Below are 144,179 nucleotides of genomic sequence, written 5' to 3' on the forward strand. Positions count from 1 at the left end.
TACCCCTAAATAGAAAATACACAGAGGCCCTAACAAAATGAGAAGTTAACTGTAGACATCTCTAAGCTCTAAATTGGCTTTCTCAGTCTGCTTACACACAAAGCTCACTGTGACCTACTTTTCTATTCTCTCTCTTCCCCCCTGATAGCAGAAATACTTTTCAGGATCATTTCTGATTACAGAGCGGTAGGTTTATGTATTTCATCACAGTATGACTTGACAACTTTGCTCATCAGCTGAAGAGTTTTTCTAGCAAACATGGAAGCTCAAGTCTGTGGTTTCTGAAACACTTAGGTGTTCAGTCTGAAAAGCTTCTAGCTCCTTTTACCTGTGAAAACAAAGTCCAACATACACTGGATATCTTTTTTTAAAAAAGAAAACATTGTGCAGGGTATGTCTCCTGGTGAGATACAAGTTGGGAGGGACCAAACAGGGTGTTCTTGGAGCATATCCTGATCCACGTGATGAGATGAGGGGCAGGTGTGCTGCTGTGGGCTGTGTGACACGACACAATACAGCAGAGCGTACGCAGCGCATTTCGGTAGAGAAGCAGGGGCCTCAGTCCGCTTGCCTGCTTTCCAGCAGTAGGAAAAGATAAGCGTGCCCCGTTGCCGCATGGGAAATGGAGAGAGGAAAATTCTGGGTCTGGACAAAAACGCAGACCTCAGTGACTGCCCTGACAAACCAGGATGTTTGGTCTGTCCCGAGCGCGAAGCAGTTTGCAGACGGCTCCTATTGCTTCACGCAGGCGCCAGGTGCCTGCCACCTGCTCCCCCCTCCGGCCTTTTCCCTGCCCGGGGCTTGAACTCTTCCGCCAGCGGGGCTCAGCGCCTGCTGCAGCTGCTAGCCCAGGCCTGGTCCTCCCGAGGCGCCCCTCCCTGGGCCCGCTAGGATGCCCGCCAGCTCGCTCAGACCCAGGAAGGCCCCACAGGCCGACTTCAGCCTCACGAAGCCAGTCCCAATTTCTGCTGGGGAAACTGTGAGGCATTTCTCACTAGCAACTAACATGCACACGCGGCTGCACGTACCCTCAGTGTGGAATTATATCCTTATACAAAATCATATAGAGAGAGATTAAAAAATGTATCTGTAGCTTGGGTATATTTTAAATATGTGTATGTATTTTCAATCCTGTATAGATATATAAATGTGTATAAATACATATACCACACGTACAGGAAACGTGTGTCATATGCACACACACACGCCCGCAGTCAGCTACGGGCGCTCGCCGCAGCGCAGCCGCCAACGGCCGCCGCCAAAGGCCGCCGCCTCAGGCGCCCCCCGCCCCTGCGCCGGTGGGCGGGGCCGAGCGCAGGCCCCGCCCGCGGCGGCGGGCCCGGGGCGGGCAGGAGGGGGCGGGGCTCTGAGGGCGCCGGGCTCGCGAGGCCGCCGTCGCGGTCAGGTGAGCGGCGTCACGTGGCGGGCGGCGTCACGTGGCGAGCGGCGGGTGCGGGGGCAGGGAGGGGGGCGCCGCCGCCGCCGCCGCCGTGGTTTGGCGAGGGGCGGCCGCGGCCTGTGTCGCCCGGCAGCTGCCGCCGCCGCCGCGGGGAGTGAGGGCGGGTGAGCGGGGGCCTGGTTGTTCTTACTTTCTTCCTTAACGGCTCCCGAAGAAGCGCAGGAGCAGGCCGGTTTGATGGAGCTCAGGCTGTGAGGATTCCTGCTGCAGCTGGATCTCAGGCCTCTGCAAACACGGTTCGTGTTTTGGCATCAGAGTCAGGAGGAGCTGAGCCATAAAGGAAGGAGAAAGCAGAAGTGGTGAAGGTCACTGGCTACGGTCTTGCGGTATGTCCTGATAAAAAGCATGCAATGTTCGTATTTATTTTCCAGTCTGCTTCTGCATAGTGATGATTTTATTTTTTTAATCTAAAAACTTGACTGTTAATTTATATAAGTTTGGGGTTTTTTTTGAGATCATAATTCATGTATTTTTAGAGGAGAAGTATCCTTAGAGAAATAATATCACAAGCTATATCACTCCAAAAATATGGAGGTATGTGTGTGTTTGGCACATTGAATTGTAGTTCAGTCATTAGTCCTGATCAGAAAGGAAGACAGCTTCTGTGGGGCTACTTGGGAACTGTAAAAGAGTAAGCACTTCTTATTCAAGTGACTTTACACCATTGCTTAATTGAGAATGTGTAAGATGGGAAATTGTTTAGTACTAGTTTATTTTTCTTGTTTTAGGAAATGTGGTTGGTTAAGGTTTAGTGTGTAGATGTTGCTGGGTTTTGTTTGTTTCAGGGAAACTGCATTTTAAAAAAGTATAAAACTTTGATTTTTTTCAGTAAGTACTCATTACAATTTTGGGGAAACTTGGGTCTGTTTAAAGGTTTTCTGAACAGGATATTTACAGTCATTGCTACTTTTTTCTTTTTGTCTTTTTTTGGGGGGGAAGGGGAGGGCATGGAAAAAATATTGAGCATGTATGCTGCTCTTTATTAATGGGTCTCAGATGTGACTTGTTGCCTTTCTAGGTGCATTTGAAATCACAATTAAAATGGATATCCGAGGTGCTGTAGATGCTGCTGTCCCAACAAACATCATTGCTGCCAAAGCTGCTGAAGTTCGGGCAAATAAAGTGAATTGGCAGTCATATCTTCAGTAAGTAAAAGCTTACTACAAATCATTGACATTAACTGAGTTGTGGGGAGTGTTGAGGGGGAGGGAGGGATTTTTTTTTCCTTTCCTTTCCTTTTAAAGCATTAACTTTGGGTTACACTGGAAAACTAGATTGTGATGAATACCATTCTGTTGGGGTGCCATTAAAGTAATTGGAAAGAAATCCACTGTAGATGGAAGTGTTTGGGGAAAACTTCCTTGTGACTTATTGCAAGAAAGGGAACTTTACTGTTGTAAACTAAACACTATATAATAACAAATAATATAAACTATATATATTTAACTGTCCTTTTTTTTTTCTCCTTGTCATTTGAACACCACTCAAAAAATACAGCTTTATTGGACAAGTCCTGAAGGAATTCAGCTCTACAGTAAAAGATGTGCTATATGTTGGTATAACCTTTCTGCCAGAGATAGGCCTTTTGGGTGGATACAAATAGTACTAGTAAAACTGGACTTCAACTGATCCAACAAAATAAAGTGTTAGGGAGCTGGTTTGCTGTGGAAAGTTGATTTTTTTTTCTAGGTTATTTTTGAGATGGATGAGTTCTTGGTTCAGTTTGCAGTGCAACATTGTAGTGTCTCTACAGGCAAAAGAGTAAGGGTGGTGTGCTAGCATTGTGGTGACAGCTATCACACAATTGTCAGACTGTCTAAATGGCTTTGCAGTTTTTGTGCCATATTATCTCTCTGGGAGGAAGAGTGTTCTGAGGGAGTCTGAGCTACTGTTCCTGGAACATGGGCAATTAAAACGACTTGTTTGTGGTTGCTTAGGATGACAGTGGGAATACAGCTGTTCATTGTGAATCTGTTGAACACGGCATAATCCTTTTCACGGAGTCTCTGGTAATTCAGACTATGAGGCTAAGATTGAGCTTTTGTTAGTGCATGGATAGTTCTGTGTGGCAGTGAGTTGTATTTTGAATATACATGTGAGATTCATTGCTTGACTCTTCTTTATTTAGGCCATTATTTTTAATTTGGCTTCGCTGATGGATAAGGACTGGAAGATCTTGTCTTATTCATCTGTCAGGAACTTTCAATTTAATGTTTCTTGACTGATAGGCACGGTTGGTGGTTCTCTTTCAGATCCTAGGTGCAGAGTATAACACCCCTCCCTTTCCCCCCCCCCCCCCCAAGCCTATGAAAAAAGAAAGCATTAGTTATTTTCTCTCTTTGAGAGGTGACTCAGGTTAGCCAGGTTTGAGGGGCTACTGTAGTGCATCTTGCTAGTGTTTGTAACCTTGTGGGACTGGTCAATGCTTTGTGCCCTTAGGATGTCAGTGACCATTGGTCCTGTTTGTTTTTGCTCTAAAATAACTATAATCTATTAGTTGCTTGTATTTACTGATAACAGCTTGGCTTTTTAGCTAAGGTAGCTTCAAAGATGGAACAGAAGTGGTGCCAGAGGGACTGTCAACCACTGTAAAGATAACTGAGGTTCCTTGGCAGTGGAGTTTGCCTGTGATTTATTGCTGGCAAATATCAGCAGAAATTGTGTGCTTCTAAGGAGGAACTGTAAAATTATACCTTTTCTTTTGAATGTGTCTGTCTTACAACTACTAAGTTTAGGTGCAATAGCATCTTTGAGGCAGATGCTTGTAGGGAATTGTTGAAAGAGTTAGCTAGTGCAGATGTAGCCAGCTGTATTGACTGATTTTGTTTTGGAATGAAGCACACTTAATGACTGGGGGCTGCTTGCTTTTGATGCACCTGTTAGAGGCAGGTAAAAGTGAATTAGGCAGTTCTATAGGGTAGAACAGTAGGAAGTTTGGTTGCTGGAAAAAGAAAAAGAGAACTTTTATCAGAAAAGACTTTTATGCCCAGTTTTCTGAAATTAACGCATCAACTGAGGCATGATGTAACTTGTGTTTCTTAAACTGTAGATACTATTTGTGTAGTTGGAGCCAAAGAACTTAGAAAAAAACTTGATGAGTTTTTTTTAAATCTGTTTGACAGTTGCATGTAATCTTTGAAGCATCTTAATATACATCAATTACAGTAGTGTTGGAGGGCGAGTCAGATAGCAGAAGGGAACTTTGGAAGCCCCTTCTACAGTTGTTCCTCCGTGCAGAAGTAAAATGGCTTACTTGCAGCTGGTCAGACTCCAGTAATATGCCTTCTTTCTTAGAGTCAGTTCAAGCTAAAGATTAACTGGCATATTGTTTATTCCACCTCTGAAGGTTATAACTGTAAGCTAAATGTCAAACTGTACTAACTCCCAACTGTTGACTTGCCATGTTTTGTGTATACTATTGGCATAAAAAAAGTGAAATATTTAGGCATAACAAACATACATGTTACCCATGTTTCCTGCTGTATTCATTGCTTATTTCAAACTTAGGCTGTGGCAGGTAAAGAATTTTTGATGCTAAAAATTATACTTGCTCTAGATTGAATTGTAGCTATGGTTTGTGTTTGAGGGAGAAGAAACTAATAAACCTTGAAACAGTGCAAGATGGTGGAGGTATTTGAGCTATCTTTTGGAAGCTCAGTATAGTCGTGGTCATTAACTCTTCTGTACAGGCTTTCCTGCCTTTGTATCCTGAAACTCTTAGAGGTTTAGAGGTGTTGATTCCCTCTGCCAATTGAAAATATACTATGTCACTGTTGTGTACTGTGAAGTTGCTTTCAGCATTTACCTCAGGTGTCAGAATGCACTTGCAGAATACACATTTCACTTGAAGGATGTTGAGTTTTGCTTTATAAAGATCCTAAAGTTGGTACATGAATTCTTTGGAAAAATGAACTCTTCAGGATTTAACTTGCATCTTACTTCACTGTAGACTACTGTACTATGTCTACAGCACTGGACAATACTTACTGTTTAATCAGGTGATACGCATGGTGCCGTATTTGTGCTTGAATTCCCTAGCTTCAAGTGCTTTCTGTATGTGTTTGTGAATTCTGATTTTAAAGTATTGTTCTCTGTTTTAGTTTAATAGGAGGGTGGAAATAAGGAAAAAAAAAAAAAAGAAAAAAGCCAACTCCTGAAGCAGTTTAAATATTATATCTGACTTTAAAAGCAAGTCTTCCCCTAGAAGAAAAGTAGAGGTTTCCTAACTTGCAATGTGTGACTATTTTGTTAGTCAAATCTTGTAGAATACATTCATCCTATTTTAATTTTAAGGTGTTGAAACTGTTGGGCAGTTGGATCAACTGAATATCCTTTAGGTATATGTGAAGTATTGTAGTTGAAAGAACTTGTGCCTCGACATGATGATAGGCAGCTCTAATAGTGAGCTTTGTGTTGTACTGTGAGGTTGCTACTAAAGAGGTTGCTCAGAGATTGTGGAGTCTCCTTCTCTGATAATATTCAAAACCTGTCTGGACACAATCCTGTGCAATGTGCTCTTAGGTAACCTTGCCTGAGTAGGGAGGTTAGACTAGGTGATCTCCAGAGGTCCCTTTCAGCCTCAACCATTCTGTGATTCTGTATTGGCTGTGGATGTATTCAAATGTAAGAAAAGGCAGTGGTGACTTCTGCTAAATCATTCAAACAAAACAGGAACAGCAGTTGCTGGAGGAAATGCATAAGTAAAAGGAATCACAAGTTTCTGAATCATGTTGACTAACCTAGAGGTTTTAAAAGTGATCTTTTTACGAATTTGTCCTCTTTAAATCTTACACAGCTAAGCTTTACTACCCTGTTGCTAGTGCTGTCAGAGCCAGAGCTTAGTAGCACAAATACCGAGCTTTAATGTGGTTATAGGTTTAAACTTGACTTGCATCCAGACAGTTGAAGATCAGACAAAAGTCATTTTGACTGTAGCAATATATCTTGGAAAATAAGAACCATGACATCAATTGCCTGTTATGATAAAGGAGAGAGAAAACTTTGGCTCCTTACATTGTTCCCTCAAAGATACTGGGAAATGCCTGCCTCTCTGAAGGGGGTAAGAAAAGTGTGGTAATACCGTTGTGATAGTTGATACCACTGGTGCTTTCTGAGTTCTTGGTTTTTTTGCATTGGTTGCTAAAGATTGCTACCTAATCAGTTATTTCTATCTTAAAATTAGATGAATGAAAAATTGATGCATTTGAAATTACTAAAACCATTAATCAGATATTTGAGAGCCCCAATAAAATGTGAACAACCTGTTTACAAAGCTGTCAAATCCCATATACAGTTTTGTGTGGGTTAAAAAGTGTCTTTTTGAATGGTGCCTATAAACCAACAAATGGTAAACCCTAGCTTCTCATCTGTTAGAGGCAATGCCAGCCCCCAGGCTTCTCCCCCTGCTCCCCCCCCCAGCTCTAGTACTGGATGAAGGTGAAGAGCTTGCAAGCTTTCTTCCTTGACAGTTGGCAAACCTCTTATAATAGCCCGAATATAAACAAGTGTGTCTTTGTGCTGTGGCTTTCTTAAGTGTTAAAGTTTAAAAAGTAAGGTGCTTTACCTTAAAGAAGTGCTTCCTAAATGGTAATATTCTTGTAAACAAACAGCTCATCTGGTTAGTTTTTTTTAATCAATGTTATCTGGCTGTTCCTAGCTTGGCCAGTACTGATTGAAACGTGAGATACCGTCTAGTAATTAGTCATTAAATCCAATTCCCCTTATTTCTAGCAAATAAATTATGCTTCTCTCCCAACAACAAATCAAAATCTTTTTTTTAAAAAAAAATTTCTTTTCTCTTAAAAGTGATGTGGTAACAGTGTGGTTGTTCTTTGGTCAAGACTACCAATGACTTTATAAATCTTCCATCTAATAAGTCTTAATTTCCTTTTCTGAATCTATATGAGGAAACCTCTTAAACAGCAAGAATATAGCAATAGTGCACACAGAACAGTGTGCAAAAAACCTCAACCCCCCCCGCCCCCCCAAAAAAAAAAAAAAGCCTGTAGCTTTGCAAGGATTTTAGTGGAATCTTTTAAGTCATGGAATATCTGAAAACTGCCTCAGAACTTGGGAAAAAATGGATTACAGGAATCCATGTTACATAGCTTTGAAAAGTTAAGGAGGCATCTGATTCAGTGGAAATGTAAGAGGAGATAAGTCTTGGAAACATTGAAACAAATTATTGTACAAAACTTTTGCCTTCTGTGATTTTCATATTGATGATTTTATGCACAATTTTCTTTTCTGAAGCACTGCTGGTGTTAATTAGTAATGCTAGTAACCTTTTAAAATATTGGATTTTGATGACTATTTGTTTGTAAATCAGTTTTCTTATTTGATTAGCATATTTGTGCTATTTTGACTTGTTTGTTACTTGATGTGCTGGTAAGTTTGGGTTTTTTTACAATGCAGAAAAGTCTGCTATCTCTTCAGTTTAGCCAACAGCTTTCTGCAATGGCATTGATGTCTACAACTGCCTCAGTGTTGTGTTGGGTGTTTTCTTATATCAACTAGAGATCTGCTATCTTACAGCAAACTGCTGTGGGACATCTATCTCAAGCCCTTTTGCTATATGTTTGGATAAGCTTGCATGCTGATCAGTTTTTAAACTACCAGGAAAAGCTTTAAAACGTGAACTTGTGAAAGCTGAAAGTTTATTAGGAACCAGGTCCTTCATACTCCTTAAAACTCTTTCTAGTACTTATGACAGACTTAAAGTAACATTTCATTTTATTTTTAAGCAGTTATTTCAGGTTGAGTTAAACTATTATTCATATTATGGATTATAAACTTGGCATACATATGCTAGTTGTCTCTTTCAGTTCTTTCAACAGTTTCTTTCAGTCTCCTGAAATCTGAAAATGATTTAGAGAATGCTGTTGTGTAATAGAGATGTATAGGAAAGGATTAGAGGGATCATTCTGTCATTGGAGTTTTGTATCCTTTGTACGTGTGATTCTTGGCAGACAGTAACTCTTTATGTTCTATTGTGGGGTATAGAGTTGGTAAAGTGGTACTACTGGATATCAAAGCAAAGAAAATAAGGTCAAACAACTTACTGTGTGTGCATGTTGTTTATGGTTTCATAATTTGATTTTTCAGAGGACAGATGATTTCTGGTGAAGACTGTGAATTTATTCAAAGATTTGAACAGAAAAGAAATCCAGAAGAAAAACAGGAGCTGTTGCAAACAGAAGGCAATCAAGTAACTTTTTCTTTTAATAATCTCTAGGGAAGGAGAATTGAGGGGAAACTCATGCCAACTCTATTTCAGTGTTGACAAGATACGGTTAAGATATTACAGAAGAAATTACAGAAGAACTATAAAACTTTGTATTGATTCAATTTTTGTTAGATGTCTATTGGCCATTATTTAAAAAAACCTCTTAAATAATTATTAGATGTCATCTGACTCTGAAGGGATCTGTTGTGCAACATGCTAGTCTAAGTCTTTCCCCAACCTGATTAACTTAATCACATCCATACTTCAGTCACTTATTTTGAGCTATCCCTTTCTTATAGTTCATTGATGAGAGCTACTGCCAGTGATATTTCTGTTTTACTAGATCAACAATTGTAGTTTAATTTCATCAGTACATCCCACTGATTGCTAAAGTGGTTTTAGTTATCTTATAGAAACTAAGATATGAGACGTCTGCACTGGTCAGAGATGGCAGGTTTAGCTCAATTGGTTAGAACGTGGCGCTACTAATGCCAAGGTCGCAGGTTCAATCCCCATATGGGCTACACTAAGGGTTGGACTAGATGATCTCCAGAGGTCCCTTCCAACCTTACCATTCTATGATGATTTCTATGATATAAGATTGGTGAAAGAGATCCATGCTGTTTGGTATGTGGAGTCCAAGCAAGACACCCAAAGTCACTTTAATGATGCTTCAAGCAGTAGAACCTCAACTTTGAAGCCTGAGGTTCTAGCAGACAAAATCAGACATCATCTGAGATTGAGAGAGGTAGGGAGGTGAAGGGTAGGTGATGTGCTCAAAACCCACATAACTTTCCATTTTTTCCTTTTCTGTTTTAATTAGTAGGCTGTCTTTTTTTAGCTTGTATTATGTGACTGGTATGTAATGGACCATAATTTGCATAGTGATAAAAAAGTTGTATAATGAACTTTTCATGCTACTATATAATTACAGTTTAGCAGTTCAGAGTTAGATTTTTCTTTCAGCTATATTTGAATGTGGGGAAGGGGAAGGAGAAACAGGAAGTGTAAAAAGCAGTGTTGTGACTATTTCAACTTATTGTATCTGTGGCTGAAATTGTAGGATAGAGTTGTTCAGGAGGCAGAAAATGGTTTGAATATGAACCAAAGTGTCTGCTAGATATAGGAGCTGAACAGGTAAATGTTCTTTCCTCCCTCCCATCTGAGTTGCTTGAACTTTCTCATAACATATCTAAGTCTGTTCCTGTATTTTCAATTTAATTATTCTTGTCCTCACTGACATATAAAAGAGCATTGATAGAGATTTTCCTAATCAGCCTTTCAACAAAGCACCTTGCAGAACCTTACTAACTTCCCCTAGGGAGTAGTTGTTATCTCAGTTGAAAGCTAGAAAATAATAATTTGAAAAGGTAATAATGAATGACAGAAAATTTTCTCTGTAATATAATGCCAAATGTATTCATCCTTTACTGAAGTTGAGTAAGATGTTGGGATGCTTAATGCTTATGGAAGACTTAACTGTGAATTAATGAGATCCTGTTTTATATTATCAAAAAGGAATGAAAACAATTGTTAATTTTAATTTTAATGTCTCTTTTATTTTCTAGTGTGCTAAAACATTTATAAACTTGATGACTCATATCTCCAAGGAACAGACAGTTCAGTACATTCTGACTATGGTTGATGATATGCTGCAAGTAGGTCAACAACCTGTCTTATTTTAAGTCTTTAAATGAATGAATGTCTATTAGTCTAATTCAGGTCTCTTCAGGTCTTTGTCATACTGTAATAAAAGTATTTTTTTTAGGTTTTTCAGATCTTCTATTCAGAACCGAAATTACACAAGTAGCTTTGGTTGTGTTTATATGTGTTCATACCCTGAGAGTCTTGTACCTGTATGTTAATTCATCTATCCTCAACCTTGGTTGATGCAACATTTTAGATATTTAAAGACACTTTGTGATATTAGCCCTTATGTGTTGTGTAGGTAGCATATGATTTGTAACTTGAAGTTCTTTTTGCTGCTTCTACTAAAGTGTTAATTTGACTTCCTTCAGCAAGAAGATACTGTTTCTGTAGCTTCAGCTTTCCAAAATAAGTTGAAGTCTTGGGACAGTATTTTCTGGAATACTGTGTATTTTAATTATAGAATGAGAACTCTTTGTTCAGTTAAATGTATACAAATACACTGTAAAGGAATAATACTATTTAAAATACAGACTTTATAGCTATGGGACACAATGACATAAGATTTAGAGTAGTCTGTTTGGTGTCAAGACTGCTGTGCTGACCTGGACAAGTCAAGAGCAAACTTTATTCAGTCAGATAATCCTGCTTCTGTTGTTTTTTTTTTTTCACTTCTTAGTAGAGTAATAGAGTGATTGGAGTGATGGCATAACAAGATGGGCTGAGTTAAATGAAGAACTCTCCTTACTGTTTGCCTAGAACATTTGATTCCTTGTTATGAGAGTCAGTTTCTCTTCTGCTGTTTCTTGATGTTGCTATTAATACAAGGTAACAGAGAAATTTGTCCACTAATAACTTATTGGTTTAGGATATTCCCCTAAGAAACAGACTATGTGAGTTCTAGTTTCAACTCTGAATATTTAGTATTGTCAAAAGGCAAGCTGAAGAGTGCGAATCTCTCCACAGTACATATTACATGGGGATTATCATGTTTTTTTAGGGGCATGCATTCAGTTCCTGGTCCCCACATTCAGGTCATGTGTAGTAAGTGAGTGCCCTTACTGCTAGTAATGGCAGTACACTGCCCATCTTAATTTTTGTCAGTCTGACCCTTTTTTAATTGGATTTCTTTTTTTCCTCTTTGTTCCAGCAACTTTACTTATGGACTTGGTTGTGATTCTAAGAAAGATTTCTTTGAGTGACTGGTGGAAATGAAATTAGTATGGTAATTGCTTTACGAGAATATCACCATTCTGCTTGTTTGTGAAGATGGGAAATTTTTGTATGTTTAAATTCCTAAGGATGCATTTCATATTCTGTTCATGTGATAAATACTTGTAACAATTTCTCTGGATTAGTGATGTAGTTGCTGATATTTATGAAATCTTTGAGCCTGCACAGTATATGGTGCAACTAGCAGTAGCACCTAAGCAAGCTTCATTGTGCTTCTTCGGAAATGACAGATGCTTAATTATTCAACTGTTGATATGACTACTTCAGGATTTCCTTTTTACCGGTTCAGTCAGTAGTTACCTAGAACTACTGGAACAGCACCATGTATTTCAGCGCCATAGGCTTTTCTCTATCTGCCTCCTGTCTTCACCTCACACATTCATAGCAAACCGGACTAATCTGATTTGACAGTGTGATGAAGTTATTTCAACTTTCCTGCTTCCAGACTTATGTCTCCCACTTAGCTGCACTGTAAACTGAATTTGTTGATGTAGTAATTTCTGATCTTATCCAGGCTGTGTGTAGCAAAAGTGTAGATGTTAGCAGCAATTTGATCAAACTGTCATTTTTCATCAGGCTAGCCCTTACAAAGCTGGGGCTTTCTCCAAGGCACTGTGTTTCTGAGACCTTACGTTTTGATTTCTTATTTAGGAAAAAAAGGTTTTTGCTTTCTGGTGTGCTTTGTGTTAGGTGTAGAGTATTAAACATGCAAACTGTGAATCAAATCACTGTGAAGGTTATGACTCTCATATAGCTAGTGACACTTGACTTTCCCAGTCAGTGATCAGAACAGCAATTTGCAGTGAATGTGGTACAGGTACCTTTGATACTTCCAATGAAGAGTTACAATCCTGCCATTCAGTCGGATGCCAGTGTTTAGATCACAGATGCATTCAGGTCATTTTGTGCTTATCAGATTGTGTTCCAACAAACAGGCTTGCCCAGTTGATTCTTGGTCCATAGTGTTAATAAGCTGTCATATCGGGGGAGGAAAGCTCTTCAATTAGAGGAGTTTGAGAAATTAATAAAATGTTAGCAGAGATTAAACTACAACTGTCAAGTTTTCTGAGTGCCTAATGGCCGGGCTTCTCAACTACAAATGATTTTGTCTTCTTTGATATGAGCTACATACTTGATAGTAGTAGCTTGACTTCCAAGGGGAGACATCTTTTTAGGCTAGACAAAGCATGTGCCCTAGGCTAGGAGCGTACACATCAGGCTAGGAAGTATGTGGAATTGCTTTAGCCTGAGGAAAGTTAAGAATCCAAGCTATTTATTTATTTCTGTGGGAGAAGAATGTCTATCTGCCAGGCTATTAGGAAATAGCAGAGCTCCTCTTTCATGTTTGTGTGGCTTCTCCTTTCTTCTCCTTTAAGAAGAGCCGTCATAGCTACTTTGCACAGCATGTGTTAGGTGAAATACTTGAAGCAACTCCATGTGGTGTTCTTGTTCAGATACTTGTGGTGTCTAGTGGTTCAACCTAGAAGCTCTGGAGAACAGGCTTTTTGAGCCACTCCTGGTGGCTACGTCCTCTCCTAAGTGTTCAGGTAGACCGAGGTGACAACTGAACAGCTACAGATTCATTCTGTAGCTCTTCTGAGAGGAGAGCTTGCCTCCCATTGGGAAGAGTGGAGAGACATGACTGCCTTCCATTTCTGAAGTTTCACTGGTAGCTCATGCAACCAAGCTGAACCAAAGGCTTTTGTGTGGAAGTAACAGCATGTCAAAAACTTTACTTCTGTTCAGGTGTTTCTCTCTAAAGATAACAGCCAGTCTGTCATTCTGACTGGCTTATCAGAAGTGTATACACCTTTTTACTCAAGCAGGTATTGGAGTATTGAGATATAACTAGGTTCTGGGGGTTTGACTCCCACCCCACCCTTGTACTCCCTCATCTCCAAGCTTGCTGAAACAGATTATATTCACAAGTAAAAGTCAAACTGAGAAAAATTTCCATGGACTATTACAATCTAGGATGCACTCTGACAATATATGCTAGTATAATAGGAGACAAATAACTGTCTTATGTTGAATAGTTTTACATGTCTCTTGTTTTCCCTCTCCTTGTATTTACAGGAAAATCATCAACGTGTTTGTATTTTCTTTGATTATGCAAAGCGTGGTAAAAACACTGCATGGTCTTACTTTCTGCCGATGCTGAATCGCCAAGATCTTTTCACTGTGCATATGGTAAGCTTTAACCTATCTCTGAAGATGGTAGAGAAAAATGGTGTTTTTACTTATTTTTTAAGGAGCTTTTCAGAGCCTGAAATTAAACTACTGCCTTGGCTGAAAAGTTCTTCTTACAGTAAAGCTGAGTCATTCTTAGCATAAGCTTCATTTAACTACTTTTTTAAAAATGAGATACATTCTTTATTAATATTGCTCTTTCTGGGAAATTGCAGCAGATTTTAAGAGCTCAAAAAAATCAAGGATTTTAGAGTTGATTGATTAGGAACAATTATTAGAAAAATATTTTTTGTAACAATTGACAGGCAGCATTCCTCAGGTTTTACAGATATTGGAATTTAAATCCCTTCCCCAGGTGAAAGGGGGATATTTTTATCTTGCTAATATTATTCTCTCATATACTCAAATTATTACTGCTTGTAGCCTGCTATAAATGGACTGTAAATATATTGGGGAAGAAGTAATGTCTACTGTGCATTATGTGGTATCTACTCTGCTTTGGGCCACTGGCTGCTACTGATTGTATAACTTTAAAGCAGGCCTACTGCCAAATTGTTTTCTGGAATTCTTGATATTCTGTCATCTGTGCTGAGAACTGTCCATTTCATCTCAGCTATTTATTCTTTTCCTTGTGGGAGTAAATATGACTGTATTACTTTGAATTCCTGCTGGAGACCCTAGCTTGCACCATTATTATAGTCTCAAGAGGATGAAAACTGTGCGACTAAAAATTGCTCTTCAGTACAGTGAACACATGTTTATGCTGGCATGGTATGGTAAAACCAAATCAGTGGCTTAAACTGCAAAACCACGTCCCAGGTTTGCGCTGTGCTCTGGTGGCAGTACTGGTGCGTGGAATTCCAGCCAAGGCAAGCTGTTGCCACCTAAGTGTGGCCAGCGCTATTGCGATTGTGACTCTGCTGTGACTTGAACAGTGAGCTAGCTTATTTTTGGGGAAAGTGTCCAATAGGCTTTATTTATTTATTTTTTTTTAACCTGACTGGTTCACTGCCTGGCTGTGCAAGCAGGTAACTTGGTGCAGCTGAAGGAAGAGGATGCTTTTCCTCCTCCCCCCCCCCCCCCCCCAATGCTGCTGCAAAACAGCAGTCTCCGAGTGCTCGGACAGTATTGATTTCCCAAGTGTGCAAGTGAAGTGTACTTCTCAGATCCTTGCAATGCAAATCAATCCATCTCCCTAGAATGATGACTTGTAAATGTACAGATAGAAGTTACTATGCCCAGTATTTTACTGCTCATAGATGTGTTATTTATGCATTGTTATGTTTTGCTGCCTCGAAAATATCCAAATATCCAAATCAGAAAATCTTACGTAATGTGAAACCACTTTAAAACATCAATTTGCTCCTTTTACTTAACTAACTATGCATTTTAACACCAATATCTCTGTGTGTGTGTGTGTGTGTGTGTTTAGCACAGGAACATTTTCAAAAGACAAAGAGTTTTAGGCTTATGTTGTTGTTGGTTTGTTTTTTGGTGATGGTATGTTTTCCCCCTTCTCCTCCTCCCAGTGTGCACACTGAAAGAGTACTGATGCCACATCAATGTGCCTGCATAGGGAGATCAGAATATTTGTCCTCTGTGTCCAGACTCAAATTCTGCTAAGTATGAATGATCTCTGGTTCAGGGGCCGGATAGCAGTTTTAACTCAGGAGCATGCTAACCTGGAGTTCTACTATCTAATCTTTAAGAGCTAAAGGGACTTCATAGCATGGCTTGACCACATTGGGTTGTGTCAAGTCCATTTCTGAATGCAGAGGTTGCTGTACCAGACTGTCTCCCATGCTCCCTTCAGAAATCTGTGGTAGTGCTGCGCTTCTGAATGCTGTAAAGTGGAAAGGTACCTAAAATAGCCTCACCAATGTATCATGGAGCTACATGCAGGCAAATTAACCCTGTCTCAGAAGAATATTTCTGCAAATATGCTGCAGGCTACAGGATAGTCATTTAAATTAATTTGAAAAAGCTGGCATAGAAATATACTATTCCAGTTAGTACATAAGCTTTCATCATGCCTATGACAAGAATATCTGATGTGTTTTTATTCTTCTCTTTAACTTCATTCTTAAATTCTACTTTCTTTGATGGCTTTCTGCTCTTTTTCTGGGCTTTAACCCTCTTCCTTCCTTACGATTACTTGCTTCAGTTTTATGTTCTTAAACTTTAATGTTTTATGATCATTCATTGGCATATGCCTTAATTGCTTAAAGTAAGCATACTAATGTATGCATTAGATGAAGTGACTTATTGTTGCTGAATTTTTGACTCTGAATGTCCTACAGCAATAGCTCGTTGATAGAAACTCCCCTCTCCTCTCTTCTTTGGTGCCTTGTGAGCTTCATTAGACACGGCTATCTGACAACCTTCTGAAAATACACCAGATACTGGAGAGCAGATGCAACAGAGAAAGCTGAAGGAAAAAAATTACTAGGTGTGAAGGCCCTTTGACATGGGAAAGAGATGTTTTTTGCAAGGGGCCACATTTAATTAAAACTTAGTTTCCAAAATTGCTCTGATGTTAAATACAGAAATTGCTGTTGTATTTGAAAATCTGTTTGCTACGTTCTCTTTTAGGCAGCAAGAATTATTGCCAAATTGGCTGCTTGGGGGAGAGAACTTATGGAAGGAAGTGACTTGAATTACTACTTCAACTGGATTAAAACACAGCTCAGTTCCCAGGTAAGAAGCTACACTTCTTTAAATATGATAGTGACTATGAATGTACATATAAATGTGCATACAGCAATTCTTTTTTTGTTTTTATTCTTTAAATAATTTCATACTGATATTTTTAAAGCTAAATCTTTTTTCTTCAAACACATGTTTCCTAATTTAAAATTTAATTTAAATTTCAAGGAGTGAAGGTGAAATTAAGTGATTTAAATAAAGACGTTGATTTTTCTGTTGATTAATATTCATTCTCTTGGAAAATGAGAAAACATATGATAAGGGGTTTTTGTCTCCTTGTACTATTTTGCTTTTCAGAGCTTGTTACAATGGAGAAAAATCAAATGGCAGCAGGAAGTGAATAAAAGACCTTCTTTTTTTATTCTAGTTTGCTGTAGTATAAAGCTGTTTTTAGCAGTCATGTCACTTGAAACTGAATAAATCCTGCTTTGTTTGAACAGTATTTGTATGGCACTAGCTCAGTATGAACTGCTTACTTCTGACTTGTCCTTCAAAGATAAATCTCTCCTTTGTGTTTGTTTCCCCCCACTCACCACCTCTGTAAAACTTGTCAATAGCCAATGATTTATCATTCTCTAAAATAGTGTTGGAACAGAAGTGGATTCTGGAAAGCAGAGAAACAGTTTGGTAGGTTTAGTACTAGCATATTTTTCATCAATTTCCGCACCATGGATGTATTAGAAGAAAGTTTTACTTTGCCTCTGTAAGCAAAAATCTTAAAGTTTGAATTTCTTTTGGAAAGATTGAGGATATTGGCTTTCAAATTTTAAAATGGTTAAGTCTTGAGTAAATCTATGAGGGCAGAGAGGGGGAACTTGATATACTAGCTCAGGATTATCTCCAAGCATCTTGTTCTAGACATGATAGTGTGGGGTTGGAAAATAAATAGCAAATCATAATATATTGAGGAAAATACAGTAATAGTTTGGGGGGTTTTATCTTTTGCTTTTTGTGTCTGGGAAGATGGAGGGGATTTGAAGAAATTTGGTAACCAATTTTCTGTAAAGCTGAAGGGCAGCTCTGATTTTAAACTTTTTTTGTACTAGAAACTACGTGGTACAGGGGGTTCTGTGGAAGCAGGAACAGTCTCCACGAGTGATGTGAGTATTTCTTTGAAATATGTCTTTTTTTTTTTTTTTTTTTTAAGCTGGGTGGTATCCACTATTTTGCTAGAAAATACTTGGAATCAGAAATGTACTACAGAAGATTGCCAGACGATGGCATCAAGAAACAGAAATACTTAAAATGCTGGTTTCACAGAATATATTGGCAAGGGAAGTGCACGTTTTACAAGTTATATTGAGTTGTTAAAGCTGTAAATGTATTAAACATCCTCTTTTTCTCCCAATCATAACAATGCGGGTCAATTTAAAATTTTTGGACAGTGCTGTCTATTTTGTACTGGACTTTCTGACTTGTCAGTAGAAGAAGCTTGAGAGTAAGAAGCTTTTGGCTCTTGAAACTTAGAAATGGCACATCGAGTAACACTTTTAACAAGCTAATATTGCCCCTCAAATCTCTGTAGCATGGAATTACAAGAGTACTTCTTTAAAGTTATAAGCTGTTTATATTCAGTGTTTATTTATGCTAAATTTCACATAGCTATAATGACTGCTCATTTTAGAGATGAACTGTGTTGGCAGTGTAGCAAATGCAAGTGATCATCATAATGGGCTTTTCTGCTTTGTGGTGGCACGATAAAGCAGTTCATCATAGCTTTTGAATGTGGAGTAGAATTCAGCAATTTGATCTTTTGGTGCTTTCGCAATCTGAATATTAGAGTGAAAGTGTCCATAGTTTTTCAACAGACTTAAATATGAATTTGGAATTTTTCTCTTCTAAATGAAGTAATTGCTTTAAAGAATTAGTTTCCCATAGGGAAAAGCCTCTTAAAGTACCACTGACCAAGATTTAAATTAGTGAAGCGGAAATACTTCTAGTGTTACCCATGACGATCTAGTAGGTCTTTAAATTATGGCCTGAGCGTGGAAGTTGAAGTGCTGTATGTGCAGTTTTGCGTCTTATTACTGTAAGGTTTTGTTAAGCTGACAGCTGTATGTCATGTGGCCCTAAAACAGTAAATCCTTCCACAGCGTGCCGTACCACTCGATATGGAGTGATCTGTGTTCAGTGTACTGTAGCGCTGTGTGAATGTGCTACCGTGGCGTCCCAAAGCAACAGAACTCATAGTGTAAATATGTTCTAGGATAATTAGGTTGTGTACAGTATTGAATTGACTAGGTTATAATGTTTCTGATTTCAGATCTAGCTTGTCCAGAATTGCCAAGCAGGTGCTAACTAAAGTATTTCAGAATAAATTAAGGATGCAGTTGTAACATTCCACATAGGAAGTGGTGACTGAGATTTATAAATTTTAAGTTTAAGAGAGTATTGATAGAGAAAGCTTTTAGGATGAGCTATTTAAAGATAAAATAACTGCATTCTTGCACTAGAAGTTTGGTGATGCGTTGGAAACGGGGGTGTTTGTGTGTGGATAGTTGTTTCGAGAATTACATTTTCTGTGTAGGTTGTTTTTATTTACATGGTGTATGAAAGTGAATTCCTACCCAGTGCAATAAATGTCCTTTGTAATGAATAGCTGTAGATATTTATATTTATTCAGTTTTTACATAAAAGTCTTAAAGATGAATTCATTTTGTGATTCTTGTAAAAGAGTTTTAAGTTCTATTTATTGTCTGTTATCTTTTCATTTTATATAGGATTGCCTAATTTCTTTCTTCCATTGAATGGTTAAAAGGTCTGACCTTGTATTGTATGACTGATCTACCATGAGACTTCAAAGGCGCTTAAAGAAAAAAAAAACTTGTAGGAAAAAATACTTCACTGTCTGTTGCATGTCTGAGTATTGGTCAAAATATACCAGAATGCCACTTCTGCCATACCTTGGGATCTTTTTGGAGATGTAGTGGCACAATGTGCCAATTAAAAAAAAAATAAAATTCTGAGCTGCAACCAATCTTATGTACTATTACACAAGAAATGGAGACTTTGAGATGAAAAGCTGTTTAATTACTCTGTCTCAGTGACTGTTCATATAGCAATTTGAATGAAAATAGGATTCAGTGATGCACATCTTGGCATTCCAGCATTTTCTTGAAGGAAAAGTTTTAGTTTTGTTTTTCTTGTGACACAATATAATGTGCTAAGCTTTTCATTAAAAGGAAAAAAAAATGCAAAGCTAAACTTTGAAGGTGATTGTGCATACTCATCTCTAATGGCATTTTTATAAATAAATATCTTTCTCATATTATGATAAGCATGGTTCTTACTGTGTACTTACATGCACAAGGAAATATGTAATTGTAATGGGACTACTGCTGTGCTGAGTAGGAGAAAGGGGTTGGGAAGAACTCTTAACTGAAGTTTTTTTTTTTTTTTTTTTTTTTGCTACAAAGGTCTGCAGCAGATTTAATCAAGTCTAGTAAACAGTTGTGTTATAGCTGCTTTATATTCCAGAATTTGCTGAACAGAGTAATGACTGATTCTCTTGGTGAAATGGCTCTGGCAGTGTAATCAAACAGAAGACCTTAACACAAGCTGGCAGAAGGAATGTTCAAATAGGCTATAAAAATCTGTTGTGGTTATGGTAAAATGGTGTCATTTCCATAACACTTCTTTCCCATTCAAAACTCTTCTTCAGCAACACTTCAAATTTAAGCAGAGTCACCCTTATAATGCTGTACATCCTTTTTTTTTTTTTTTTTTTTTTAAGTAAAGACAAGAAAAGGAAAATACTAGCAGAGAAATGTATAACGAAGTATGCTAGTAGAATCTGTTGTGGAAAACTGAGCTTCAGTGTTAAGTACCTAACTCTTCTAATAAGTGATGTATTTTTGTTTTCACCTAGAGTTCCCAGTATGTACAATGTGTTGCTGGATGTCTGCAGTTGATGCTCAGGGTCAATGAATATCGCTTTGCTTGGGTAGAAGCAGATGGGGTGAACTGGTGAGCATTTATTTCAATTTATATGGATATACTTGCACTTAAAATAGCATGTTCCCAATGACCCCCTTTTGTCATAGAATTCTCTTGCAAAGACAGCTGCTTTGTTTGAGTACAAAACCTGTTTGTTTTCAAGCGTTAATACACTCATATGAACAGATGCAGATATAGGTACTGATTTTGAGGTCTTAAAGCTACTTTGTCTCTTTGTAAAGAACTGCTTATATATATATCTGAAGAGGACTATACCCATTCACATTTGAGGATGCTCTAAGATTGTTATTTACTAGAACAGGAACTAAAGAAATGAGTTTCTGCTGTGTTTTCAGTATTGGTGTTTCACTTTGGAGTATTTCAGTCTTGAAGTATTAGTGAAAGGAGAAAACGAGAAACGTAGTATCTAAAGCGATGCTTCTTCTCGCTATCTCCCACATATTTTAAAATTTGGCTTCCTAAACAAGCTGCGTGGACAATGGTAAATGCTGGTGCAGGGTATTGCAAAATACGTGGTGTGCACTCATCCCTGTAGCTCTTACCAATAAGTTCCTGTTAAACTTTTTTATCATGTTAACATTTCAGTATCATGGGGGTCTTGAGCAACAAATGCGGCTTCCAGCTCCAATACCAGATGATTTTCTGCGTGTGGCTGCTGGCATTTAGCCCTCAAATGTGCGAATATCTCCGTCGATACAATATTGTTCCAGTATTGTCAGATATTCTTCAGGAATCGGTCAAGGAGAAAGTGACTAGAATCATCCTTGCAGCATTTCGGGTAAGTGTCTGTTAACTGTGGGTGCAATGTGCTCAGCTGGTTTCAGGTGTTGCTGAAGCTCTGCTATTATAGCTTATCAGGTATCCTGGATAGAAGGCTTATTTCTCCCTCTTATGAGATGATTTTTTTAATAGGTAATACGTATACTATTACAAGTAACATATGCAGCTTTCAGTGCCTTAGAATAAGTCTGACTAATGCTGTATTGAACACCGGCATTAGTGGTTTCTCATCTTTAGTTCAAGATTCTAAGATTCTTTTTTTTTTTTTTTTTTTTTTTTCTAGTAGTAGTAGTGTTAAAACACTGGAGTTACTGATATTTGCTTAAACCTTTCTAAGGCAGAATTTATTAAAAAGAATACCATTTTGAAGAGAGATCTGTTTGCCTAACTTCTTGATTGACTTGGAAATTATCTTTCTATCTACTAGTCCAAAAATCTTTCCTTGGTGGCTCTGTCAAGATGAACGAGGATATTCACGTAAGAGTGACTAGCTGACTTACTGTGTTCATGTTACCATGCTGATCCTACTTAGGAATAACTAAGCACTGAGGCTTGATGTTTTCATTGTGCACGTACAAGTTTGAATTCGTATGTGCTGATTAGGCCCATGCACAAAGTTTATGCTCATGCGTGTCAAGTGTCCTGGATGTGATACAGGAATGCTATAACAACTTCTAGTCCTGTTTTTAAGTTAGACCTGTTAGTGGACGAGGTAAACCTACAAGAGAGACAAACCTCGCTGTAAGTTTAAAGATGGAACTTGAATATCCTAAGCTCTGTCTGCTGCTAGTGAAGAGAAGCATGTTCAGAGAATGATTCAATGAGCATGTCTTCCCTAGCCCGTAAAAGTCCTAAAACAGTAAACCTAACTTCAGCTGGGTACCTAAAATGGTCTACTTTCTATTATTGACTTTCTGCAGACAAAGAATCAAAATACAGTATGTGTGTTTGGAATACTTGTTTGAAGAGTAAAATGAATTTTAAAATATGTGATTTTACACTTCATTATTGAAGAGTGTATTTGTGCATTCGTGTATATTTCTGATGCTCTGACTTGTGTTTTTAAAAGATGAGTTTTTAAAATCTCAAAGAGCAAAGAATGAGGAAAGGGCTAGTGTTGTTGAGTGTCTTAGAGTTAAATGGGAAAATACAGCAAGAAACCTTTAAAAAAATGGTGACAGGTTTCAATATCTTCTAATTCTGAAGTCATTAAAAAAAAAGGAGAAATAATTACTAGTACTTCGAGTTACTGTCTTTTGCAGGAGGAGACAAAACCAAGCTGGATTCTTTTACGAAATAAAGACTGAGGAAGAAAAAGGTAGTTTTGTTAATGAGTTTTGGAGAAATTAATGTCGAGAAAGAAAACAGTTAAGTTAAAGGCTAGAGTTGGCAGGAGAATGAGGTTATAAACTGTCAGGCAAGAAATACAGATTGGAAATTAGCCACTGAAGCTGTTTAGTTCTGGAGCAAAATTAAAATAGGTAGGGGAAGCAAAATAGCCTATTTCCTTTGTAAGAAGCTGTGGTGGCAATTTACAGAAAAAAAATAGGTGATTTGCATAAATGGCTAGGCTTGACGATCCCCAGATCCTCGTTATGGCCCATACATTACAGAGGGAATATCAGGAGTTTTGACAATTGATATGCATCTACTCTACTATCTGATTTCTTCCCCTCTCCCCCCCAAATTTGACCAGTTTCACTACTTCAGTAAGTTAATCGTTCCAAGAATATAATTGTACCTTTTTTAAATGAAGTAACAAGCATGGGGTACCTCTATTTTGAATCAATTACTTGATCTGTTAACCCATTAGAATGCATTTTTTCCTCATTTTTTTGTGTATCTATAATATTTTTCATTTTTGTCTTTTATTCTTTTTCTCTCTGCTCACATTGTACTTTTTAATACTTTTTATCAATAAATAGTTTACTGATCCATTCTATTCCTGTTTGAATTCTTCTAATATACCCTTTTCATTTCAGAATTGAGAAGTTTGAAACCTTGCTTTGGGATTAGTTATTAAATAATATTTGGAGTAGCTTCCACTTCTGCCTCTAACTCTCTTAAATAGGAGTTCTTTAGAAACTTTGGCTACCTGCTCTTTGAAATCGCTGAGTCTTGTCTTCTAGGATCTACTATTTGTTCTTTTGCTCTCATTAGCACTTACAGTTCTTAGTAGGTATCTTAGCTTTACTTTCCCTAAATTTCCTTTTACTGTTCAGATCTCTTACTTAATAGATAGAAATATATATTTTTTTTCAACATCGTAAAATGAAGTGAGTATGTGATCATTAAAAGTAGTAATAGAACGTCTTTTCCCTATGCAAGTTTTAACTTCGTAAGATACTGCTAAAAATGTTTAAGTAACATGATGTCTGATATCTTAGAAACCTTAAGTATAAAGCTTGTTGTGAACAAGAGTAATATAGTCAAATTCCTTCTGTATAATTGCATCACTTTTTTTCTAGTAGATGTTAAAACTTATTCATATGAACACAACTTCTGTTTGTTAAGAACTTTCAGTATAAATTACATGTTTTCAGCTTTATCAAAAAGAGCAGGTGGCTAGCTCTGATTGAAGAACACGATTTGAAGTTGATTACAGTGAGTAAAAATGAAATGAATAAATGATCTCAGAACTTGATTATTATATTCTGGGCTTGTCTCACCAGCAAGCTTCTGTTTTGAATAAGAATGTCTCGTTGGAATGTTCCCAAATTCAGAAGAAGCTGGTATAATTCAGATGTAAATTCTTAACCTGGAAAGATCAGGGTTTTTAGACTTTCCTACTTTATGCTAGGACTACATGGAAAATTAAACTGATAACCTAGATAAAAGTAGTTGTTCATAGCAGAGCTCTACAGTTTGGGATATCAGCCCCTCTTTTCTGCTTTGTTTGATGCGGAAAAATGATCAAAGCAGGTGTATTAAGGCATTCTAATGTTTAAGGTAGCATGGCATACCACTTCCTTCTATTTAAGAGGAAAAGGGTCCGAATCAGTTACTTTAATGCAATGCAGTTTGTGCTTTTTAGCACATGTGGTTGTCTGACTTCCACCTGACAAGTCAGACTCATAATCTTTTATTTAAGTTCCTCTTGATTCATGGTACCTCTCTGCTTTAGTCCCACGTGTGAATACGCCTCATGTGCAATAAGATGAGTGCCAGGCAGTTTACACCACTGAAGTAGGTGCAAAGCAATCACTGTGAGGTAGACTCATATTTTCCTTCTCTTTGGAAAGATTATTTCATAGAATCATAGAATCAGTAAGGTTAGAAGAGACCTCTGGAGATCATCTAGTCCAACCTACCTGCTCAGCAGGGTCACCTCGAGCATGTTAGACAGGGTTGGATCCAGGCGGGCCTTGAAGATCTCCAGAGAAGGAGACTCCACCACCTCTCTGGGCAACCTGGTCCAGTGCTCCGTCACTCTCACAGGGAAGAAATTCCCCCCCCCCCATGGTCAGGCGGAACTTCCTGTGCTTCTATTATTTCATGAACTGCTCAATTTTACCTAATAGTCTGCCTTAAATTAGAAATTACTAACAAGGATTTCTCAAATACTAGCGTTTTCTTCTCAGAATAGTCTGTTCTTCTAAAAAAGAAAAAATTATTTTCCTAGAATCTGTTAGAGAAATCTACAGAGAGAGAAACTCGCCAAGAATATGCACTTGCCATGATTCAGTGTAAAGTTTTAAAGCAGCTAGAGAATTTGGATCAGCAGAAATACGATGATGAAGACATAAGTGAAGATATCAAATTTCTGCTGGAGAAGCTTGGTGAGAGTGTGCAGGACCTTAGGTATGTTTTGTAGTATGAACTCTTGAAAAGTGTATTTATACAAATATTATTAAATATCCTTTACTATTAAATGTATAATATTGTATATAATTATATGCCTACATTGCACGATATTATAGCTGTATAATATATGGAATTACGATACTTATGTGATAGCTGATAGGATGGCATAGCAGAGGTATTGATTGTACATGAAAGATACTGTTAGATCTAAGTATTTACACGCTGAATTGAAAAATCTTCACTACTGGATATGTGATCTTTACAACTGGTAAACCATTAAGAAAGAACTTCAGCGGGAGTTGCTAGGAAATAAATGCGGTCCTAGTCTGAGCTAAAGACTACCTAATTAGCATATTCTTTGCTGTCCAAGTTAACTCAAGTTATACTTCTCCTTTTTTCCTGTGCATAAATTGAATTGCACGTTACAGATTGCATTAAAGGCTTAATTTTATGAAAATCAAGGACCATGATTCTTTGTTGGAGAAATTAAAAGCTGGAAAGTGTGCAAAATAGCTGATAAATTTCCAGAATTTAAGAATGGTTTTTAACTTGAGGAGTCCTATTTGGGAAGGATGATGGCTAAACACATTTTTCTTTCTCTCATGCATTTTGGTATTTTTAAGCAATGATGACCTGTGAGCAGGAACAGGTTTTGTTATGACACATTTGGAAGTAGGCTCTCTGCAAAGTACAAATTGTGCTGCTGCAGTTCTGTCTTGTTAGGGATAGATTTGGGTATGCTGTCTGAACAACATTTATGGAAGCTGAGTCTGTATTTCATTTGGAGTCTTTTGTATTGCAGCTCATTTGATGAATACAGTTCTGAACTCAAGTCAGGAAGATTGGAGTGGAGTCCTGTACACAAGTCTGAGAAGTTTTGGCGTGAGAATGCTGTAAGATTAAATGAGAAGAATTATGAACTACTCAAGTAAGTCATCAACTCTTGATTCATATTATGCCGTAGTATTAGTTAGATACTGAAAATACTAAGTGTAATACCTAATTTATGTCAACAGGGAGTAATAACTAAAGTGAAAATAAATTAGAATGTGTGGTCCTTACACAGTACTGATCTTGGCCAAAAGTTGAATTGGTTATTTACTTTAACTGGTCAAAATAAATTGATGACAACGGAAAGAATATCTTTAGCTTAACTCACTTGCAAACTTGTGCAGATGCTTTTAATGCTTTCATTTGAAAAACAATGATACTAATGGATGTTACTATGTTACTTGATGTAATTAAAAACTGATTTTGCCATATCTTAGGCTTAATGTTGTGGTATTTGTTGTCATTGATCAGAGTAAAGAACTCCTTCCTCAAATACCTGGGGGCTGAAAGTTGTGCTGTTGTGCAGTGGAAAATCTGATTTACTGCATTACATTGTAGATTGTCTGTTTTGTCTTTGGATTGTGTGTGGTGCAAGTAGGTTGTTACATGAAGTGATGCGAAAGCTCGTCTTTGCTATTGGAGTCAGCAACTTCATTGTTGGTTTCTGAAGGCATGTACTCGAAGACATCTGGGTTTTAAATAGCTATGGGAAGCTGTTAGTTGTCCTGCTGTGTCATCATTAACTGATAATTGGGTACATGTGCTTTTCTACTTCCTCTGTATTTGCTAGTAAGTGCTGGACCTAACTAAAATCAAGAGGTTGGGCAGAATGTGTGGTGTTAAAGGCCTGGCAAGAATAAACTGAGTCAGAGTCTGTGTGTGTTCCAGTCTGCCCTGGATCCTCAGCAAGATAGTCCAATAGATTTGGCTCTGAGAACCCTTTGATAAATATGTAGGGTTATGGATGCTTAAGACTTTGAGATGCTTCCAACTACAACATGAAAGTGATGTTGATACTTAGCATTTCCAATAGCAGTTGCAGTATTTTGTTATTTTATTGTAGTCATCTGTTCTGGTTTTGAGACCACCTGTTAGGTAAACGTGCTTTACCTGTGCTGCAACAGAGGAAGTGATGTACAATTAAAAAATAATAATGAAGAGAGTTGGAGGGAGACAAGGGATTTTAATGATTTATACCAAGCCACTTTGTACTGTTGAGGTTTCTGAAATGCCTTCCACTTTCCTTTTAATTATCTTACACCTGAGAACTTCTCCTCTGTAGTATAAGACATCTGACAGACAGTCTTCTCCTCTCTTCAAGCTGGATCATTTTCTTTTCCCTTAATATCCACTGCATTATTTGTTTTCTAAATCTAATATACTTCCGTTAGGCTTACTTTACTTCCTGCCCTCCTTCATTACTGACTTCTTATGCAAGTGATGTTGGACTTGTAGTTTGCTCTACAACAGTTTGTAGATCCTCAGTGTCTTCTAGTGTTACAGTTTCTGCTGACTACTTGTGCAAATTAAATTTATTTATTTATTTTTATGAAAAGCACTTTACCTGTCATTTTCTAGCTTGTGGGGAGATAGTAGCTGCTGTATTTTAAAAAAAGAAAATTCCAATAAAACTCTTCCATTTTTTATTTTTAACCCTCCTAAGTGTTTCTGCTTATTGCTAACTTTCTACAGTTAGAACACATTTGCATCTCACTGAGTGTAATGAATCCAGTTTTCCAGTGATTCAGAGACTTAGTCTTTTAAACTTGTTATTAGTTGCTAGCCTTCATATCTGCCATTATTTTTCTTTTTTCCCCTGATTACTCACTAGTGAACAGTGTTGCAGGTGACTGTTTTCCACTCAAGGTGATTAAACTACCTCATTAAAACACATAGTGTTAAGAATTGAGAAATTGAGAAACTACTTTGTAATTCTTACAGCTCTGTATTTCTGTTCAAGTAACAAATTATACATAAAATTGGAGTTTATTACAAGGTCTTGCTTTCATCATCTCTTTCTAAAAAAATGATGACAGAACTCTTTTAAACCACAACAGTTGATTAAATGGATGATATTTTTGAGGTAAAAGTGGTGGTCCTGAACGAAAAGAAAAAGTGAATGGATCAAAGAACTTATACTGCTCTATTCGTAACTGCTTTTTTTAAAATGACTGAGTAGTGTTCTGCATAAAATTCTGCCCTTTTTGCCAGTCTTCATCATATGCTAAAGAAGGCACTGGGTGTAAGGTAGGGGGAAGAATGAAGCTGGGGAAAGGTGGTTTGATAGCAGACTCGTAACATGGCTTCCCAGGCTCGACGTAGCCTCCTTGGTGTGTCACAGGCAACACGGCCTCGTAGCTTCCCACGTCCATAGCGCGAAGCCAGCTCCTGCGCTCGGGAATGGAGACACTTGCAAACACGACTGGGTCTATCACCTAACACAAGCAGCGTCTGTTGGTTTTGTGTGTTTGTATCCTTTGTGGTACTGTCTCGGTCCCCCCTCTCCCATATCTATAAATATTTATATATTCTGTTAGTACAGCTGGTCTTGAACCCAAAACTGTTGATCCTGAAGTCAGCATATCTGAAAAGGTAGATATTTTGTAAACTTTGGTTGTAGGTATTTGTAGATATGGCTCACTATAGGGACTTCAGTGAATGTTTTTAATTTTTGTTAATGAAGGCAGGATCTGTATTGTTTAAAATCCAACTGCATGTTTAGAAAAAGTTATGTTCTAGTGTTACTGTGTGAGCAACTTGTATGGCATGTTTACGGTTGCAAACTGTTAATTTAAATTCAGGGGTAAGAAAACTGTGATTTTTCTTTCCTAGAATCCTGACAAAACTTCTGGAGGTTTCTGATGACCCACAGGTGCTGGCTGTAGCTGCTCATGATGTGGGAGAATATGTACGACACTATCCCCGAGGGAAACGGTGAGAAAAATAACTATGTGCTATTATTCAAGAGACTAAGCTAGAGTATATACTTTAATTATTACTTCTTTATATTCAGATGTGGTGCAATGAAGGTTTTTCTTAAGTTCAGTTCATTGGGAAGGTATTACAGATGACAAAATATAGATTGGATTCTTAACTTTTGTTACTAGTATGTTTTAGTTGCTTTTAACAGTGAAGGGAACCTATGTCTAAAGTAATCGGGAATAAATTTTTTCAGACTAAAACAGAAGACATACTTCAGAAGGAATTAGAACAATACTAAGAATTTAATTAGCATATTGTTTTTATCCTTTATTATGGCTAACTGTTGGGCTAGAAATGTTGGACTTAGAGTGGACTATTTCAGCAATGATTAAACCTTTTATTTTGTGACTAAAACCACTGAGACAAGATTTTTCTTATGAACTATTATAATTTCTAATGATACTGACACAGCTTTGGTTATCACCTTCCTATTTCAGTGTGTTTTCTTTTGCTGCATGAATATAACTTTAAGCAAAAATGCTAACGTTTGCCGTAAACCCAAATTAATGTCAAAAAAATACATACACAAATATTTAACAAAGCAAACATAGTAAGTGTGTGTATATACACATACATATATATTCACACACACTACTATATTTTCATACATATACATACATACACTACTATGTTTGCTTTATTCTATTGTGAAAACTGCTGAGCAAAAAAGCTTACTGAATAACCCCATCTCTGAAGAAGTATACTCTGCTACTGTAGCAGGAAGGGGCATTATGGATTTTTGCAGAAATCGTGCCCATCAGCCACCCAAAGTGGGGAGCTGGAACATGTAATGTAACTTACGTAGCAAAGCAGTGGTCTGTTTCTGTTTCCTGGCTAGGGCTTAATTGAGAATAGTTTTCTAAGGTTGTTGGAAGCATCATGAGCATTTCTTGCTGAGACTACTCTCTCAACATTAGTAACAGTCAAGTACAACAGACTCAAAGTTCATGTTATATATATATATATATATATATATATATATATATATATATATATATATATATATATATATATATATATGCTAGAAAGACTTGCTCACTCTAGGAAGACTCGTAGCCCTTGTAATACTGTAAGTAACTTGAGCTGAAGATCTTTTCAGATTACTGGAACAAATTAAGTCCATCTTGTAGGTCCACTAAGAAGGATCAGAGGCACTCAGTATGCCTTTTGTTTTTTCTCCCCCTCTCCTCTCCCAGTCTATAAATATTTATATAATTGATTAGTATAGCTAGTCTTGCAGTCAAAACTTATATGCTGAATAATCACTGAGCAGTGCTATGTATTTGCTGATTAGCGCTCTTGTCTTCCAAAATAGACTTATAACCACTTGTATTTGAAGGCAAGTATTCTTCTGCAAGGTGGAAGTCCATATTGCTGCCTGAAAGAGTTTTTTTTTGTTGTTGTTGTTTTGTTTTACTGAATGCACCTGCTTTAAGATGTCCCTTGTTTGAAAGTATTTTATTAGACATTTAGACATTTGCCAAAATCCTTAAGCAGCTTGCACATGTCCACTTAAGAGTGTAACACAGTGCCTCAGTGGTGTAATACGGCCACATGGTTGCAGGACCAAAGCTATTTAGTCAAGTGAGTAGCAGAAAGAACCTGCGCCTTCTTGTCTCTAGATGGGACCTCAGCTCCACTCAGCATCTGCTACACGCCACTCTCCCAGACTGTTAAGGCTATTCTGCAAGACTTTGGTCTTCAAAAGGAGTGGTTATATGTAAATAAGTGTCCTAGGTGCTATTCTAACCCACTTTCTTGTTGCAAATTCTAATACTTTAATTGTTTTCTGTATGCAGAAAACTAAATAAGCCAACGCTGTTCTGATGGACAAACTAAAATCACACATCGTGGATCAGATTCTTGAGGCAATAGTGTTATGGGCTTCTAACGAGGCTCACTGACTAGCATTTTTTGAGAGTCCAACAGCAAAAATAAAGTACAATATTGATGTTTGCTGTCACTTAAAATAAACAGGGGCTAGACATTAGCCTCCAGTGTAACTGCCATGTAGTGTGGTTTATGTATTGATATCTTCTGCTGCTGTAACTGTCTGAATGGTTACAGTCTGTCTTCATCCTCTCTTCTCCTCCTCTCTCTAAAATACGTCATGCTAATATCTGGTTCTTCTGCTTCCAGTAACTTGTTTGAATTCTGAATGCTGTCTTGCTTAGGCCACTGTTAATAGGGGGAATAGTCCTTGCAGTAGATGTACATAGATTAATGGAGCCCAATGGTTTTATACTAGTTTTATACTACTGTATAAAACCAGAAGTTAGGGAGAAGGAAACCCATAGAAAAACAGAATTAAAACCACAAATGTTTTGAGCAGATCTGGAACCTGAAGGAAAAGAGTTTACTGTGAACCTTCCTCATAAGAGCTTACCTTTCAGCCTAAAACAATCAGTTGAGAAGTGATTTATACAAGTAGGCAGTGTTATGTAAGTATTGTAACACTCCTCTTTGTCTCTTTATATTCTCAGCCATAATTTCACACGGATATATTGTCATATGAAATATTCTATTTTCATTTGTGATAATGGGACTTTAACTTTCATTTTGGTGAAACGTTTGTCTTTCCTGTAATGAGAAAAAGGTGATTTAATTTCATAGCCTTGTTTATATCTTGTGCTGGTGGTTTTATCTTTTCCTCTTGAAAAAAATGTGAGGAAACTTAAGGTAGGAATAAAGACTTTATACATCTTTTTATTACTATGATTTCTAGAATTCTTGTTATGGCTTTCTGATTTAGAACAGCTGAACGTTCTATGCATTCCTTTTGTATGAAGCATCTTTAAATGTTTTAATACTACTTGGAAAAACTATTCTCTGTGGTTTTCAAGACACTTGTGGCAGAGTTAAGATGTGGGAATTTCTATATTTCATCTTCAAATTATGTCTTTGTACTGTTGTGCAGTTTACAAAATGTGATGTAGCAGTAAAGCATTCATTTGCCTATAAAAAGAATAGTAATAACAGATTATTTGCATAAGCTTAGAATAGCATCATGTTAAGAGTGAGTGATGCAAGTGATAACCTCTTCATAGGATGTTCAGATACTCTGTGACCTGTGAGAGAGCTGATACGTTTTAAAAAAAAGAAAAAAGAAACTCAAAATGAGTAATCAATTTATATATTTTTATACTGAACTTTATTCATTATGACACACCAAAATACTGTATGTAAGGAGTCTTCTGGGTGGTGATGCTTTTTCAGGTTTCAGTGTTATGTGGTGTTTTTAAGAAACCTATATTCATATTGTAGTGTGATTATCAGTATTTCATATAGGCCTTGGTATAGAAAGTAAAAAGTTCTGGCTGACTACTGTGAGGTCTATAGTGAGGGATGCAAATGAAACATCCCATTTTGTTGGAAAAGTAACTTTTAGCAGCCAGTTCTGCATCTTATGCAAGAATAGCTGTGGCTTGGGATTTTGGTTAGTGACTTTTTCGCAGGTTTCCTGGGGCCTTCTGTTTCTGCTATTTGCTGGAGCTCCTCTCTGGCCACCATTAAGAGGCATCTATTTTTAATGAAGAAAAAGTTTTGAATTTCAGTAAGTAGTATGTAAGCCTTGCATTTGTAACATGTCAAATAAGATTATATTTATTTTTAATGTTATTTTCTAATATATAATAGCCTGTGACTTAAAACTATTAATGCCTAGATGTGAAGAAGTTGGATAGGATAACTACCTAGAAACTGAAGTAATGTCAAAAAAACTCCTCCCCTCCTCTCTTTCAGAGTGATTGAACAACTTGGTGGTAAACAGCTTGTAATGAACCATATGCATCACGAAGACCAACAAGTTCGTTATAATGCACTACTGGCTGTGCAGAAGCTGATGGTTCACAACTGGTATGTGAAACTTACTTAATGTGTACTACTAACAGTAAAAAATAGGCTATAGAGAGAAGCTCAGATTACCTTAAGGAAAAAAATCAACATTATAATGTGGTAAGACTGAGAGCACTATGATTATGATCTGTAAGACCTCAGCTACTTTTTCCTGTATGCTTTTGTTGCAATTGAATTGAGTAGCTTGATCTTACAGGATTGAGTGGAATGTGAATAATGTAGTTCACTCAATATATTTTTCAATATTGAAGAGTTCAAGTAAGTTGTATGAGCTGTAATTCAGGCTTGCACTGCTACAGTCTTCAAAATGTTAAGGATGTATGTAGGTTTTCTAGCAAATATATTTAATCTCAGCTGAAGGAATCAGTAGTTGTGTTGCAGGAGGTTACAGTTCAAATGTTTAATTGGCAATTGTTCTGCCAGTTCATCATTCTTCTACACTTTTTTTTCTTATTGCTCTAATGCTCACCCTCACTGTACACTGGTATCTTTATGCTGCCATTTTAAGGGATATAAGTACAATTTTTCTTCCTGTGCTTCTGGACTAGCAGAAGCTGTTGGGCTGGCTGGTTAGAATAAGTTAAAAATCCTGCAGTCCTGGAGTGCACTGCTATAGAACTGGCTAGTGGGCAATACTGCCTTTCCAACGTTGCTTCTTCAAGCCTTCAATGCTTCTTCTGTTGGAAGTTGTGAAACAACTTTAGTTTGACAAGATATACAAAGTTATTACATGAACACTGATTAGGTACATTAAGCATAAAACATGGGGAGCTGATGAGTTCTTAATCTGATTGCTAATAACAATTTAACTGAAGCTCATGTATTTCTAATTTTGGCCTTACCTTAGAGAGTGATGAAATGTGATGAAATGCTGCAGTGCTGTAGAGCATCTCTATGTAGGTACTGCGATACAAACACTTATTGTAACTCTGAACTTAATAGCCATTTTATTTCTAAAAGAAAGCCTGGTGTTTGGAAGCACCTAAAACTTCTCTCTCTCTCTCTCTCTTTTTTTTTTTTTTTTGATGCTTTTTATTTATTTATTTATTTATTTAAAAAGGCTGAGTAGTGATGCTAACAATGTGAAGGAGATAGGGGAAAGACCACACTGACAGTTTTTATTTTGTTTTTTGAAATCCTTAGTGTAGAAGACAGGCTATCAAGGGTCACACAGCCTCCTGGCCCCTTTCTTGCAATGTAACTTCTGCTGTAAAACAGTCCTGTTTTCTTTCTTTTCTTCTGAACTACATGAATTTTAACTCTCATGCATGTTATAAACTGTAATCCTGCCTCCTCCCTTTCTATTGTAATAGGTAAGCCTCCTATATTAGAGAAGGGCTTAAACATTTAAATAATCTGCTGTAACAAATCCAGAGTGAGTACCTATAAGGAGAGCAGTGAATTGCTGAGCATGTGGAGGTGGAGTCTAAATGTGTGGTTTTGTGCAATTTAATTTTTGGGTCAGGATTATATATATACATATATATATATATATATATGCCCTGTTTCTCAGTTTGGGGATATGCTGCTTTCCTCACTTTGTGCTGATCTGGTATGTTTGAAACATGCTGAGTGTTATAAATTGGCTGCAGCTAAATAGAGATTACAGTGTGGAAGAGTTAGTTTTGAATTAAATAGCTGCTGCAGAGCTGTGGAGTAGATCTTGTTTCATGTGTGTTCTGGTGCCTTTCAAAGCTGGTAATAAAAATCTTAGGGTTTTTTGCAGCACAAACCTCATTAGCAGTTAAGACTTTTCCTGGATGTCTAACCTAGCTTTTCTTGTTGTAATCTTCAGCACAATATTAAGTATAACAAATCTGTTACTGTGGATTTTCTTCATTCTTTTTATGGGGTAAATATGTCTGGCTTGCTTTTCATAGTTTGTGAACATTTAGACTTGAGAATGAGAGGGAGATTACAACTAAATCTGGCTTCAGCTCTGCAGAGGTATAAATAAAAGGGATCTGTTAGTGCCATCTTCAGATTCATATTGCCGTCTCAGGGAATATGTTGTTGTTTAATACTTACCGGAGCAAGCCTCTGGGAGCCATTGCCTTTCACTCACGATCACCGAAGAAGTGTGCTCTTCAGGCATGGAGTCAGATAGCTTGGGCTAGGGAAATTGCACCTAGTTTGTATCTGGGAAGCAAAATCTGCAGTTGTATAGATCCAGCTTTTGTTGTCTATCAGTAGCTCTTCTGTTTCCTAGCTTGTGTGGGGAGAAGCAGCAGCAAAGCGTGCTCCATACTGCAGTATGAGTTACTGGTTTAGCTTAGTTCTGTGATAATACAGAGTACTCAGCAGCTTCTTCAAGATTTCACTGCTCTTGCTTTTCTAAGGTGGGGAAACAATACGCATTTTTGCCCTTGCTTCCATATGTCTTGGAATTCAGGCAATCAGGTTTTTCTTTCAATTTAATCAGTATGACACAGCTCTGTGTAATGATCTGTGATATGTGCATGACTGAGCCAGTCTGGCCCTTCCTAGATCTGGAAGCTGAGAAAGATGAGAGAGTAAAGGCTTGCTCTGCCAGGGTGAAGCTTGGTGTTATGTGTCGTATCCACATCAACGGAGTAAGGTACTTAGCCAAATGTCGTGCCAAATTACTTATGTATTTAAAAAGGGGAAAAAACATGAGTGAGGGAGTGTAATGAAAAAACTGAAGTGACATTCTGCTTTAAACACAACTGTATCATTAGACTGATAATAACTCAACTTGGAGACAATAATTAAATTCTAAGTAATTTGAAAATCGCTTGTTACAGGCTGCTCAGCTTTTCCTTAGGGGATTTTAAGTCAGGGATAAATGAGAGGGAAATCAAGCTGTTAGATGTTTTGTTTAATGGCAAAAGTAGCTTGGCAAAGGCAGTAACTGCTATCAGTTTTTCAGAAGAGGTAAGTTCAGATGAAATATTTTTGTTAAATTTGCATATCAAATGATCATGCACTTGATGAAGCAGACCAGAAAGGTTTCCTTTAATGTTTTTAAATGGTGACTTACCTTGTACTTTAATCTCACTTGAACTAACTTTGTGTTAGTCCTGGCACCCCATGCTGAAAATAAAAACCTGTTATTGGCAGATGGGGGATTTGGCATAGAAATGGTGGTACAATTTTTTTTTTTTTTTCATACTGTCCTGTTCATTTTGTGCCTTAGCTCTGTACTATAAAGAATTCCTTACTCTGTTTCTCTGCTGGTGTTCCAAGGGAGTACCCAACATGTCTGTTTTGGTATTAGGATTGAGTGTCCATTTAGTTTAGGTTTTGGGGAACCTAACCTTGTTGGTTGGAGCAATGTTCTTGTGATGCAGACTTGAAAAGCATCAGATCATTAAGTTCTAAAATGCAAGCACATATATAATTTTAAAGATACCTGGTAGGATTGTCTTCAGAGATGTAGCAGATGCCTTTCATGGCATAAAATTGTATTCTTCTTCAGGGATGAAATTCTAGTTATGACTCAAAGCACCTAAAGTTAGAAGCCTAAGTTCCTTTTTTTTTCTTTCTTTATTTATTTATTTTGAACAAAGGAGAGAGGCATGTAGATTTTTTCAGGGCAATGCAGAGCAACTTCTGTGCCTGAAGTTAAGCAGTGTGAATAATCCTCTAAGATATGTGAATCTATAGTGGCTTCATTCTAAAGATCCTAATTTCAGCCTTCTGTAATGTGACTAAAACAAGAGCTAGGTCAAGAGCTAAGTGAATAACATTCTAGATGTTGTACATCTAAAGTGCAATTTATTTATTTATTATCTTACTGGTCATCTAGAACCTAGTGCATTAGTTTTCACCAGTCTAAATGCTTCCCCTGTGGTCAGGTGTGCCAGAAGAGTGTGTCCGTGAGCTGTGCAGTGAGTCAGGCACACTGCTCTCCTCTGTCAGCAGTGGTGCTGCTGAGTCAAGAGTCAGAAGGTGCAGCGGGTCAGAAAGAAGGGGGAATTATTGCAACATCCAGTCTATGTTTTGGTGTGCTGAGCTGTGAAGGAGTTTCCTGGTACTATCCCACCTGTGCAGCTAGCGTATGGTGCACTAAGTTGTGGGTGCCAGCTCTGTAGAGGGAAGGATGGAGGGCTGACAAGTTTGTCCACATAGGTGCAGTTGTTAGGACAGCAGAGTAACTATGGCTCTTCAAATAGATTGCAAATTAGCTTGCAGGATGTAGGGATGGATCATGTGTGCTTGTTTCTTCATATAAATGAACAGGGAACTGATTTTTCCAAACAATAAATATCTGACTGAGTTTGTATTTCATTTTTTTCAAATAAATGGTTCATTTTCATGCTGTATGCCAAATAATAGGAAAAAGGATGTTACCAAAGATGGAATTTTCTAACTGTTTCAATTCTGATTACTTTAAAGCTTTATCCTGATAAGAGTCAGTTTTAAAATTCAGTTAGACATCTGTATCGGCCATTCTGAATTATTTTGTGCAAACTTAAAGCTCTTAAATGTTGAAAGCGTTTTGCTTACTGTCCATTGTGGCAAGTAAATCTTCTATTAAATATAAAGCCACTTGCAGGTTCACTTGCTTGATTTAGTGAGGTTGATACTTTTAAGTCATAGAATGACTTCAGGTGAATGGTAGCCCATTGTGCATCCCTTAATTCCTCTCTTTCTTAAGCGAGTGATTTATACCTTGTTGTTCTAATAGGAAGGCATATTGTTGAAAAGAAACTCAGTTTTCTTTTTTTTTATTAGGGAAGAATTCAAGTGTTTTAGCCTTGTAATAGATGTCTGTTGATCTGCTGTTCCTTTATAGCCTACATGTAAAGGTGGGAAGCTGGAAGTTTAGAATGCTTCTGCTGAAGGATGGACAGTGCCTCAGTGATGGGAAACTGCTGAGTGACAGTGAGGTTCTCAGTGTGTCTTAAAATGCTGAGTACAGTCTGACTTATTACATGTTAATTTTACATTTCACATTGTAAGGAGGGATATAACTCATACTATGAATGCTTTGAGTAATTAAATGTTAATCTTCAGATTGTCTATTAATGTTTTTGAGGTTGGTTGCAGAAAGGCTGTGTTAAACAATTTAACTTTCACTCTAGAATTTATACTCCCGCTGCTATTTTTTCCCAAGGCTGTTTAGTTTCTGATTGTGTGAATCAGGTGATGTTAAACATTCATTTACTGGGAATAAATAAGGTGAAAATATGTCCCAAGCACTGTTTATCAGAAGTTTGCTTTTTTTTCAACCTGTTTCTGGTGAGTGGAATCTCTGTTACTTAAATATTGAGGAATGCAGTGACTTCTGCATCATCTCCTCTGTGTCGAGGTCCAAGGGCATATACATAGGCCCCAAAAAAATGTATGTGCAAAAATCATCATGGCTCCACTGAAAATAAGGTAATTTATTAAAGTGCAATATGATTATGTGGTAGAGGCCTAAACTGCTGCGTCCTAGTAGTTTTGATCCTGTTGCAGATCCTTGTTTCTTTTCTTTTTGTTTTTTATGGTGGTTCACCTTCAGTGCTATTCATGATCTGCACTGGCATAATACACAAATATTTTATAATCTTTAATGCATTTGTTTTTCTTGGAATACTTTGTACTAGGTTAATATGCCCAGGCAAATGGAAAACTAAGTTTTCTTTCTACATTATCCAGCGAGTAAGTGCTAGAAGAGAACTGAACCAGTTTCTCATGTGGTAGCACTGCAGCTGAGACAATCCTCCCAGCCCAGCTCTCTAGGAAGACACCTCTTTGTTCCCTGGTTTACCTCTTCCATGGCTCTGCTATTTCTATTTTTTTTGTCAACAGCAGTGCATGTAGTAAGATATGTATGCAGTGGCATAACTTCTGCTCTTGTAGCATAACATATTAATGCTGTATTTCAGGAACCAAGTATTAACATAGCTCCAAGTTGTATTTCTGACACTGGTTTATTATTTTTCCTCTACCAATTTCTGTGGCTGTGGTTCCATGATAATGCAAATTCATCTATGTTGGCACCTTTCTAGCTGTATCTGCTCTTCTCCCCACTGCTGCTAGTGTTAATGCGACTTTGCAGAACTGGGCTCAAGGGGGGCTAATTAACAGAAAATGGTTCACTTCAGGGTTAAACAAGCAAAAAATACTGCCTTGCCAGAAGGCCCGAATGAGCGTCCCATGAGAAAGGCAGGAGTACATGACTGGAGTGGGTTGGATGGTGGTGCCAGCTTTATCCTCCATTGGATTAGATGAGGATGGGAGACAGTTGTAAACTCATCCTAATATTGCCACTTAATGCTTGTATAATTCAGAAGATTCCAGGTATGTATTGTCATCTGTGGAACTGCTTTTAGCAGTGTAGTGCTTACAGGACCAACACTTTCAAGGGACAATTATACCTTCACTGATACATCTGCAGTTCTAAGCAGGTTAAACTCATACATACCCGTAGACAGAAACTAGTTTCTATCTACTAACAAATTCAGGTTATTAGACTAATAATAAAAATCAACTCAATGGCAATTGTCTTCGAACTATTTAATCTGTTGCCTGTATACTTATTTAGCTGATTGTAATATCGTTATGGTTTGTCTGTAACAGTGCATGTTGGCCATATACTCTGAATGGCTTGAGTCACACTGCAGACTTTCTATGGTAGTTTTATGACACTTGTGTACCCTTTTGCAAGAAGAATTTCTTTAGAACCAACTTTCCAATTTCACTTTTTAAAATCTGCAACTTTAGATTGGGGGAATATTTAGATGCAGTAAAATAAAATCAATATTACATTGTTTTTGACAAAACGATTTCTACCTCTTAACAACACCAGTCTACTAAAACAAGCTAGAAATTTCCTATGTTCAAGATCTTCAGGTATTTGTTAGATAATAGATACTTTTTCAAAGTAATAAATTGGAAGCAAGATTTAAAATAAATACTAGTAGAAAAGTGAGGACTTGCATGAATATGAAAATGACTAGTATAAGACTTTCAGTTAGGGTATTATGCTATTTCACAACACAGTTCAGTTACCTTCTCATGCTATAGTCAGTACATTTGGTGGCTTACGTGATGGATGAGTTCCTTGTCCCTTTTTCTAAAAGACCTTTGAATATTTGTTGGTATTATCATAATACTTGAGCATACCTGGGTTTGAGAAAGATGGATGAAAACAAAACTAATTAAATTATCATAACTGAATGAAGCAACAAATAGGAACCAGCATTAGAGATGCAACAAATTCATGTATGCTTTTGTAAGCTCTAAGTTTTCCTTGGAAAAAACAGTTTGCATATTTAACCTATATTTAAAGATTAAGTCTGAAAAGGGGAAATCACTAGTGCAGAAGGAATCTCACTTGTTTTTTCTGATATGATCAAAATATTAATTTGCAAATGGAAATAACTAAACATATGCCAGCTATGTGTTTAGGCACTATGTAACAGCATAGTTAATGTCTCACTGTCAGACTTCTGAAAGACCAAAGTGAGAAGTGTTATTAATCAGTGTTTTAATTGAGAAATGAAGGGCTTTTGAGAGTCAATACAAAACAGTGTACTAAATATGTGTTTTAAGTTTTGTACAGCTTGTAGGTAATGTGCGTACTCTTGTAAATTTGTGCTGACCATTGACTGTTTCATGTTTGAATCCAGTTAACTAGAGATGCAGGCTTACCTGAATCAGCTTCACGTGCTTTGTAATAAGGGTGGTTTTATGTAGAAGGAAGATATGAAGATGCTAAAACTGACCTTTATAAAGGCCTCTGTGTGCCAGTGTAAGGAGAACAGGTAAAGTAGAACTTTTTATCCCAAAGAGCTAAACTTGCCAATTTGAACTTCCAAGGTACTTGGGCCTTTGCTAATGAATTTTACATCTAGGATTATTAATGCTGGGGGCTGAGCTGCCTGCATATTTTGATACACAGTTTTTAGTGCTGTTTCAGAGCTAGCACTACCAGGAACTGTTGTGAGATACCTTAATAAATTTAAGTATGTGCAGCGCTCACCTCTGCGGTCCCAGCATGGGGAATACACCAAAATGGCACACTTAACTGCAGCACTATATTATGTGGGAAGGTGCAAAATTTTCCAGAGGCTTACTGACTTGAGGGAGCACCATTAAGCATGTAGTGATTTCCCTTTCCTTTCTGTACAGCAGCTAAGGAATAAAGATCTGTGTTCACTATAGCTGGATTATCATCTTACAGAATTTTATTTCTCTTCATTCCTCTAAACAATTTAAAAAAAATACCATTATCGAGTGACTGGACAGCTGGTACACTGAGAAAATATATACTATTTCTGACTGACTTGCAGTATTATATACAATAATATAATACCTAATCGAGATCAAGCAGGGTGACCTAGAGCATGTGACAAAACCCACCTAGATGCAATTCTGTCTAACATGCTCTAGGTGACCTTGCTTGAGCAGGGGGGTTGGACTAGCTGCTCTACAGAGGTCCCTTTCAACCTCAACTGTTCTGTGATTCTGTATGATCAAAGGGAGTTTTCCAGTGAGCAGAAGTATTGACTTCATTTGTATTTTGACAGTTAGGATAGTATTTTGCAATTCTTTCACAACTCTTGTACTTAAATTTTATACAACTTTCTTGAGGAACACACTGAGTTTTTGAAGACACTCTGAAGTTCTGCTTGTACTAGTTGGAAGAAGGAAAAAAACACAGCATGACCTGTAAGATTGGGTGTGGAAAGACAATGGGAAGGTAGGCCCAAAGGGTCTTCCCTTACAGCATGATCTGATCAGACCTGTGAATCTCTGCTAGTAGTGGCCACTCTTGTATCTTGTGAACTTTTGCTTCTGAGCTGGCTTATGTTTAGCCATCTTGGAAACTCGATCTGCTTGCAAAAGACTGATGCTTGTGTTACAATAAAGGTCTTTTCCTGCAGTTACAAAGGAAGAGAAAACAAAATATCTGTTTAAAATAGAAGTGAGTTCAATTTGTGTGTTGTAGCTTCTCATTTTAAAAATCCTATGTAATATCTCATTGCTTTACATGGTACTATGCTCTTCTGATCTATCAGACCCTTCTCTGAATATTTTTTTTTTTTAATCTTGGTGACGATATTTATCCTTCTTCCTTCATCTTACATGCTATCATAGTGCAATGTGTTGAATGCTTGTGTTCTTCAAAACCATGTTAATTCTGTGGGATAAACAGTAATTCTAAAATTCCAGATTTTGAGATTTAACCAAGTAACAGTGTTGTAGGATAAATCAAAAATCTTAAGCTCACTTGATCTGTAACACCATGGTGGTGAACACCTATGCTCCATTCATGTTTGAAGAAAGTTTACAGTGCTCTCCTTAATCTTCTGATGTAATGAAATATATTCATGTGAAAACATGCTTGAATCATATTGGCCTTTTAGTGCATAGTTTAGTAGAGTGAGAACAAAGCTGCTGAAGTTTTTATTCTTGTAACTTGAATTTTAGTGGAAGGTGGAAAGGAGAGGTGCCAAAATGCCTTGTGGAATAGCTTCACATGGCAGTTTTATACTAAGAAGCTGTCTAAATTACTCCTATCAGTCTTCCCATCCTCTGGTGTAGCCAATTCCAGAATTTATTAATTCTGGATTAACTAATGGTACTCATTTGGAAATAATATTCAATTAGGAAACTAACTGGTACTTAAGTTTTGCTTTCTGGAGGCCTTTGGTTGCTAAAGAAGTGTTCTGGGGGGCAGGGGATGTGAGACTTTCACTCAGGTTTGTAGCGTAGCAGTGTAGAGCATTAAATACCCATGCCCATTCTGTAGGAGGAATGGGTTAAGAATTTTTCCTTGATCCTGAGCTAACTCTTCACATTTGCAAATGAATAACCGAGATAAAAGATTTGGTGGATAACTTATTTCCTGTATATGGTTGGAAGCTTAATGTCTTTTAAGGTGCTAAAGGTCTACAAAATATGCTACTGCGCTGTCTTCTCAACAGAGATTTTTAATGTTGAAAATATGGCACTAGGGCTGGATTTTAGTAAACCTTGAGCATGTATCAGAAACAGTGCATGTCATGCAGTAATTGTAGTGTTTGGGATAACTTGTTTTTCTTCTCATTAATTATGAAATAATAACTAATTATGAAATAATTTTTCAGTCTTGTGATCCAGTAAATAGAGCAGAGACATGTGCAGCAAGTATCACTTGCTCTCAAGGCTTGAGAATGAGAGAAGGAATACTAGAATTAACACAAGCATATAGGTATGGACCAAATAAAAATCCCATTGAGGGAGCAGAAGGAACCTTGGCAAGTTTGGAACCCCTTCCCTTGTTGCTGACTCTGTTTATAGATGGCTGTCAAATTTGATTTATTTTGGATAGTAGTTTTGATTCCCACAAAACCAGACCAGCTAATTCTTTCCTTGGCATCAAGAATCCCTACTTCAAGGATGGTGACCTACCTATTATAATTGAAAGCTGTATCTGAGTGCGTTTTTCTCTTCTCTAGACGTATTGGTAGCTGCGAGGGAAGGTGCTAAATCATAACATGTTCAGCATGCAAATTATATTTTCATAATAGAGTTTGAACATAGCAAAATTCCTGTATAATAGAAGCTTTGAGCTTTTATTTATTCTTTTTTTTTTTTTTTTTTTTACTGGGAAAAGTGCTGTTGGGTAGTATAACATTCATGCTGAACTTTATTTTGTAGTAGAAATTATGAAGTACAGGGAATAGCTGTTCAACAGGATGCTAAACTGAAAGCCAGTTTTGTTTAAAATGTGCAGTGAGAAATGACTGGTTTTTCTTTTGGTGAGGGATTATTTTTTAAATAAACCAAAAGCCGCATATTCCTGAGTGTGTTTTCTAAAACTTGATTCTGAACTGCTTCTAATGTTTAAACAGTGTAGGTTGTAACACCTGTGTAGTGAGAAAGATGAATGCCAAGTTGCCTGGCATTTGCGTGTACCAGGAGCAAGTGGAAAAACTCTTGCATTTCACAGGTGCTGAAATCTCTACTTCAGTTAATACAGTGGTGTAACTATTAAAGTTTATTTTCTGTAATGCCTAACAAGCCATCTATTAAGTCCTTTTTCAGCTTCTTTGTGGTTCAGTGAAGTGTAGAGGTGCTTGAATTTCACAGGAGACAGTGAAATATGTGAACACTTGTGCAGTGTGTTTTTTCTTAAACTTACATATTGTTGCTTGAGGCTAATTCATCTCAGATGCTAAGAATTTGGGATGTTAATTTCAATTTTAAAAGGACAGGTATAAAATGAAAATGAGTCAATACATTTCAAAAAACATCTGAAGAAAATGCTTTAAAGAAAAGTCTTTATAGCCAGTGGGCCAGGCTTGATAGTTCTTCTGTCAGTCTCTCGTTAGCTATAAAATGATCTTGCTAACCTACGGGTTAAATTGCCCATATGTTCACCTCTGTCATTTATGTTCATGCAGCTGGGAAGAAATCCCTCCCTCCCTCCCCCGATGACTTTGGTCATTTGGTAACTTATTTTTGGAGGATTACACAATGGGGGCCTAAAGTTTAGGTGTTCTCACACTTGCTCAGGTTGACTGCTGAATATCAGTAGTCAGTATTCAAAGGTTTAAACGTAAAGATTTTTTTCCTCTCTCTCTGCTTTGTTTCCCATCACTGTCCTACTCACCAGAATTTCTCTCAGTCCAATCTTTTTCTTGTATTTCAGGGAGTACCTTGGGAAGCAGTTGCAGTCAGAACAACCTCAAACGGCCACTGCACGGAGCTAAGTACTTCAATTGATGCATCACAGTTCTTTCTTCATGCTGATAACTGGAATATGTTTGTCTTTAATATCAAGAAAACAGTTTGGTCACAACTGCTACTAGAGCGTAAACTTTCCGCTACTAGAGTGTAAACTTTCCAGCTATCCTCTAGTGTTGTTGGCTTAGTAAAACTTGTTTGTTGTCTGATGAATATGCATATTAGCTTCCTGCTACATTCTGAATGTATCTGAGTCAATATGGCTTATGTATGGCTCTTGTTTATGTATTTATTCTCATAATAAAGATTGTTATTAAGAAATATTAATTCCAAATCACAACTAGTCTAGAAAAATCATTCTGTTCTATTTTTGTGTTAGCAGTGTTGTCTTTCCTCCTCTCCATCCCAAACAACAAAAAACAAGAATTAAGTCCCTTTACATGTCTTCAAACTAAATCAGTTTTAACCCAGTGTTCTGTAAGAAATAGAATAGCCTGAAGAAATTTTGATTATCAGTGTTGAAATTTCTACAAAGTCTCAGTACGGTGTTAATTCTGTAAATAAAAGTAAATATGGGGGGTTGGGGGGGGAAGGGAGGGAATACTTCTGTCCTTTTAGAGAATACATTAAAAAAACTGGCTTAAAAGTAGGGGAGGAGAATAATAATCTTAACAGTACTTTTTTCAGGAGCATTCACTAATGGAGCTTAATAACATCTGTGCTAAAGCTTTAGATTGTAGACCAACTGATTTTTGGTAACAAATATATTGTAACTGTTGAACTTTGAATTTCATGGAGTTTTGATGGCTATTGTAAATACTAAGGTTCCGGTGTCATTCTAAAACCTGTGTGTTTTACTCATGCTGATCCAAATTCTTTGACTATTAAAATCTTTTCTGTATTTCTTAGCATCTGATGGTAAAGAATCTAAGCACCTATAAATCAAAGATAATGCTGGATTGGCAGCTGAGAACAGTCGTGTGCATAGGAGCTATTAAGTGCAGGTATTTGCAACATTACACAATTAGTATTCTTATGACTCATTACATTAAAAGAGATGAGAGAGCCTCTGAGCATTTTCTGAGAAGAGAGAACATGAGACTTGATTTTGTTACTAGTTTTATACATTGCAAGTCTCTGAGAAAGTCCAGAATATTTTGTCATCAAGGGAAAAACAAGTTAGATTTTTTTTTTTTTTTTTAAAGTCGTCTAATCTGGATATAACTAAAACTTGACTACTGCTGCAATAGAGAGACTTTTAGAGGTGAAAATGTTTGGTGTCTTGGACTGCTTAATTGAAATTGAATTCTATTGGTTAATGACAGTCATATTTCTGAAGATCAGTGCTAATGCCTATGCCTCATAAGCTACCATCTAAAAGATAGATGCTTGGCTTGAACAGAATTAGACTGATTTTAGTTGGTGTGAGAGTTGACTGGATTGATCTTATCTCTCTGCTCTCAGCAATGAGGCATGCTGTTGTTCTGGAAAATTATTGGAAGACGAAGGGTGCGTCTACACTACCATTTCTTTTCCTGGTCAGTTGAGTGCTCTTGGAAGTATTCATCTGTCTTCCCTGTTTTTCACATCTTAATTTGTATCACAAAATGATCTCGGGGCATGAATGGGACTCTTTTTACATAAAGCTAAATTGGAGAGTGTACATCATGTGTGCCTTATCTTGCTTTAAAAATCTGCTTCTCTTGGATCACGTTCCTTGCTGATGTAACCATAGCGTAAGACTCATCTTGAAGATGCTGTAGAACATCTGAAGTGTGATCCTATGGTTACAGGTGTTATGTTGAGCAGAAGAACCATGGCAGAGCCTTGATGGGGAGAGCATCTATCCCTTATACCGCTTTAAAAATCAGAAGTTTGTTGTTTCCTAGCTAAAGGGAATACTGCAGGGCTCCTTGGTAAGAAGATTGTGGATTGAATTACATGAGTTAAGGTAAAGAATGGTAATGATGGCATCCTAAAATGAGCTAGAAATAAGCAAGCTATTCAACCACTATAAGCAAAGATGTTCTGTGTTATGAACACAAACATCTAACTACTGTGTTTAAATGCATTACAGAAACTTGCCTTGCTTAGTATTGCTCTGTGCATATCTTAATTCTTTGTGTTGTGGTTTGTTTTCAAGCTATGCGATAGCTGACTCCCATTTTGTTTGAAATTTAAGTTATTTAAGAAGTATGGTCTTGATCTTTCACTTACATCAGGGTGCAATATTGACACTCTGCTGCCTGTGAAACCTCGAAACTGAGTTTTCCAGTCCCTCATAGGTGGCTTTAGAGTGTCTCTAGGGTTGTAATCTCAGGGAGTTCATGTCAGCAAATTGTATTAGCTCATTTAAGTAGCTCAATCGCATTCTCCCTAAATCTACTGTGTGGCAGATAGACAGATGACATGTCGGCCTTGTGACAACAGCATGGGCAGAGTTTGTTAGGGGGAGAGGCATGGGCCAGCAGTTTCCTTTTATCACTCTGGAGAAAGGTTTAGAGATGACTGGAGATTAGCTGCTGTGACCAGATGACTAACTTGCTTCTAAAGCACGCTTAACGGCAGGGGTTATAATTACCTCTCCAAATTAGAGCAATTAATCTTTTGTTAATTTTTTCTTGATTTTTTTTCCTAACTTTTTCTAAATGAATTTAATTTTCTTACGATGAAAATAATTGGATATTTGAAATCTTTATAAGATGACTTTAAAGTTTGCCTTTGAGGTATCTTTTGCTTTTTACGATACATTTGCTTAAATGATTTTCTCTAAACTTTGGTCTCCGATTCTGAAATCTTAAGTGGAAATACATTTGAGTAAATTTGCAATGTGCAAGGACCTTAAAATAAATAATAAAAAAAATAAACCTGTTAGAATTCAAGTCAGGAAAAGTAGACAAGAAGCATCAAGAAGAACAGTACTAGCATCTGAGACTAAGCTAGGAAAATGTTTTAATTGTGTGCTCAGTGTACATTCTTATTAGCCCTGTATTTGTGCTTATTAGCCACACAAGCAGTCGGAGATCTTCAGGCTTCCAGCTGGATGAGGAAGAACCCCGATTTTGGTCTCGTCAACCCTGTGCTACTTGGTGTCATTCACCCTGTTTGTTTCTGTGCAAGCAGAGACTGGCCCCTTCCACCCAAACAAACCACATCGCACTGAACCTCTCAGTGTGTGAGCGTGCGAGTCAGCGCAAATGTCCGTTCACCCTGATTTACGAAGAATTTGCAGTTCTTTGGAATGCGTGTGGGTGCGCACGTGCCTGTGTTGAATGAGATTTTCTGCGCCAGGCATCTATAACCTGTGTAACTGCAACTACAAGAGATTGCACTTGGGCCATGTAGTCGCTCTGTTTTGTTCCTGCTATCAACTTTATCGCAGTGTGCTGTTTTGTTTGAGTAGTTCCATGTGCAACAAACCCAGTGAATTTAGACTGATGAAGCTTGGTTTGGTTTGTACGTTTATACTCTTCTGTTCTCCAACTACCAGCGTTAGAAGGTGGTGCTTTTTAAGCAACTTTGCTCTTTAGTGTAGCTCATAAGAACTGAAAAAATGTCATTGTGTGCCTACATGAACAGTGAAGGGTAGCTGTGACTTAGGATACCCAGAACTGCTGGGTCAGTATATTTTCTGAATTTGCAATGCTAGTTTTTACTCCAGTAGCTAATTGACAAGGGGCCAGAAGGAATCCTGTTGACTCATCTATATCCTAAAAGCTCTTTTTCCCTTGACAGCTTCTACGAAGTAATTGTTTTTTTTTCTTTTTTTTTTCTTAATATAAAAAAAATCTATAGAACAGAAATGGAGTCTAATGATCTGGCATAGTGTATTTCTTCCTGTTCTTTGGTTGTATTCAAGAAGATATTTCTCTGCTGTGGAAGCTTAATTTTTTCTTGAGGAAAAAATAAAGAAAAAAGCAACTCTATATACAGAAGTGTGTGCTAGGACCATATGTTGCCTTTTTAATCTGATAATAACCCCTGATTTTCTCAGAAGTGCAAAACCTCTCTCTGTGAGTGAAAACTAAATCTGCAAGAGGTAACTACTGAAGTTTTCAGTGAGTTATCTCTATAATGTCCTAGTGAACATATTCATGATATAATTTTTTTCAAGGCTCTTCAGTTAGTTTACTTTGTCTGGATTCTCTGTAGAGAGAATTGTTTTAATGTAAAAGCTCAAATAACCTTTGAGTGTAATCATAAGCTATTTTAAAAAGGCCACACATCCTGTTCAGTTTAAAAAAAAAAAAAAAAAAAAAAAGAGAGAGAGAGAGAGAGAGAGAGAGAGAAATTGAGTAGCTGATTGTGGCAATGACAGTTATAACCTATTGATTTAGAAATCACAGAATTGCTGTGGTGTTGCAAGAAATCACGATAATATTGCAGACTCGGAAGGTCATCCTTCTTTAGATAACGGTCAAGAAAAAGAAACGTGAAAGATGAGCCTTTTCCATCAGGTTCAGATTGCTAAAATACCACTTCAGATTGTGAAGCTGCCAGTGTAAGGATCACAGCTAACGGTTTGATTATGGATGCATACAAACTCGAGGTGAGATAAATTAGATATCAATTAAAAAGGTGAGAAAACTTTGACATATAAAACTAAGAAGAAAAAATAACTTTTGTAAGTGTTCTTTTTAAAAAAGTGTTGTCAGTGTTGAAACATTTTTTGGCTAGGAGATAATAGAATATTTTAGTCTCGAAAAATTTACAGAAGTTAATCACTTTGAATTTGGCTTCTCCAACCAGCACACTTGAACTGAGCCATTCCATTTCTGTGCGGGTGTATGAGTGTATTATTTTACTTGCGAAATGCTTTAAATTCTAGTTTTAATACTCGATGGAGAATTTGTTCTGTTAATTTAACATTTCTAATTTTTCTTCTAAGTAATGTACACAGAATAATCATAGCTATTCTGAGTAGGGCTATATGAGGAGTTTTAATAAGAAGCAATAGGATATTTGAGCACAACCTTTGCAGCTTCATCAGCATAAATTGATAATTAAAGTAGTGAAATCCATCTCAGATGTTTTTACCCGCTGAGTTCCTTCTACAGGAGAAGTTCTTGTATGCAGTGCACAAGGTCTATGGTCTGTTGTATTTCTGAATGTCACTCCTCTGTTGCTATTCCAGTTTCTAACGTCATCTAATTCTTTTTATATTCTACCCTAATATCTTTCAGAACTGGTATTACTTCCCAATTTAATTTGTATCATGGTGCTATGTGAAGTGGATGATGGATTAGACTTAGAAAAACAGAAAAGGTAGCAAAAATTAGTTATCTTTCATTGGTAAGATAAAGCTAGTTTTGCATCCTCTATCTTGTTACATCTTACTATTTTTTCCTTATACATTCCAATTCATGTTCTTTCAAATACTATTTCTAAAGGTAGAATAAAGACTTGTACCCTACTGAAAACAAATTAGAAAGCCTGTTTAATACAGGTCACTTCTCCTTTTTCCATGCTTATGAGCACTAAATTTCCTATTTTTAATTGTCTCCAATTTAATAAGTATTGTGCTGATTATCATTTTTTCCCTAAGAAATCTGGAATGGAGAATTCTTGCACCTTCCTCCAAAGAAAATGTATAAAGCTTTCTAGATTTTTTTTTTTTTTTTTGCTTCTATGCAGGTTTCCATATTCTTATCTTAATTTTTCATTAGTCCTTATGAATAGCCTTCACATCTTTGGGTGAATCTGGACCTATTCTTTGATGCTTTGAATGCATTGAGGGAGTAGTCAATGTAACTTTCTGGAAATCAGAGGAATTCTCTTAAAGATTACTGAAATCTTATTTCAATGGTAGTGATGGTTGTTGACATTTAATCTATTATAGTTATTACTCTATTATTATATTCTATTACTATAGAATCAAGAATGATGAAACTCTATGAGAGGAGGAAGTCCTAGTCACATGTCAAGAGCAAGAATGTAGACTAGAAAATGAAAAGGATCTCAGTGGTTCAAGAAATAATCCTCTACTTCTAATTTGCATTGCATCTCTCTTGTGTGGGGATGAACCTATAATTTTCTGTCCTGCTTTTTAAGCTCATCTGACTTCCTTTCTTTATGCAATCTTTATTTGGATCACACTTTTTCTAGCCATCCTGTCTTTTCCTTCTGCCTCATTCTTCCTTATCTGAAACATCACCTCAACCCTCTCTTTTACCTGCTGTCTCTTTATCTGACCACATAATTAATGATCCTTCTTGACTACATTTAGACTTCTAAGTAATTTGTATATGCTGCCTACCTCTACCCCGTTTCCTCAAAACTGCATGCAAACTCCATTTGCAGCTGCAGCTTTAATCTCCAACCATGAATTTATCCAAGTGATACTTTATGCAGAAATGGTCTTCATCAAGTACCTGTGCAAAACTGTTAAGCAGGACTTCTGCATATGGTCACCTTGACTGAGTCATCTTTAATGCTACCTCCATTGCTATTACTATCCATTCTCTCTCCCTTTTCCCTTGAAGAGTGAGAACTGCTCATCTCTTTTCTTAGAAAGTCACTTACAAGTTTTTGTTTAATGCTTTTTGCTTGCTGGATAAAATGATAGTTTCTTTGATAGAACTAACAAGGTACTTCGGGTTTCTGAATTTGCATTTTGAGGAGGAGATACTTCATTTTTTTTTTCTATTCAACAATAGGAATTGGAACATATCTGTCACATGGACTGTGAGACTACAGCCTCAAGTTAGTGTAATTTATATTTTGGATCTTACATTGCAGAGGTAATGTAGGCACATACAACAGCATTATTTAATGAGTTAAAGATATGAATTCATAGTATGGGTGTTCCTAAATCATCAGACACAGTAAATGAAAAACTTGAAATCAATAGACTTTTAAATATACTACTCTCCAACTCCTGCCCTGAGATGGTTTGAGAAAGAAATGTTGCAAATAGATAATTCTGAATAGCACGTTTTTGAAGACCGTTTTCACACAGTGCTTGTAATAGAAGTGTTTTGTATTCCCTGTGGTCATATTTCATAAGGTGCAGGCTCTGCAGTATCAGCAGCATGATACTTAATTTGTGTGCCTTGAATTCCAGAGCCTGACAGAATTAAGTAATGTATTCTAGATTTAAAAGTAATTTCTGGAATAAAGTAATTTAAAAATACAAAGTTAACTATTTTTCCCAACAGTTCCCATTTTTCAGTGAATCAGTAGCAGCAAAGTGTGCACTGCTTCTGGAGAAACATTCTAAAATGAAGTTTATTGCAGTATATGTTGGTAATGCTAATGACTTAGGCAAAAGCAAATTAAATCTTGTGCTTGATCAAAATAGACTGTTCTGCTCCTTCTACTCCTCCCTCTGCTCAACATTTCAATCCATATCAGTTGAAAAATGCATGGTGCACCATTTGTAGCTATTTGCTTCCACTTTGCACCCAATCTGGATTCCACGGGTAGTAACTGAACTGAGGCAATTTGCCATGTAAATGGATCCCAAAAGAGAACGACCAAAGGAGGATGATTCAGCAAGCTTCCCTTCAGTTGTCAATAGCCAGTATGGCCTTGCATGAGCTGTAAAGAATTCATATCATAGCTTTTTTTTCTCTTCGTAGATGGACAATAATCATCTTGCTTACCTTAGAACAAAAAAGGAACAAAAAGCCTTGGTAGTATATGCTGACACTTCTCTGTGCTGTTCCTGTAGCAGTTACTGTGCTGTTCTCTTGAATTCTTACAGGGCCTCCATACTGGGTCTCAATAAAAATACTGATAGTGAACAATTGTTTGCTGTTCCTGCCTATCCTTTCTACATCCTAGGCAGGTGGCAAAGGGACAGAAGGGGTTAGCTGGCTCATTCTAAGTACACTTCATTACTGCCAGTTTGTTGTCTTCCCTAACTGGCTGCAACAGCTTCATTTTTCTTTCCTCCAAAATGACTGCAGGAACATCTGCTCTCCCTGAGGCACAAACACTGGACAAGCCAGAGACAGAAGAGGTAGTGTTGCCTCCTACTGTAATCACGGGTAAAGACCTCCATACTGCCTTTTCAGGGATAAGAGTTGTTCTTCCCTAAAACCATTTTTTTCTTTCTTTTTTTTTTTTTTAAATGATATTTATCCTATTAAGTGAAGTTAGGAAATAGCATACCTATCATTTTAGCAAATCCAGATGAAACTCATCATTTCGTATTTGAAGTGCTTGGGGAAGGCATGAAATAGAACCTGATCTAATAAAAGGACACTTCTGAGATTTGCTCAAGGGGTTGAAGATGGTCTCTTAGCTGTCTGTCTTTAGGCTGAAGTATGTGCCAAGTGTTAAAATGACATCATTCTGCTAATATATACGGGGCAGGACAAGCTGGTTGCGTTGCACTACTAAAACTACCTGGTAACAAAGAATCTGTGCACCTAACCAACACGATGGTATTTCAATAGCCTGGATGGGATCAGTGGCAGGGGGACATGTGGCGGAAGGGGCCTGTTTCCACTGGAGGTATTCTGGGGGTACACGTGCTGCTGAGGGTCAGGCCCAGAGATATGATGTTAGAGAGAAGAGTGCAGCTGCCTGTAACATCAGCCCAGATTCCTGTTCAGGCCATATTCCCTGAGCCCAACAATATTTACTGTCAATATTTATTATCAGTCTTTGAGGAATGTAACTTATGCCTTATATCCCTGGAACAATACATGTAATAAACCAGTTTTACTTTCAGAAGGATTCCTCACTGACCATAAAATGTAAATTGTCTCTTTGCTGGACATCTGCAAAGCCTTAACGTTGGTGGCCGTGCTACCCCTGGCATGGGTGCCCTGTTTCTGCCGGCTCAGCATGTGAAGCGTACCCCTGCTGAACCCCAGAAATGTCCCGTGTGGGGTGCACTAGCTGCTGTCAAACAGCCGCATGGGATCTGGGGCAATGGTGTGGGCTGGTGTTTGTGCTCTGTGATTTCCAATCACCTCCCAGGCCTGAGGAAATCTTGGCGTGTATCCCCATGGTGCGATGGGGCCCGCGGTGCCCACGCAGTGCTGCCCAGACGCTCGCAGGCAGAGTGCTTGTGCAAAGAGGTGAGTTTATTGGGGTCGGTGCTGCTGTGGGGATCCGAATGTCTTGCAGAGGATTGGCAGAGTCTCGCCTCTGCCCAGGGACCCCTGCTGCCCTCTCCGCTCCGGGCCCTAAGCAGTTGAAGCATGGCCTGGAGCTCGTTGCTCCCTTCCCCCTAATTGCCCAAGCGTTCTGCAGGCAGCAGCCGGCACCCTGCGGTGCCCTGACCGCACAGGGTTGCTGCTGCAGCCGAGCCCGCTGCCTCGGGGTTTTGCTCCGCCACAGTGTGCTCTTGTTGGCTTGCAGTAGGGCTCTGGGGGTGCAGCGCCCAAGGAGCAGCAGGAGGTGTCCGTGCAGGAGCCGTCTCCCAGAGCCAGGGAACGTCATGAGGAAAATGCTGAGGCTTGATGCAGAGAGGAAGGGCTGATGATCAGAAGTATGAGAAAGAAGAAAAGCAGATGGGGACAGCGTGTGTGTTAATGTAAGCGCTGCTCAGGCCCCTTCCCTCAAGGGCAAAGTTTCTGTCTGTGTTGCAGAGGAGAGGTGGAGCCAAGGGGTAACAAGGGGATAAAAATGAAAGAAAAGGAAAACGAGAGAGAAAAAGAGCAGAGGAGAAAGGAGAAGGAAAAGGGGAGGGAAAGCTGAACAGAGGAGAAGAGAAGGAAAAAGAGCAAGCGAAGTGGAGAAGAGACAGGAAAAGAAGAGAAGCAGCCCAGGAAGGAAGAAAACAGCAAAGGGAAGGGAGGAGTTAGAGAGGAGGAAAAGGAAAGGGAAAGGAAGGAAGAAGAAAAGAGCAGTGAGAAGGTGAAGGGGCAAGGGGAATCTAAAGGGACAGAAGTCAGGACTGGGGTCTTGAATGAGAAGAGAAAGGCCGTTCCCTTCAGTAAGGATGCCTATACGCTGCATTTGTGAACCGTCCCTCGTGCAGAGGGATCTTGACCCAAAGCAGAGCACTAGTGCATGAATATAGTTTCTGCACATGCAGTGTGTGTGTGTGTGTGATTACATCTGTGCACATCTGTGTGCACATGGTAGTGACAGTATGCCTTTTTAACCTCTACTCTCTTGAGAGCTAGAAGAAAGAAGGGAGATTGAGTTTGGTATGGACATGATTGCAGTGGTAAAAAGGACTCAAAGCAATAGTATGCTATGTAGTGCACCTTCCCAGCATGGGAAGTGAAAAGGGGGCATGTGCGTGTGGTGTGGCTTCGGAGTAGCTCCAGAAGAGCAGTCTGTGCCTGGAAGGTTGTGGGAGATGCAGAAAAGAGCCTGTAGTGGCAACGTGATCCTCCTCCCTTCTGCACCTAGCAGACTTGATGGACCTGTGAGGTGTGATCATGTCTCAAATGCCCGGAAAAGTGCCCAGGAGCTGGCCAGGGAACAGGAAAACTGTTTTGGCCATGATGCCCCTGCTTTGGGGCGTCACAATCTGAGTTTCCAACCATGGGTCTCAAAATGGATTGCGCTAGGTTTGGTGATACCTCACGGACAAATAAAGCTGAAGTCAACACCAAGCGAATGATAAATCCAATTAAACCTGTTCATTGACTACCCAAGAGGAACAACTAAGTGGTTGGGAGTGCAATCCTAGCTATTTTATACCATATGTTATACTACACAAGCAAAACGGGACTTTCTCTGCCATACATTATCAGTGAATTAGAAAAGGCTGAAGAAGAGAAAAGGGGAAAAAGAAAAGAAGAGAAATAGAGATGATAGGAAAGAGAGAGATCACCACCCCAGGTTCCAGCAATGTCTTGTCCTACGTTGTCCCTTACTCGAGGTTCCCGGATGGTGGGCCAGCAGCTACCTGCCTTATCTTGCACCTTTTATAGTTTCTCTTTTTCTGAGATCCTCCCATCAGGCGGAGTTTTGTCAGAAAGTTTGAGCAGGTGTACTGTGTTGTTCAGAAAGTTCTTAAAATGGGTCTGGGAGTGTTGGGGGTCCTGGTGGTGGACTCGTCCTCTCTATTGCCATGACCGTGGTATGACCTTTTTGTGTGCATGTGCCCTTTAGTCAGAACGGCGGTGTTAATGCAGGAGACAGCATTGTCTTGCCTACACAAGGCTTGCCATCTCCTATTGCTTCCCAGCTCTGAAAACAGCATGTTTAAGCCATACCTCATGTATCACGTCCGTGACATGGGCAAAGAGCAGTAAATGGCCATTGCTGCAGGGAAGTGCTCGGAGAACTGCCCTCTGCAGTCTGGGGAAAGCATCTCTCGTCCACATCCTCATGCTGCTGAGACCACGTTTTCATACTGGATGCCGTGCCCAGGCAACCGTTGACTATTGAAAGGCAGAGTGTAATGGAAAGGCTTTGGTGTGCCGTATGGCTCGTCAGGGGGCTTGGGGCACATGCCTGGAAATGGAGCATCTGGCTAGCTGGCTGCCTGGCTAGTAGGTACAGGGTGCCTGGACATCTTCCTGCTCCTCATCGCTGCAAGAGATGCCGTGTTCCCAGCTAGAGTGGATGTCATGATGCTGCTTGCTGGCCAGCCAGCAGAGCCCAGAGAGTAGCAGGAGAACTCCAGCAAAGGCCCCGGATGGCCATCTGTCCCACACAGTGAAGACCACGTCTGTCTTGGCACTCCTGCTTGCACCTTAGGTCATGTCTCAGAAAACCTGCTGCAGCTGAGCCATCTCCTGCCTCAGCTGCTGCTGCATCTGCTGCTGCACGGCCGGATATCTGTGGTCACTGCTTAAGGTACGGGTGCATGATGAAGCTGCAGCTCCACCTGAAAGATTTCCTCCACACCTTAAGCAGGACTTGCATGCCTGTGGCAGAGATAGAAGGGTCCAGCCATTGGGCAGGCCAGTGGCTGGGGGAGCTCCCTGGGCACTGTCTTGTGCCTTGGGAGAAGTGGTGAACTGTGGAGACCCTGCTGCATGGGGACCGTGGTTGCCGACTGAGAGGGCATAGGGCTGAGGTGGGGCTGCTTTGGGGAGTAGGGGTTATCTGCCAGTGATGCTGAGCTCTAGAGGCAGCACTGTGGGCCTGCCGAAGCCATGCCTCACAGGAGGGACTGTAGGGAAGTCTGGCCACTGCCCAGGGATGTGTGCCAAGGGATGCCTGAAATAGCACGGAAGCCCACGGTGCCTGAAGCCTGTCTGGTACAGCACAGGTGGGAGCTTTGCCCCAGGCACCTGGGTTGCAGCATGCAGGCCAGCGCTGAGGGCACAGAGTGCTGGTGGTTGACCTGAGAAGATTGTGAAGGTGGCCACTAGTCTGGAAAGCAGGTTGGCTGTGCAAGCCTGGCCGGGGCTGCTTTGGCAGACTGGCAGTGAGTGCTTGCGCCTGTAGCTGCAGCCCGTGCTTGTGCTGGTGGCTGGTATTGGCATCTTGCTATGCCTTTGCAGGTGGGTGAAGGTCATGTTGCTTCTGCCCAGCTGAAGGCTTGTGCCCAGAAGGGTGGCAAGCACAAGCTGGGCCCTGCTGGGTGTGCTATGGCAAGAGGGAAGAGTCAGTGTGGTGAGGGCATGGCTCCCTGAGAGACCCTAAACCCCAGAGACCCTGGCTGATGGACACAGAACTGGTTAGTTGGCTGATCAGGCCAAGGTGATGTGTGGTAGAGCTCCAGCCTTTTGGAGGAAAAGCAGCTTTTGTGGCGTGGAGGTCAGGCTGCAGGCCATGAAGGCCTGCGGTGGCAGCTGTCGAGAGACTTAGCTGGTCTTTGCTGGAGTGAACTGGGCTTCTCCAATGCTTGGGCATGTGCAGCTCTTTGGAGGTGATGACTATGCAACAGCTTGTGAGTCTGCTCCAACATGAGGGCTGTATTCCTGTTGGCAGTGTCCCAGGTACAAAGATGTGTGCACTTGTGTTGCACACCTGCAGTGACGCCAGCCCCACAGCGAGCTGGCATGCACTGTGCGCATGCCTGCTTTGAGAGCAGGACATCTGCAAAGCCTTAACGTTGGTGGCCGTGCTACCCCTGGCATGGGTGCCCTGTTTCTGTCGGCTCAGCATGTGAAGCGTACCCCTGCTGAACCCCAGAAATGTCCCGTGTGGGGTGCACTAGCTGCTGTCAAACAGCCGCATGGGATCTGGGGCAATGGTGTGGGCTGGTGTTTGTGCTCTGTGATTTCCAATCACCTCCCAGGCCTGAGGAAATCTTGGCGTGTATCCCCATGGTGCGATGGGGCCCGCGGTGCCCACGCAGTGTTGCCCAGACGCTCGCAGGCAGAGTGCTTGTGCAAAGAGGTGAGTTTATTGGGGTTGGTGCTGCTGTGGGGATCCGAATGTCTTGCAGAGGATTGGCAGTAACTGCCACGGTGATCCTGGGAGCCTCTGCGGCGTGCCTCTGTGCGACGGTGTCTTCAGTGGGATGGGGTGGGTTGCCCCCACAGGTGCTCTTGCTGACTTTCCAGAACCCTCTCTCCGGGTCATTCCAAGAGGCTCCAAAGCCGATCTTGCAGCTCCTCAAAGTCACGCAGCGCCTGAGCGTGGGCAGGTGGGTCCTGCACCAGGTGCTGGAAGAGGTTGAGCGGGCTGGCCGTTCGGAAGGCCGTGGGCAGCAGGAGCTGCACGGGCACCCTGTCATTGCCTAGGAGGAAGTGGTGAAGCTGTTTCTGCTCCAGGCAGTGGTGCAGGTAGTGCAGGACATCGTTGAGCCGCTCCAGCACCTCTGCCCTGCGCCAGCTGGTCAGCGGGGTGGCTGTGAGGAGGTGCATCACCACTGTTTTCAAGCAGTAGCTGGAAAAGCTGTTGCCCCTGAGGAGACGGGCGAAGAGCTGCAGACACTCCAGGTAGCAGGTGTCCCGGGGGGCCTGCCTGGCCACGAGCCCGAAGAAGAGCGCCTCGGGAACGGCGCAGCTCTCCAGCCACGTGGTGCTGCTGGTGAGGCCAGCCTCTGCCTCCTGGCCGGTGAGGTAAATCCCCGAGTGGCCTTGCTGCACGCCAAGCACGATGTCGATGAACAGGGGCATGCCGGAGGGGGTTTCCAGCCGGAGCTTGCAGGAGCGGGCAGAGGGCAGCAGCCTCAGCTTGCAGCGGTGCGAGGCCGGCAGCAGCAGCCAGGCGTTCATCACCAGCAGCTGGAGCCAGCAGGTGGTTTTCCCCACGTCCAGGTAGGAGTGCGTGCAGAGGTGCTGCAGGAAGTCGGGGCCCTCGTGCCTGCCCCGCTGAGCCTCGGGGTGGTGCAGGAAGCACAGCGCGTCCCCCAGCAGCCGCTGCCTCTGGCACACGCACTGCAGCTGCACGCGAACATGGCCGTGCCTGGCTGGCAGCTCCCCGCCGGTGCCCAGCTCCAGGTGGAAGGAGTACCCCGTTGGTGGCTTCAGGGGCACAAGCAGGCTGTAGACAGTGGCGTCGCGGCCGGGGCTCCAGCCTTCAAAGGCGCTGCCTACCCCGATGCAGGGCTGCAGCCGTGGCAGAAGAGTCTTTGAGGTGAGGAGCTGGCAGGCATGGACGAGGTCGCCCACCAGCGCCTCTACCACCTTGCTCCTTCTGGCCAGACGCTGCGCTGTCCACGGGTTGATGTGCTCCAGAAACCTTCTGTGCCCCCACTGCTCGGCGGGGTCTTCCTCCTCCTCCTCGCTGCTGGAGGTGCTCTCGTCACCGCTGCTGTCGTCGGAGTCCTGGCGCGTGGCCTTGCGGAAGAGCCCCAGGAGCAGCACGAGGGCTCCGGCCAAGGGCGCGAAGAGCGCCACTTCCCAGGCGACGAAGAGCACGTCTACGCCGAGGAGCGGGCTCGGTGGCTGCTGCCTCCCGCGCTCCCCCTCCTGCTGCAGCCGCTGCTGCGCGTCCTGGTCGCTCTGGTCGCCGACCGCTGGCCGCTGCAGGCCCCAGCCCAGCAGGGCCAGGACGAGGACCGTCCCCCCCACAACCATGGCCGGGAGGGCGGGCAGTGAGGGGGCAGGAGCTGCAGCCCCCAAGGGGCAGGACGGGGAGGGTGCGCGGGGCTGGCGAGTGCTCCTACGCGCGCTCGAGAGCCCGGCAGGGAGCCAGTGTCTGTCGGTGCCTGGCCCCGTCCCCGTCCCCGTCCCGGCGTGGGGCCCGGCCTCTGTGAGGCGTCCCCCGCGCTGTCACGGGGCGCAGCCGTGGTGCAGCCGGCCGTGGTGCCCAGCTGGGTGCAGCGACACCTGCCCGGGGCAGCCACGGCCCAGCACCGGTTTGCAGCCCAGACGGGCTCCGGTTTGCGGTCTGGCGATGACGGAGAGCCTGTGGAAGGGGCAGGACTGAGGACGTCTGCTCCCAGGGCTCGTCTGCCAGGGCAAGCACAGGAGCTGAAAATACTTGGCAATTGCTAACTGCAGCTCTCCCGAGGTGCTGCTTGCCTTTGCTTTGCTGGTTCTGATACATTTTTATAGCCAGCTGTGCCTCCGTGAGAACAAACTGCATTTCGGCTGGGAAAGCAAAGGGGAAGCAAAAGGGATTAAAACGAAGGAAGAGAAAAAGGAAATGGGAGATGAACGAGAAGAGCAAAGTGGATGAAGAATAAGGGGAAGGAAGAGTGAAAAGAGAATCCTCACAGAGTCACAGAATCAGTAAGGTTGGAAGGGATCTCTGGAGATCATCTAGTCCAACCTCCCTGCTCAGCAGGGTCACCTAGAGCATGTTAGACAGGACTGCATCCAGGCAGGCCTTGAAGATCTCCAGAGAAGGAGACTCCACAAAGGTCGAAACAGAGAAGAGAAACTAAAGAGGGGAAGAGAGCACTGTGTGAGCTGAGAACACGGGCTGCTTTAAGAGCATTTACAGAACTATTTAGCTAGTGGATAGCTGGTGCTTTGATTGCTACATTGATGTGCCCTTTTCTGGTGTCCTTGGTAGGGGAGACTTGTACCTTCTGGGGAAGGCCGCAGTGTTATATCTAAAATAATAATAAAAAAATCCTTAATTAAGATGTTTGCAGTATTTTTATATGCTTTTGTAGAGGAGAAAAACAGCTTTTCTAAAAGCTATTCTACTTCATAATTATCTTATGGCAGTGTCTGCTGTTCTGACTTCTTTTTCACACAAACCGAACCACCCTGTAAGGGCACAATGCGCTTATGCTCCCTTGTCTTGAATTTGTGTTATTCTCTTGCATCCTAAGATTTATACGGTCAACTACGTTGATTTTCACTTTCCTCTTAAACATGCTAAGTCTTTTGAGTATTATTCCTTACTGTATTACACCATTTCTCTGGTATTTTTGCCGCCTTGAAGTTAAGACGAAAAATCACTTCTGTTGTCTCAACCTTTTTCCCCCAGTTATTTTTCTTGTTTGAACAGTTCCCGTCTTTCTGATGTAACTGTTGTGATGTCCTATTAACATCACGCAGTAACCTTTTCACCAGTACTTGTACAGTCATTTCGTAATGTATTTGATGTGTGCCAAACTGAGGGCATGACAGGAAGGTTTGTAGCATTAAGTAGGCCTCAATTGCAATAAAATATTTCTAAAGTTTTAGGGGCTGACTGTTAAAGCAGCATGATTTTATTTATTTATTTATTTCTACAAAACAAGCATGCAGGCCGTGAACTGTTACTGATTTGTTACCCTAAGTAAATTTCTTAAATATTATGGTATTGGTAACTACTCTGAGCATACCATCAGCTCCCCTGCATGCTTACCTTAAAGGGGGATAGCTAATAGCTGTTGAACTGATGATGTCAAGTTGAGAAACTCCAAGAAAATGAACTGCAGGACTGGAAAGTTCCCAGTCTGAAATCTTAGTCACCATTTTTGGAGGCCTTTAGTTCATATCCAGGTCCAGGTGGATAGTAGAGCCTATGCTGGAGGCCATCTATTGATGTGTTACTCTCTGTCTGATGCTGACAATTAAATACTAAGGCAAAGAACAGGATATGGTGGCCTAAGTACCTGTTTCAGATGCAGAAGGTATAGGTTATATCTAGCTCAGTGAATCAGTTATGCAAACTGGAACTTCTCTAGCAAAATAAAGAAGAAACTTCCTGAGGCTGGTGTTTGGAACACATTTCCGGAGAGACAATGCGTCTTTAGATCGGTATTTCAAAATAGTCAGATCAGATATTTGACCATGAGCATTCACTGCCAGACTGACTAGTCTAACCACTATTTTGAGGCTTACAGATCACGATTTTTCCATTTAGACTGAAGTTCCTATATAGCTTGAACGCTTTTCAGAGTTAATGGAAACTATGAAGTATAATAAATAGAATAAAGATTAAATCCAACCAGGCAAACTTGATTTCATCTGCTATGGCAATATAAGTTAATCCACTTAACACCTAAATAGGACATGGTTCTCATGCACACAGAGAAGAGCTGATATGCTGTTGTCTTGATTTTTAATGTGGTGGTTTATTGTTTCTCTCAAAACTTTGATGTAAAGTTATATCTACTTGCATAGAAGCAGTATTAAGTCAATATCTACAGAATTATTGAGCTTAAGTTTGCTCATAAAATGTCTACAAGCAGGTTGTGATTTCATCTTTTTTTTTTTCTCTTTAATTTATGTGACTTAATTTTCTATTGAAGACTGGATTTTGTTCCCCTCTGTGTTGCTGTTGCCAGCAGTTATGTGATTAACTGATGCCATGAGTTTGAGCATTGATGAGCTGCTGTGATTACATAAGTCACAATCTGTCATTTTTATTTCTTGACTGGAGGAAAACAGCTTTGAAATTGGGAAAAGAACTGAAGGCCACAGCATGGAGAGAAGGATTTGACTCTTGAGGAGCAGCAGTAAATGAAGAGGACCAGGAAACTCATCTTGACCTAAGCTATATTTAAAATGTCACTCCGAGAACCAGTGGCCTAATTTTATCTCTGAATACAGATGTGAAATAAAATCTTCTTCTACCAGTTACTTATACTACAATATTTTCTCCCTGTCTCAGTGGGGGTTGTTGCCCTTTGTGCTCAGCATTTTTCACACTAACAACATCTTGCATGTTTGCCTGAAATAGGGACTATCATCCTGTATGTGCTCTATTAGCTCTATTATTTTCTTGCTCTGGTAAGCAGACATAAGAGATGCAATCACAATCAAAACAAAGTTGTTTATTACGTGACCTCCTTCTTTTTATATATATATATAAAATATGGCATACGCTGAATTACCAGATGCTATGAACAATGACAAATGATAGATTGTTGAATTAGCTTGGTAAGGGGACAGAACTCAGTATCAAGAGGGAAAAATACCCCTTCTGATAAGTTTTGATTGATTATTGCACATTTTTCCGTGTGTGTAGCTGGCTCCTTGTAGGAAGAGACATCAGCTCTGCAACAGTTTGGATAACAAGATGACAATAATCTGTAAACAGAAATCCATAACATGCTTTCTTGCAGAACTACAAACTTTTTTCTGCTTTTTAGGTTAAGAAATAGAGGTTTCTTCCTTGTCCTGGGGTTTCTGTCTGATTCAAGTTGTAACAGAAGGACTCAAACATTGGACTTAGTTTTGTTGGGCATCTTGACAAATGAGGCAAATCCAACAGAAGGAAGTAGAAGAGGCCAGAACTGCCAAATATGACTTCTCGATAAAGCTATAAACCAATGGGGGGAGGTCATAAGCCCTTAAACTGACTCTGTGTTATCTTGGTTAGTTAGTTTTGATTCAAGAATTTCTGTGTTATTTTATGATCCTGAACTGGAATTGGAGGAGTAAAAGTTTTGTCAGAGTTCTGCAGGCTTTGCTATGCTGGGTTTATCTTGTACCTTTTGTGAGTATATCTCCATTAGGCTTTGGAAAGGGAATAAGCTCTAGCTCTCCAAGAAACTGAGTTTCTACAGCATCCTTTTTAGATTCTCTAAAGGAGCTATTGCAACAGCACTCCTGTTAGGTTACAAAAAGATTAGTGAAAAAAGCAGGATTAAAAACTGGTGTTTTTCAGTGACTGAACTACCTGAAACAAGACAGGCAACTGGCATATTAAAAACCTGGTATATAAAAATTAAGGTCAAAAGGAGAAATGAATCCTTTGTACATATCTTCTGTTGTGACTTCATTTGCACCTCTCCCCTATAAGATACAATGCACTGTATAATCTGCTTGAACATGAGGTACCAGGGATAGCATTTTTTTTTTTTTTTTTTTTTTTTTTAGATTGGGTCATGTTCTCTGAAGGTATCTTCAGTGATATAGAATATCACTAAAAACAAAGGTGAACTGAATGGTTCTACATTGTACCTGGGAAACAGCTCCATTTCTACTTGGATCATCTCAAATACCCATCTCTGGTTTACTGTTCTAGAGAGGAAAGTTTAACTTGTTCAGTTTATTAATTTCCCTATTAAAACCTGTATCCTTACCATAAAAAAAAAAAAACTGAAATTCTGTATAGCTCTTTACAGAAGTGCTTTTCCCCTATGCTCTGTATTATGGCAGTTCTAGAGTTATAGAAAAATATTTATTGCAACTGATTTGTTATTTGTTGGGTTTTCAGTGCTTTTGAAACGTGTATTTTTTTAAAGACCATTTACTATTAAACATGAATACTCTAAAGCTTTAAATTCTTTGTTCTGTGAGGTTTGACTGAAATAAGAGGAGAAGGTAGATCAGTTATTGCCAAAAACAATTTATTCTAGTGCAGGAGGATGGTGAATTGAACTCAAAATGACAACAATTTATTTGGCCAGTTTAGTTATGGGCTGTTTGGAATCTTTTAAAAATCTTAAGCCTGTGACACCTACAGTTGATGAGCCTAAACTTACACGAACAAAACTTCAGGGAATATCAACTATCAGATTTAGCTCACAGTTAGATCTGCTTCATACGCATATACTGTGTGGAGAGTGTCTACTGCAGTGTGATGACTGTATCAGTGTAGTGAAATCGTATCAGTGAATGTTTAATAATTTAAAAGAAAATTTTCATGAAGTCTGTTCATCTTGGATCTGTAAATAGGGAAAAAAAGTATAACCACTGCCATCTCTTCTTTAAGTCTAACTTTTTTCAAATACAACAGGTGTTTATGAAGCTAGCTCTGACAGTCTCTTGCTATGGTGACTTCGGACTCCAAACAAAGCAAGCACACGGCTAGAGGATTAACAAGATGAACTGCGTGGGAAGTCACTTGGTAGCCTTGCTGATTTGTACCTCTCCCTTTAATGGCTGCTTCTGTTGTGTTAAGTTTGCAGGAAGAATGTTGATTATAAATATTTAGTTGGACGAGGGTGAAGAGATGCTGTATTCTTAGCACGGCACTGGGGGAAGAGCAGCCCTATCAGGAAAGCACTGGCTAATCTCACCATGTGAGGTAAAATTAATCCCTTTGCAGCGGGCCTGCGTGTAGATCTCAGTGGTATTGATAGCCATCGGGGAAAGAGAATAACGATAAACTAGTTTGGCAGAAATCCTTTACTTTTCTGTCATGATTTAAGAGGTAATATGTACCATCATGCTAGATACCAGGCTGAACACAAGTCTATTGGAAAGCTAAATCAATAAATATTTGTAACTTACTGCCAAAGCTCTGAAAGGCTATCTGGGTAGTTCCAGCCAATAAATAAATAGCTGTGGGAAGATGATTGTGGTATAAAGGATTTGGGATGTTCTTTATCTATGGGCTCCTGGTGCTATGAGAAATGTATTTCAAGAGGTTTTATTTTGTTTTGTGTTTTCTGGGAAACAAAGTGTTTCGTCAGAGAAGTTTGTTCTGTTGTAGGACTTGTCTGCTTGTAGAAGTTATGGCATAGTAACTAACCTGGAAATTTAAGCTCCCTTAGAGACTCAGTTTATTTCCATTATACTCCTGCTATATCAGGGTTTCCTTCTTAATACATTACTATATGGTTAGAGTACCAGCACAGGGAAGTAGTACCTGAGAACACCAAAAGGGCTGTCCTTACCGAGACTGAAAGTTTCTGTGGTACAGGAACAGATCTCCATCAATAGGCAGCCCCAGATAGATAGGGACCAGTATAACGGCAGGATAATCTTGATAATTCCCTGAAGTGCTTTACTGGCATCCAGTGAAGTTTGGGCCCTGGTGAGGTTTATTTCTGTTTATACCAGAATCTTTCTCTAGTATTCCTCAAGTCTGATTTATCCAAGCTCCTTTTGAACCCAGCTCTTCAGGTTCGTAGCATCCTATGTTAGAATCCTGCAGTTTAACTGCTTCTTGTGTGAAGAAATTGTCTGTTTTGTTTTTGCTTGGTTGCTCTGTAAATTCAGACTGTTAGCTTCCCTCCTAGAGCCGTTTCTATGTAGGTACTACTAAGACTCTATCCAGGACAGATGCTGGTAGGTAGCCTGCACATAACAGAATAAAACATGACATTGAGACAAAATTATTCCATGGAGGAAGAAACGTCATAGGTGTTCTGGCCAGTTTTCCAAGGAACCAGTTTGCTGTTTTGCCAGCAATCTGCGCTTACTGTCAGTGATTGCACACCTGCTCTTGCCATTTTAGGAAAACAAAGTTCTTTTTTTTTTTTTTTTCTTTTTTACCTATGAAATATGAAATAAGTAAAAACATAGCTGCATTGGTCACTGAGTCAGTCCCCGTGAAGAACCATAACATGTTCTTCAGAACAAGTATATTATTATTGTTATTTTTTTTTAGGTGCTAAGAGATACCAGACATTCAAATCTATATCCAATAAAGAATAGTCAGGGTTTCACGCATGAAAGTGCAGGAAAACACTCTCCTGTCTTGTGTGATGAAGAGCGGACTGGAACTATCTTGCCGTTCGCCTAAAGAGCAGTATCTCCTAGCCCTTTTTTGCGGTGTTGTAACTTCTGAATTTTCCAAATATCGTCAAAAGGGAACAGAACTATGCTTTCAAAAGCTTCAATGAATAATTTCTACAATACTTACCAATCTTTCATTAGTATTTTTTCCCTGAAGTTCACTCTTTATACATAAATTCTTATGTCTGTATGCATAAACAGAGTATCAGTAAGAGTAACCACTTTTGAAGTTAAATCCGATGCAGTTATAATAAAACTTTCCCCTCACCAGTAGTGTTTTAAAGGACTTTTGTTTTATAGATATTTTAAATCATTTAGCCTGAGTGCCTTTATCTGTGAGAGAATGTTTAAATAATGTAATGGCAGAAAAAGATCAACAACATCCATAAAAACAGCAGTTGTTCAGCTGGAGAGATTCAACCAGTATCATGCCACTAAGCCTAAAAAATAAACTAAAAAATAACAAAAAACACCCTCCCCCAGCTTTTTCTCTCAAAAGCCTAGAAAAACAGAAAGGATCTCATGGTATTTCAATTATATGTGGTTTATTTTGCCAAAGGGGGAAATGAAGTCCAAAACTGACAATATTTAATGGAGACTGTTATCTTAGTCACTCTTTTACTGAAGATGCCTCAGTTTAGATACTGCTAATGATAGACCCAAGCTCTCAAAGGGTTTTATTCCCTCTGGGAGGAGACCTTGAGCTAGCTAAAGTGGTGTCGGTGCTGGCAGCACCAAAGATGCAGAAGCAACCCACTGATGCCCGGTTTACTGATGTGACCAGTGCTGATATACCATATGCTGCTTAGCAAACTGCCTTCTCCTGCCTGTGCTTGAAGTACAGGGAGATGTGGGGTAATGGGATTTGAGGGCTTTTGGCTGAGTCCCCCCAAAAAAGGAAATTCTACTTTGTGTTTCATCTTGTGACCATCGGACTACAACCACAGACTTTTTGTCTAAAGTGGAATTTGATGGCTTCAGCTGGGAGCTTTGCCTTCAGAACAGCTGCATTGAACATAAATGATTTGTTGTGTTAGCAAAAGCCGCTTAACTGATGAGGGATGTCAGCAGAGGGAGGGTGGGAACTGATTTAGAAAAAACACTAAAAGCTGAGTGCTTTTCACTCAGCAGTCCATCTTGAGAGAGTCATCTCTGGGCTCTACAAAAAGGGATGGTGAACTGAACTGGGAATTAAAAAAAAAAACAACTGAGTACATGTTCAGTGAATGCATATATGCCAGCTGGATGTAACGGGCTTGAAAATATTGATGCCTGCAAGATACCAACACCCCTTATCTACCTCTGGCTATGTGGAATTTGCCATCTGAAAGAAAAAGTGTGTGTAAACCCAGAGCTTCTTGCAGGGAGGGAGAAATCTCTCACTTGGCCCATGGCTCCCCTGGCCCAGGTGCTGGTCCCAGGCCCACACCTGGAGCTCAGCACTGTGACCCCTTTTCTGCAGGGTGAGGGGGTCACATTGGGACCACCGCTGGAGGATGAGGTGCTGAGGGGGAAAGAATATTTCTCTGCCAAGAGCTTCTCTTTTTCACCTGGTTTTCTCCGTTGTATGACTTTGCAAGGTGGTGGGGCTGAACCTGTGTGTCCTCCATGTCCTTGACATGGGAGTGTTTGACTGGCAGCACCTGGAGGAGAAGGTGCTGCTCAGACCCTGGGGCAAGCTGCTGCCAGAGCTTGTGTCCGATGAGGTGCCATTTTCTAACTTGTCATTTCCTTCTGTGTTTGAAGCAGCTGTTTTTGATACAATGGCAAGCTCTGACCTTGGCTTTCGTAGCCATTCCCCACCCCACCCCCCTTTGTGGATACCTCCTCAGAGATGATGTGTTCCAATAAAGGAGTATTTTGGACGTTTTTATTTGAGGACCTGCTACTCAAGACAACATACTCAGAGTATGTTTCCAGCTGAGCTACTGTAGCCTGTCTGCGGACTGGTGTTGTGACTGAGGGATCTCTCTTAGTGGGAATGGAGCAGAGCTCCTTTAGCAAACGAGGGACAGACGGTGGGGGACACCTTACTTGCACATGGTCGCACCACAGGAAGCAAGTGGGAAGGCCTTTAACACGATAGACTTAATTTAGTTGACTTAACCAAGAGCAACTTGAGATGCCCTGGGTTGCTCCAGTCGCATGCACTTGTGCAGGTGCGTGGGATTTCCCTGAGGCAGCTCAGGCGGCGCTTGATGCTGATGTTCAGGCAGTTGATTGACAGCATAAATCAGTGTACTGTTGCTATGCAGGCTTTGACTTTTAGGCTTTTAAAAGTAACCAAAAGACCCACAGGACACATACAAAAGAACAGCAGACATTTCAACTGAAATGATAGTGACCTGCCTTTGGGGTCATGCTGCATCTAAATATTTAAGCAAGCTTCAGTGACTTGTGGGAATTTTTACAGGTCCTGAAGTTTTGAAAAATATAAACCTTAAAAACTCTTTGAAAACTTTTTTTGGTATTTGTTGTTTTTTTCTCGCTTTCAGGCTCTTGATCGGCAGTTTTGTTACCAGTAGGAGAAAAACCAGAACATGTGATCTAGATTATGAAATGATAATAAACAATAGGGTCTGCAATATGAAATAAATGAATTCAGATGATTTAAATAATCTTCAGAAGGATAAGTGCATTCCCAGAAACCAGACTTTTTTTTGGGGGGGAGGGGATCCATAAACACAGAATATAAGTCTAATTAAATCTTATGAAGCTCACCTGCAGGTAGATAAATCCCCGATACCTTCTCTGTTCAACTTGTAGTGGGTCTGGGGTGTACCTGCCACTTCTTTTATTGACTGTGAGCTGTCAAAGCACAAGTGAACTACAGCATGGTTCTGAATCAGGGCAAGAGCTGGGCATAATCTCTCCTGTATTCTGGTGTCTTCATGTACCTCCTTGGGAGGTGCCTGTTCTTTCTATAAAAGCTCTGATTCTGCTCTGCAGTGCTGTCACAGGAAAATGTGTAACAACAGAAATGTGAAGGATTTGATTCAAACCTCACTGAAGTAATGGAAGGTTTCCTGCTGATTTATGTGAGCTTTGAACCTGGTTACTATGAGGTGCTGCTTTGGAGCTGGGGTGATCAGAAGCATGTGTTGTCAGACTGTGTATGAGCAAACTTGCTAATTTCAAATTCTTCTCGTATCTAAGAGGACCCTGCAGCTATTTCCTTCTATTACTGTCTTTCAGCTCCTTCTTTCATCTATGCAAACAGTTTTGTGAACTTTGAGAATGGTCCTCTGTGCATTAAAATGTATTTGCTGTTGAAATGTTATTAAATTGAATACCAGCTTGAATATTTTTGAAAGGTCACAGTCACTGAAGCAAACCACACATTGCATATGTTTTTTTTTTTTTTGAACAATTTTTTTTAATGTGGGATACTGCAGGAGATAGACAATGCTGCAACTGAAATACCAAGAGAAAAATCCAATTTTGTATTAAGAGGATGTAAAAATCACATTTACATCTTCCATATCTCCCTCACAAGTGATTAAAAAAATCCCCCCAAAATGATAATGATCTTGTTTTAGGAAAAGCTCAGGGCATTTAGTAGTTCACCTTTGTGATATTTCTCTGACTGTGCGGCTCTGGGAGTGTCTGGTGTGAGTGCACTGGGGCTTCAGTGAAAGCCGAGGTCTGGGAGCACAGTCCTGCAACAGGCTGAATGCTGCAGCAAATGCTGTGGCTGTGGACTGACGCTCTGTCAGGCTTTAAAGAAATGCTCCCACTTCTGCAGCAATAAAACATATTAAACTTATCATGTCAGATAACCAGCCAGGCATGCTTTGGAAATGTATGGTATGATATTATATTGGGATGATTCTGTTTTCAGTCATCTGGCTACAGTTAATGTGTTTAAAAGCTTATATCCCATCTTAATTTCCCCTTCATCTGACTTTCAACTATTTGTTAATATGAATATTCATACAATTCTAAGTACACTTCTATTTATAAAATAGTAAACCTATAGAATTACATGGAAGTTGAACCCGAGGATTCTGGATATACTCTATTCTACTGTACATTCAAAGATGAAAATAAAGAATCACACACCCAAATTGGAAAACTGATTCAATAATAACGTAGCATCAGAGATATAATTGTCCTGAACATATTGCTACTCCAAGCTGCAGATACGAAGCCTGAGCGGATGGGAGAATTTAAAAACTGTCTGTTGCTAACGCTCGGGAACAGGTCTTGGAAAGCTGGAAAGGCTCTTAGCCTTTGCCTGTGGGGGCCTGGAAAGCACTTACTCATGGCTGCAGTCTTGGAATTGCTTCAGGGTACTGGAGTTTGGTTGTCCTGGGAGTTTAGCTCATGGATCCATTGGCCATCATACCAGAAACAGACGGGGTTATTTATTTTGTATTTAATGACTTTCAGTTCATTAACTTTAAGATTGATTCATCTATCCATCTTGTGTCTACTGTGTTACATGGATTTTTTTTTTCCCTCTCCCTTGCTCTATTTGCTAATACCAAGAAGAGGTGATGTTGAAATTATTTCTTTCATGGTGCTTAATTTCAAACTTAGCTTAATCGAAGGCACTTATGGTTTTCTGCTGTAGCTGTTGCAATTAAAAATCTAATCTTTTCTATATTCAGAAAGGAGAGGATTCTTGCAGTTTGCATAAATCTACATTAAAAAAAAAAAAAAAAAAAAAAAAGAGGGTAAAAATTGCACAGTTCCATATAGGTTAGGATTTGAAAAGCATTAACTTTATTTCTCATAAGGACAAACTTGACCTGCAGTAGTATATGATCATGCACTGTTGGCAGAGGTTATTCCAATTGCTGCTCTGTTGAGTTTAGAGAAAACTGTCCAGCAGAGTTTCAAGGTACCGGATGTCTTCCGGCTCTCCTTCGCTGCCATTACAGGAAATGCTCAGCACCTTATGACTTGATCCAACTGATTGTAATTAAGGACTTGGATCTGTGTCCTTCCAGACATTTAGTCATTTGCCTCCTCTTGTTTTATTTTGGCTATTTCTATTTGGAGCAGGCAGAAAATGAAAGAGAAAATACCTAAGCTATACCTAAAAGAAGCAACCCACTTTGTATTAGCCCCTGAATGTGTCATAAATATCCATCTGTAAGTGTCTTTCTGGAATAATACTACTTTTTGTTTCTATGAGGAAGTCATTAACATCCTTACGCTCTAAATCAGTTAAAAAATAAGCAGGGCTTTGTGGTTCTAGAAACTCCTGAGTTATAATTTATTAATTTGACAGACTATCATCTAATCAGTGTCCAATTCTGTAATTAGAAGCTGTGCAGTGTAAGCATCTGATAACAACAGAGCATCAATATGCATATGGCTGCACATGCAGAATGGTACAGAAATTCAGGAAAGATGGTGCTTAAGTCATTTGTGAGGATGCTAGTGAAGGCAGTCGAGGAGAAAAACACCATTTGTTTATAAAGCTGTGAGGCTGTTCATTCATCAGCATGTTTTCATTCTCTGAGAACACAGAAATGATGCATTCAAATCTGAGTACCTCCTTGACTCTTAAAAGAATATTTTGCATAATCTGGTGATATAGGTGATATATAAAGAATGATATGACTTGTTTGGGAATGGCAGGACTGGTTAAAAAATAACTGAATGTGCTTTTTGGTAGACAGTGGAAAACTTGGGAAAGATCTATCAATATACTCATCTACTTCAAATACAAAGAAAGATTGAAAATACTTTATTCTCATTTTCAGTCAAATTTTTCTATTCTGCAATCTACTTAGAAACATAAAATGATTTGTCACTATGTTAAAATCATTAACTTGACAGAGCGTTACAATCTGGGCAACATTCAGTTATTGAGTTTAGTACTTCTGTGGCACAGGGAACAACAGAATATCAATATGTGTGTTTTGCCTGTGTTTTATCTGCATTTTCATTCATTTCTGCTGCTGAGTGAGACCCTCTGTTGTTGCTCTGAATCCCCCTTGTAGCTCAAAAACCCCCTTGAGCAGGAAGGCCATCAGAAAATGAGATCTTAGGGTGGGTGCTTGACTGTGGATTAGCAACTTCCCTTCTACCTATCGTAGAGGAACTGAAAACACGGGTACTGTGCAGCACAGAGCTGTGAATCTGTGAATGACTAGTAGTCATGGAACACAATCACAGACTAGCAAATGGACACTTTAATTCTTTTTTTGTAAAATATATGGGGAGAGGTATAATGCACAAGACAGAATATTTCAGTTCAAATAAGCACTGTTGTTAATGTCATTAGAGATTTGCTGAGAGCATATAACTCTTTTTCTCAAAGGCAGAGGGGCCAGCACTCCTTTCACACATTAGCTCACATTTGTTAAATGAGTAAGACATCTCTTTTCATCTTTTTCAGAGTGGGTTTTGCTGAGCTGAACCATCCTGAAAGCCTGAATAGTACAAACAGCAGCTGACACTGCTGAAACAAAAACAGCTCTTTTAGGCAGAAAGAACAGGACACTTTAGAAAACTAAGTGCTTCTCATAGTGTTTTATTCAAGAGCAAGAGCTAACTTGCGAGAGGAGGAGGGATTAAATGGGGAAAAAGGAAAAATAGAAAATAATGTTATTGGAGGATGATCTTGTCAGCAGGCAATGAAAACTTTTGAGAAGGCTGTGATCTGTCCTTAATTCTTGGGAGATATAAACACAGCTGCTGTAACTCTGATTAGCACTGATGGTAATTTATACCCTTGATATGATGCCTTAAAGAGGAGCTAGAGCTGAGACAGACTGGACATGGACTGCTGTCTTCAGCCTATTTCTGTGCCTGCAGCCCTGTCCCTCTGTTTGAGGAAGAGGCGCCCACCGTTGTGCATCAGCGCTGCTGGAGCTGTGTTTGGTGTGCTGTACATCTCCATGGGTTCCTGCCCCCGCAGCTCCTCAAGGTCTTGGACTGCATCGCCGTGGGCTGGGAGCCTTGGCACGGTCATGGCCCCATTCTCGGTGATCCCAGGGTAAGGGTGGACGGAGAAGCGCTCGGGATCAGCCCTTCCTCAGAGAGTTGGTCCATCTGCCTGTTTAGCAACCTCTCTCCAAAGTTTTAGGAATAATAGACAAAGTGCACCCCTCAAACTACTGGGAAGAAGAAGGACAAATAGATATATAATAGGACAAATAGAGGTGAAAGGATTTTGTTGAGCTTTAAGAACATCTCAGCGTTGTCAGAGCTGATTATGTTGTCAGACTTATCAAGGTTTTTTAGCAGAGAAATGAGTAGGCAGTAAGATTTGAGTATTCACAAGTTTCCCACCAGTTTCTGTCAAAATAAACGTTATTTTGTTAACAGAAACAATAGTAATGCCTATGTACTGTACAGAAACAGTACTATATTTTTGCTCTATATTGCAATGACTTTGAGATAAGCAAAGTCCAAGAGCACAATTACTTAATCACATATATTTTAGTTACAGTAAATCGGTTATATTTTCAAAAGGCCTAGGAGCTTTATGGATCTTAATGATATTCTTCTGTAACAACTTAGGCATCAGAAATACCAATTTCTTTGGAGATCAAGGGAACTTAGGCACTGAAATCACTTAACTACTTTTAAAATTATGTTCAAAGATTTGAAAGACATGTGCTTTATGGATAAGCAATCAATTCTGAATTAAATAAGATTTTTGGGCTAGGTTCAAGGTTATTCTGAAATGTACCTAAATCAAATAAGCCAAGTGTCCAAGTTTGTAATCATTCATAATTTTCTTAATATATTTACATAAATGTGCATTTTGAATGCACATTTTAGGTTATGTTTTTACAGTGTTGTTGAAATATAAAATATTTGATATGTTCTAACTATTCTCCTCTCCCCTTCCACCATCACAGTCATTTCACTCCATAAATTGCTTTTACTGTTGTGTGAATAGTTTTTCTTTATTTTTAAGAAAATGAATACTTTCTTATTTTTCACAGGGATGAAGCCTTCACCTTCTTAGAAAGAAGATGAAGCCGGTAATCCAGAGGTCACCTGATATGTGGGCTTTCTGATTTAACGGCTTCTTTTGGGTCAGGTATGTAAACTGCATTTTGCATGGCCCTAGTTAATGCTTTTATCATCATGACCTTGGTCATCCTTGTACAAAGCAAACAAGGAGACCTGCTCTGCAGTATGGAATTGTAAAATCTTTATTGATGATAAATGGTATGAGAAGTATGGGAATTGATGTGTTTCTAGGAAAAGTTTTAGAATAGAAATTCCTGGATCTCTCTAGGAAGTAGAAAAGCAGTCAAGGCAACAGGAGACAATTCACACAGTAGCTCTTTGCTAAGCGGAGCTCAGACCACTTTTTTGTCAGGCTTGGGCTCTACTCGTTTTGTTATTTTGCTATCTACAGGAATGACAAGGGAAGCCATTTAGAGTTAGTTACTCCATGCAGAACTGAAGCTGAAGTTTCACAGCTTAAGTTTCTTCAACCTAGTTGTGCTATTATTTAATTAACGTCACCTAGAAAAGGCTTTTAAGAAGTCTGAAGTATGTATGAAAAGTATAACCTCTGCATGTGCCATCGTAATGCAGATAACTACTGATTGACTATGTCTATTTTTAGTGCCATAAATCTTGTGCGTTGTCTCAAGGTGTGATGCCTTCCCATGCTGCCCTGATGAATGTACTTTATTCATAATCTGGAGCCCAGTAGGGCAGGAAGTTACATTTCAGTGAAGAATGTCGGTGAGTAAAATGAGAGACAGCATCGACTCTTTTTATCCATACCTTCACCTCATTAACGAACAACGCCTAAGCAGAAGAGGAGACTTATGGATGTAACTATAATAGTAGCAGCCATAGTTAGACGCTGCTATTATGTTTGCATTATGCGTCTTGGGCAGACCTCAGTTAAGTGAAATGTAGTATAACTGCTACACCAGATTTACCTTACATGTGGAGCCCAATCCGGTGGAAAAGTGAATATTCTTTTGCACTAGAATAAAGAATATTGAAACAATGTACTATTTGAATATTCCAGTAATAGTTCTGTATGGTCTGGATTATTACTGACTTTCATAAAATAATGCAAAAACAATATAGAGTAGGAAACATAATTTAAAATGCAATTCTAAACAAATTCTGGGGTTCTGAGTAGAAGAAAGCATAACTTGGTGACTTTCTAGATCTTAGTTCCAAACTGTCCCAAAACATTTTTTTTTAGTATTTTTTTTCCTCAGTAGTTAAAACATCCAAGGTTCAGCCAGCCAGAGGGAGTTAAAGTATTTGTGACTGTTTCTTACATATGCATGAATATCTTGTGAAGAAATATGGCATTAGTGAATATTTCAGTAGATTTTATCTTGTTTTTTGTTAGCATTCTGAGAGGAATCAGAAATACAAATTAATTTTGCTGTTCTTTTGCAGAGTTAGTTAATCACTATTGAAAGATCAGAGAGATACACAGCTTTCTGTGATAACCAGCCAGAAGTTCTGATTATGATTTATTTTTCCCCCTTTTAACAGACTATTCTGCTTGAAGTCTGGCTATTATTTTGGCTGCCTATCTAGAAAGCTCACTAGCAAATATTTTTCTTCTGACAGCATATCAGCCAGTCTTAGAAATGTTTCTCAAAAAATTGCTACTGCAGAGTTTAGAACTGGTTTATACTGCTGTATAGATGTTCAAGTGTGGGGGAAAATTGGGAGAAGGATTGTTTTCAAAGTCAAAGGCAGTTGGGAACACCGAACTGACCAAGTCTTGTTTTACCATAAATAGCTGAGATCTGTCTTACACATTCATGAGTAATTTTTGTGCTATTGATGATATAAAGGAAGGTAAGTGCAGGTAAAAGATGTCTTCATAAATCGTGGATGCATTTACTGCAGTAGATGTCAGGAAGTAGAAACTCTACCAGTTACAAACAGACTTTTGGGGCACTTATTGTTGATTATAAACACCAAGATATAAACACCAACTTTTAAATTATAATTTTCAAAATACAGTTAAGTTTAGTAACCTTATGAGGGATCATACCAAAACAAGCATACTGATTTTGAACTGTTTCTTTAGAGAAAAGTCCGTGAGGGAAACAAGCTTCAGTGAGGCAGCTGTCATTACAGCGTCAGCCCATCAGTTCCCAAACAAAACAAGGAAGAAGGGAAGAAGAAACAAATATTTTTATAACTATAATTGAATAGCCTACTCATGCAGATAAAAGTTATGTGATCTCAGCAAATGTCTTGCCAAATATAGTGAGACCAACCTACTGAAATCAAGGAGTGTTAATAGTGACAAGTCAGAATGCCAAAAGGAGAGCGAAGAGAAAATTTGAACAGCATGAAGCCAGAGATGAACAAAAATGACTAGATACTATTTTGTAGAGGCTTGTATGCCGTGATGGAAAAAGGAACCACCATAGAATAAGTGACATCAGTCATCTAAATTGATTTCTACCAAAGAGATTGATTGACCTATATTTAGACCTATTTTTTAGTACAGATGGACAGTGGACAAGACTGTGATGTGAAGACCCTAAAGCAGGCACTTTTTAAAGGAGAAATATGCAGCTGGGTTTCTTTCAAACAGTAATGCAGATCTGCAGGATCTATTCTACGTTTGGAAAGTGAAGAGACTGGAATGGTGTAGAAATACATACAGAATAAGTTGCTGTGAGGATTTGCAACTCTTAAAGTGGACCCCTCCTCCATCAATTTTACCCTGAAGACCAGAGCAATGACACATTGAGTCTCTGTGATATTATAAAATTATTACATTTTAACAGGGTGGCTAAAAAGAGGTTTTTTTTAAAGACGTCTGCTATCTTTATTGAGGTCTCAAAAAGATGGGAGATTGTTGTGAGTATATAGCAGGATGCTTTTGCTGTGTAGGTACTTTACAGCTGGACAGCCATGAAAGCAGCTAGATACATGGTGTATTCCACAAATCACTGGTTTCCACTTGCATGTTAGCAGTGAGGTAGCAGTAAGTCTGTTCAGGCTTTTCCTTATTTTCTTTTTTTTTTCTTTTTTTTTCTTTTCCTCAAATTTACATTTTTATCTGAAGACAGGTTTCAGTTCTTCAGAAATGTCATTCTCATGAATTTTTACCATCACTCTTGGTCTTATGTTCTACAGAATTATTGAAAGCTGACTGACATGCTATTTCATAGAAGTTTCACAGAAATAGCATGTTTTCCAGGCCTTGTCTCATCTAGACTACCCTTAAAGAGAATATAAACTTACATCCTAAAACTGTTGTTGCCGTTTATCTACATATGTTGGTAGAATTGATGTTTTGGAGCAACAATTAGAGACTAAAGATCACAGCACAGAGAGCTAAGCCCTATACTGCTTAATGCACCTATGTTTCAGCTGTTATCAGTTGGATGATCTTTGACATGAGTTATATCGATTCTGGTAATTTTTATTCTGAGGTGTAAGTGATAAGTATGACTTCTTAAAATAAATGTGGCTTTTTCAAATATACATTCCTATCCTAGTGTATTCCCAATATTAAATCTAAGTGTTTCCTATTGCGCCTTTCAGTTTCTACAGTCAAAAAGCTTTCTAATGGGCAATTTCTAGCTGCACTCTGGGACATGAATAGATCACATTGTACCTTGTTAGATATACATGTTATAATAATTAATTATAATCTTTCTACTGATAGATGAGCACAAGATAAATTCCTTCTCCTCTTGATCTCTGTTCACTCTGTTCCAGGCTGTTAGACAAACAACTTGGGGTATTTCACCAAAGACATTTTTATTATCACACATAACCTCCATTGCATAAATTGCATCTGTTCCTAAAAAAAAAAAAAAAAAAAAAAGAAAAGAAAAGAAAACAGGAAAAAATAATTTCCAAAGTAAGTTTTTAAAATGTCTTTGTCCTGCTTTCAAGGGGAATGCCATAATATCCAGTCCTGTCCCCTAAAACCTGTTCCTTGGCAAAGGAGCTTTGACTGGCACTCTTGAAGTGAAAACCCACTCCGTTGCTGGTACACTGGTATGACAGAGTAAGGAGCTCTGGGCAATCCCTTGGCAGCTCCTGACCTTGTGTTGGCACCTTGGAGACTTGTCTAAGGGTGGAATGTCTGAGGGCTATTAGTCAGACTCAAACCACTTTCAACTCCAGATAACTTTAAGATAAAAATAAAAGTATAAGAAAGCCCCTCCTCCTTTTAAAGACAGATGCAGAGCAATGACATGATAAAATGCTACACTGCTGCCTCTCATTCAGGATTGACTTCATTCTCCAGTGTGGTCCTGAGGCTGGGGAATGACATCCACCAGGAGACATATCTTGTGCAAGGATTAGTGAGGATGGTAAGAGTTAAAAAAATCCCTCCCTGGATTCTTCTACTTCTAGTTGTTTGTTTGTTTGTTTTTACGTTATCATACTAATGATGTTTTAACAGTTCCTTGATTTTTTTACAGACTTTTGGCTGAATATAGGTCTGGTAAGTGAGTTTTCATTACACTGAATAGTAACACTGAATAGTTATCTTGACTCCTAATGCAATTTGAATTATTGTGTTTAGATGGTACTTGGCTTTAGTCAAAGTAGTTTATTTTTCAAGTTAATTTCTGAAACTTTTCCCTGAAGAAGCATGTCATGCATAATTTTTATTGAGAAACATCTTAATTACAAATAGAAACACAGATATATCTTCAGAAATAGAATTTTGCAAACCTCCTGTATCTCACCATGTAGTAAACCTCCTTTCAAATGCAGATATAAATGCATCAATTACAAACCAGCTGTTATGTCACAGTTTATGAAATAGATAAATATGAATTTAAATCAAGAAAATAACTCATGTGTGTAAGTTATCTTCACTGGAAATACGCATTTAATAAATCATAGATTCCAGTAGGGTGCTACCAACCTTATACTTTCCTTTTCTCCAAAGGCAAAACTTATGTGGTCCAAAGAATGAAATTGTTTTTCTGACAGCATAATGCATCTTCACAAAGGATATAGAACAAATTACAGACCTGTCATCTTCTGAGTGAATTTTCTTGAGTACCTCCTGCCCAGTCTTGCTTATATCACAGAGGTTCTGCGCAGATCCTGCAGCCGTGGAGTTGGTTGGGAACCTAGAGTTTATCTGTGTTACAGTGGCCAAAAGTAGTAAGGGAATGGAGTGGACTAGGATTAAAAGATTTCAAACCTGTGGATATGTGAGGTTTGAGGGAAGGTGTCCTTTAGCAATCCTGCTAATAGAACAGGAGTAGCTCTTACAAACCCCATGTAATTATTTCTCTCCAAACATCTATAAAAAAGGTTCTTGAGTTTTTTGCTTTGCTTAATTCAAGTACACAGAATGAAACAACAGGTGAAATTTTACTCTATCAAAGACAATGACAGAACTCTGATGGTGAGAAATTGCAGCAAAAAGAGCTATTTTCTGGAGGACTGAGATATTGCCCCAAAGTAACTCCATATAATCTCTTTAACATTCTCACAAGGTTTCCCTGCTAAAGGTGTTCCCTTCTGAAAGTTAATTCTGGTACAAAACAGAGGCCATGGTGTAAATACCTTTTATTTTTTTTTCCAGCAGCTGGATGCTAGATTTTCTGTACAAATAGTGCTTTTTCACCAGAGAAGTGCCAGTTTTATCTTATAGTACAAGGTGAAAATGTTTTGTACTTTGGCATTAGGATAGATATGAATTGGGCAATTTTGTATTTCAAGATCTTGCTGGGTGTCACTTGCTGACTGTTCAGTCCAGCAGTTGTGTACTCACTCTCTTCTGCTTCTCAAGCTTGGAAAAAAATCCCTGACTTGCCTATATCTCTATGGCATCTAGAAACTCAAAGACTCCAGCCCACAAGCTTTCCACATGAACCTGCTTCTTACTCATGGAGATAGGTACATTAGTATTATTCAGATGAGCTGCATAAGGAAAGAAGTAGTTACTACAAACCACCCACATGCAAGACAAAAGAGTCTGTATCTGTAGATTTGGCAAAATGTTCTTGCAGCTGTAAGACTTCAGTTTAGATGATGCATACATGTGATGCAAGCTACCCTGCTGCTTACATGGTTAAACCCTGGAGATGAACTCTAGGAACACCTTTGCCTAGCCTTTGGGTCAAGTGGCGAGCCTAGGGTCAGTGGAGAGCCAGACCTTTGGGATGGGTGTTGATCCCATTCTCAGGATGGCATAGTTGGACTGACAGAGGTGGTCTTCGCAGAGCTTTGGGCTCAGGCACAGTAATTAACAGCTAGGAAGGTGACATATGAACCCCCCTCTCCAGCTCCAAATTGCCGTCTCCCAGTTGAACTCATATCTTACTCCATGCTTAATTCTTTTCCTGCTTCTGCAGCAAAGGTTTTAGCCCATGTGCTGAAGTCTGGGTTCATCAGTCTCACTACTCGTTTGGTCCCATGAGACCTTCCCTCACCTGACCTGAAGTGCCTGGAGTCACATCCGCCAAGATTCTTGTCTTAAAAGTAAATTGATTCATATCGAAAGTGCTGAGATCTTTCAAAGGTAGCAGAAAGCAGCCAGACACACAAAGGCAAGCAATGTCTGTCCACGGGGACCCTGTGACCTATAATTTCTCTGGAAAACAAGATTTCACTTTCAAGTGTGGAAGATGCTATCTGAAAATGTTCAGGGTCAATCAGTTTCATAAAGGCATTCGGAGAGATTCAGGCCTGGATCTCGTCATCTTAACTATATCACAGATAAGAGGTGAAGAAGATATTCTCCTCATGAAACAATAAGTTAGGCACTCCACTGCCATGCTATCCTTGCCACTTTCAGTAAGTGTTTTTGAGCTTCTAGTAGGCTTATTGCAATCCTAATAATGGCATTATTAGTATGTTAGTGGTGTTTGAAATTTATCTGAGATCTAGATTTTAGAATAGTTAAAAGGAAACAATTTTTTTTTAGAAGCTTAAATCTCTGAGTTATGAGACTAATGAAATTGTAGTAGCCATTCTTGGTTACCCAGGTAATCTTTTCCAGTTCTACTCATTTCAGAAATTTAAATCTTTAAATATAAAGAATAAAATATTAAAAGGCTTCTGTGTGGGATAAGGAGAACCTTCTGCTTCATCAGTGCTCACTTAGTAGCTTACCACAAGCCTCCCAGAACCAGAATTACTCATATTCTGTGTTGCCAATGCACAATAAGTGCTACAGAGCTCCATCAGACTATCAAAAAGTCCACTTCAAGGGATGAGCCAGATCCCTCCTCTGCCGTTAGACACCATCAGAACAAAGAACAAGGGGGTGATCTCTGCTCAAGGTGCAGAATCCAAGTGTACAGCTGCCAGAGAAGAGCCATAAGGACCACCATGGATGTTTGGCTTGTTAGTGGCCTTCTCTAGTTTGGTGCCATGCATCTTTTAAATTAAGTATTAGTTGAGCAGTAACTACTGAACTGAGTGTGATGAAAACAAAGGAATAGTTCATTCATCTTTCATGTGGAAACTTAGGAATTTCAGAGATTAATTTCTACCTCTTCTCTATAGTTTGCTGCTTCCATCTCCTGTGTCATTTTGAGGATTATTGCTTTGCATATCTGGTTGAGTTTCTTGTTATGGCTTCTCTTTAGTGTCTTCATTTCCTCACATGAACTGGGTTATATTGGACGCTGTTTTATGGATTTTTTTGAGCTGATGTATTAGGGGTAATTACTGCGGATGCCCAGTGTTTATTTTGTAGAAGATGCTAGCAGCTCTTTGTATTTGGAAGAAGTTCCATCAAATATTTGGTAAATCTGTAGTTCTTTTAGTTTTATGTTACAACTGAGATTAATTACAAGTTCTATAATCACTCAGAAAAGTTGGAAAGGATAAGAAAATCTTAATTTACTATCCATGAGCAGATGGCTTCTGAATTCACTGTCAAGTGGGAGCAAATGCAAGTAGGCTTGAGAGAAAAGGCACACTGAATCTGCACCTTACTGTGATCACTAATTTTCCTCTTGTAGCCAGTGAGCCTTTTTATTCCTTTGTGAGAAGATTAAATGCGAAGATGGTGAAGGGAGAATCTAATGACTCTTCACAATACCTCTTCCACCTTTTTCTTTCTATATCAGTGATGACTTGGGATTTCCTAAATAGTTTTCCAAAGAAAAGGACAGCTGATTGATTAGTCTCTGAATTATACAGCTACCAGCAGAAGAATGCAGAGCGCTCTTGCAAAGGTTTGATATTGTATTAGCTTTCAACTATTAAGGGTTGCTGTTCCAGTGCAGTGAGTCTTTAGGGAAATATATTTTAAATTCTTGAGTATTTTGTAGATTTATAGAACTTTATGAAAAGCCATCTGCTAAAAAAATAGCTGTTCACACATTTGTTACACCTGAATACTTTAAAATGATGACATTTAATAAAAAAATTGTCTGTGTTAAAACCCTGTACTGTGTACCTCATCAATTTATACTTCTAAATATGCAATAAAAATTGCTATCTTAAATGGGATTGTTTTATAAAGGCTTAGTTCCTTTTTAGATGTGCTTTTATTTGGCTAATCTTACCTTTTGAGCAGTCATTTCAAATAAAAAAAGGATGTGTGTCTTTTCAGTTTTTTTCCATAGAGTTTGTAGTGAGGTGAAACTTTTAGCAAAATCCATGGTTGTGTGGGTGCAGCCTTATTTTTTTTAGGTATTATTAACATATTATCTAATATTCACTTGCTATAATGTGCTCTATCCTAATACCACACTTAAAGCAAGGGCACAAACTTAATGTTGTTGCCACTTTCAGGGACTAACTCGGTGCTGGAGTCAAGATGGGTTATTCCTTTGAGGAGGAAAAATTACTGAGATATTTTTCACAGCTTTTTCACAAGGAACATAGACATACGACTACATTTCTAAAGCATGCAAATAGAAGGCAGTTTTCTTGCTCACACTTCAGCTAACCTGCTGCCCAAAACCAGCTCCCTTATGGTTTCCACTCAGTGTCACGCTGGCATTATGTTTTTTTTCAGCTTCCTCTGGCTTTCCTGCCTGAGGTGAGGTGAAGGCAGCCTGACAATCAGACTCTGATGGCACTGAAGAGGGCACATGGAAAAGTAGATTGCCCTTTTCCTATCTTCCTTCCCAACCCTTTTCTCTAGGGGTTTTCCATTTCTGGTGAAATAATATATTTTATCTGACTTCATATGAAATGTTTCATTTTGCAGGCCTTGCTCTACATGCTGGTTTTCTTAAGTCGTCCTCTTCTGAGGTGCTGAATAGGATTATACTGGGATGCCCAGAACTTGTTGAAATATTCAATATTGTGCCATAACTTCTCTTTCTGTGTTGTCAATCACTATCCTCAGGAGCAACTGTGTCATGGCCGAGGAAAGCTCAAGTGTGTGCATGGTCTGTGTGGTGAACAAAACATCAGAGTTTGTGTCTAATTGGGAAGCTTTCTTAGGGTAGTCTGGCTTCTGCAAACGAACAGGTAAAAACAATGACCCAGCCTCTAGTCCAACAGTAGTAACTCTGTTGTATGAAACCCCTGAATTTTTCTTACAATGAAAAAAATATATGTTCTTAGAGCAGCATGAATTGTCAGCCCATGGTGTTTCTCAGTTTATTTTCTTTGGAAGTTGATCAAACATTTGTCCATGAAATTTTAACAACCACTATGGTACTGAGATGAAACATTTCAGTTGCCTTTAAATGTTAAACTGGAAAAAAGTGAGCATGGAACTGTTGTCCCAAAACTGGGTTCTGTTACCCGGTGTGCAAGCAACCAATAGACACAAAGGGTCGAGATACTTGTTTCTTTCATTTCTGCACGGAGAGAGGTGCTAGGTGGTAGATCCACAATGCTAGCACACCTTCTCCTTTTCTCCTTTATTTATACACACTTTTTGGGCAGTACTTTATAGAAATTTTTCTATTGGTTTCAGTTTTATCACATCACATATTCGCTCTGTGCTTGCGCTTTAACATTCCTGTTAACAAGTATGAGAAGTGGAGAAGAAGGTGGTAACATCATTATTATATCATTACATCTCAACATTCATTTAAGGGAGTGTAGTTTAATATGTTAACAAGCATTAATGAACTTATAGGTTATTCTAAGTTATTCTGCTGTCTTTGGTCAACTCCTTGCATTCTTCAGGGTGTTGTGGTTTCCTCAAGGTTATTCACCTGGAGCTGGTTGTCCTTTGCATTACAGTTTTACCATATTCTCTCTCCCTTGTCCTTGAGTCTTGTTAACTATTTGCAGGGTTTCCACAGCATCATTCCAACAGAACAAGAGTATCCTCTGTAAAGCTAAAGCACTGGTAACTTTCTGAAGGCATAACAAATTATAAGGGTTTCATTTTCAAGCAGAGAGATCAGATTTCTTCATTTCTGTGGTATTTTTTTTGGTTCCATTTTTGGACTGCTTTTCTTGTGCTGTTTGTAGCTACAAACTTTCTTTCCTCTATGAACCATCCCTAAATGATCCTATGGATGTACCAGAGAGCATCAAAAGCACGCTAGTAGAAACCTCCTCTTTGACGAGAATGAGGATATTTTTCTGTGGCATGTATATTGCTAAGCTTTGTACAAACCTTAGAACGAAGGTGTAAAATGCTCTGCAAGATACTTGCAATCTATTTCTGTCTGTAGTGTGTTGGAAGTTGGTAGCCTAGGAATATGACTTTTTGTTCAGGTCCAATTCCCTTATCACTTAAGTGAATTTTAGAGCAGTGATATTCTTGTAGGCTGAGGCTCATTTGTGGTCTGTAAGACTTCAGAAAGGAGTCCTGTGAAAAGAATAGAAAACTGTTAAAAAAGAAATAAAACAACCCTGATATTCCCACACAGGTGCATAAGCAGGGGGAGGCATATGGTAGAAGGGAAGACCATAAGGAATGAGGTAGTGAATGAACATTCAAAATTGATCTCAAATTTCCCTAGTTATAAGCACGAACCACCATACCATCAGAACACAAGATGGCATCTGGATTATTTTTAGAGCAGTCAGATGGCTCTTTGTTTTCAAGAAAACTGAGGAATACTGATGCTGTGTGCTCTTTTTACATGTCCTTCTCTATGACATGGATGGAGGAAACTTTGTCAGGTGTGCTGGGCTATACATCATTTCAGGACTTCCTCCTGTAAGACCTCAGCAGGTCCTTGCTATTGAAAGATGTGACCACATGCCAGAGGTCTGCCTGCAGTAGCTACTCTTAAATAACCTTTTCAAAAGTTGACCTTGTTCAACTAAACTGAGCAAAGGTATCATCAGCGTGTGAAACCAGAGTGCTGGTATGGGGAGGGAGGAAGGGGACGTGTGCGGGGAGGTGGTGGTGGTGGGGAGGTTGGGAGGGAACTGGATACTGATTACTTAATGCACTTTCAATTCACCCCAGCTTTTTTTTTTTTTTTTTTTTTTTTTTCCTTTTCTTACAATGGCTTTCCTGGGTAGACAAGCTCTCATTCACTGAGCCTGCTAGGCCAGGTAACTCCAGGAGATAACATGAGAAATGTGAATGGAAATAGAAAAGAGCCATTTGAGCTTGGGTGTTAAATAGTGGTTTCTGGAAAGCCTTTCCTACACTGGATGCCTCAGTCTTTGCTCAGAAATTTTCCTCTTTTCCCATCCCATCCACATCCCCAAGACTGACACAATATTAAAAAACTCCAGCAAAATCCCCTGTCCTCAGCCTGCTGTGGGAGCATGCCTGTCTTCTCACCCTAATCATTTTAGTTTTTTTGGTGATGAATACTTCTGTTTAAAGTTGGTGAGATTTTGTACTTTTGTTCATTGCCTGAAGTACTTCTGTCTTACCTTATGACTATTGTGTCCTACTCTAATGGACATCTTGGTGTTGTGTATTACCTGAGGCTCTTCTGTTTCTGTCATCATTATAGTCACTTTCTTTTGTAACTGCTTAATTGTTCCTGAAAAATGAAGGTGCTGATGAAGTGGGTTGTGTTCAGATCTCCTGGTGAGCATGTGTCTTCCATTCTGCAACTTAAAAAGCAATAGTCATCGCAATCTTGTAGCAAACAGAGCTTCCATGAATGGCTCTGAGTCTTAACAGAGCAGCATGGTCCATATTCTCTATGCAATCACTTTTATAAGGACGAAAAAGCAGAAGATGAAGAGGTATGCTTTTTTTAAATTCTCTGAGTCATATTTGGACAATGAGGTAATCAATGAATAAAGTTCTGGTTTGTCCCTTTGAGACATCTGTCCTGGTAGCACAAAACCTCATTCCTCTTAAATGAATCTGCAGAAAAAGGGGGCATGATCTTTTATGTCTCAAAATTGTGCAGAGGCTTTGGAAGCTTAAATTAAAGTCCCCGTTGTGTCTCAGGTTTACCAAATTGTAAAGGCAGCTCTCCTATATCAAATTGTCTGTCTCAAAAAAAGAAAAATGAAAAGAAAAAAACCCATAAAGTCTTTTTCCATCCACCCAAATGAACCCACCAAGGGAGTCGCTCCTAAAATTTCATCAGTACATTGTTAATCTTGATGTGACTGCCCACTTAAAGGTAATGAAAGGCTACTAAGTTTTTAATTTACAGAGAAAGATGAACTGGTCAAAAACTATTGAACTTTTTTCGACTGGATCAGAAAATTTCAACCAAAGGGGTTTGTGTGTATGCGTGCATGTGTGCATGTGTGCGTAAAATAGCATAATTAAAACTTACTTCTAAAGGCTTTTAAAGTTCAACCTGGAAATCATGGTCAGACTCAGAAGAAGGGAGATTTACCTATCCCAGAATAGCAAATGGGCTTGGGAGTAGTCCTGTCAGCTGTGCCTAAACCCATCTCCTTGGCCTTTTGGGGCAGGACAAGGGCTGGCTGGGGATATTTTGTTTTCAACTTGCTATATTGACTGGGACAATGTTGTTTTGATCCTCTCATCAAGTGCACCATTTTGAGATTCCTCAGGTCAGAGGAAAATAAACTGGAGAGTTGTATACTTGCTTGGGCTGATAATTATCTGGTTTGTCTGGAAGGGAGTAAACAGGTGCACATAGACTAGTCCTACATGGGTTTAGGATAGTGTCTTCAGCAGTTCACAGTACAGAGGAGTGACTCTGGGTCACTTTTGGTTTCTTGACTATAGGTCTGCAGCAGTGTAGCACTTTGGTTGTTCTCTTGTTCATTTGTTCCTTTAGTAATGATCTAAAAAAATCTCCTTTTGACAATATTCTCCTAAGGTATCCTGAGCTTTCATCTCTGCCTACAGTGGAGAGCCAAGGATGTCTCTAGGCTGGAGATATGTCAGATTTAGGGGTTAATACCGGCTCCATGACTATATCAAAAATACACAGTCGCAGATGGACTGATCTTGGCAGTGCATCAGCCTCAGAGCCCAGCTGCACCTCTGCATCGGGAGCAAACACCCAGGCAGGCAGCCTGGTCTGTCCCAGCAGGGACAACACGTGCCACCAGCCTGGGCTGCGCAGGTCAGATCCCTTCTTAGGTGTTTAACTGCCTAAGACATTTTCTCTTCTCCCCGAACCGCCCAACTGTTGGACGATTGCAGGCGGGACGCGCTCCCCGCTGGAGAGAGATGCTGCCCGTGGGTGCCATCTCGCAGAAGAGAAGTGCTCCAGAAATGAAATACCGAAAACCTGCAAGTGCTGAGCGGGCTCTCTCCACACAGGGATGCCCCTTTCTATACTGAACCAAGAGCAGGATTTTACTTTCAGTGTACATTAATGTATAGCCCACGGTCTTGATGCATCCTGCTGAGTTGGAGTGAAAGCTATCTCTTGTTTTTTGCTTTTTTCCCCCTTCTTTTCAGTTTGTTTCAAATAGTGTGGGTGTAAAGATCTGTTGGATAAGACTACCGTGTGCAGTCTTTTCAGGTTGATTTTTTATTTTTCCCTCCTTGAAGAAAGATGAAGGAAAACCCATCTAAAAAGATTTTCATAAAGCCATAATAGAATGCTATGTTACAATTTTGAAAGTTTAAATATACAGAATTCCAATACTGAAATGCTGCAAACCCATGGAAGATTTACTGTTGACTGTTTACTAAAGTCGTACTGCCTTTTTTTGTGACACACAGGCAAAGCCTCATAGACCAAGCAGCAGTGAAACTGTATCCTTGGAAAGCTTTGCTCTTTATGTGAGGTTGTTTTTAAAGACACTTCTGCTCCAGGCAGTAATTGGAATTCACTGCGCACTTTGGAAAACACGGGATAATTCTATTTTAATTATAGATGGTGTTTCTTCATTATTGGATGTTCAGAAACATTGTAAAAAAATCAGATTTTCATAATATTGTAATTAAAGAGAATACAAAATAAAAAAACACAATGTAGTTAATGGCTGGGGAAATATTTTGTTTATTAAAAAAATGAAATACTAGAAATGGAGATATAGCATCTCATAAATAATGAATTCATGGGAAGAAAATGTGATTGGATGTCACTAGTTTCATTTTCCTTTGTCAGTTTTTTTCTGTACGCACTGCATTTCTCTTTCCTTTTCGTATATTCACCATAAGACCAGTCCCACTGCAGTCAAAAGGATCGGAGGCTAAATTCCTTCAACAGCAGAGCCTTAGATTCATAATTTCCACTTAAGCTCCTGCGTAGTGAGGGGGAGAGTTTATTAAAAAGATGTCTAATATTTAGACATCATTTTTAGAATGTGAATGTAATGGTCACGCAAATAATGCGATTAGTTGGTTAAAATATACTAGTTTTACTAATGTGCTTTACTGTTTTCTACAAATAAAGTGTTGACTGCGCATGTGTGCACTACTGGGTTTGAATTTCTTACTTTTATAAAGCTTGTAGTACTAACATTTTTGTATCTGTAACACTAACACCTGGTATAAGCATTTATTTTGAAGAATTTACTAAATGGAATTTATTTTTACTCTTTTAATTAGACTTTATTCTCAGATTTTCCTTTTGGTATTTAATTACTCATAAGAATAATATTCATCTGGATATGATTCTGATCTTTGGTTATTATTGTATTACAGGATATTAACAGAATCAAATCATTTATTTTTTATTTAAAGCACGGGAACTGAAATTTTGGAAAGAAAAATGCCACCGCTCTATCTCCCAGGTTGTTTACTATTACTCCTTTTTTTACAATCACTTGTAGGAACTTACAGCCAATTGTGAGGTTAGGGATTTGGTTTGTCCTGTCTTGAATATGTTTCATGAGAAATGCACTCTGGCTGGAAGTTAATTTAGTTTGTATCTTATTTAGCACTTGTATCTTATTTTGCTTATTTTAGAGACAGATAAAACCTTTCCCACACAGACCTGCAGCAATAAACCTTCTAGAAATAACATCTGTGAGAAAATATAAAGTTAGTGTAGTTTCAGCCTGTTCAGCTTACTCTTTAGCACACTCACTGTGCTCAAAATACTTTTTTTACCCTGAAAAGCAGGCATCCTAAGGAGAATTCATCTGAGTAATGAAACACATGAATGTGGTGCCCAGGACGTCTGCCAGGACGTTATGTGGATCATCTTAATTTTGGCATTTTTGATGTTCAAGGACAGGATCAAATAAAATCAGGATGCAAATAAAATAATGTCACCATAACTGTTTTATATGGAATTATTATTAAGATTGTTATTTTATGACTAGTATCTTTAATTTCCATTGAGGGGAAAAAACACCCAACCTTGCTGTCTCCCTCTGTCCCATCAAATAACTCTGAAGTACATGCCAAAATGTAGTGCGGCGGATGAATAGATTGGTGTACTTTTACGTTGTTTACAGGGCTTTCTAGGAGGGATAGGCCAGCGAAGTTTCTTCCCCACGTGAAAGTACTGGACAAGCAACCAGATTTGGTTTCTGTCTCTTATCTGAACCAGGGTGAGCGTTCCAGACACTGAAAATCCCTCCCTGTTTTAAATCTATCATAGCTGCAGTAGTTAGCAAAGACCTGCAAGCTGAGCTCCCTTGCTAAAATGATGAGGCTTCTAGTGGGCAGTCTGTGTTGGTGCTTTAACATACTGGAAGTCCTTTTGCGTGGTTCAATTAGCCTGAGAAAGCCACTTATTTTCTCATACTGTTCTTCAGACGGCAATAGAAGAACAATAGGAAAAACACAGTCTTTTCTTAGAACTTGTTTTGGAAGAAAAAGTTTCCTTTTAAAGTTTTTGTAAATCTTGGGCAATTTTAATTAAAAACAGACCAATGCAAAACAACAACAAATGTTAATTTAAGTTTTAAATATGTTCTCTCTACAGCCAATGGAGACAAACAGACTTTCCTAGTTACGCAAAGAACTGAGCTTTTCCTCTCTAGTTAAAAAAGGAAAGTGAGTTCGTCTAGGTTGAAGTTAATGTTTATGACTTGGCCAGGTTGGCTTTTTTAAAGCGAAATGTTAAAAAAAAAAAAATGAAAGCAGTCATCAGACTTGAGTGTGTATGTGTGTGTGCATAGTAAATATAATCTACCTTACAAAATACCTCTATTTCGGGAGACAGAAGAATATCTGATCTTCTTCCAGGAACATATCTGAAGTAAGGAGAAGGTAGTAGACTTCTTCTCTTGCTTTAAATATCAACTGTATGAATTACTAATAATATGAAAGATCAGGCTGCATTTTGGGTACTGTTATAACCTAAGTATTCTAAGTATTCTTGAAAAGCAATTAATTTATTAAATGATTTTCTGATTATTTTTGTTTTGGAATTGCTATTTTGAATAATGGAGAAAATATATCTGCTGATTGCACATTACCAGGTTGATCTATTTTGCTAACCTAAAAATTTACCTTAATGTAACTATAATTTTAAAAGGCAAAAAAAAAAAAAAAAAAAAAAAAAAAAGATTGTTTGCTGTCATTAATCCCAGCTAAGCCAGGTTGCTGTCAAGCCACAGTTGTATTGAAGGTTCCTTAAAGCAGATACAGCCTGCTGAAAAGTGCTGACAAATATGAGTTGTAGGTGGGTTAAGGTTATACAAAATTGAACTAATCAAACAATAAAGAGGGCAATATTATCCAAGAAAATTTTGTTTGGCCTACCTTTTATTCTGAAAATAGCTGGATGAATGCAATCCAGACGAAAACATTGAAATTTAAGCTATTATAGACAGGTATCTAGCTACAGTTGAGGACTTTTTGGTTTCTGCAGAAAGACCTCCTGTAGTCTGTGAAGGACTGTGTTTATGAAATTTGTGGTAAGCTGATGTTGCTGCCCCTAAAGCCTCCAAGTTAAAATAAGTTGTAAATGAAGATGTTTGCACCAGGAAAGATAAGCTGTTTGTGGGCCAAGCAGAGGAGCTAGCAGTTACAAGGACATGCACAGTAATTCTCTAAGATAAACTTCACTGGCATTTCGCTTATCATGGAAGGAGTCACTGCCTTTCTGCGATACAGAGTCTGTTCCAAACATTTACTTGAATTTAAAGAATGAAAGGTTTACCTGCATAAAAGCCTTTCTTTTTTCTGGATATAATGTAGAACAGGGTGGGGGCTTTGTTCAAACCAGAATGAAGTACATGTAAAACTTTCTGGGCTATGTTTTAGAATATCTTGTGTTCGGTGGACTCGATCCATCAGCACAACTGGGCTTTATTTTTTGGGCAAGTTCTGAAATTAAAGATGGCTTTTTGTTACTCTGTTTTCTTGGCCAAATTAATTCTAATATACACAGGATTCTCTCTCAGAGTTGATATTAATTGGGGGCAGAATACCTAGAACTGCAAGTCAACACTGCAGTATCTAAGCAATAGAGATAAGGGAAATCTGGTAATGGCTTAGTACACCCAGAGCTGCTAACTTGGTGTAGAGGTGGTGCATCGGATTAGCTTTGCAGCATCCAGGGAATTTTCTGGGGACTCAGTCTTCCAGACTGATAAGTTATCTTAATGAAAGAAACCAATATAAATGAACATAATGTTGGATTAGATCCAGTGAACCCCAGCTTGAACAGCTGCTCTAGCTAACAACTAATGAAAAAACAGGGTTGGAAACTTAGGAATTTTACCTCCTAGCTTGGCTTTGCCAATCCCTAGCTTGTGCTTCTAATTGTCCATGAACTATGATGATAGATGTCTGGTGGTCTAGGACAGGCATGGCATAAAAATCTAGACAAGCTGCTATTTGTCCAAACTCATAGTCATTCCAGCTGCAGAACTGCTGTTATGACAACTCTGAATGCGAAAAGACAAATAGTTTCTGCTATAAAAATCTCATCACGGCTGGAAAACCATAGCTTTCTGGAAGCAGAGGGAAACCATCTGTACAGTCACCATGCCCAGCTTCTCTTTGATTTGGCAAGCTAGGGTGAAAATTTAATAAACCCTTTAAATCTTGATCAGAATCACACATTTTTATGAGTATCAGTATGAATATTAGACAACCTCATTCTTTGAGAATGATGAATTATAAAAAAGTCTATTTAGAATGAACTGCAAAATAAACTAACTAACTAAAATAAAATAAAATAAACTACATCCCTTGGACCTCTCCAGGTTTCTGTGGTGCACTCATCTTTGCCCAGTCTAGGAACCTACTTATCCAAATGCCAAACATTGCAAAATTAATAGTAGATTTACTGAAAAATATTTTTGTGAATTATCTCTTAAAGTCATGTGTGTCAATTACTCATTTTATAGCTTCCTCAATTATATGACTACAACTCCAAAGTACAAGCATATACTCCTAATTTATTTACTGCTGCATGAAAAATGTGCCCTGCCTGACCCTTAAAAGTTTTAATCTTGCTCTCCAGTTAATTCACTATTGGGATGCTGTGCAGATGGCTTCTTTGGCTCTGGGCTAATGTACTAAACACATCTATATGTTATTTTTTTTTTTTTTGTCTTTCTGTCTTCCCTGTGGACAAAAAGGGCTGGCAGCAGCGTGCCAGGAATGGTCTCTGGCATGTGCTACCCTCTTCAGCCTACCGGGGGGGTGGCTCTGAGATCTGACAACGCTTGGTGCTCGCTTCTTAGGTTTCCTGGAGCCCCCTGGCTTCATTCCACCACGTCTGCAAGTCCGGAAACAGTGCATGGGACCCTTACCTCTGCTCTATGTAAGATTCTTCTTCATAGAGGTCCTTCTCAAACACCGATTTCATATAACATCTTGCATTTCTAGGTATTTAGGCCAAGACCATTTGAAAGAGCTTGTCTCTTGGCCTGTGGCTTTTAGGTGCTTTATACAATTCTGAACTCAGCTGAAGGGCTTTAAAAATATTTCCAGAAAGGTAGTTTATCATTTTGGCTCTTCTTGGGATCACAAGAAATAACATAATTGTCTCAGACAGTCTGACTGGAGAAAAACTACTCACAGTAGTAGGAAAGAATGGAGAATGTACCCTCACTGGAAAAGCTTAATGGGATAGGAAAATGCCCTTTATCTGTGTCTGGGAAGCATTTAGTATCAGTAATTACTACACTTCTCAGATGTGTTTCCTCAGGATGAAAGGGGGTCATCTTCCAAAACATATGAGAAGAGTAATCTTCATTCAGGAGAGGACAAGTTCAAATCTTCAGCTGAAGAAAAAACACATGCTCCGAAAGGTCAGGCCCAGAAAGGCATGGAGGAAGGAAAAGAAAAGAGGAAAAGAAAAATTAGTATAGCTTTCAATTTCTTATTTTGCAGTCCAAAACTGTTCCACAGCCTGTGATAGAAATGTGGGGTCTCCTCTGATTTAAGTAATACTTTTCTCAGGCAGAGTTGTTTGCTTTTAGCTAACAGTCATAGTAGAAAAGGATTATTGCATTAACTACTGTGCTGTGTTAGTGACAGTTCCTACATTGTTTGGAAGCTGACGCTGGCTCAGCAGAAACATAAGGCCAGGGAACGTTTTTTGTAAATATCTGTGTGCATTGTCATGTAAAAGAGTGACTGATAGCCATAAGAAGCTTCTGCTCTTCTTAATCGAAGTTCCTGAGGCTGATGGTGGAGATTTTTATGAGATATCATATCTTGCACATGCTACCTTGAGATCTTTGTTATCCATCAGACTCTGAAAGCTGATGGTATTTTTTTTAAAAAAAGAAAGGGAAGTACACCAGAGAAGCAGCTTTTTCCACTGCTTTTTTTTTTCCATCCCCTAATCCTTAGTGATCTAAACTGATGATAGCAAGAGTTAAAACTTGGGATAGGAGAATATCTGAAGACGAGGTGGGGGACTTGGTCAAGTGTCGAGCTGGGTGAAGGAACCTAAAACAATCCAAGTCGGTCTACACTGAAATAGGACAACATCTCACCAAAACAAAGGAAAAATTGCTTAATGTGAAGTTAGTTAATCTATCTCATTGCTTTCCATGTTTTTTATTCCCTAAAATGACAGAGTAAGGTTCAGTATTATTCACAAAATACATTTAGCTGAACACTGCTTAGAATTTTATTAACTGGTAAGATTAAGCCAGTTAAAATCTAGCATGTTCACTGTAATCTTGACTGAGTCAGAGTCTTGCTGAAAAATAACCTAGCCCTCATTGTTTTCCAATATTTTTGGTGGCAATGCCAGCTTAACTGCTTACCAAATGGTAGCCTCAGCTTGACAGGCATGGGACTGCACCTTGCAATTCATGAACAGAGTATTTAAATAGTCTGATTATGAAAAGTAGATCTGTTTTGAGGGGGAGGTTTGAGCTAGTCATTGCACTTATTTTGGACCTGATGTGAGCATATCATCTAAGACTAGTGATCCTTGGGGGAGAGATTTTGTATACCTACAGGTTACACAAATCAAACTTGTAAAATGAAAAAGAAATGAAACAATTTTTGTAGCAGGAGAGCCGGTACATCTTTAGTGAGGTTTTTGTTTGTTTTGTTTTGTGTTTAATCTTCCATAATTTTTCCAGTTGCCAGTGTTAAATATTATTTCTTGCCTTTGGAAAGAAAGTCCAGCCTACTAGTGAGAGTTAATATTCCTAATAATTATTTTTTTCATATTGGGTTTTCCTTCTGATATTAGCACATGATTATGGATGAATTCTAATGGAAAAAAAGGAACCAGGAAAATTATTACTGTACGTCATTGTGGTTAGTCCAAATAAACTTTAAAGCAGATTCAATGAGTATTGGAAGAGCTTTCATCATGAGAAACATCTTCATGTGTCTTTAGCAAAAGGTAAAATTTTCTTCTTAGTAGATCATCTTTCTGTGGAATTCTGTTAGCTATGGAAAGGAAAACATTAATTTCTTAAGAGAAAGATTAAAATATGGTAGTGAAATAAAAATTTCTATGTTAAACTTAACTCTCCTTTTTCCGTTTCTCCTGGTCAAGCCAGAGAATCTAATTCAAGACAGTCAGTTGTATAAGTAAAAGCGAACTGTGCACATCTTGTTTGTTGGAGTCCTGGATGCCCAGGATTTGTCATTTTGTGTTACAATCTTTAGGGTAGACATAAGATGGATTATATATCTTTATATAAGGTGTGTGTATATACATATACATACATACATACATACATATATATTTTAATATATCTTATATATGCTTTTTGTATTTTTTTAATCTTCCTCTATTTTTATCTTTCTCTATATGCAAATAATTCTGTTAGAGAAAGTCTTTTAAAGAAAATGATGCCCTTCTGAATCAGGCTGTGCGGATACTAGGGGAAGCTGATACTCTGTCTATCTGCTTGTAATAATTTCCTGCATTCAAAATTTTTTCTTGTTCCAATTCAACTCATTCAACATATAGAAGCTAAAATCACTTTCCTGGTGCTTACAGTACCCTTGAACTTTGTAGCATCAATAAATTCACATTATTAGTTCTAAGTACTTAAATAGAGATTTTTTCAGTGCGCTTAGGGCATCTGAATTTCAAAGGAATTTAAATACTCAGATCCCTTTGAAAATTCTATTGTGATAGAAGACTTTTTATCTAGAATTTTTTTTGGATGCTAAAATTAGTCATGGCTTAAGATGTTAGCATTAAGATCTGTCCTCGGCATTATATTTTGCTGTATAGCAAGAGATTTCATTGCATTGCAGCAGTTTTCATTTATGTCTTGAAAAGTTTGCCAGCTTATCAGTTACTGATATTTTGAATGATTTGCATTGATGAGGTTGACTGCAGTCAGAAGATGGATGTGATTACTGGATGCAGTAATTTTGGATGGTAGACATGATAGGACTCTGATTAAAGGTTCAGGCTAGAGGTATGTGATTTACCTCTGCTAGAGGTCAATTTCATACTCTAAATGTGGCATTATAAACACTTTTCCCTTTTATTTGAAAGGCATTGAGACAATCATATGTATGAGCATTGTGTCCTGAGAAAAAATTAGATTTGTTCAAGGTTACTCTTAGTTTTCTAAGTGAAGCCAAATTTTTGTTTTCTCTTTGTACATATAGGTTTCCCTTATACTGAAAACCTTTTTTTTTTTTTTTTTTTTTTTCCTGACCAAATCATGCCCTTGCAGCTTTTAGTAGTGATCATGGTATGAATGAAGAAGTTATTTTACCATTATCTTGATGAAAAAATAAGCTGGCCTTAGTGTTAAAATTATCTGTAAGGTATGTAGATAAAGGAAAATGACTTAATGCAACATAATTAAGAAAACTCACATCACTGAAATGGTAAATTGCTCAACACAGGTGCAGTCGTGAGAAGGAATTGTACCTGGACAAAAACTGCAAAGGTATAATAGTCAGCAGTCCAGTAATGAGCTTCCTATGCAGGATTTTTTGGGACAGATAGAAAATTTTAAATTCAGACATGAATATTGATTTCTGACAATATTGGTCTCAGGTGGAAGCAGTGAAGATAGGGACATACAAATGGGAAAGATCCCCAGTGAGAGCTATATGTTTGAAATCTCATTTCCTTCTATAACCTAAACCTGGAATATATCCTGCCTTATGTTGCTGGGTGGAAACCACTCCTATCCCACCTGCTTGCTGCCTAGCACTAATTAGCTCATTTCAGAGTGAGCTAGGTGAGCTCAGCCTGGAAATCTTGGGAACCCAGCTCTGTAGCTTGGGGCTGAAGGCTTCATAGGAAAGACATGCTTTAGATTTTTAGACACACACACACGTATATATGTAAAACCAAGAATTTATTGTTAGTATAACTGAAATTTTAAGCGTCTAATCATTATTAGCCCAGATCTGACTGCTGCAGGAAAACAAAGAAGAATAATGTTGTTAAAGGTGTTATATGCGTAGCTGCTACTTTCCACCCCTTTTCCTGGTGTGGTGCTCAGCCTTCTGCTGCTCCTCCTAAGGTCGAAGTTTCTCTCTGGTGCTGATAGGCGTTATGGTGAATTATGAGCATCAGGAGTACTTTGCTAGGAGGAATATGATGTTCATGTTGTTGGCTGCTTCTTCTTCATTCTAGGATCCAGGTGGGGTCAGATTTATATCTCTGCTAACATACTTTTACACCTTTATCTTTCCTCATTGGTCAGCATCTACCTGTTACATCAGAATTTAGTATATGTGATATCTTTTACATATGTTAAATACCATTTCTTTGTTCTTTTGTTACCCTTAAAATTAGTTTTGTGCAGCTCCAGGTCTGTAATTTTTTTAAACTGATCATGGGTGAGCTATTTAAAGCCATGGAGTTCCAATGCCAATCCCACGCTCCATCTCTGAGTCCTTTACCTGTACTCCTCTATACCATATTTTTTCTCTCTCCTTCTCAAGGCATCTGCCATCCTACCAGGCCTATGTTTCTCCACACTGCATCAGTATCTTAGAGACATGAATATGTCATTCTATGCAGAATGACTGCTTTTTACTGCTCTCCATATAAGACTATGGTTGCACCATACAAAGATGAACAAGAGTGAAATGAATTAGCCAGTTAGTTGGCCAGTTAGAAGAAATTGCTGTCATGAGTATATCAAATAAAACAAAGTTACAGGCAGGTCAAGAAAATCCAGAGTGTGCAAGCCTGACAGGCCTCAGTGCTGAGACCTTGCAATTCAGTACAAAGCTTATGGCCTGTTTCTAGCAACGGCATAACTGTAGTACACAGCTACTTACCTCCAGTACTACTTAAGCACTGGCCATTGATTAAAACACTGCGAATGATATCATGATCGTAGCTGAGAACCCAACCTTGCCTTTGAGCCCGAGAAGCAGCAAAGCAGGGTTTTGGTGGATCAAGCTGTACCTATTTCATCAAAAATAAAACCTACCTCCTTCTATGAAGTTTAGAGCTTTCTTGGGATGGAGAAACTTTGAAGATAAATATATGTACCTGAGTTGAATGAGGGGTAACACCCAAAGTGGCCCAGAAAAGCTGTTGTAAATGAGGAAGCTGACCTGACTAATAAAAGAAAGGAAGGTCGAGAAAGTTCAGGCAGTTCAAGTCTAACAAGCCTCGGTTCAGATTCCTGAACGCCCTTCCAGGATATGAAGAAGAGCACTTGCCATCCAAGTTCTGGCTGCAGGTGTTCCTGACATGTACTTCTTGAGGTCTGTGTAGGAACCTGAAAAAATGATGCAAAAGATGTCTAATATGGAGCACTTGCTCCACAACCTAATTAATCTGCCATTTCAGCTGGCAGAAAGCTGCCTTGTGTTTTTCCCTGAACAGGCTGAACAGCTGAGTTTACTGACCATACACGAGACCCCAGTCCATATCCTGTTTTCTGTCACTGTTGGCACATCTGCCGTCTCTGGGAAGATTTCTTGACCTAGTGAGCCATACACAGCAGAGCTACCTGACTGAACACAACGGAGCATATGAGGTAAAGGTGAAACTGGAAATAAGTGGTAGACAGAGTTCCCAGCAGTCCCATTACTGATGATCCTGTTCCAAACACAACCTGATCCTCTAGTAATCCTCTAGCCCAGATATGTTTTAACCTGGTTCTTTCTTTGTACTTGTTCTTTTTCTCCTCAGCTGTAACACACTGGAAACATGATTTCTTCACAGCACAATGCAGCTAAAACTCTAGCTGTTCATTTTTCTTAACATTCAGATTCAGTTATGAATTTACATTTTTTTCTGGTGAATTGATAAAACCTCATTCCATGATGCTGTTAAAAGAAAAAAAAATTGTCAGTGACTGTTACAGTTCTATGTAGTGAAGGCTGTAGGTTTCTTTGCTGAAGTGAATATTTGACTAGCTTACGGTATATGTCAGAATATACCTTTGATTTATAATGCTTTATGGCAACAAGTTGCTTGTGGTTCTCTACTTCCTTCTCACAGCCAAACTTAACCTGGTGGGATGGTCTCCTTCTCATTCTGGAAGCAAGCAAAGGAAAATGAAAGCTCATGAGATTGCTGAATTTTCCCAGACACTCATAATATCTAAGAAGAACAGTGGAAAGCACCGAGGCATGGTAGGTACTTTGATCCTACAGACTTCTGTAGGTGTGGGATAGCTCATCCGTGCACACGGCTTTTGAAGAACATGGCTAAACGTCTCTGTGCTTCTGATCTGCACTGCAGATGTGTGATTACCAATGGCCACATCTGGGGATAGAGGCTGGTGAAATTTCATCTGTATTAAAACGGGTCATGTGGGCTTTGGCTGTGCTTCCCTGCTTGCCGTCTTTATGGATAGTGATCCCGGCCTAGGGGATTTCTTTCACTGATGGAGATTTAATTAATTTTCTCTCATATGTGCAAAAGATAACTGACATGTTGGGAGATCTCAGCATGATCTGAAATCCCAAGTAAGGTATTTGTAATGGTTGCAACACACATAGAGGGAATGAACCATCTGGTACAAGCACTAAAATTGCTTCAGAAGCTATTAAAATTCAAACTCTCCAGAAATATTTTACTGAATGTTATTTCAAGGAGATTATAATTATCGTTATGACCTCTCCTGGTGAGATTAGTAGTAATCTTTCTTGCCTCTTTTCTGTATGGCAAACTAGTATGGTCCTCCTTATAAAATCTGTGCCACTACAGAAATATCAAGTACTTAGCAATTATTTGAACTCCATAAACAAGTGAAATATTTAATAAATCTATGCATTTTTTAAATTTACAAATGAAGACATATAGTATAAAAATTGATCTGGGGAGAGCACAATTTTTATTAAAGTTCCACTTCTCTACTTATAAGAATACATCTTCCTCAGGAGAATATAAATCTACTGGAGAGAGACGCACTGAATTATAAACTTATTTGTGAAAGAGGTCCCTATTCTCTAGATTCGTTTGAAATGAACATTTAAGTTGAAAGAATTCTTTTTGATTAGCTAGTGAAGTCTGTTTTCAGATTCTTTAGCTTGCTTATATCAGAAATGGATGAAGAATCATTTGAAAACTTCTTTTACAGCAGTAGGTCTTTGTTGCCATGCATTTTAAAATCTTTCTGTGAGAAAAACTGCGTTAGATGGAGCACCTTCTGCCCTTTTATCTTGCGGCTCTGTCTGCAGGCCTCTAAAAAGGTTATTGCAATATTTGTTTTTATCTATGTTCATACCGATCAAGCAGTGTAATGACAAAGACACATTAGAGGGAGGGACTCTCTCCAACCAACTCTTTTTACTTTGAGGATTTGTTTATTAGAGGAAGTTATTTTGCAGTTAGCAAGGGTATAATAATCTGCAGCATGCTATTTACTCTCATCTAATTTCCCCGAGGAAAACTCTGACCGTGCGCATAGCTATGAGGCAACTTACTGTGTTTTTGAAGTAGAGTAAAATCTCTCGCTTGACAGTGCTCTTGGCGCTCAGAGGCACAGTCAGGCTCAGCTGTGTCTTAACATACTCTCTTGCCATTTGAAGCTTCAGTGTCTGAAATGAAAGTTGCACGCTCAGGCTTTTTTTGGTAGCTAATGGAAACAGCTAAGTAACTCTAGAGGGTGATTTATCCCATCCCCCAAATAGGCAGCTAAAAGGTGAAATTCAGAGTGCCTTAGGTTAGACGAAGGGCACTCGGGATTCATCTGGTCATTTGCTGCTTGCATCCTCACGGTTGTGATAATCGTGTATTGTCTTAGTCCGTGGTAAATCTCAAGGGCTGTGGGTTTGCCCTCTGCATTGCCAGCTTCTGGCCCTGATACAGTCCAACAAAGCCATTTACCCTCTACTTTTCACTGGTTTTTGCAGGAAAATTAAGCTGCAAGTTTAAATAAATTTTTTTTTCTGAGTAAGTTGCATTTGTTTGTACACACATATGTGCATGCGCATTTATGTATACATACACCACAGAATATTTTGTATGTGCTCTACCGGAAGATAATACAGTTTTTGAGACAAAATATAACCTCTCTTCTCTTCATAACAATTAGGGTAGGTCTGATTAGCGTGAGTAGCTCAATCTGAAAAATATCCTTTGTGGCTTTCTTATCTGGCTCTTAAGGAGGTTAACATTACATGGACAATTTAAAGACCACTTGTAACTCTTTTTAAGAATGTATCTGTGTTATACAGTACTTCTTTATATATCCTCCACTTTCATTTAGGCCTGCGATATTTACGGAACATGACATTTTAAGAGTGTTGAAATGGTGGAAACATTGTCTCACATATCCCATCAAATCAGGATAACCTATTAAATCTTTGATACATCACGTGCTTGTTGCTTTGTTGTTGCATTTACTGAACCTACTCAATTTTATTCCATAAATCTTACTTTCAGAGCAATTTCTAAACTACTTTGAGCAATGTAAAAACCCAAATACCTACTCAAGATGCTTTTCCTCTATTTGTTATAGAGGGAAATAACTAACGAATCCTTAAAACTTAAGGAAATACTATTTTGATGTTCTAAGGCAAAGATTATATTTGACCATCCTAAAAAATGCAAACATAAAAAGAAACAAAGTATTTGTGTGCACAGGCAACAGAATTTGAATGTGAGATATAATTTAATCTGAGATACCAGCAACACTGACATCTTGTTACTAATTACACCTTTTGTATATTTAAGCCTTAAGACAACATCTTTTAAATATGCTGCTGTCTATTTGTAAAGTCTCTACTTTTAGGACATCCATTGTGTTCAAGCTGTAGGAGAAAAATCAATCCTTAAAGTGAGCAGACAAAATGAGTATAATTACTATGTGAGGGATTCTGTTTCACCCAGCATTTTTCATCAGTTCAGCTCCTAAATGCCTCATAGAAAAGCCACTATCTTGGGCTCATCTGTAAAACTGGGAAACCGGGGCAGAGAGTGGGAAAAGTGAATTGTGCAAGGTCACTAAGCAGGTAGTTAAAAATGAGGATTCATGGACACAATAACTCCGTTGGATAAGCATGAGCCTTGAGCCCTCTTCTGATGTACAAAGCTATTCAGGGTAGTGCCAAATACTTGTGAATATAAGCTTCCAGCAAGTCTGTGTATAGCATGGTATTGTACCATGCTATGTCCTCTTTCTTGTATCCCATCCAAATTGCAGGTGCTGAATTAGAGGAACATGTTTGAAAATACAGTTTGTAAGTTTTATATGTAGATAAGAGAGGATTAACAAAACATAACTAAAATATACTAGATGGTAAATTGTCTTTGCTCAGTTAACCTCAAAGCAATGGATAGTGCAAGAGAAGTTTGGAGTGGGGAACGCAGAGATGCTTCTCCTTTGCTTTTCCTCTGAGCAGGAATTACTGCTTTAGTGGCTTTACAACTTGAGGGCCAACCATTCTGGCTGCTATCTGGGAGCCAAGCTTCTGCTTTCTGCCCACCCATCTGTTAGCAGAAGCAAAGGTCTTGGCAGAGCCCACTTAGCTGTGGGTTATGACCAAGGCTGAAGTCTTTTTCTGTCTCTATAGATGATGAGAAGGAGAGAAGAGGATGTTCAGTGAAGGGAGATCAGGGTTGTTCCTCCTTTTGGACATAAAGTGAAGTTTACATGATGAAATATACTCCTTCTTTCCTTAGTAAACTGAATCTTGTTGTGAAAACTGATGCAGAGTGTAACTGAGTTTGATAGTCAAACTTAGCTGAGTACTTACCTGCGTGTCCAAGGAGAGTCCTAGGAGATATGTCTAGGATTCCTATAACTGCCGAAGGTGTACGCAGTTATGTAAATATTGTATAACAGAATTACTGCATTTGGCTATACAGGACTTGAATGAAAACTGACTGGCTTTGGGGAAAAAGCAAGTGTCGACAGCATCAAGTGTATCAACGTCTCACTGCTTATAGTTTAAATGGGTAGGCGAAGAGGAGCACCTGACCGTACAGTCATTCGGATGCAGCAGTGAAGACACGGTCCTGAGAGTGATGTTTTCACCAAACATTGTTAATCCCTCATGTGCCATGCACAGAAGGTGAGCAGGTTACTCAGCCTCTCAGGGCATGGCAGGATCAGAGTGGCTGGCTGGCCAACACAGCATTTTTGACTTTTCCTCCTACCCAGCCATCTGTGTTCATTCTTCCCCCTACAAAGGGTATCTTAACCTTTAAGGGGCTCTACGCAGCACACGCTGGCACATGCAAACAACAGTCTTGTGCATGGTAGGACCAGGCTCGTTGTAGGTGCTGGGAGACATGCTCTCTGTCATTGGAGGTGCCTGCACCTGATGCTGGTGACGTGCTATTCCTGTTCCCAGCACAGCATGTGAGCAGGGGGCCAAAATCAGGCTTCCTGTGGGCTGACTGCCATTTCTGGCAACCAAATGGCTTTATATTTGTTGATTTACAGTGAGGAAACCTATCAGCTCTGGTAATTCCAGCTCTGCTTCATGCAAAATAAAAGACGATACTGGTGCAGGGCACAGTAGAAACTGTTATATGTTGATGCAATCTGTATTTATCTTCAGATTGGCACTTGTTCCTCATATAAATTGACTTGAAGCAAATGCAGTGATGGAAAAAAACACCTCTTACTCTACTTATTGCAGAGTTACTCATCACAAAAATAACTGATGACTTCTGTGTGACCATGACAGTCTGCTTTTCTCCCATCACAAAAAAATGCATTTCCTAACAAGCTTCAGGGTTCTTAAATATGCAATCTGTTTCTTTAGTTTTCTTTATTATTGTTGTTTTTCCAAACCATATTATTTTTAGATAATTCTACTACAGGAGAGAAAGAAGAGTAAACTTTCCCTTTCTTCAAATTAAAATATAAACTTTCCTTTCTTACGTGTATTTTTGTAGTGGTCTTCCAAGAACATTCCAGCTCACAGATACTGAATGTATCACCTCTGTATTTAAATATTTACAGTGGCTTCATGGAAATGGATGGTGCCTAACACAAGAGAGGGCAGTCTTCCCTTTAGATCAACAGCTATTTAAAACACCCCAATGAGTACAACCACATACTTTTTAGCTTACCTATCTATCTGATATGTAAGATGCTTCTGTGAAACTGTTGAAGTAAGACTATATGTGTAAGCTCTTGTCTTTATAGCACCAGATATGTAGCTATGAAGAATGATTGTTTTATATTCTATATGTAGAAATAAATATTCTATATACAGAAAGGAATAAGATATGTTGAAGAATTATTTGCTTTATTATACTTAATATGCCATGACTGTGCTTTTTGAGTCAAAGCTTTAGCTAGATCTTCTGCCTATCTCTATTTTACTTGGCAAAAATCTGCATGCACCAATAATTACAATGACAGCATTTGAATTTGAAGCACATTCTAGATAAAATATGCACAAAACTAAAAAAAGCACTAAAGGTCACTTGTCTTCTATTAGTATTCAGATGCTAATGTGTTCAAGATGAAAAACTTGATAATGGCAGCAGGCACATTTTCTAGTCTATATGTTGTATATTTGTGATTACTTAGTTACTTAAGTTTACAGACAAAGGCTGTACGGAGGGAAAATGTTCTAGTGCTCGACACAATAGGCTGCTTGTTCCACGCAGCAGCGACCAGGTGACCGAAGGAGAGCCGGTATTTTTAAAACAAAGTGGTGGCAGAAATGTCTGAAGGATGCTAATACTGAATATGAAGACCATCAAATCCTTCCTAATAGATAGAGAACCCTTCCCAACGAGAGAAGGCTTCCCAAATCTAAGTGCCGAATTATTAGTCCCGAATCTAAATAATCTCACAGGAGTTTAACCAGTCAACAGGTTAAGGAAGATTAAAGAAGATGCTGGATATGAAAAGGAAGATAATCTCTCTTTCTCAGTGCGGCATCTGCTCCTTTTTCACCCCACAGCTTACTTTATTAAGTAAGCTAAATCAGTTGAAGAAGATGACTGAGTTTTTTTCAAATCTATGTATTTTATAATGTTAGGACTGTATGTGGGTGACATACTGAGAATGAATTTCTGAGTACCTGTTTGTCTGGAGATTAATTTTTTAAAATTCTTGTATAAATCCTTGTTTGCAAAGAAGAATGAAGGGATCAGTTTTTGAGCGAGTTAAATAGCCGTTTAAAAGAAAAATGCAAGGTGAGCTGCACTCACTGAATTAAATTTTTCTGGTGAGGAATCCAAAATCTTTCCATTACTCACATGGATTTACAGGACTGTATGTAGAAATGCATCTTTCTGACCTCTTTTCCAATATGAAATTTGATTGAAATTGTCAGTTTTCCAAGTCATTAGGAAAGACTGACAAACACAAGTCTGGGGAGCATGTTTCTACAAAAGCAATCTTTCCTTGGCAAGGAAATATTCACCAACTGGTTACCGAAACCTGAACAGGGTTTGTACATTCATAATACTTAACATTTAGTACTTACGCATGATTCTAAAAAGGAGACTTCTAAAAAGACTTTAGATAGGAGGTCATCATAGTTTTTCCTTATTCATAGCACTGGAAATGAAGGAATGGCTTGTGCTGGGGCAATAGGGAAACCAGCTACATGACACCAGATTGCAGTGAAATTTTCCTGAATTACACAGCAATTCTGGTTGTTGATCATATGCATCTCTACTAAAAAAAAAAAAAAAAAAGGTTTAAGACATATATATATAAAATTTCTCTCCCACTGTGTATGTTTATATTTGTGTGTATATATACATATATATACACACATATATTTACTTATATATATATACTTATATATGTATATATTTAAGTGTATTTGAGGAATTAAAAAAAAATTTGGTACAGATTGAAGACATTTGGGAATGTAAGGTAAAGGAGAAAAAGGAATAATATTCTCTCTGACAATGAAACAAGAGACTCGGTAAAAGCAAGGACAGAAGCCAATAACAAAAATACTTTTGTTTGTTGCTCACTCACTAGATTTATTGTACTCAGAAATACAAGACTTCCAGGGAAACAGCAACATTTTGTAGTTCAAGCCTGAAAGTGTTATAACATGTCAGCATAGAGAACTTGTCTCCTCATTTACTTGTTTTTTTCTTTTTCTCCAAAATAAGACAACTGTATTAAAATAAACATTAAAGAAAGCAATTTCTGTATTTAAGCCCCTAAATTATCAGCTTTATTCATGAGATAAGAGTCTCTTTCTCCAAAAGGGTTTCCTCTGAAAACCATAGACCATTTCTGGGCTAAGGTGTTGATTCACTATTTTTTGAACCCTTTAGGAAAAGAAAAGTCTGTTTTGGAAAAGTGACTCTCTGTTCCTGGTGTCCTGTTACACAATTTCTTCCATTACACAACTTCCAGTCCTTGTTGAAACAGGATAGTAGGATGGTAGACAGTGGACACTGTCCTTTTGAAGGGTAGAGTATAACCCGTGGAAAGATAGACTATTACTTTTCAGAATTTTTTTCTATTATGGTTAGTAATGGAACATCTTACTGGTTTTTGTTTTCATATTTTCATATTGGCTTTCATATTTTGATTGATGTATGTAATTTGATACATATTTTTCTTTAATGACTGCATTTAGGACTCAACAGATGCATTACTCTCATTCAGACAATTCCTTCTTATATCCCCAAGCTTGTGTTTACCTTATGTGTAAGGTAAACATCTGCCCATTTACCTGAAAATGGAGGTGTGCACTTGCTAGAAATGTGCAGCCGGGTCGCCCACCATCACTGTCATAGATAATTTTCCGGTCACCTCTGGGGTGGTGTGCAGCATGACTTCCCAGGTGCCGCCCCACAGAGTGACGAGGATGGGAAAGGTAGTGGCTCTGTACCACGGGCAAGTTAGGGTGTGAATAAGCGTACGTGGCTTGTGTTTGAATGAGTGTGTGTGTTGTTGCATTAAGTTAAATATATGTTCATGTATATGTGAAGAATTAGTAGAAAGATCAGCAATAATCATTAGAATATTGTTTTATATAATAAAGAGTCACACAGCTGAGTGTTCCTTGTGCTGACTGACATCTTATGCAACCATCAGTCTCTCTGTGCAAATCCATCTTCAAGCTCCAGAGCTTTAGTTGCCCTGCAAAAACCTACAGCTATTGTTGTAATAAACTTTATTTATAACCAGTGTTCATCTTCCCAATTTCTTTCCTTCTCATCTAAACTTCCTTACATGCATTGTGACATGCTGGTGCACAGCAGAGGAAGAGATTTGGAAGCAGGCTCCAGTAGGGATTTGGAGCTTCAGGCTTAGGCAACTGAAGGGGTGACCAAGGCAGCAAACTGCTAGAGCTGGTAATTTAGCCTCCTTTTGCTGTGTGAGAGCCCTGGAAAGAGGTCTGACTGCTTGACTGCTTCTCCTGGGGACAAAGGAAGAGCTAGCAGACATGGTGGCTGCTGACTGGCTGTGACTGCTCCCAGCAACTTTATGACCCCTGAAACTTTGTTCCCCTCCTCCATCCCTTCTCTTCTATTGGTGAGACAAGAGCAGCAGTTGTGGCACTTGAAGGATGTGCAGATGGATCACTATCCCACCTTCCATAACCCTCCTGAAGACTTGATCTTTAGGTTTGGGTATGCATCCAGACGTGCAGACTTTCCACGAAATTAGAAGGAACGTAGATGCTCTTATTTAACATTTTTTTTTTTTAATATATCTGAGTTTTCTGTACCTACCTCATTCATGCTAAGGATCAACAGGTGCCTACAGCACAAGGGTATCATGAATTACTAACGCACATGAGTGAATGTGCTGGAGTGAGACAACTTACTTTTCAGTGCAGCCATTCTCATGTCTTTCACACAGAACTGAGCTAATGATACAAAGAGGACCTGTAATTGCTTGTTTACCAGATATTTTATCTTCATGTTGAAGAATAAAGCAAATAGGTGAGGTCAAAGGCTGCATTTGGGGCTTTTCACTTAGTTTGCTAGACCTAATTGATGATGACTTCATCTAGACTAGTCTTCCCACTTTTTCTGAGAAACTGAGACAAAGAGTTAGTCAAAATATAAAAATCAGTTGTTTTTTTAAACGTTTTTTAAAAGTATAGCATTTAAATTTGCTCTCTGCATAAACAGGAGTTCTGAAACGTGTGTGTGTATGAAAAATAGCATTTATGAAGAGAAAGATAGATGGCCTTTTTGTGATCAGAGAACACTGCTCTCCCATGATTTAAAATGGAGTATTCTTCATAGGCAATGAAAGACCCTTGTGGAACAAACTCAGATGCATGAAAATCTGCCAGAGACTTCCATGTTCGGCCACTTTTTAGACATGCTTGTTATGTCTAAAAATCAGTCATTGTGCTATGACAAATGGTGAATGCGATCCCAGGTCTCCAAACTGCAATTGCTTAATGTGGCTTCTTTTATGTTGCCCCAGTGCACCTTAGAGAAAACCCCATTAATGTAGAATGACATGGAGCTGGACAAAGGACTATAGGATATGTGCTTACATGCTACATGCATGAAGCTCACAGCAGAGGGAGAAAGCTACATCCTATTACATCACCTGATATTCAGAATTGATGCTTCTTAACTGTGCGCAGACTAGACATTTTTGTAAACAAGCACTTGGAAATGTGTTTGTCATAAGGCAAATACCTCTCTCTCTCTTTTTTTTTTTTTATTTTTTATTGAGCAGGTTCCACATAAGCTAACATTTTTACAGTAACATTGATTTTTCCAGATTCTCTCTTATACCAGATTCTCAGCTGGAATAAATCAAAGCTACAGTGTAGCTTCTGTTACCTCCCAGTGAGCAACTTCAACTTACAATTCAACGGTTGGCTTAGGAAGTTAGCAGCTCTCAGTGATAACAACGTTAATTTACTTGATTGTTGTGCTTGCACTTTAAAATGAGAAGAACAATCTTTATTACCTTATCTCTTCCCTTTCAGTACTTTTATGGCCAGAAGAAAGCAAATAGCCCTGCAGAAGTAAGACTTTGGGCTAAAATTGAATGCTGTAATCAGTAATAATAAAGTGGAGTGACTGGTAAATTAATTCCACTCTGTCTGTGGGTATGGATGGAGGCTCAGAAGGAACCCTTTAGAAACAGAGAAAACACATTTTTGCAGGCTTCTGGCCCTTTGGAATCTTCAGACCAATGTATTTAATTTTTGGAAGGAACCCGTTTAACATTATCACTTCAGCTTTGTGCAACATAGTGCTGGTCTGAAAAAAAAAGTGCTTCAGATGAAACTGTGCTGTGTGATATGGGAAACTGAGGGCTTGGGACTTTGGTGTGCAGCTCTCTTCCAGTTTTGGAATACAGCCCATACAATCCTATCAAAGGACTGTTCAAGTCGGTACATAGTTTGTAGCTTTTCAGAGAAAAGTCTTCCTTATTGAGTCTTTCTCCCACATCTCTAGTTGAGAGGCTCATTACCTGTTATGAACAGCCATCTTTGAACTCTTCCAGAAACATGAGTTTTATGCAGTATGTAAGTGAATGATTTTGAACCATTTCATTGGTAAGAACCATTTTTGTGGGACCTCCTTATAGACTCAAGGTATTTTGCCTTTACTTAAATTTGGCACTCCCTGTGGTCTGAAAAACCTGAACTGAACAGGTAGACACACACACACTTCTGTCCATCTATCTACTTTTGTTGTGTAGCTTCTTAAAGCTGTATGTATGAGTGAGGAATAGACAATTAACATGCCATAAATAAACAACACCTTATAAAATATTCATAATGAATTCCAAGTAACGCACTTCACCTAACAGAATGAGAACATTTAATTTGCATTGACATAGCTAATAAGTAAAAATAATGGAGATATATGCCAAACAGGGAACTAACTGCATCTTTCCTCATCCTCCTGAAGCCTATTTGAACAGTCACAGCCCCCCAAAATACATCTGATACCCCGTAAAGAGGCTGTTTGGGGGGAGATAGCTTGAGAGCTGGAGCACTTGAAGATGTTACAGACCTGACTCTCTATAAATCTCTGCTCAGCAGAGACTGTTTGTTATGGGATGTTTGGGAGCTGGGCTGTGCAGTCACTAGCTGCCATGCCTGCAGCATGTTGCAGCCCTGTTACAAGCCCAGATGCAGAATTCAAGAAAACTCGTGGTTTGTGGTCAACTGACAAAATTGATCCACCCACAAACTGAGAAATAGAGTAGTGACTTTATCTAGTTTTAGAGGAGAAGGCAGAGAGATACAGCAAAAATTCATACTCACACAAGGCCTGAACATTAGCTGATGTGACTGCAAACTGAGGTGACACAACTAAAATGATACTTTTAGTTTAAAAGCCAGCGTAATAGGCTCCAAAACCACATTTGGTTGCTTTAATATCCCTTTCCATCTGAAGTGATGTATTAGATTTGTCAAGTGAGACCTTTAAGTTCAGAAAGATGCCAGACTGCTAGTTCCAGACCATGGAGTCTGCTAATTTATAGAAAGTGGAGGAAAATGGCAGCCAAGCCTCCCATTTACAAATATATATATAAGTTACTGGAGATATATATGTATGTATATATATATATATATATATATATACATACATATATATCTCCAGTAACTTAGCTCAGAGCTGGAACATACAGGTCTTTTCGAAATGTCTTAGTAACAAAATAAAAGGGCAAGGTCACAACATATATACAAGTTACTGCATGCAAAAGCCATTTGGATCGGAAGAATAATTCAGTGCAACCTGAACAGATTAGAGTTGGAGACAAAACACCCTAAAATCAGATTCAAATTGAAAAAATGCAAATGGGGGAGGGAGGACTGGAAAGTTCCATACAAGACACAAACCTTGAAAACTGCAATGTAAAAAAACCTCAAGGTGACAATGGGCTATAAAAGGTGACATCCTTAGCTCTTTATGGTCCTGTGACCGTTGCTTGTGACAGAACATACAGGACAGACAGGGTGCACTGCTAGTCTGCTGGTGCAGGAAAATAATGTTATGGGATAAGGATGCCACTTACCAGGTCTCAAAATTCACTACAGTCGCCTGTCCAAAAAAATGTTTTTAGTAAACAGGGAGGAAGAAAGGACTAATTTTTAAGTACAGACCAGATTCATTACTACATGTTCAGCTAAATTCGTTCTTAAATTTTGTGGTAGCTTTTTTCACTTAAAAATAGAATTTTTTTCCTGAAAATAAAAATGCAAATGTCATCTGTAATTTGACCATTTATGCATTGCATTGTCTATAACAGAGTTTGACAATTATTTTAATTTAGGCTACATCATGCTTTTAGCTTTCAGTTTGTCTTAGATGTCTGTGATGACAGCACAGATGAGTGACTGGAGATATGAAATGCCTGCTTCAGAAAGATTTTCTTCTAAGCTTTAAAGAGTTTTTTTCCTGGGTCTTAGCAACCTTGAGCTTCTGGGCAAGGTGCAGCTATCTGGTATTATGTTTCGAAAGAAGCAGTATTTCCAGGGAACAGGAACAGAGTCAGAGTTGCTGACCCTGGGACACAAGGGAACTGGAGAGTAGGATTTGCAGGAGGAAACCTCTCCAGCTACCAAGGAAAGATGAACAGTAAGATAATAACTTATTGGTTTCACATTTGTATGTGGATGTAAATAAGAATGCTAGTCTATTGTTTACTAAAATACATAATGCATCCTGGATGACAAGAGAGCTGCATGTGGTGGAAAGTGCATGTTCAGGTTCCTAAAATGAGAGTAGGGAAATACTCAGGAGAACCATTCTGCATCAAAAACTTTATTAGATGGATGGACTATTGCTTGTTTATCTTCTGTGAATAAAGGTCTGGTTGGTCAAACTAATTGTCTGTGCTATGGTAAAGAGTTGTGAAGGGTAGTATCTTGAGTAGAAAGTACTGAATTAAATGAATGCAAATTAGGCACTGCAGAGTTTTGTCATCATGATGATAGTAACAGAGCAGCTCATTTGATACCATCAGATATACAAAGTTATTTAGCAAGGGTAACACTGAGTGATGGGATATGCCATTCTCTTTTGAGGGTGTCTTCCAGCTTGCAATGCTACGACATTAGTTAATTTTGCAGGTGAAATCAGTTCTGGCGCTACACAGTAGCACTGAAGAAATAACTTGGGACAGGGAATTTGGAATGGACTTCAACTTTATATTAAATTTTTCCAAATATGATCTGAACCTCTTTTTTTTAAAGCCCCAAATAGGCTGTGCTTATATTTTAGCAGGAAATGAAGGAGTATATGGGTGAAGATGCTCACTTTCTCTGGTTTAGTCTGGTATCCAGGTATGGATTTGAGGGTTTTTTTTGCCTGTGGCAGACTGACAGGGACCTTTAAAGGAGGTTATGCTCTTTTCTGCTGCTTGAGGACTGCTAGAGTCATGGAGCCATTGAAGGAGGAGGCCTGGATACTGGCAACGGTATACTCTAAAACTGTGCTATATGTTAATTGTTTTGGAGGCCTGGAATGTTTGGTGATATCTAATAAGCACTGATATTCAGGATCTTAGATTATACAAACTATCTTTATAAAATTTGAAAAAGTTATAAAATACAGTGTATATGCTATTACAGGAGCATGAATATCATTTCTGTTTAGTGCTTACAATGTGTATTGAAAGAAGAAAACTATCTACTCCTGTCTTGTGAAATAAGGAGGCATTCATGTGTTTTAACAGCAATTGACTGAAAGAGTCATTGATCTCTTTAACGAGTAATCTGATGTCTCCTATGATGGATTCCTTTTGGCGAAGTATTATTCTTGTAGCACTGTTGTTGATTCAGTTCTCGTACTTTATAGATAGCTGCAGAGGCAACCATAGCTATTTCCTTTTCTTCTTTCATTTGGTGTGGAATTCTGGTCATTACAAGCCTAAAAGACCAACCGTAGAAAGAGTGCTGCTACTAAATAGGGTTCAGACTAAGATTTCTTACTATTCTGTTTCTGAGATAACTGTAGACTTTACAGAATGCTATGTAGATATAGTGTTATTTTATGATTGTTGATTCCCTACATGGGCATCCAAAAGATTATTAGTCTTGATTTTCTCTTTTTTTGTCTGGATGGTTATTATATTGTTTCATGGACATAAACACTAACAAGGCCTGGCACAATGTAATAGTCTCATGTGAAAAACCAAGACTGTTTACTTTGATTTTACTCTTTCTGTGTCATCTGAAAAGTGCACATAATCTGGCAACAAACCTAGGTTAGGAAAAAATCTTGCTGTTTGCCACACTGGAACAACCAAACTGCCACTGCAGTCAACAGAAATGTAGTTATTCACTGTCAGACAAGAGTCTCCTTGGCTCTGCCAAGCCCTAGAGACATTAGCTGGTCTGAATTTCTAATCTGAAGACGAAAATGAGTAATAGTGTTGCACATGGGTTCCCTTGTCATCCCTTCTGGAGAACTGTAGAGAGTCCTTGCTGAAGGAATTTTATTATAAGCACTGGTGCCTCCAAACATGCCAGTAAAAGAGTGACTTCTTCAGTCAGATTTTTTTTTTGCCACTTAAGAGGATTAAAAATTATGCTTATTCTTTTCAATATAACTCTCTTGGTCAGTATTTACCTCTAATATTACAAAGTGCACAATTTCACAATGCTTTTTATTTCCTTGCTCATCTGTCTCTCTCCAGACATATTTTGCTCTTCTTTAAACAGCAAGTGCAAAAAATATGCCCTAATCTTTTAACAGAAAACATACAAATCTGTTGTCTGTGTGAAGTATAGCCACTCTCATAAAGGTTATCAGATATATTTAATTTGTACCTCAAAATTTTTAATCTGCTTATTTGATCTTTTTGATGTAATGTAAATAATACCTTTGCTTGAATAATGAATTTTATCTGTTCCAACCCGTAGACTGATTTACTGCTTTCACAGTAGGTTTTGAAAAGCATCATGTCATTCAGCTGATACTAAAAGTGAATGATTCAGTATTACACAGTGAAATGGTAAATATTGCCTTCACTAAACATTGAATATAGTGGAACAAATGCTTTGCAAAAGAATTCCTGAGCTATTTCTATCTTTGCTATAACATGGAGATGATTCTTCAGCAGCTTTTTCCAAGGGCTCCACAGCATTTTATGAATCCTCACTTTCTTTTTTTAATCACATTTTTCGGGTATGTGTTGTAATCTGAGGTTCGCTGAAGTTTTGATGTGTTCATGTCAATGACTTCATTCGAACCAACATTCAAATAGAATTGCAAAGATGCAAAAAAATCTATGAGACACACGGCTCGAACATCATTTAAGAACCTGTGGAAGGAGGGAAGAAGGAAGAACAGACTAAAAATTAGAAAATAGATATAATTTTGGCCTGATTCTGAACTAACGGCTTTCTAATTTGAGCAGGCTCAGAAGTGAGTAGGCAATAAATGGATGATGAATATAACAGTGACTCTTCCACCTTTCTTTCCAGTTGGGAAGATAAGTGGTTGCAACGGGTGGTGAATGAAAGAGAATCTGCTATGAGAAGTGCAGGCTTTGTACATCTTTGCATACCTCCAAACTCAGCGTGGAGAGATATTTTTCACACAGCCCATAGAGCTTCTTATTTTACCCAGTATTGAATTAAGACTTTGCTTTCTTTCACAACTTTTCAGTTTATCGTAAGTGAGACGCTGTTAAATTAAGCCTTGTCATTGTGAGGTTGAAGAATATTGCTACCGTCCCCTTGACAAATGTGACACCCAGCAGGACTTGTTCAAGGTCACAAAGAAAGTTGAAGCTGAGATTAAACTGGAACCTAAAGGCAGGCAGCATGCCACAGCCTCAGGGAAGGCAGCGGGATGCTCTGGATGCTGGCTCACACCCTCTGATTCTCACACTATGGCAGATCTCTGCTATACGTCTTCCCTGCATGCGGCAGGAAGCCTGAAAGAAATAAAACAATTCTTTTCCTTTAAAATCTCCATGGTGATGCATAAGCGCAAGAGGGAGAGCTATGCAGATGAAGCCAAGTCAACCATCAAATATCTTTGACTGCCTTTTCTGTCTCTTCCGTGCCCAACCTCAAGAGTTCCTCAATGTGAAAATGCTACCCTTAAATAAATAAATTGCAGTCATGTTAATTCAAGATAAAGATGGCTTCCTCAGTAATGTGGAAGTGTTACTGGACATAAACACAGTAGGTTCAGAAAAATAAGCAAACTTTTACAGTTGTGTGTCTACATAGTTATGTGCATACATGTATAGTTTTATACATGCACATTTATCTACATGATTTACCACAAGTCAATATAATATATTTTCATAAGAAGCCACGTGAGACATGCTAGACTCATTTTTTTTTCAAAAGTTTTGTGCATTAATAAATATTTTCTAACAATAGTTTATCTGTATATCTGTAATATTTATAAGAATATTTTGATACCAGAATCAACATTAAAAATACTACTAAAATATATTTTTAAAGATCGAGTCAAAATTAAGGGTCCTTGAAATGAAATATGTATTGCTTTGTATTCATTGCAAATATATATGGGTATTACAAGATTTATGACGTCTTTCATATTTTACCACTTTCTTTTTCCATATTTGCATTCAGTAGATGTTATGGTAAGTTTATGTAACAAATATTTATTTAACATCCTTTTTGTTTGAAATTATGTTTGTTTTGGATAAGACACAAACTGGAAATTTTTAGACAAACTGGACTCGATTTTTCAGCCCCAGTGAGATCTCAAGAACATATCAAATGTGAAGAAAACTGATTGAGCAGTTTTGGAAGGGTTTGTATAGTGCTAATGACAGTGATATCAACACATATTGTCGTACTGGGCCAATTTACCCCCAGAAATTGTAGCTGATAGGAATTCTGAATTTTAAGATGATAGCTAGTATTACTGATGATAAAGTTAACAAACCAACAAACACACAAAATCCCCAGAACCAAACAAAAAAGGTTGTGGTTATTGGTGATGGTCTTGCTGTCTATGTGGGGGGAAAGGTTACTCTGGACCCTGAAGACTTCAGTACAGTAAGAGCAGGGCAGTCAGCTCTCCCGCCATCATTACAGACGCAGTGATGGTCAAGATTTTACAGTTACTGTGTTTAAGCTCATCCATCAAATTTTTTTCAGTGTAGGTGCAAAGCGTTGTCATCCCAAGACTTACTGGACAACTAACTGAGTGTTAAAGAGCAGCGTGATGAATTTTGGTACCACGGGCATCCTGTCTGCAAGGTTAAAAAACACAGCTGTGTTGTATCAAGGAGAAAACATTTATATAGAGTGTCACCAAAGAACACTCCCCTGAAGCTCCTGTAGCTGCTTGAAAAACTGCAGCCTGATTTCCTCAGAGCCTAGAATTCTTTATAGCCTGGCACGGACAGAAGCAGTAGGCTACAGTTGACAATTCTGGAAGCAGTCCTATGGCTTCAGCTGAGCCAGGGTTTCAACTCCAGGCCTACCTACAAGGAATAAAAATTCTATTAATTAAAACATTTTATTAAGCAAAGTTAAAAACTGCCTTGCCCTTACCCTAGATAATGGCAGTTGTGTGGAAATAGATTAATTGCTTTATAGTTTTCAGAAATTCGTCTTGCTAGAAAAACCAGGGACTCCTAAGGTAAATGTTGATCAAATGTTATAACATTTTGATCATATTTTGGAGCACTTTGAAGCGTGACTGCTCTTATTCAAGCAAAGGAACAGTTAGTGTGACGCTGAAGAAATAGGTTAACTAGAATGATATGAATCCTCTGAGGAAGGAGGTGATGAGCTGATGAATCTCAATGTACAAAGCATGATGGTGTTACAGGTGTCTCCAAAAGCATATGGTAAAGACATTGGGATTGCTGAAATGTAACCAAGGGGAAAATTTGGTCTGAAAAATATTTATTCCTGAATATAATGAAAAAAAAAAAAAGGAGAAAAAGAAACAAGAATCCTCCTAGTCTTCTAGTCTGAGTTTAATCTCCAAAGTGCAGATGGTTAGAAAACAGTCTTTTCATTTCTAAATTGAATATAGACTCTACTGAGACACAATAACCATGAAAATCAGTGATTCCACTTTTATGATGCTCTATGAAGGGGGGGAGTACTCCAGAAGAAATGAAGGGAAATAACTGTGCCGGGATATTGAATACTTTTTATCCCCCGGTAACAAAAATGGTCTTTGTTTAAAACTCCATTTGTTACATTCAAGTGTCGATATGTGTTGATATAGAAGAGAAGCAAAATGTAACAGCAATTTCAATGTAAATTTTGTTTTAGAGATGAATTTTCAGGGAAAATAAAAAGAAAGAAAATTTCTATGCAATAAAATAAAGAAGCATAGTAAGAAAGGAATTTAATGTAGTAATCACAGTCAGCTTTTACCATCAGGAGACCTTACTTCATTCCCTCCAGACAAAATATAATCCAGCTGGAGAAGGGAAAAATAGCTCTCTGTGAGAGAATTCCAATGAATTCTTCATATCCTGTGGGACAATAATCTCCTTAAAGTAGGGAGTAGGCTCTGAAATTTTTGTATGTTACACCAGAGTCTAACATGTACTGAACTAATATGAATTTCTCAGAGGGGAAATTTCTTTTGTTCTCAAGAATTTTCTTTCCATATTTAAAAATAATTTTAATATCAAGATAGGGAATAACACTAGCAGAGTTTGTAGCCATGAAGCTCTCGTCGTCTACTCAAACGGCACATACCTTTTGAACTATGTTCATTGTTAAAACTAACTATTAAAATGTTAAAGGAAGCAAGGAATAAAGCATTAGACTACTTACAGTGGCTATAGAATATTTATTTATCATGACCTTACAGAAAACCCAAAAATTACAAAGCATTTTATTGACTTTCTAGCTAAAGCAATATGGATAAGTCAAGCATTCTCTGGAGAACAGTTTAGTATACATTTGGGTTTAGCAATGTTTTAGAGAATTTAATGTCAGTTATTCTTTTTATTGTCATGAATATGAGTCAAGCTTTTCTTCAGCCTGATTTAACGCTTGGATGGAATTCCCCTCTAAAGTGCACCCTCAGAGTGAAGTACAAAATTATTTCATTTACTCTTTATTTTAGATTTAAGAAAAATAATCCATGACTTCCTGATCTGGTAGGCATCTTCAACACTGGGTCAGCCCAGCTGTGGTAGGTGTCTATACCAGTCATGGTGAGTGTCTCTCACCACCTGGAGAGGAAACATGGAAGACCAACTTTGAGCAGACAGTGAGCACTCAGTGGGCTGAAGATGAGTTCCAGCCTTGGATGGGGTCTGCTTGGTCTTTTTAGTGCATAAGCAATCTGCGGTAGGCATAGACTACAGTTCAGTATTAGTAGCATAGCTCAGCACAAGGGATCTTCATTCTGAGTTGTGCTAAACATGCTGACGACAAGGACCGTGACTTGATGGGTACGCTTCATCAACCTGGAGATGCTCAAAATGCTCGTGTGAATCGAACACACTTCTCAGTGCAGTGGTTGTCTTCACTGTGGGGGTCTCAAAATGGGTATGATGGTGAATGACTTCCTACTATAAGCCACCTGTGGCACTTCTGTTCAATAGGAGAGAGGCCTAGGAATTTGAATCTCATTTGGAAATGAGGTTAGTGAATTATTTTATTTCTCTATGTTGGGACATTCAGGGACTTTGTGGCGCTGTGCAGTATAGAAATGCCTACAAGGAGAAAATGAGTTTCCTTTTTGTCTGTATTAACAACAGCAGGTAGATATGGATGTTAAATGCTCCTCATTGCACTTCTCTTTTAAATCTGAATTGGAAGAAATGGTGCCACAAAGTATTTTTGGAAGTTCATTGCACATAAATGTCAGATGAGAGATCTAAAATATTAGTAAAATATTAGGGACACCTTAAAAAATAGGGGTGTGATCAATTCATACTAGGTAGAAATAATATAACTGACAGCTGCGTTAGAGAGAAGGAATGCTTTTGTCATTTATGTAGCCTTTAACTTGTCTCTTTCCACTAAGATCAGCAAAAGAAGTGGATAGAAACAGCCATTTTTTATTTTCCTTCTATTAGCTTCTGTTCCAATATTAAGGATTGTGATATACAACTTGCCAAGCATAAAGGCAGGCAGATTTAAGAACTCCATTTATTCTAGCCCCTGGAGGGCAGCAGTATTTCCCCATGTCAGAACTATCTGCAAACTGTTGTGGCTGGTCATAGGAATCTCCTGCCAGTTTAAAAGAGATCCCAGACCTACTTCAAAGCCTCATAAATTGGGCTCCTGCCCTGACTCCGGTTCTCTGGAAGCCCCTGGTGGCAGCACCTCACACTGCTGTGAGCTCTTTTAAGGCTCTGAGATCACGTCTTTGAGGAGCAAATTGGTTGCCTCAGAATCAGATCTGCCTGATTCAAGGATCTGAAATATTCTTGAAATATTGTTAGCCATTTCCTTTTTGAAGGATTTTGCTTCACTTCATGGTTTGTGCAAAGGATGAGGGTCTCTCATTGCAGTTCACCTTCCAAAATATTTCATAAGATTTACTATCTTGTTTTTTTTGTGTGTGTACATTACCTTTCACAAAGAATATTTTCAGTGCAAGTCTGCCATCATTCTTGAGGATTATTCCCCTGTAATATAAGAAAGTCTTGAAACTTCTGCCTGCTTTGAGATGCATTTTTGTTCAAAGAAATTTTCCATCCATATTCGTTTTCAACAGCATTTTCAATACCAGTTCTCTTACTAACCTATTCTGCTACTAATTATAGTTTTAACAGTGCTGGATAAAGAAATAATAGTAATCTACTTTTGCCAAAATTATTTCCCCTCTTCAAAGCCTTGTTTCCTATTTCCTACTGATCTTGGAACTAAATTTTCCAGACAAATTAATTACAGAACTAATGAGTCTATTATATATTATTTTATATAGAATATCTTTTGTAAAAGTCTCTCAGGAATTTTCTAAAGATAATGTATGATAGACATATCTAAAATAAGAATAGATTATAAATAAAATAAGAATAGATTATAAGCTTAGTCAAAGAGCTACTGTCAACTGCAGAAATGTTATAAAGGATGCTAAATTAATTAGGTAGTACAGAAAAAACCTAGGTTCTAACTTATATTTAAAAAATAACACGAATTTGATTACTTAGATTTTAAACAAAGAGGCAAGTATTAAAAAAAATACTGAATTGAACGCAATCAGCATCATACTCCCTTTTTAAGATATGAGCAATTATGACCTTTCCTTAGGGGAAGCACAAATGCTCTGTTAATAATCTACATTTCCATGTTGTCAGAATTATATTTTGAATCACTGGTGGCTGCCAGAATGTTTGAACGAATGCAAATGGTCGCTACATATAGAGTTCGTGCCAAAGATATTTCACATTCTTCTTATGAAGTTTAGCTGCTTGGGCAGCAGCTGTGTGGCCACCAGCTTTGGCACTTCCTCCCAAGCCTTCATTTAAGATGAATCAGCTTTCAGCGCTGCAGGGTTTCAGTGGCACAGCCCTCCATAAATGGTGGTATGAAGCTTATGAGAAGTTAACTGACACCTCTCTCAGTCATAGCTTTTCCTCCCCTTGGCAGTATCGTACTGGTTCTTTGGGAAGGGAAGCAGTAAATCACACAAGGTGAAGGAGCCTTTTGTTCTTTTCACCGGGCCAAACGTGTGTGATGGAAGTGGTGCTGGGGTGCAGGAGATTTGCTTTCCCAAAGGCAGTAGGTCCAGGTGAAGAGAAGGAGACACCTCCTGGCTCTCTGCCCCTGAATTTGGACCTTTGTGGCTTGTTCACTGAAACCATGTTCTGTGCTTTAATAACAAATGTAGCAATGGGAATTTCACATACCTGGGTTCTCCAGGAACTTTTCTTGCCCACTAAGGAAGTGTGCACCCTGGGCTCCATCCAACAGTGAAGGTGCTCACCACCACTCGTTTCTCTGGGTTTTGTCTCTGTGACCCACTCTCACAAGCTGACAAAATCAAAAGGTGTGATAAATCACGTTTGGGGATTTTTTTTTTATATGTAGCTTTTATGGATAAATCAAACTACAACTTCATATGTACAAATCGAGCCAGCAGATGATTAGCACTACAATATCCTATTAAATTATGACTAGCTTTGTACAGACAGCCTCTCTCATAGGTAGCTTAAATGGCTGCCCAAATAAGGGACAGATAAAGAAATGAACTAATATAGGCTTAAAAAGATATATGCTTAAATTCCTTTTGATTGTGATTTGCAGAGAGCAGAATTATTGTCATTATTACACTTCCTGCTCCTTCTAAATAATCCTCATCTTGAAATAATGCTTTTTTAAAAAAAATCTCTGCTCTTTCCATACAATTTTTTATGTTTCCTTTCTCTCTAATTTTGACCAATTACTCTAAGCCAGCATCTCTGTTCCTTCACTGAGTGGGTACTGGCTGTCCTTCAATGGCCTTGTTTTATTGCAACATAATTGCAAGATCTGAGGAAAGGACCTCTTTTATAGCAACCACAAATGGAGATTAGGTGCCAGAACTTATTTATTTCCTATAAATACTTGCTTTTTTATGAACAGAGCTTTGGTTTTCTTCCTGTTCTTCTGGAAACTGATTTTTCTAAACAGATTGTTACCCGTATTGATCTTTGTTGTTCATTGGTAGGATGTTTTATTTATAAATCTTATAAAACTTAGTCAATATACTCCTTTAACATTGAATAAGTAGATAGTTTCCATTATTAAAGTAGTCTTGGATGGGATAAAAGTCATGTTATCGCTTTTTGGCCACATATAATTAAATTTTCCTGTTGATTTATTCCTGCAGCTGAGCTCATCTTCAAGGGCAAAATAATCAGACTGTTGACAGTGGGCTCTTCTGTACAAAATCTTTTGGAAACCATGAGATTTAGCTAGTGCTAGATTTATCTATCCATCAGCTTCTGGGAAGTTCTAGCTGTTAAATTTCTTTCCAGCAGTACATATTTCTATTCAGAAAACATATTTTCTGGTTGAACTATATGGACACAAACTGATGAGTGTGGACAGGATCATGTCGGGTGGAGGTTAGCAAGAGGCATCAATGTGACTACATTTCTTCTTTTTCTGATAGCATTCCCTCTTACTTCCCCCACTCATTGCTACCTTTTTGCTGGGTTCTTTCAAGACCATTCCCATGGGAAATATCTTACGTAAACTCTTTTCTTCTCTCACAGTTTCAGGCACTATCATTTTGTTTTGCTTGTCTTGCCTCTAGTTTATCTTATAATATTCTGGTAAGTAAATTCATCCTATTTCTATAAGCACAGCATTGTGGCAGCTGCCCTATTTTACACATTTACAGTCTCAGATATCACATATTTTTGCTGTACTCATCTAATTGTGTTGACTTTTTCCTTTTACAATTTTTATAATATACCTCTTGCTTGTTGATCCATTGCTAAGCAATTATTTAGCCCACATTGCCTTTTTTTTCTTCAGTTATCGTCCTTTTTCATCTCTCTTGTTCAGACATTCTTCTTCTCTTGTGGCAACTAATATCATCTTCCTCTTCTGGAGAATGGAAGCAGTGGATCAACATTTATGTCACAATCTCTGCCATGACCTTGTACCTATCAAGAAAATAAACTGTCTAGTCTAGCTGGAAAATAATTCTTTCCTTCTGCTGTTGTTACAGTCCAAATCTCCAGTGAATTCCACTGTAGTATTTTTTTTAATTGCCTTCATCTTGAAACAGCGGAAATGTATGTGTTTTTAGCCTCTGTGAGGCAAGTAGGGGAACAAAAACATTCCCCTGTTTGGAACTGGTGGGAGGAGAGGTAGGGAATAACACCATTTTCATAACATTATCTTCTTTTAATCTTCTGTCAACTGGAAATTGGTTAATTTTTAAGGTATATCTTGATGGGTAGTGACATATTGTCCTACTTACAGAATATTTACAGTTAGGAAGGAACCAAATTACACAACTTATTTTTAGGTAAAAGAAAGACCAAAACTAAATAACATTCTGTACATGTCTGTCTCTCCTGATGACTTCTGAACCCAGAAAAATGTGGTGAAATGAGGTGACTGGGTAGAGAAGAGAGTCCATATTAGGAGCCTCATCTGAGGGAGAGGCTGAAGAAGGAGGTTGGAAACAAGACAAGAATTGCTCCAGTACTGCAAGAACAAGCTATTTTATTTTAAGCAGTGAGATCTTGAATGTCAAATTAATTTTCTGGGGCAAAGTGCCCTATTTGATTATTTGCATCAGGGAGGTAGAAACAGACAAATAGGGTATGTGCCTAATTCCTTCCAAAGTAAATACACTTTAAAAACATACTCTATGATAAGCTGTTCAATAAATTTGTGTTTTTCAAAAGTCAGTGCACCATTTATCCACTTGGAACAGTGCATTTTTGCCAATCCATTACTCTTTCAAAGTCTATGATAAAGTTCTCTGGGAATAACAAATTAATTAACTTTAATCACATGTTGTTCAGTAATTTTTTATCTAGACTTGGAAGATGTCAGCTCTGTAGAACATTTACAAATTAATTAAAATATTATATATAACATAATATTGGCAAACCAAGGCTTCTGAATGTTACTCTCCTGTGCCTGAATTTTGGAAGAGTTGAGGAGATGACAAGCAAGTCTTTGCATTTTTAAGTATTATTCAATTATTTGTGTGCTCGGTGGCTAGTGAAAACAAGGATACTAGGATATACTAGGAAGGAAATGCTAACGTTGAATAAGTATAAAAAAGTAATTAAGTGATTATAACTAAAATCTTTACTGTATCTATTCACAGCCTTAAAATGAATCACAGTCTATTTTCTTAGACTGTAATCTCTCTGCAGAGATAATCATTAAAAATCGTTTTTTCCATGTAGTTACTACCCAGTTATTAATTTATGTACTTAAGTAAAGGGAATAGGCAAGTGGTCAGCTGCTTTTGTCAGCCTCTGTGTTTTTCTCTGCCCGGTCTCTCCAGGCTTCTGCTTTCCTTCCCTTCTGTCTGTGCTACTTTTCCTCTGTGCTGCCTTGGCACATGTGGCAGGAGCTGATGACCCGAGACTGCTGCGTTCAGTCACAGGCTACACCTGAACCCTGCTTCGCGTGACTTTGAGGAGGTTCTTAGACTCTGCAGAAATTTTACCTCCCAAAGTTTGACAAGTCTCCTCAAAGCATTTACTAACTGAGACTTTCAAATGTTTCCGACAAAACACCATTTAGGAGAATTTCCATATGAGCTGTACCGACCTAGCTGAAGCTGTTCTGCAAAGCATGAAATCTGTGTTTTAACTGTGTATTAATACCAGAGCGCTCAGCAAAATGACAAGGTAAAACCAAACTGCCTAACTTTGTTCTCAGAAATGGCTGAATACTTCCCCCCTCCACCAATTTCTCTCAAAATCATTAAGCCAAAGGCAGAGAGTTGTTATGAAGAAAAAAGGCCAGATCCAGCATTAAAAATTAGTCAGACAAATGAAAAAGTGACTTGGTGGGAAGAATAATTAAGTAGAAGTATCTCTAGTTGCATCCATAATTTTTTAAAGGCTGTTTTAAAACATTTGGGACTAGCCCTCCCTGGTGGGGTGGAGTGTAGGAAGGGAGACAGGGACACTTTCATATGCTCTGCTGACTGCAGAGGGAGGTCACTCATTATTCCCCCTGGAGATCACTGCTGATCCCATTTTGTTGAGTGAGGCGGAAGGGGATACGAACTTCTGCTTATTTTGCTGAATTTGATAATTTTTTTTTATTGAGTTAAAGCTGCTAAGCTTGTAAGTTTAAGATGAATTTGGTGTCAGGAGACATAAATTCCAAATTTGAACCTAGGAAGCTATTATACTCCCTCATCCCACATGTATCTGCTACACGTATTTACATATATAATTCAGAAGGTGAGTGGGTAGATAGTAGAAGCTAAGTTATGGATCTCATGGTCATGAGATTGGATAGTTCTGTGTTCTGAATTCAGCTGTGGCACAATTGACTGAAAAAGATGTATTTCTATTTTGCTGAATGTAAAATGAAGACACTCAAAAGAAAAACTTCGATTAAATGAAGACAGGAGGGGATTGATTCCAGTGAAGTTTGGAAAGAAGGATATGTTTACCTATATTATTTTAGGAGCAAAAAATATGTGCGTCTTCAGTTGCAGAAGGTCAGCTATTGATCCCATTATTTAACCATGAAGAAATGACTTTGAGGGATCAAACCTCCCAAAGAAGGCTGAAGTATTATTTGATAGTTGCACTTTGTATGTGTGGTAGTTGCACTTTACATCTGTATCAATGTTAGAATTAAATGTGTTATGCTTTCTTACTTCTTGGTTGTACTGAAAAAATCATAAGGCTAAAACACTTTGAGGACTTGCTGTCTCTCATGTATGAGTTCATACTTCCTAAGAGATCCTTTACAATCCTCCATGTACAAAGTTTTTCGGAAATGTAGGTTTGATATAATCATGTGTAATTCATTTCTTCCAGAAAGAGAAACAAAAACTAGAAAAGCAAATGACATATTTCCTTTTTTTGTTGCAATTAAGCATACTGATAACTTTCAAAGGACCATAGCAATGTAGTATATTAATTATTAATTATATATAGGTATTAAGTATTATACATATTTATTATATGTATTAAGTATATTTTTTTTGTGGAAACAATTTTCTAAGACTTAGGTAGAGGTATTAGTCAGCTGCTAGTATACTTGACTTCTGAAATTGCTGTCATGCATACTAATCAATAATTCTTTTTGTCATGAAAGTACAGCATCAGTAGGTCATAGTTTTTATGCCAGTAATATTTCCATCAGTCTTGAATAAATAGATTGCTTTCATGCTTCAGTGTTGATTAAAGCGAGATTCAGAATATGAAAGCTATTAATTTCCTGAATATGCAGGTAGTTGAATAAAAGTATAGGTCAGGATAGGTAGTGTGGATAAAAGGATAAGGATAAAAGGACAACAAGGGTAAAAGTTTCCACAGGGTATGATGTTAGGTATGCTTTTATTGCCTATCCCTATTATTGATGTGAAATAAGAGAAAAATAACACACTATGTAAAAAAGCCTGTCTTACAAAGCCATAATAATATGGGTAATTCATAATCTTGGGCAAAGTCCTATCAACCTCTAGTGGACAGAAATGAATAGAGGCTGGTGGGTTTTTGATAGAAATCCTACTTGACTCACAAAGAGTTCTCAGGTCTGATGCATAATTAACCAGAGATATTAACACAGAAAAACATAGCTTTAGGAAGAGCAATAACAGGAATTCTTGCAAAAAGGCCAGATACATGGTCAGGTAAAGTAGTGAATAAGCCAAGAAAAAAGAAGGACTTCTCAGTCTGCTCCTGGTCATACCTCTATAGCTCTGGAAACGCAATATAACCTTTGCATGTTATCTCCATCTTACAAATGATGAATCTTTTTACTGTAACTGCCTCACAGCAGTATTATGGTGCTTAGCAGCCTGTAAAACACTGTGTTAGGACTGACCTGAAAGTACAAAATGAAGAAAGTCCCCATCAGTGTGACTATGGCAACTCCCTTCTCCCTCTAGTTCTAACTAGTTCGGAAAATTTTACCTGCAGAATTTATTTAATCATGTCCAGTTAGGCACAAAACAATACCCCAAAAAAAGAAAAAAGAAGGAAAAGAAGAGTTGGGAGATTTCAAAATCTTCTATTTACAGAGGCACACAGGTATGACGAAAATTGTTTTAGTCGTATTTGGAGTGTACCCCCAAAGTCCTCTTACCACATTGCCATTGAGCATCCTGGGGCAATCACAGAGGGCAAGAACCAACTCTATGTATATATGTTACATAGGATGAAAAATACTGAATCTATCTCCTCTCTTAGAAACTTATCTAATCCAAGAACAGTTATTAATCTGGAGATTACCAGTAGAGTCTTATACTCTCAAGTGATACTGTCCACACAGGAACAATGCTAAATAAGATTTGCCTTCAGTTTATAGAAATAAATTTCTAGTGAAAGGGTCTCGTAGAAAGCTCAGGTTACAGAGATAAGATCTACAATTTCACCCGGTTGTCATTATCATGTTACCTTAGGTGTGTAAAAATAATTGTTCTCTAAATAACAACAGAAAAAGCTTAATGGGAGTTATCACAGTTTGTCATTAAACTTTTATTGAATTCTTCATAATTTCTTCTGTTAGGTATAGTTGCTTGATATAACATACTAACCCGTGGTCATAAACTGCTAACTACAGGCTAGGAATTGCAAGGATAATGGGTAATTCAGGAAAACTAGTAATCTGAATAGAGGACTAACAGATCAAGACAAACTACAGACACAGAACAGTGTACGTGGAAACACATTAACAATCTTCAGTTTAATCACAGAGCTGAAGAGCTATAGGCTTTTTGAGCCAGACTGCCAGTTGGTAATTGCACAGTGAAGGCTTATCAGAGCACACAGTTACTAAGAAGCTTCCATGGCAACATCTATGAAAGGAAACCTTCACCTAAAACACAGCATGCTCATATGAAAAATTTCCAAAGGTTATGGAATTGATCCAGTCTATGAAGCTGGGCAGAACACCAGGGATGGCCATGAACTTTGAAGATCTTTGGTTATTTCTGTTGTCAGAGACACACACTAAAAGAAAAATCTAATCGTAAGATCTGCTTATCAGTTTTTTTCCCTCAAGAGACTTTCAGTGTCTCGCGAATGTAATTCTTTGCTGCAACCTTGGGCTTATTCTATTTTTCAGAGAAAAGAAAGGCAGGAGCTGAGGCTTTTGTCTTATTCTGTTGGTTTTCAAATGGTCCTTGTCCAGACTCTGTTCAAAACTTAGAGTTGTAATCACTTTCGTAAGAATAACTCTTCATTGCTTCTTTATCCTGTTCTGTTCCTAAAAGGTAGTTTTCTACTTTTCAGAACAATCAAAATGTCTAATAATAGAGGGAAAGTTAATGCTAAGAGGTATCCTGCATTTTTTCTGAAGACAGTAAAGAACATCTCATTCTGATCTTCATAATGAGCAGACTTGTCTTTAAAACCCAGATCCTACATTTTCTTGGAACTGAGATTCATCCCTGCAATCATCTAAGACAGTCTCTGAAACTCTGTACTAATATAAGTTGTAATTTCTGAAACAGTACTTTGTAGGTCACTACTATACAGCATTAGAAGGACACAGACTTAATTATGCTGCAATAATTATTTTAATCTTACTGAACTCATCTGATTATTCTAGAACAGTAGGATACCACTTGTCTCAAATAAGTTTTTCTTTTTAACTTTTAGTGTCTTACATTTGACTTACAAATAATAAAACTATCTTGCTAGAGGACTCATGATTGGGTCCCAATCTATCGCTGTCTGCTAACAGAATAAATTGAATCTGAATAGGTTTTAAGGCTCTCCTAACTCTTCATCAATTTAAGATGTAGATTAAGTAGTCTACAAACATCATGTGCCTCTACACCATACACTATAAAAACACTTGGTAAAATTAAGGTAAATGCCATTTAAAATTTGCAGTAAAAACTTCAGATTTAAATAACTGAAGTGAGACACTGAGATTCACCACTGCAAGTTTATGGGAAGATTTTTTTCACTTACATTGAAATTTTTAATTTTTATTACTAAAATTTGCAGACTACTGAAGTAATTAGCAATCTAACTTCAGACAACAAGCTATTTAGGGAAAGAACCTGATCTTTATATTTATTTATATATTATAATATTATAAGTAGACAATTTATTTCATGAAATCATCTATTATTGGGTTTAATCCTTCTATTTTGTTTCGTCTTTTCAAGATCCTGATAACTTACTATGTCGTATTTGTAGTTTTGCCTAGACAGATGGGACACATTAATGCTGAGCCTATATATTATGATAGCCTTTCATATGTATTCATTTTCTGTTTCCTTGCCTAATTATATTGAGCTATCAAAAACGTACAAGTGTGTGCTTTATTCAGTTATACTGAAATGAAACCATTAGTTTTTCTTTTTGCTAGGAAAAAGTTCTTACATTGACTACATTCACTTGAGGTCTTAGATTTGATGATGTGTTTTTGATGCTGTGAAGAGTTCTGTTTCCTAGAGGGAAAAAGTTTTAAAACTTTGATGAGAGGAAGAGCTGTAATTGTTCTGGAGGAAAACGAGCAGGTTGCTTGTGGATCACAGTAATGAAAGGCTCACTTGGACTGACTGATAGCATAGTGGCATTTGGCTGGCAGGTGCAAAATAAAGATAGCCATTATATTTAATTTGGAGAAAAGAGGTGAGCCTTGGCTTTCCCCATGCCTGGAAAAAATTTTAGCCACTATACCAGAAAGCTATCTGTCTTTCTATTTGTTTCTCGAAAATGGACTGGGTCCAAGAGAAAAGATTGAGACCTAAAGCCAGACTGTTTCTGCATCCCCCAGCACCAGACTCTTTGCCAGCCTCAGCTGCAAGAGCTCCCTCACTCTCTCCCGCTCGCCCTGTACGGGTACCTGCATCTTTCATCCGAGGCAGTAATAAAATGTCACTGAAACGGATAGTTTCTATAAAATCATGTTCCAGAGACTCAGAAGTTTCCAGCAGATAATGTTACACTGGAAGCAGAACAGTTGTTAACAGATTTTGAGCTATTCTGGCTCAAGGAAAATCTATTCTACAAGACTATCTTTGCCAGTTGATCATAAGAGAGTCCCAGGGAATTTGTTTGCTATGCAGAAGTTTTTTGAGTCATTAGATGACAAATCTACATAAAAGCTTTTATATTCTGGTTAATTCTAAGTAAATTTTAGGAAAAACACAGTGTTTCTAGTTATGACACAGCTTGTCTTAGAAATAGTGCATATCCTCTAAGGTAGATATTTCTTAGGGGAGGAGTTTCTGTTTGTAGGATGCAAGTGATTATACGGATTACAGGATGTCTCTTGTTTTCTAAAGATAATCCGTGGTTTGTTTGTGCCACATATGAATAAGCACTTATATTTGTGTTCAATTCCTTGTCATTTAATAGCCTGTGCAGAATAAAAACAAGATCAATAACAGCTACCTGCTTAAAATGTCTGACTGGTCTTTATTGCTACTCCTACAGTAAAGCAATTTCTACCATTTTGTATCACAGAGCAAATAAGAAGTCACAGGCAGTAAAGACAAGGCTGGCATCTTCAGCTAAAGCATGTCATTGAAGCAATGGAACTAAAACTACTGGACACTAAAATACTTTCTATTCGTGAGGTTTCAGAGGAACTTCACCTTTACCAAAAAAAAAATACTTAAACTAATTAGCAATCTTTTTTTTTTTTTTTTTTTTTTTTTTTTTTTTTAGCCATGATTGAAAAGTACTTTGGCAAATTAGCTGTTAAGGGATTCTAATTTATTCAAAATAAAGGAACTGCTTTGGTGGGATTTAGAATATGAATATGCTGATAAATTATAATAATAGGCAGTTATAATAATGGTAAAAGAGAAGGAAGCAGGACAAATGCAAAGACAACCCAGCTGCATGCTATAACTAAAGGTAATGCCTAAGCTGTTAATGATTTTCTTTATTCTTCTGCCAAATTCACAAATATGCTGCATGTTCCTTTTTTGTACCACCTACTTGGCCTAATATTACCTAGTCAACTCTTTCTTCTTCTATAGGCAGTTTTTTTTCAGCTTGACTTGATCTTGCAATTTTACATGTTATACTTTTAGTGTGAATTTTCTTTCCCTCCTCTCCTCCCTGTCTTAAACAAATTTTTAGCCTAGTGTTTTTATTCCATTAACAATATCATATATTTAGTGGCATTGCACCTAGTAAGTAATGCCAATAAAACCGGGCTTTGGTATTTTGTGTGACTGATTCAGTATCCTTCTAAGTATCAGTTTTCTAGTTTGTTTTCCAACTCAGTGATAAGCAACTGATAAATTGATTGCAGACTCATTTTCCTCTTGCATCATTTATTTAAACATATGTCTCACAAAACTGCACTTCCATATGCTGGAAAACATTTCAGATTCACTTCCACACTTAGTAACAACAGCAAACAATACAGTGTAAAATGCACATTCATCTTGGTCTGTGACTTCTATATGCGTTTTGAAAAGTCTTTTAAGCTTTATCTTCTAACAAATGTTGCTATTCATATATGCACCACCCATGAGATCTATAACACTTTTCACAGATGGAAAGCCTGAGTGAGACTTTCTGCCACTTCATGCGGCTAAGTAATTATAATTGAGGAAAAAATGAATAGCAGTGTTCGACAGCATCTCCGAATCTTTTCTGCAGCCCAGTATATGGCAGTAGATGTTGGGTCGATTGCGCAGTGGAGAGCACTCTTCAGCACTTTGAGAAGGGAGAAGGGCTACAAGGAGGCCCTCGTCCCTCGCCGCCGGCCGCCACCAGCCACCTCACACGGGGAGCACGTGAGCAAGCAGCTCCGTGGCCTCCCCCGCGTGCGTCCCCCGCGGGAGGACTGCGCCCATCGCGAGCGCAGCGGACGGGCTCCGGGGCAGCCGGACGCCCACCAGCCTGCCACGCAGCTGGAGAGGTGGGCAGGTCTGCGGAGGTTTGCAGCCTGCAGCCCCATCTGGTTTGGGGTGTCTGACTTGCTCGGTGGTACCATATTGTGGCACCTACACCCTCTGCTGTTTATTCTGAAAATAGCTGTCGCTGTGATTATGCCTCTGTCTACTTTTTTCTGCGGTTTTGCTTTTTTAGGTAAAAGAGCAGCAGCAACAAATTAGATTGAAAGCTGCTAGCGCTGCTGTAGCTTTTGTGTGCGCATCGGCAGCATCTAATACGATCAGGATTTTTGTTACTGCTGTATTGCTATGTGTGATTATACACTGTAATCTTTTCTCCATGCGGTTGTACTTGCTCAAATATCGCTGTGTTTGTGCAGCTTGCTGATGCATTCAATCCCCTTCTGGCACAGGGCACTTGTGTTTTCCGGTGTGTCCTCCCTTCCCACTAACGCACCCTCAGGGCACTCTGACAAGCTAAACGTGCCCTTGGGGCAATTTGACAAAAATTTGGGCTTCCAGTAGAGCCTCGTATTTCCGTAAATACTTACCAATTCTCAACCCTTATTCAGTGGTCCTCAAATAGAGCCCGCTATTTAGGGTTTGCTTTGTAAGCATCGCCGGTACATACGTATCGAAGCAGTCTCTCTTACACTTTTTCTTGCATTTGAGGAAAGCTTTGTCCTCCATGCCTGATTCTCCTTGGTACCCTTCAATCTCAGAATTGCTAGTAAAACACTCCAACAGCTCAGGTCAGTTCCTTAAGTGTCAACTGAGCAACTAATAGGAAGAGATGAGCAGGAGAAAGGGAGGGGGAGAATGAGAGAGGGAGCTTCAGCCTTCCCTTCTCTACCCTGGAGGTAGTAGAGGCTGGTATGGTCACCTGGTGCAGGCACAACCTCTTATTCAGTGAGCTAAATTCACCCTTCTCTTATCACAGCACTATTATGTTTAAAAAATTCAGTCATGTATGAATGAAGATGCCAAAAGCTAGAGTGCAGAGGAAGGAAAGGAGGCGGAAGGAGTGAGGTTTTGTGTCAAAATTTTGCTTTTTCTTCTCCCGCTTGAGCTATGTCACTTGTTTTCACTCTGGTTCTTGCTTCTGCCAAGCAATAGAAAAGCAAACAAGCAATTCTAAGCCTGAAGCAAAGAGGATTAAGATCGGATATCATCAGCATATAATTGGCACGTAGTTCTTACCTGCAGAAAATGCATCCTCTTTCTTCCCTTGCAGTAAAGGTAAGGAGAAGGGTCTCCAGGAGCTTGTGCTCTTTGGGGAGACATTAATACTCATCCCACACAGTCCACTAGGATCTTCCCAAAAGAAATGTCCAGAATAATCTTAATATAATTTTTTTTTTATGTCCATAAAACTTATCAGTGGCATCAACAGTCGTGTGTATCAGAGCAGGAGCTGAGTGGAAGTTGGAGTAGTATTAACTGATCCCTACTCCATCCCCAGAGCTGTGTGTCAGCTGCTGACAGTATATGCTGTTGCCAAGCCACATTTTAACATGCTGGCAGCCAAATTATTGTGAAGGATGATTAACTGATGGTGCTCCACAGGAAAAGGAATTGTAAATAATCACTAGTAAACAATAATTAGAGAGACTTTTAGGATCATTTTTTTTTATTATTAAAACTTAGGCTACAGACATCTGAGGTTATCACAATCTTTTCCTTTAGAGAGACAGTAAAAATTCTCCCTCGAGTCACTCTTTAGCCACTCTCCGTTTCCTTGCGCCCCCCACCTCCCTCACTCCAGAGCCATAACTCTGCTGTTTGCTCCCGAAAAACATCAAACATGGAAAATTTCCTTAATTAGAAGAAATGTAAGGAAGAAAGTAAAGTGCCTTCTTTGGCAGTTTTGCCCTTGCTCCTGAAACAGCGTCCTGTGCCTTGAGATGGGCTTTCCCAGCAGTGCTGCTGGGGAGGGGAGGGGAGTGGGGAGCTGGGGCGGCTGCTGCACAGCCCAGACCATTTAGGGATACTTATTGCATCTACCTTCCTGCCCCTCTTTCCCCCCCTTCCTTCCCCTTGCTAGCCTTTGAGGCGGATAAAATATAGCATTTGCCGATAGCTGCATTCACGTAGGCAGCTAAGGTTTTGGGATGCGCAGAGACAGGAGGACTTTGTTTCCCTGGCAACTGCAACCACAGGAAAGCTCTTACTGCATCTCCTTCCTTTATTCCCGTTTGCTATTACTGTAGCCTTTGGTCAACCAGGTAGTAAAAATAATTATGGAATTACCTACAAAAAGGATTTGATAACTTGCTCCACTTAACTCGTCTTGCCTCTCTCCCCACCTCCAGAATAAAAAGTGACCTTTGCAAATGATCCCGTATCAAAGTATCCAGTGTCACAGTTTGTGGCTGAACTTCAAGGGTTGCCCTGTTTTGAAAATCCAACTTAAACCTTGAAAGATGCTATGGTCTGTAGGGGAACAGCGCTGGAAACTAAGCAGCTTTCGCAGGGCACTGGCAACGTGCGCGTGCTGGAGGGGTGCAGAGTGGGTGCTGCACAGAGTCGTGCCAGTGATTCAGTGCGTCTCATTTGTACCTCTGAGTCAGGGCTGAATTAATGTCCCAGCACACCGTTAACGTTTTGAGATGCTGCGCTGATTGAGGAGCAGCTTTTTGGCTTAGATTTTGTGTCAGCTTTTTGCTTTGTCTTTCAAGAAAATGTTATTTTCTTAGACCTGCGTTCAATCCGTAAAAGGCGTTTGGCTTGGGAATGCTTTTGTTGTATGTTTGCTGTCTTGTACTTGTTGACAACTTCAATAAAGATTAAACTTTTAAACAACTTTGCACAGATGGTAGTGAGCAGATGCCATGATATATAGGTCTGTTCTGGACAAAGCAGTGCCACAGTCAGATGCATTCACCTTTGATCTTGAGCCTCTGCCTCCAAAAGAAACAATTCTATACATTTTAAGTTTCCTTCATAACTTCCAGCTCTACAACAGACATTACAATTTTCTTTTTCTCATCTTGATTACAGGCTTAGAAAGAAAAAAAAGTTTTAAAAATAGAAAGCTCAGCTTGATCACAGAGGCTCTACAAGAGGAACATGAAGTAAAGTTTCTACATTTAAAAGGATGAAGGAAACACACAACCCATTCTCTGACCTTCTGAACTTCACCAAAATACACAGAAATGCCTGACAGTCTGCTCTTGCCAGCAGAGACCTGTTTTCCTGCTAGGCGTTTTGAGATGTAGTCAGTCTGGCTATATCCCACCTCTTCTAGGGGAGTGGAAACTATTCAGGGTCCTGACTCACCTCTCCAATTTGGCATTTAGAGGGAGTCCTGGTGGGGATTTCAAGGCCCATGTGTAAATGAAGGGATCCTGAACACAAATTGGGATCCCAACCCCTGCCTGATGCAATATTTTAGGAATTTGCTTTGACGGGTTTGATTTCTACACACACTGATCCTCTACCCTTGGCCACAGATGGGGCTAGGGGAGAGCAGATCTCTGATGGCGGATGTTAGAGTATGGTGCAAAATGGGATGCTTGGCTTCCAGTGCAGTGCAAGACAGTTTAAATAACAGCTGGGATGTGTCTTCAGCTGTTCCTGACCCTCTCTCCCCTTCAGTAGCCAGCTTCTAACATTTCTCCAAGCTCTATAAAGGAACAGCACACTGCTACCCAAGAAGAAGTGGTTTGGATATGCAATTATGAAGCTGAGTCACAAAAGAACTGATGGATCAGCCAAAGAGTTTAATTCTTGTTTTATTCAGTAAGGCGGGGAGGGATCATTGCTTGAGGCCTGGGGTGCAGGAGGATGAGAAAAGGTGACTGGAAAGTATATTCCAATTATGCATTCATTTAGTGTAGAACTTCTTGCTTTTCTTTTAATTTATCTGCCTTTCAGTGTTTAGACAGAAGTCATGTGAGCTTCTGAGCTGCAGGGACAGAAACAGACGAGAAATGTGTGCATTAGTGCAGAGTGCTGCTGGAGCCCTGGCAGAGTAAGAGGGAGGCAGAGAGAGTGTGAGAGTGAAAAGGGGAAGTGGTGGGAGCTGGAACAGCAGCAACTGCTGCTACCACGTCGCAGCTCGTGCCTGGGAATCAGCTCCATTGCCAGCACGTTCCTCCATCTCCAGAGGTGCAGATGCCTCCAGTTCAAAAGTCCTAGAAGATCCCTGGCACTTCCAAGAGCTAAGTGGGTGCTTTTTTGCTGTGAAGAATATCTCTCTGGGGACTCTGCTCTTTTTTACAGGACTGAAAGAGGTATTTTATGTCATTAATATGTGTCTTCTCTGAAAGCAGGTGTGGGATCTGAAAGAAAATAACTCAGGGAAGGATGTCAAAGCAGATGTGAAGAGAGGTGGTAGATTTTCCTCTCTCTTCTCCTATATGGGAGAGCTAAAGCAGTAAGGAGCCCCAGTCATTAGGATACTGTTTGACTAAAAATATGGAGGATGGGAGAGAGAGGGTTAAAGCATGGGGGTGGATTGAAGCTGTTTCCTATCTGCAGTGTCTCTGTGTCTCTCTCGATTGTTTCTCTGTGTAATCTCTGAAAGTGGAAGAAAACTTTCTTTGTGCATCTGAAGGAGTAGCACTTACTTAATACATATCAAGATATAAAACTTGTATTTATTTAATCTGAACACGATTTGCTTAAATCTCTGCCTGGCAAATTATAGTTCCTGCTACAAAAGATATATTATATACAAGTTTTTGAGGTCTTAATGTCCAGTGGCTGTGATAACACTTTCATTCCTTGTCTTCTGTCCTTCTAGTGTACTTGCCTTCTGTTGTCTGCACTCGTCTTGGCCTCTCTCCTGCCCACGCAGGCTGTGGCCCTATGGATGTCCCCGTGCAGATTTTCCGGGAGGAGCTGGGCTCCACCTGCTCCCCAGGGCCCTGCCGCCCCCCCAGCACCAGCAGCAGCTGGGTCCTGGGCTGGGTGGACTATGATGGCAACGCCACAGGGACTTTCGAGGACGCCCAGCACAACCATACCAGCATCTCCCCCACCATCCCCATCATCATCACTGCTGTCTACTCAGTAGTCTTCGTTGTTGGCTTGGTGGGAAACTCTCTGGTCATGTTTGTCATCATAAGGTAAGGGGAAACGGTTTGATTTGAAGCACTGCTTGACTGCACATTACAGTCCCAATATTTGTTGAAGTAAGTGGAAGTAGCTGTGGCTTGAGGCTTTCTGCAAGTGCATACATGAGGAGCTGGAAAAAAGTAATCGGAATGAGCTCAGAGTAGTTTGCCTGGAGGTGCAGTTAGAAACAGAAGGGAGAAGCAGGTTAAAAGTGATAAATCCTGAAGCCTGTGGGAAGGGTGTCGTGTGCCTTAGAGATGTGTTCATCGGGTGCCCTCTAGGGATGAGAGGCTGCTCTTGTCCAAGGGAAAGCTGAAGGGGAAGAAGACAACTTTTGCAAAGCAGCTTTTCCCTGTGAGAAGTCCTCTAGAGAGCAGGATGGTTTATGTGTCTACTCTTATGGATGCTGATATATTGCTGCCTTGTCATCTAGTTGCTTGTTTAGCAAGGTGGGAAAACTGAAAATGATAAAAATATATGGAAATGCTCAATGTAAAGCAAGGAATGTGGTTGCGCTATTCAGTGGTTATTAAGTCCAGTTGTTTCCGTTTTCTTAATAAAAGAAAAGTAGATGCTGAGAGGGGTCTCTGTTTCATGCTGTTTTTCAAAAAAACAGGAAGAAAGCTGTGTATCTGCATTAATAGGTTTTCACATTGAACAACTTAGTGAGATCACTCATATTTGTACTTACACTTATCGGTGTATATTGTCATATATTTTAGTCTGCACTCTCTTTTTGTCCTTTCTATTTTCAATTTATAGAATTTTTCTGGATAGTGCTGATCAGTAGGGTGATAGTGAACTTTGAAGGAGAAATTCAACTTTATAGACTCTTGCTTCTCATTCTATATGAGATTTGCAAAAAAATGGAGAAAATAATTTTGTGAAGTATTCATTGCTTAAATGAACCCAGATTTTACACAAAAAGGAAACTGGAGGTATTGAAAGATATCTTGTGAGTAGAGCATGCATGATAAGGGTCAAGCAATTGCAGCACAGTGAACTAACCTGTCGGTCCTGATATAGGAGTAAGTTAACTACACTGGAAGTGGTGGAGTTATTGATTATGTGCTTTACCAAAGATCAGTTATAACCAGGTGAATATCCTTGAAAAATGGAAATAAAATCCCCTTAAAAAACCAATCCAATAAACAAAGATGCCTGTGGTCAATGTGGAGATTTGCTCCAGCTTTTTGAGGCTGTACTTTTTATACTCTTCCATGCTGCTTTACTCATCATACAGAGTGGAGATTTAATTTCATTTTGTATTTATTTTACAAGAAGAGAGACTCTGCAATTGGCTTTTCACAGCTGCAAAGGCAGAGTTTTTCTAAGTCATCTGTCACTAAAAATGATGGTGCTAATTAATTGCCCCTGGCCAGTGGAAACAAATTCAAACTTAGTCAGAGCTCTGAAAGTTCTCTTTCAGGGATTATACTGTTTTTGTATATTTCTTTTTTCCTCTCCTTTTACCATCTTAAGATTATTTTGTGCGGGTCCAAGTAACTATGACTCCCTCTCCTACCAGTCCCTGCCTTAGGCCTTTGCTATAGTTTCCTTTTTGCCTATCTCCTGATTACGTGATCAAATAAATAAATAAATAAATAAAGCACAACGAAACAATCCTCTCCTAGGATTTCTCTGTGGCAAATGCTTTAGACATTACTAGAATCATTACATGAATATGACTGTGGTATGTATACACACACCTACAGATTCAAAGGTTTTTATTTTATAATAATAATGTTGAAATATTCCAAATATTCACGTAGAAATTGTCTTTTTCTATTTTTATCTTAACTACTCATCTCCCTCTGTTTCCCTCACAACTACTTTCTGCATGGCTGCATTTCAAGATGGATGTGTATGAGCCACTGAAAAATGTAGACTACAATGATGTCCTTCTGTGTGGAAAGCCAGGCTCTGTGGAATTTTTTGAAAGACGGTGACAAGAGAGAGGGTGTCATGCCCCGTAGCCGTTCCACATTGCCTTTCCTTCAGCTGCTACAGATCTCAGGGAGGGTGGGGACAGACTGCAGCTCTTCTTTACCCTATTTGCAGAGGGTTTGTGTGAGCCCTCTTGATGCCATTCCTCTTCTCTCTGAACCCTAGAGCTACCATTCTCTTCCAAACACTTGCTGGATTGGTAGACAACACAGGCCTTGCTCGTTGTCCTATTTCTATTTTAAATAACTACTGATAGTTATATACTGAGTCATATTGGGTGACGTAAAGAGCATCCTATGTCCTGAGACTCTTGATGAAACTGTTGTCAAGTGTCAAGATTTAGGAGCCTCTGAATAATCTTGAGATGCCTCAGAAATAGGCTCAAATCCAGCCAAAAGCTGTGGATTAGGCAAGCCTCAGCCTATGCCTTCCTTTAGTCCTTAGGGACGGTTTTCTGCTTCTATGCAAGGACTGCTGAAGAAGCTCGTGGAGACCAGTGAGTTGGTGTGGTGCAGGACATCTAAGCAGCCTATGCGCAGAGGGTTGTGTGTCTGAAATCTCTTCTATGTTTGTGCAGGATGTGTTTCTGCCTTACCTTTGTGAATGGCAGAGAGAGAAAAACTACAAAAATAACAGGAGAATTGCAGCTCAGCTCTATTGACAAGCTCCTGTCAAAGAAGTATCCGTTTGATATGTCTATACGACTTTTCCATCTTGATTAGGAATCAAATCATGAAATTACATGACTTAGTTGGGAGAATGTAGTTCTTTCAAATAGCTTCTTTCTTATGTGGCTATAACATCCACCTTACTGGAGGTCTAGGGTAGGTAACAGACCTTGGCTCTTTCCTTAGGCCTCCTATTGGAGAGCATATGCTCTCCACACATTTATCTATGTGACTGTGGAGGAAGTGTAATTTTCCTCCCTGCAGTGATGAGGAAGAGGAGAGAACCCTCACACTGAGGTTGCATCCCTCCTGAGATAAAAAGGAGGAGTTGAAAAGTACTTCATACTCTAGGAAAGAAACGCCAAAGAATAGAGAAGGGGAAAAATGAACTAAGGAAAATTTTTACATAAGATAGTAATACAAAGAGAAAATTGCAGGTCAAAGAGTATGGGGATAGGTGGTCTGCAGTCTGGAGAATGGTTATTCTCAGAAACTGGAGTGGAAAGGAGAGCCAAGAGAAATACAAATATTCCTAAAAGTTCGCCTCTATAGAAAAAAATCTCTATGATGTTTTCTATGACAGAGATCATTGAGGACAGTGACAAGAACGCTTTCCAGGAGCTGTTGGTGAACGGGATGTCCTTTTGATGCCCTCAGCTACTGAGATGGGAACAGAAGAAGATGGAGAAGAGAAATCAGTTTCTATTTTAGTGAATAAATAAGTGGAAATAGGAAAAAAAAATAGAGGAAAAGCATTGAGAAGAGATGAAGAAAAACATGTAGGTATAGGAGGCAATGCTATACAGAAAGGGGTAGGCTAAGACATGAAGGTAGAGACAAACTCTTTCCTATACTTTAAAGGCAAAGGGAAAGAAAATGTTTTAATGGATTGGAGGGGAGAGAGAGGGAGAAATATATCTCTTTAAATTATTGAGAAATCTCTGTAATGAGAAAACATGAGAGCTGAAATAGAGTATTAGAGACATTTTCACCACTGTTCAAGTATCTAATTTACTCGTATTGGTGACTATCTATTCCAGCTCCCCTAAACAGAGATTTGTGTTGAATTCAGAGTTGGAATGGTACTCTAGTAACTGTGGTGGCAGCATTCCTTAGGAGACCTGAATTCTTTCTTTGGTTTTACTACTAGGCTTCAACACTTTTCCTTGACCAGAGAAGACCACTTCATGGTCCTGTGGCTCAGTTTCTTCTTGTGTAGAATGGAGATTTAGGTATTTATTGTCTTTAAACACACAGGAACAGTTTGATTTAAAAAGCAAAATGTGATCACTAAAAATCCTAACTGAACAAGACCAGGGCTGTTGTGAGCATGTGGGGTTCTTAAAGTGCATTATGGATAGGTGCTTTCAGTGTGCACAAAGAGCTTTGCGTTGCATGTACAGTGCAATCTGCACTCTTCTCAGCATAAGGTTGTGTCTCACGATGTGGATGGTTTGTGGTAGTTCTCCCTGTTTTTGGATCATCTGTGTGGCTCATGTACAAAGGCACAGGGGGTCCAGTGTCAGACCAACAGCAAACTGGATGGGCTGACAGTGCCTCATTCACACCATGCACATGGAATGCAGTGTTCCCCTCCAGTGGCTTCTTTTCTGGAGGAAAATATAGGACAGTAATAGGAAATCATATTGCCTGCTGCAGTGTGAAATTCAACTGTTATGTGAGAAGCAGTACAGTCACTACAGAAGAGAATAGGAGGGATGAAATGGGTATGTAGAAACCAGGTGATATTATCTGAACTCGTCTGAGGAAATTTTATAGCTTTTTGTGTCTCGGCATGATCAGCTTCTGTCTTTCAACCCCAGCCCCCTTTTTTTGAGACTGGTTTAACCTCAGAGATCTTAGAAGATTCTTCTGGAAGTCAAATAATTGGCTGAAGCTACTCTACTGAAATACTTGTCCTTGGAAGTAGAAAAGTCCTTTCCCTCTCTTCCTCCCCCCTCCTGACTTTTATTTCCCTAAAATTTACTTCTGACTTATGCCTGGATGGTCTTCAGAAAATGGAATCACCTGGAAAAAAGTCCTCAGAATGGAACCTGACTTGTAGCTTTAGCTATGGATTTACTCTTGTAAAAAGCATGAACATACTTTTTTTAACAACCTTGTGGGAGCCATTAACAGGTGCCACACAGGCAAGCATGGGACTCTGAATGGTGCACCCCGTAGCTCTGGGGTGCTCCCCAAGAGTTAACAAACCCTGGGTGCATCAGGCCAGCTCCACCGCACTGTGGGGTTGCTGTAGCCAGGGGGCACATCCTCTAATGACCTTGTGATTGACAAGTTGAGACAAAGGAGAAGTGACACTGCAGACCCACACCACACCATAGACATCTCTGTGCTGTGGAGCCATTTCTCACAGAGCCACCTGATAATGGGCACGTTGTGTGAGTGGGACTGTGGGCTGAGCAGGAGGTGATCAGCTGATGTGCACTCTGGTATTGACTAGAGCCATGTGGCCTTTGTATGGCTATGAGCTGGCATTTTTCTTACTGGCTATAAAAGAGAATAAATCACGTATGCTTGTGTGGACTCAAATCCACGATCAGCTGGCCTGTGGACTCTAGGACCCACTCATCAGCAGGGATGCCCCTGACGTCACTAGCGTGATGAAGAAAAACTGGAGAAAACTATACTGGAGTGGTGGCCCATAAGAGGCGGGAGCAGTTGCTCTACCATGTACCCGTTGCTTGAGAATCTGGGGAAAACTACACCAACAGAGAGGCCCATATGGGCCGAGAGTGGTCATTGTATCGTGCACCCATCATTGAACTGTAGATCTCTGATATGAGTATATATTTTCAGTTCTGTTATACTTCTAGCTTTACTGTATTGTTAGCTTTGTTATAACCTCTTAACTCTAACAAATTCTCATGCTTTTCAAATGATGTTCTCTCAAGTTCAGTGCAACTAACTCCAGAATCTGAAAGAATCCCGGACGCCCGTCTATTGGCGCGTTACAGCCGTGTGGCTCTCTCTTGCCCATTCTACATTCCCCTTTTCCATGTACCCTCCCTCCCTTGTGCCTGAAGTCATTTATTGAAGAGAGCAACTGCTATCACCAAGAGCTTGAATAACCAATCCTGTTTCTTTTAAAATTATCTTTCAAGCTTGCAAGACCTGAATAATATTCTACATTCAAAAACAGCTTTAACAAGAAGCTGTCTCATAAATATGTAGATTCATTCCTAAGGGAAAAGAGAAAGCTTGTATTCTTCTGCTTAGTCTAATGTTTAAGAAAAACATAACTAGTAATACATTTCTATTCTGATATTCATTGAATGCAATAGCATCTTATGTGACAGGAAAATCAACTGCTTTCCAGATTGCTTTAAAATCTTCTCCATCATTCATTCCAAACCAGAATGAATACATTAAAAAATATATCCAAAAATAAAATTGATTCAATATACTGGTTTAAATTAATGTTAGATTTTGATAGCATCAAAAGTTTATATGTTAATTTGTTTTAAGTTATTGCTCTAATTTTATTAAACTATTTTTGTAAATAATATTTTTTCTGAAATGAAAAATGAACTTCCAGAAGAGGCAACCTAATTGAATTGCCTGTTTTCTATTACCCGTAGTCAGTATGACTTCATTCTTTTATAAAATCACAGAGTAGGTGGCTAAAAGTAAATGTGTAGCTGTAGTGAATTTGGAAGTTTATGGACTTTTACCTATTGGTGGCTTGATTAAAAAGTTGACATCTTATTATATCAGCACAAAGATATCAAATGGATTGACAGGGAATTCTTCACTGGATTTCAAAGAGCGTCTCTCAGCATCTCACTGAATGGTAATAATTTTGTAGGTTTTGCAGGTCTTGGTCAAATTTAACATCATTTTCAATAGGGCTTTGAAGACAGATCACTACTAATGTCTTTCTTTTATATATAACACAAAGACCAAGGTAGCTGGAAAAATGGAGGAGGACAGATTTATAAAACATTGTTGGTAGTTTAACAACCCCAACCCATTTAAACACATTTGAGTGATTTTATAGATTTAATATCTTGATAGGCAATGACTAATTAAGACTTGGGATCCACAAGCAGACAAGAAATTCAACATGAGTCCCCAGTATGATGCTATAATATGAAGGATTGATACTGAAAAAATTGAGATAGCATAGAAAAAGCTTGAAATTAATATTTATTAGAATGAGTATTGGAGTGAGACTATAGCTTACGTATTTAGTTTCTGAACAATAACTTGATAACCATCCAGACACTTCTGCTGAGGTTGCAGCCAGGTATTTGTTTACTTCAGAGAAAGGTGTAACTGGAATCAATGACTGGAAGCAAGACAAACTATGGTATCCCTTTTGAACTGACAGAAAGTGAAAACCTACAAGAGGAATTTGGCTGCTGAACAGGTAGAAAGCTTGAAATATTTTCCTGTCCTCAGTGAGAATAGAGAGTGATGAGGAATCTCATGTTCCTCAGTCAAAGCATAGAGTGGGAGTGCAGCCTGGAGGTGAGGGGAAGATCAACTTAGCCCTTCTGTTGAGCGGGATAGAGGGTAGGGAGGGAGGTACCCTTCACTTTGATTTTTCCAGCAGAATATTTTGAATTTACTGAAATGGTATTTTGGCAAAAAAAAATTCATATCTGCGTGACTTTGAATGGCCTGCAATGCACCAAGAGTAAGGCAGGATGCACTTATCATCTTGCTACTCCTATCCTCTATTCAAACTGTGATTAATTTGTTTCTTGAGTGAAATTCATTGAAACAGATGAGTTCCTAAGGAAAGTTTTGCTTTCTGTTACCCATTGCTTTCCAAAGGAAAACATCTGGAAAAAACTCCACTTCTAGGAAGTTTACTTCATGTCTCTGTTTTGACCCTCTCATCTGTAATAATCAGATATTTCTTGCAAAGTGTGGAGCCTGTGCTCCTCTCGTCAAGGAAGACTTGATGTTTTGTTTACTGTTATTTACATTTATGAAGTTTGAAAGGCATGAGGAAATGGCAGCATGAATGTCATTTTGTCTATTGATGGGCTTGAGTATACAAGCTGAATTAGCTTTGGGGGAAGGACTGTGTACAAATTGAATGAGACCTGTGAAAGAGGAGTGGTTGACCAATGCTAGCATTCTGCAAAATGTAAAAAGGATATAAATAAAGAACTTTTACGGTCCTGTTGGGAAGTTTTCATGCTAGCAGTATATCATCTTTGAGATATTTACCCCTCCTGAAGTCATAGTGTCCAGATCTTATTAGATTCAGCTTCTAATCTCTAGAGAAGTGAAAATTCTAGGCTTTGCTATTTTCCATGCTGAGAAATTATTTAAAATGAAGATATCTAGGTGGGAAAAATGTTCAAC

The 144,179-nt window shown here is 38.9% G+C and overlaps 3 protein-coding genes across 5 annotated transcripts in view; 2 read left to right on the top strand and 1 right to left on the bottom strand.

The window, feature by feature from the left end:
* The first annotated feature begins 1,474 nt into the window (after positions 1-1,474).
* Positions 1,475-44,637, top strand: ATP6V1H (ATPase H+ transporting V1 subunit H). Of its 2 annotated transcripts, none has more exons than XM_062568230.1 (14): positions 1,475-1,785; positions 2,456-2,604; positions 8,564-8,666; positions 10,253-10,342; positions 13,641-13,754; positions 16,347-16,451; positions 17,507-17,560; positions 20,329-20,426; positions 21,003-21,195; positions 24,820-24,998; positions 25,804-25,929; positions 28,665-28,766; positions 32,556-32,669; positions 44,263-44,637. In XM_062568230.1, exons 2-14 carry the CDS (start codon positions 2,501-2,503, stop codon positions 44,321-44,323), a joined length of 1,443 nt encoding a protein of 480 aa, XP_062424214.1. In that variant the 5' UTR covers positions 1,475-1,785; positions 2,456-2,500; the 3' UTR covers positions 44,324-44,637. The 2 variants fall into 2 exon arrangements, with proteins under 2 accessions (XP_062424214.1, XP_062424213.1); XM_062568229.1 differs by having other exon boundaries at positions 2,478-2,604.
* Positions 44,638-57,688: 13,051 nt separating this feature from the next.
* Positions 57,689-59,134, bottom strand: LOC134136627 (inositol 1,4,5-trisphosphate receptor-interacting protein-like 1). Its single transcript, XM_062568543.1, has one exon. It carries the CDS (start codon positions 59,132-59,134, stop codon positions 57,689-57,691), a length of 1,446 nt encoding a protein of 481 aa, XP_062424527.1.
* Positions 59,135-135,972: 76,838 nt separating this feature from the next.
* Positions 135,973-144,179, top strand: part of OPRK1 (opioid receptor kappa 1) — a 22,750-nt gene continuing 14,543 nt past the window's right edge. For both annotated transcript variants that reach the window (XM_062568232.1, XM_062568231.1), the window contains exon 1: positions 135,973-136,232. In XM_062568232.1, coding sequence (XP_062424216.1) covers positions 135,973-136,232 — 260 coding nt within the window. The remainder of the gene's footprint in view (positions 136,233-144,179) is intronic.

This window comes from Rhea pennata, chromosome 2 (assembly GCF_028389875.1).
Source record: "Rhea pennata isolate bPtePen1 chromosome 2, bPtePen1.pri, whole genome shotgun sequence".
NCBI lineage: Eukaryota > Metazoa > Chordata > Aves > Rheiformes > Rheidae > Rhea > Rhea pennata.

Coding starts and splice junctions, on each gene's coding strand:
- LOC134136627 (XM_062568543.1), bottom strand. CDS start 59,134: ATGGTTGTGGGGGGGACGGTCCTCGTCCTGGCCCTGCTGGGCTGGGGC.
- ATP6V1H (XM_062568230.1), top strand. CDS start 2,501: ATGGATATCCGAGGTGCTGTAGATGCTGCTGTCCCAACAAACATCATT. Junction 16,452..17,506: donor AAACACAGCTCAGTTCCCAG/GTAAGAAGCTAC, acceptor TTTTTGTACTAG/AAACTACGTGGTACAGGGGG. Junction 32,670..44,262: donor AAGCTGATGGTTCACAACTG/GTATGTGAAACT, acceptor CTTGTATTTCAG/GGAGTACCTTGGGAAGCAGT.